This window comes from Dendrobates tinctorius, unplaced genomic scaffold (genome assembly GCF_039654945.1).
Source record: "Dendrobates tinctorius isolate UK_male_01 unplaced genomic scaffold, ASM3965494v1 ptg000223l, whole genome shotgun sequence".
Taxonomy (NCBI): domain Eukaryota; kingdom Metazoa; phylum Chordata; class Amphibia; order Anura; family Dendrobatidae; genus Dendrobates; species Dendrobates tinctorius.
Window position 1 is genome coordinate 15,826,370 of NW_027361890.1, and position 144,179 is coordinate 15,970,548.

Consider the following 144,179-nt stretch of genomic DNA (forward strand, 5'->3'; position numbering starts at 1 on the left):
AGGCATCTCCACAAAAAAACACAGCTTATTATTCCTTCTGAACTCCTGACGTTGCACCCTAGACAAAACTCTATCACATTGCATAGGTTCAGACATTTGTTCAACAGGTGGCAACATCTCTCGTGTAGCTTTGCTTTCACGTAAACGCCGATCCACCTGAATGGCTAATGACATAGAATCGTCAAGACCAGAGGGAACAGGAAATCCCACCATAGTATCTTTTACAGTTTCTGACAAACCCTTCCGAAAGAGGGCTGCCAAGGCACCATCATTCCAGGTAGTAAGGACCGCCCACTTTCGGAATTTTTGACAGTACAACTCTGCCGAATCCCGACCCTTGCTTAATGCCAACAGGGTCTTTTCAGCCTGATCAATAGCATTAGGTTCATTATACAACAACCCCAAGGCTTGAAAAAATGCGTTCACATTATTCAGAATAGGATCATCGGGTTTCAAAGAAAACGCCCAATCCTGGGGATCGCCGCGCAGCAAAGGGATGATAATTTTAACCTGCTGCGCGGAGTTCCCCGACGAGTTAGGCTTCAAGGCAAAAAATAATTTACAATTATTCTTGAAATTCAAGAATTTAGACAGATCCCCAAAAAACACATCAGGAGTAGGAATCTTTGGTTCAGCAGCATGTGAATGAGCAAGATAGGTGGAAATTCCCCGCACTTCAGCAGCGAGCTGCTCCACACGATCAGACAATTGCTTCATCTCCATTGAGAGAAAAATTCCCCCTACAGCCTCAGAGATATAGAGGAAAAAATATGCACACAAAAAAAAATAAAAAATTCTGACACTTTTTTTTTTTTTCCCTCTTTTTTTTACAATTCTCTCCTGCTATTGAGTACCCTAGGATCTGCGGTATGGCTGGTGATTCTGTTATGATGAGTCACCGAAGGAGGAAAAAACAAAATACCAGCTAAGTCCAGAAAAACCAGAGAGGTTGGGAGCTATCGGATTGCAGACCCCTGAACCTATCCACAACAACTAGCAGTAGCCGTGGGGGGTTCCTACGGTGCCCTAGACCCCTTGATCACAGCCGGAGAGCTACATAGCCTAAAGACAGAAAGGGGAAAAACTAAACTGCCCCAGAGCAGACCCCAAAGCAATAGGCAGCCCCCAACATATAATGACGGTGAAGCAAGATGAAAACACTAACACAGATAGAAAGATAGGTTGAGCAAATGATGGGGCCCAAGCTAACTACATAGGACAGGATAGGAAAGCTGCTGTCTGCCATCCGCAAAAACCCTATCAAAATGAGCCAACAGACTGATAGGAAAAACAGGCCCTGAAGTCGCTAGGCTACAAAAGACTATATCAGCACTCAGGTATATTCTGAAGACAGAGCAAAAGATCAACAGATCAGAGACAAAAATGGAATTCAGCTCACCCCCGGCCGGGGATGGCAGAACTCCCAAAAAACAAGGCAAAACAAAAACAAAACTGAAGAGTACAAAGCAGAGCAGAAAAACTTAGCTTTGAGACGCAGGAATCAAACTGGTCTCCAAGAATCCAGCAGGAAAATCACCAGCCAGGAAGAAGGGCGTCGGCAGCCTTATATCCAGTCCTCAATTCCAGCCACCCAGTTATCATCTAGCTGCCCAGGTGTTTGGTAATCAGTCTCACTACCTTCCTTCACTAGAGGAGGGAGTTCATCAGACCTCAATGGTGAAGGGAAAAATGAACTCACAACAATACCTGAGTGCTGATATAGTGATTTTGAAGTCTAGTGACTTCAGGGCCTTTTCTATCAGACGTGTTGGACATTATTTTTGGCAGGGTTTTTTGCGTGATTGCAGCCAGCATCTTTTCTGTCCTTTCCTATCTAGTTAGTTGGGCCCCATCATTTGCTCAGCCTGTCTTTCTGTCTGTGTTTGTGTTTTCATCTGTTTTTCACCGACAATACATGTTGGGGGCTGTCTATTGCTTTGGGGTCTGCTCTGGGGCAGTTTAGATTTCCCCTTTCTTTCTTTAGGCTTATTTAGCTCTCCGGCTGTGACGAGGGGTCTAGGGCACCGTAGGAACCCCCCACGGCTACTGTTAGTTGTGGAAAATAGGATCAGGGGTCTGCAATCTGCTAGCTACCAACCTCTCCGGTTTTCTGGACTTAGCTTGTGTTTTTGTTTTTTCCTCCTCCGGTGACTCATTCATAACAACTGTCCCACCACCGTTCTCCCCTGTGGACCCTGCATCCACCACATTAACCCAGTATGCAGTGATGGACACATAACGGCCCTGGCCATGCCTACTGGACCATGCATCAGTTGTGAGGTGCACCTTCACACTCATTGATTGCTTGAGTGCATGTACAATGCGGTCTTTCACATGAAGGTGGAGGACTGGGATGGCTTTGCGAGAAAAGAAGTGGCGAATGGGTAGGTCATAGCGTGGTACTGCGTAGGTCATGAGTTCGCGGAAAGCTGCGCTTTCAACCAAGCGATAGGGCATCATCTCTAACGAGATTAGTTTGGCAATGTGGGCGTTCAAACCCAGTGTATGCAGATGAGAGGATGAGTACTTTCTTGTCCTACTCATAGTCTCTGGTAGGGTGAGCTGGACTTGAGAGCTGCATATGGTCGAACTAGCGGTGGACATGGCGGACTGAGAGAGGGTTGATGATGGTGATGGAGTTGGTGTTCTTTCTGATGGCCTAGATTGAGTCTTTCATTGCAATAACAGTGTGATTCCCTGACTGATTTGCCCTTGCGACGACAACTCAACATTTGCTGCTGGTGGTGTGCTAACCGGTGGGCTTACAGTGGGGGAAACAATGTAGTGTTGCTGACTACCTTCTTTGGGAGCAGTTGCATATGTGGTACGTGAGTTTTGGTAGTCCGTCCACGCTTGCAAGTGCATGGTGGTTAAATGTCTTAGCATGCAACTGGTATTCAAATTTCTCAGATTTTTCCCTTGGCTAAAGGTCTTTGCGCACTTCTTACATATAACCTTTGCCTGATCATTAGGATTTTGTTCAAAAAAGTGCCACACTGCACTCTTCCTACTATGGAAGACATTTTAAGGCCTTGCACGCTGTGCTATTTTGACCGTCTGGCCAAGCTGTCCTGCAACTCTTTTGGTTTTTGGACTGCTCCGGGCCTGCCAGATAACAGCTGTTGTGATGTCGATGCCCGCTGCGGATGCTCCTCCTCTTCTGAGCTATTGGCAGCGGCACCCTCTTCCCCCAATAGATGCCAATCTGGGTCAACAACTGGGTCATCCATCACCTCCTCTTCAATGTCATGTGCACCTTCCTCTGTGTCACCGTGTATGGTGGTATAGTATGCGGGAAGGGGCACCTGAGTTTCATCAGGGTCAGATTCTGCCTCAGTACACTGCGAGGACAATGTAGTGCTCTGAGTGAATGTACCAGCAGAATCATCTATCAGTGGCTGTGCATCAGTGCACTCCATGTTAGATTCATCTTGGCCTGGGTAATTCACGATTTGACTTGATAACCCAGGCATGGTATGTGAAAACAGCTCCATGGAGTAATCTGTAGTGTGGCCTGCCGCATCCTTCAATTTTGGTTGGGGTGAAGGACACAAGGAAAGGTGTGGTTCATGACCATGAGCCTTCAATGACGACTCAGTGCTTTTATTTTTTAAAACTTCAGAAGAGGAGGCGATAGAGCTGGAGGCTGAGTCAGCAATGTAAGCCAAAACTTGTTCTTGAAGCTCCAGCTTTAAAAGCGGTTTACCTACTCCCAGAAAAGGGAGCCTTCGAGGCCTTGTGGAGCCAGATGATGACACAGGCTCAACACCTCCTGCATTAGGTGCTATTTTGCTTTTGCCACTACCAGCAGATCCACCACCAACACCATCATTACCAGCTGCCAACCCCCTCCCACTTCCACGGACTCTTCCACCACACTTCCTCATTTTTGGGGAAAATGTACCCAAAAAAACACCAACTATATGGTACTGTAAAACAAGGTACAGGGTGTATATAGGAGTGGGGAGAATTTGAATCTCTCTAGACTTCAGGACACAGTTGGATTCTGTCAGGCCCTGTTTATATTACACCGCAATGTGACAGGCAGATTCTGGATGTTGTATGAAAGGTGTATAGAGGACTTTGAAGAATTTGAATCTCTCGAGACTTCTGGACACAGTTAGATTCTGTCAGGCCCTGTTTATATTACACCACAATGTGACAGGCAGAAATTGCCTAGTGTATGACAAACTACAAGGTGTATATAGAATTGGGAAGGATTGGAATCTCCCTAGAGTGTAGGTCTGTAAGAACGAACAAACTCCTCGGCTTTTCCTTACAGAGTCACACACTTAGCTTCAATTTGGCCGTGATAACAGCCTTTACACTGTACTGAGAGAGGAGCGTGCACGTACACCGCTGTACGGTGTATGTAAAATTGTCAAGCTCTGTGTTTTTGTATACGAACTGACACACGCTGTCTCTCTCTAGCTCTGAATGTAATCAAACAGGAAATATACTAAACTGTTTGAAAAATGGACAAAACTATAAGGTGTAGGTCTGTAAGAACGGTCAAACTCCTCAACTTTTCCTTACAGAGTCACACACGTAGATAGCTTCAATTTGGCCGTGATAACAGCTGTTACACGGTACTGAGAGAGGAGCGTGCACGTACACCGCTGTACGGTGTATGTAAAATTGTCAAGCTCCGTTTTTGTATACGGACTGACACACGCTGTCTCTCTCTAGTTTTGAATGTAATCAAACAGCAAATATACTAAACTGTTTGAAAAACGGACAAAACTATAAGGTGTAGGTCTGTAAGAACGGACAAACTCCTCGACTTTTCCTTACAGAGTCACACACGTAAATAGCGTCAATTTGGCTATGATAACAGCCTTTACACGGTACTGAGAGGAGCGTGCACCTACACCGCTGTACGGTGTATGTAAAATTGTCAAGCTCCGTGTTTTTGTATACGGACTGACACATGCTGTCTCTCTCTAGTTTTGAATGTAATCAAACAGCAAATATACTAAACTGTTTGAAAAACGGACAAAACTATAAGGTGTAGGTCTGTGAGAACGGACAAACTCCTCGACTTTTCCTTACAGAGTCACACACATAGATAGCTTCAATTTGGCCGTAATAACAGCCGTTACACGGTACTGTGTGAGGAGCGTACACCGCTGTACAGTGTGTGAAAAAATGAATGCTCACTACCTCACCAGGACAAAACAATACAATTTGGATAGCTTTTAAAAAAGCAGTTTGAACACCAGAGTGCACACAGCAATGCAGCTAGCCTTAAAAGGCAGGCTAATCACCACCAGCGCTGCTGCACAAAAGCAAAAATCTTCACCTTTCACTGCACAGTAACTACAGTGAAAAGCGCTAGCAGCAGAAGCAGTTTTTTTTTTCTTTTTGCCTTCCTAACGCTCTCCCTACAGAATCAGCAGCTGCAGCAGCTCTCCCTATTCTGAGATCAGCATGAGTAACATGGCAGTCGACATCCCCGCCCTTTTATACCCCCTGTGACGCCACGCAAAGCAAGCCAATCACTTGCATGCCCTTCTCCAAGAAGGTGGTAACCGCTGCCTATGTCATCACGTTGCCCACAGTGTCTGTTCTTCCTGATTGGCTGAAAAAGGGCGCTAAAGCATCTTTTGAAACGCGACTTTGGCGCGATCGTCGCCGACCTCGTGGCCGACCTCACGCTAAGGTCGGGTTTCGTTTCATGAAACCAGACTTTGGCAAAAGTCGGCGTCTTTTGAATTTTTTCAACCCGTTTCGCTCAACTCTAGTGATAGCACCTGTGGCCACTGGGGGTAAAAACTCATATTAAGCTCCCAGGCCTGAAAGGAAAAGAAAGGTTTAAATGAGGGAATCCCGAATCTGACACAGATCCAAGAATTGGACTGTGACAGATGTCATCCAAGTAAACTACCACACAGGAGTACAAGAGGTCCCGGAAGATCTCGTTGACAAACTCTTGAAACACAGCAGGAGCATTGCAGAGACCAAAGAGCATGACCAGGTACTCGTAATGGCCATCTCGAGTGTTGAAAGCAGTCTTCCACTCGTCACCTGCGTGGATACAGATCAGACTATAGGCTCCTCTAAGGTCCAACTTGGAGAAGACGCGGGCCCCTCTGAGACGGTCAAACCACTCCGGAATTAGTGAAAGAGGATACCTGTTCTTGATGGTAATCTCATTCAAGCCCCTATAGTCAATGCACGGCCGTAGAGATCCGTCCTTCTTGACGTAGAAAAACCCGGCTCCTGCGGGCGAAGATGATTTCCTTATAAACCCTTTGGCGAGGGTCTCCCGGACGTATTCAGACATGGCTGAGGTCTCTGCAGTAGACTGTGGGTAGATTCTACCCCTTAGGGGAGTTGAACCGGGGAATAGTTCAGTTGGGCAGTCAAAAGGCCGGTGTGGGGGAAGAACCTCCGCCTCCCTCTTATCAAAGACGTCTGAGTAAGAACTAAAGGCTGAAGGAAGACCCGCAAGGTCAGGGGGTGGCCGGGGAGATGGACAGGAGTCAGGCAGTGATCCTGGCACGAGTGCCCCCAGCGGAGTACCTCCCCTGAAGACCTGTCAAGGACCGGCTGGTGTGTCCTTAACCAGGGGAGACCAAGTAGAATCGCATGGGACAGCTTTGGCAAAACGTAAAAGGCCATCTTCTCTCAATGTAAGGCTCTGACTTGCAACTCCACTTCCTCAGTGACCAAAGTGACGGTCTCCTGTAGCGATTTGCCATCCACTGCAGCAATCAGGCAAGGATTACATAGGGTAACCACGGGAATTTGGTACTTGTCCACCTCTTCACGCCGGATGAAGTTACCTGCCGATCCTGAATCCACGTAGGCCACCTCGGACCCACGTCTCTGCAATGAAACCACAAGACAGTCATAGTAAGAGGTTGAGAGGAATCATTAGCACCTAGGGAGGCCTCTCTTACCTGACCTAGGCGGAGGAGTTTCCCGGTCTCTCTGGGCAGGTGCGGACAAAATGCGAAGCACCTCCGCAATAGAGGCATAGGCCTTGCTCCCGTCTCTCCCTCTGACGTAACTCGGCCAACTTGAGATGATCCACCTACATGGGTTCGACAGAGGAGGAAGAGGAGGACCCAGCTGGACGAGGACTAGCGGACCAATTGGAAAGGAAGGCCAGTCTAGTGGGCCTCCTGTCTGTCACTGGCTTCCGGGCACGCTCCTGGAACCGCAGGTCGATGCGTGTGGCCAGGGAGATAAGGTCTTCCAGGGTGGTCGGAGTATCCTGACCCACGAGTTCATCCTTTATCCTGCTCGAGAGACCGCACCAGAATGCCCCTATTCCAACCAAGCTCCGAGGAGAGTGTACGAAAGCAGATAGCATACTGTCCGACCGTGAGGGAACCCTGATGAAGGTTGAAAAGAGACTCGGTAAGAGAGGCTAACTCACCCGGTTCATCAAAGACCCTATGAAAGGTATTCAAGAAGACCAGAAGGCTCGAGACAACGGGATCGTCCCGTTCCCAAAGAGGGTTCAGCCAGGACAGGGCCTCTCCCTCCAGATGACATAATGAAGGCTACTTTGGCCCGATCAGAGGGATATTGCTGAGGCAACCATTCAAAATGGAGGCTCCACTGGTTTAAGAACCCCCCACAGAGTTTGGGTTCACCACTAAACCGAGGCAGCTTGGCGAGGTGAAGCGATGGGTGAGTTGCAGTAACAGGAGGTGGAGTCTGGACGATGGCGGCAGACTGGAGGGCCACCAAACAGCTATCGACAGAGGCCATATAACTTAAAATATGGGCTTAAGTATCCCATTGCTGACCCAGCTCCTGTTGAAGACTGGCCAGCTGAGTCGCATTTCCAGGATTGGCCACCTGCAGGGCCGTCAAACGGGAGTCTATGGACTTCATGACAGACATTGTGCGTCCCTGGTTCTCCCGCAAAAAGAGCAACTCTTTTTGGGTGGCAGCAGGAGTACCGGCAGGATCCATGGCCTGATCTTACTGTTAGCGGGATGGTCAGGTTAGGAAAGTCTCCAGGAGTGGACCCTCTGGATCGTGGCACCGAGGTGCCCTGGGCGTGCCACCAGGTGGAGCCAACCCCAATACAGGGATCGTTAGGAGCAGGCCCAGGGATTTGGGTACCACGATAGCCGGTACCGAGACGGGCGGCTCAGAACGGACTGGAGTAAGACCACAGGACTACAGAAGACAGGACCGGGGTAGGACTGCAGGACTGGACCATGGACAGTAGGACGGAGCAGGGATACGGAGGACCGGACCGGAGTAGGACTGCGGGACTGGACTATGAACAGGAGGATGAAGCAGGGACACGGGAGAAAGGACCAGAGTAGGACTGCGGGACTGGACCATGAACAGCAGGACGAAGCAGGGAAACGGAAGAGGGGACTGGAGTATGACTGCGGGACTGGACCACGGACAGCAGGACGGCGCAGAGACACGGAAGACAGGACCGGAGTAGGACTGTGGGACTGGACCACGGACAGCAGGACGGAGCAGGGACACGGAAGACAGGACTGGAGTAGGACTGCGCGACTGGACCACGGACAGCAGGACCAAGCAGGAACACAAAAGACAGGACCAGAGTAGGACTGCGGGACTGGACCACGGACGGCAGGACGGAGCAGGGACACAGAAGACAGGACCGGAGTAGGACTGCAGGACTGGACCATCGACAACAGCACGGAGCAGGAACACGGAAGACAAGCTTGGAGTAGGACTGCGGGACTGGACCACGAACAGCAGGACGAAGCAGGGACACGGAAGACAGGACTGGAGTAGGACTGCGGGACTGGACCACGGACAGCAAGACAGAGCAGGAACATGGAAGACAGGACTGGAGTAGGACTGCGGGACTGGACCACGGACAGCAGGACAGAGCAGAAACACAGAAGACAGGACTGGAGTAGGACTGCGGGACTGGACCACGAACAGGACGAAGCAGGGACACGGAAGACAGGACTGAAGTAAGACTGCGGGACTGGACCACGAACAGGACGAAGCAGAGACACGGAAGACAGGACTGGAGTAGGACTGCGGGACAGGACCACGGACAGCAGGACGGAGCAGGGACACGGAAGACAGGTCTGGAGTAGGACTGTGGGACTGGACCACGGACAGCAGGACGGAGCAGGAACACGGAAGACAGGTCCGGAGAAGGACTGCGGGACTGGACCACGGACAGCAGGATAGAGCAGGAACACAGAAGACAGGCTTGGAGTAGGACTGCGGGAATGGACCACGGACAGCAGGACAGAACAGGGAAACGGAAAACAGGACCGGAGTAGGACTGCGGGAGACCAGTGTGGACAAGGTTAGAGGCAATGGTAGCAGAACGGGGGCCTAATGTGCAAAGTAACACGAAGATCAGGCACCTCCATTACAGGAGGGCGGCCTAATATGCCCGTGCCTGGTCTCCCATTGGTCCGGCGGTGCTTCTGGGTCAGAGCACCGCCAGAGCACAAGAGACAGGAGGGAGGCGTGGCCTCAGCCTACGGTGCAAGCGCATAGTATGCAGAGACGCAGTCGGCCGCGGACCTGCCAGAAGAGGCTGCCGGGCGGCGAGGGGCTGCGATGCGGGAGCGGAGGCAGGGTGAATATACAGTGGTGGTGTGACACACACATCTAGATACAATGCTTGAGGGGTCTCGTTTTCCAAAATATCATCAGTTGTGGAGGGTTTCCACTGTCTAGGCACATAAGAAGCTCTCCAAAATCAACATTGTTATGATTGAGTCACCGTAGGAGGCAAAAATAGAAATGCTAGCTAAGTCCAGAAAACCAGAGAAGTTGGCAGCTATCGGATTGCAGACCCCTGAACCTATCAACACAACTAGCAGTAGTCGTGGGGGGCTCCTACGATGCCCTAGGCCCCTCGATCACAGCCGGAGGACTACATAGCCTAAAGACAGAAAGGGAAATCTAAACTGCCCCAGAGCAGACCCCAAAGCAAAAGGCAGCCCCCCACATATAATGACGGTGAAGCAAGAAGAAAGAACAAAACACAGACAGAAAGATAGACTGAGCAAAGATGGGGCCCAAGCTAGCTTAGATAGGAAAGGACAGGAAGGCTGCTGTCTGCAATCCGTGAAAAACCCTATGAAAATAAGAGCCAACAAACTGACAGTAAAAAAGGCCCTGAAGACGCTAGGCTTCAAAAAAGCTATGTCAGTACTCAGGAATATTCTGAAGACAGAGCAACAGGCAAGAGGAGATTCAGCTCACCGCAGCAGGGAATGGCAGAATCCAGAAAAGCAAGGAAAACAAAACACTAATGCAAAAAGGCAAAGCAGAAATCTTAGCTTTAGATGAGCAGGAATCAGACTGGTTTCCTAGAAGTCCACAGAGAAATCACCCGCAGGCCAGAAGGGCGTCGGCAGCCTTATATCCAGTCATTAACTCCACTCAGCCAGTCATCATCATCAGCCCCAGGTGTTTGACAATCAGGCTCACTACCTTTCTTCACCAGAAGAGGGAGTTCCTCGGGCCTTAGTAGTGAAGGGGAAAATGAACTCACAACAGTACCTCCCCCTTGAGCAGGGGTCACCGAACCCTCAACCATGCCACCAGGGCGATCAGGGTGAGCCCGATGAAAGGCACGCACCAATCTTTTGGCATGAATATCAGAGGCAGAGACCCAGGAATTATCCTCTTGACCATAACCCTTCCACTTAACCAAATACTGGAGTCTCCGTCTAGCCAGACGGGAATCCAGTACTTTCTCTACCTCATATTCCATGTTACCTTCAACCAATACAGGGTCTGGAGGTGCAACTCCCGGAACAACAGGTTCAACAAACCTCTTCAACAAAGATTTATGGAACACATTATGGATTTTAAATGTGACAGGAAGAGCCAAACAAAAAGAGACCGGATTAATAATCTCCAAAATCTTGTAAGGTCCAATAAATCTAGGCTTAAACTTAGGAGAAGCCACCTTCATAGCAATATTTTTTGATGATAACCACACCATATCACCAACCTTAAATTGGGGACCAATGGTCCTATGTCGGTTGGAAAACCGCTGGGCCTTTTCCTGGGAGAGAGATAACTTATCCACCACTTGGTCCCAGATCTGGTGCATTCTCTCCACCACAGTGTCAACCCCTGGGCAGGCAGAGGGCTCCACCTGCCCTGAAGAAAATCGAGGATGAAACCCAAAGTTACAAAAAAAGGAGACATCAAAGTGGCAGAACTAGCTCTATTATTTAAAGCAAATTCGGCCAAGGGCAAAAATGAAACCCAATCATCCTGATCAGCAGAAATAAAACATCTCAAATATGACTCCAAGGTCTGGTTTGTTCTCTCTGTCTGCCCATTGGTCTGAGGGTGAAAAGCAGAGGAGAAGGACAACTGAATTCCCAGCTTGGAACAGAAAGTTCTCCAAAATCTAGACACAAACTGGACTCCTCTGTCAGATACAATGTTCTCAGGAATCCCGTGCAAGCGAACCACCTGTTGTAAAAACAGGGGCACCAATTCAGAGGAAGATGGCAACTTAGGGAGTGGTACAAGATGAACCATCTTAGAGAACCTATCACAAATCACCCAAATAACAGTCATCCTTTGAGAGACAGGCATATCAGAGATTAAATCCATTGAAATATGGGTCCATGGCCTCTTGGGGACAGGCAAAGGCATCAACAACCCACTAGAGCGAGAACACGATTTAGACCGGGAGCACGTCCCACAGGACTGCACAAAATTCCTGACATCACGAGACAAGGAGGGCCACCAAAAAGACCAACTCACCAGATTTCTAGTACCAAAAATACCTGGATGACCAGCCAAAGCAGAGCAATGCACTTCAGACATCACTCTCTTCTTCCACTGGTCAGGAACATACAACTTTCCACTGGGACAACGCTCAGGTTTGTCCTCCTGGAACTCTTCCAGAGCACGTCTCAAATCGGGCGAGATGGCAGAAAGAACTACCCCTTCGCCTAAGATGGTAGCAGGCTTGGTCACCACAGGAGAATCAGCAAAGAAGCTCCTAGAGAGGGCGTCAGCCTTGACATTCTTAGTTCCAGGAAGAAAAGAAACCACAAAATCAAAACATGTAAAAAACAAGGCCCACCTTGCCTGTCTAGGGTTCAAGCGCTTAGCCGACTCTAGGTAAATCAAATTCTTGTGGTCAGTAAGGACCACGACTTGATGCTTAGCTCCCTCCAACCAATGTCTCCACTCCTCAAATGCCCATTTCATGGCTAACAGTTCCCGATTCCCCACATCATAGTTACGTTCAGATGGAGAGAACTTTCGGGAAAAGAAAGCACAGGGATTCATTTTAGATGTTACAGGATCCTTTTGGGACAAAACAGCTCCTGCACCAATCTCAGAAGCATCCACCTCTACCTGGAACGGAAGTGAGACATCAGGTTGCCGCAAAACCGGAGCGGAGGTGAATCTTCGCTTCAGCTCCTGAAAGGAAGAAACAGCCTCCGGAGACCAATTTAACACATCAGCACCCTTCTTAGTCAAATCAGTCAATGGCTTGGCAATACTAGAAAATTTTGCTATAAATTTCCGATAAAAATTAGCAAAACCCAAAAACTTCTGGAGGGCCTTCAAAGAAGTGGGCTGAACCCAATCGTAAATGGCCTGTACCTTGGCCGGGTCCATTTCAATAGTTGACGGGGACAAAATAAATCCCAAAAAAGAAATCCTCTGTACTCCAAAAAGGCATTTAGATCCTTTGACATACAGGGAATTCTCCCTCAAGATCCGGAACACAGTCCGAATATGTTCCACATGAGAATCCCAATCTTTGGAGAAGATCAAAATATCATCCAGATAGATAATCAAAAATTTATCGACAAAATCTCGGAAAATGTCATTCATGAAGCACTGGAAGACAGAAGGGGCATTAGTGAGCCCAAAAGGCATCACCAGGTACTCAAAATGTCCCTCCGGAGTATTAAACGCCGTCTTCCATTCATCCCCATGCTTAATGCGAATAAGATTATACGCCCCATGAGGTCAAGCTTGGTAAACCAGCAAGCACCTTTAACTCTGGAGAATAGATCAGAAATCAGGGGTAACGGATACTGATATTTAACAGTAATTTTGTTGAGAGCACGATAATCAATACAAGGTCTTAATGATCCATCCTTTTTGGCTACAAAAAAAAACCCGGCACCTAAGGGTGACGAGGATGGTCTAATATGACCCTTCTCCAACGCCTCCTTAATATAGGATCGCATAGCCTCGTGCTCGGGTACAGATAAATTGAAGAGCCGACCCTTGGGAAATTTACACCCCGGGCTCAGTTCAATAGCACAGTCATAACTCCTATGAGGAGGCAGAGACGCAGACTCATTCTCACTAAATACATCATAAAAGTCCGCCAAATAATCAGGAACATCATGTGACTGAGGAGAGGTGCAAAACACCGGAGCCTCACTAAAGGCACACCGACAACCCCAACTCACCACAGACACAGATTTCCAATCCAAAACTGGATTATGAATTTGTAACCAGGGAAACCCCAGAACAATAGTATCATGCAGATTATGTAACACCAAAAACCTGCAATTTTCTTGATGGTCTGGGGCGACCCGCATTACCACCTGGGTCCAAAACTGAGGTTTATTTTTAGCCAAAGGAGTAGCATCAATCCCCCTCAAAGGGATAGGCGTCTGCAGAGGTGTCATCGGAAATCCACAACATTTGGCAAAATCCAAGTCCATTAGGTTTAGAGCTGCTCCCGAATCCACAAAAGCCTTGGCGGAAAATGTGGACAGGGAGCAGATCAGAGTAATAGCCAGAAGAAACTTAGGTTGAACACCACCAACAGAAAACGTGTGTGCAAAGCGTTTCTCGCGTTTAGGACAGACAGAAATAATATGCGAGGCATCTCCACAGAAAAAACACAACTTATTACGCCTTCTGAACTCCTGACGCTGCTCTCTGGAAAAAACTCTATCACATTGCATAGGTTCAGACATCTGTTCAACAGGTGGCAACACCTCTCGTGCAGCTCTGCGTTCGCGTAAACGCCGATCAACCTGAATGGCTAAAGACATAGAATCGTCAAGACCAGAGGGAACAGGAAATCCCACCATAGTATCTTTTATGGCTTCTGACAACCCCTTCCGAAAGAGAGCAGCCAAGGCATTATCATTCCAGGTAGTAAGTACTGCCCACTTTCGGAATTTTTGACAGTACAATTCTGCAGAATCACGACCCTGGTTCAAGGCCAGCAGGGTCTTTTCAGCCTGATCAATGGCATTAGGTTCGTCATACAACAACCCCAAGGCCTGAAAAAATGCGTTCACATTAGTCAGAATAGGATCATCTGGTTTCAAAGAAAACGCCCAATCCTGGGGATCGCCACGCAGCAAAGAGATGACAATTTTAACCTGTTGCGCGGAGCTCCCTGACGAGTTAGGCTTCAAGGCAAAAAATAATTTACAATTATTTTTGAAATTCAAAAATTTAGACCGATCCCCAAAAAACATATCAGGTGTAGGAATCTTTGGTTCAGCAGCATGTGAATGAGCAAGGTAGGCGGAAATTCCCCGCACTTCCGCAGCGAGCTGCTCCACACGATCAGACAATTGCTTTATCTCCATTGAGAGAAAAAAAAATTCCCCCTACGGCCTCAGAGATATAGAGGAAAAAATATACACACTTTTTTTTTTTTTTTTTATACAATTCTTTCCTGCTATTGAGTACCCTAGAATCTGCGGTATGGCGGGTGATTCTGTTATGATTGAGTCACCGTAGGAGGCAAAAATAGAAATGCTAGCTAAGTCCAGAAAACCAGAGAAGTTGGCAGCTATCGGATTGCAGACCCCTGAACCTATCAACACAACTAGCAGTAGCCGTGGGGGGCTCCTACGATGCCCTAGGCCCCTCTATCACAGCCGGAGGACTACATAGCCTAAAGACAGAAAGGGAAATCTAAACTGCCCCAGAGCAGACCCCAAAGCAAAAGGCAGCCCCCACATATAATGACGGTGAAGCAAGAAGAAAGAACAAAACACAGACAGAAAGATAGACTGAGCAAAGATGGGGCCCACGCTAGCTTAGATAGGAAAGGACAGGCAGGCTGCTGTCTGCAATCCGTGAAAAACCCTATGAAAATAAGAGCCAACAAACTGACAGTAAAAAAGGCCCTGAAGACTCTAGGCTTCAAAAAAGCTATGTCAGTACTCAGGAATATTCTGAAGACAGAGCAACAGGCAAAAGGAGATTCAACTCACCCCAGCAGGGAATGGCAGAATCCAGAAAAGCAAGGAAAACAAAACACTAATGCAAAAAGGCAAAGCAGAAATCTTAGCTTTAGATGAGCAGGAATCAGACTGGTTTCCTAGAAGTCCACAGAGAAATCACCCGCAGGCCAGAAGGGCGTCGGCAGCCTTATATCCAGTCATTAACTCCACTCAGCCAGTCATCATCATCAGCCCCAGGTGTTTGACAATCAGGCTCACTACCTTTCTTCACCAGAAGAGGGAGTTCCTCGGGCCTCAGTAGTGAAGGGGAAAATGAACTCACAACACAACATGGTGTTTGTTAATGATTCCAGACAATTTTAGGTTGAAAAAATCAAATGGCACTCTTTGTCTTCTGAGCCCTTGGACGCACATTCAATTGAAATGTATTGAGGCTCAGAGGAGCAGCCCATTTTTCTTCAAGTGCCTCCGTATTGTGCATCTTGAAACAGCCACACCGCTAGTTTTCAGAGAGACCAGTATTCTAGCTGATGTTATTTGTGGGTTTTTCTTTGCATGCCGAACAATTTTCCTGGCAGTTGTCACAGGTCACAGGTGAGGATGTTACCTTTAGTAGCCATTCAAACCCATTTGTGTCAACTTCTGTGCATTTTATCAGGTCAAAATCACCAGTGTATGAGAACTTTTGATCAGGGTCATTTGGATGTTTTGGGTTGTCATTATGATTTAAAAAGAGAAAACACAGTGGTTTGAGAATAAATGACTTCACCCTCCACTGATCATGAGTGGAGGAAAAGTTTTGGTGTTATCATTCATATTCTCTGAAAAAAGGCCAGGAAAGCAAAACTTCTGCTGGGGTATGTAAACTTTTGAGCACAACTGTATATAATATAATGATTGCAATATATTAAGAGGATAAAAACTTTTATGGGAGTGATTCTTTAAGTACAAATGCACACTTGCTCATATAAAGTGTGCGTATGTACAGGGGATTATAGGAATAGCTGTCAGCCAAATCAGCATTCATTTTAAAAGTTCACTATAACGACGGCTCCCAAATAGCACGTCATTTTACTGGACTAGAATCCTCATGAGGTATAAGACCCTTTGAAACTGAAGGTGTAACTGCGCTTCCCAGATACTATGAGCTATTTTTCATAGCCAAGGGATGCTTACTATTTATATTAGTTTCTGACAGAGGATGCATGGCAAGGACATAACTCTAGAAGCACAAAATACTCCGTCTGGTTCTGAGTACTAGCCCATAGTCTCTCATGCATATATGTGGTGAATGATTTATTCGAACCTTTTTTATTGCTGGTGCCTAAAAATGCATTTGTTTTTAAGGTCCTTTTAATTCTTGATTATATTCTATGAAAAAAAAATAGAAATCATGTATTTTTTTCCTCTCTATACAATGCCAATCATTTTAAACAAGTGTATTTATGTACCTGAAAGTCTAATGAAAAGGAACAAAACTTTCAAATCAAAAAGTCCTTTTCTTTTGGAAGTTAATATTTTCAGAGGAGACATCTCTCCAAAATGCCAGTCAGTTTGACAAGCAATTACCTGCTGATTTAATTGAAGGACCCTTTGAAGAGATGACAATAGAAGGAAATTGAAATATCCAGAGAAAGTCTTGTAGAATCTCTGCGTGCGAGACAAGATTCTAGAATCTCACTTAGCGGGTTCATATAGCAGATGTTGCCAATTTCATGGGACATTGTAATATACCGTTTCATATATACACACATGCCAATATATTGTATTCAAATGTGCATATATAACACACATATAGTTAGGTCCAGATACACACGTGGTCAAAATTGTTGTTACCCCTCGTTTAATGACAGAAAAACCCACAGTGGTCACAGAAATAACTTGAATCTGACAAAAGTAATAAATCAAAAATCTATAAAAAGTAACAAATGAAAGTCAGACATTGAAAAAAATAAAACTCATGAAATAGGCCTGGATAGAAACAGGTATCTTTATTAGTGATGAGCAAGTGTACTCGTTGCTCAGGTTTTCCTGAGCATGCTTGGGTGTCCTCCGAGTATTTTGGCGTGCTCGGAGATTTAGTTTTTGTTGAAGTAGCTGCAAGGCTTGCGGCTGCTGGACAGGCTGAATACATGTGAGGAATACCTGATTGTTAGGGAATTCCCACATGTATTCAGGCTGTCTACAGGTCGCAAATCATGCAGCTACTTCGACAAAAACGAAATCTCCGAGCACGCCAAAATACTCGGAGGACACCCGAGCATGCTTGGGAAAACCCGAGCAACGAGTATACTCGCTCATCAATAATCCTTAACTTAATATTTTGTTGCACGACCTTTCGAGGCAATCATTGCAATCAGACAAATCCTATAACTGTCAAATGAGACTTCTGCACCTCTCGACAGGTATTTTGGCCCACTCCTCAAGAGAAAACTGCTCCAGTTGTCTCTTGTGTGAAGGTTGTCTTTTCCAGACTGCATGTTTCAGCTCTTTCCAAAGATGCTCAATAGGATTTAGGTCAGGGCTCATAGAAAGCCTCTTCAGAATAGTCCAATGTTTTCCTCGTAGCCATTCTTGGGTGTTTTTACCTGTGTGTTTTGGGTCATTATATCCTGTTATAAGACCCATGACCTGTGACTGAGACCAAGCTTTCTGACACTGGGCAGCACATTTCTCTCTAGAATACCTTGACAGTCTTGAGATTTCATTGTACCCTGCACAGATTGTAGACCCCCTGTGCGAGATGCAGCAAAGCAGCCCCAGAACATAATAGAGCCTCCTACATGTTTCATAGTAGGGAGAGTGCTCTTTTTTCGATATGCTTCATTTTACCCTCTGTGAACATAGAGCTGATGTGCCTTGCCAAAAAATTCCATTTTTGTCTCAAGTATCCATAGGACATTCTCCCAGAAGCTTTGTGGCTTGTCAACATGTAGTTTGGCAAATTCCAGTCTGGCTTTTTTCTGATTTTTTTTTTCAGCAATGGTGTCCACCTTGGTCATCTACCATGAAGTCCACTTTGGCTCATACAACGACGGATGGTGCGATCTGACACTGATGTTCCATGAGCTTGAAGTTCATCTTTAATCTGTTTAGAAGTTTTTCTGGGCTCTTTTGTTACCATTGGTATTTTCTGTCTCTTTGATTTGTCATGAATTTTCCTTCTGCGGCCCCTTCCAGGGAAGTTGGCTACAGTCCCATGGAGCTTAAATTTCTGAATAATATCTGCAACTGTAGTCACAGGAACATCCAGCTGCTTGGAGATAGTCTTAGAACTTTTACCTTTAACATGTTTGTCTTTAATTTTCTTTCTAATCTCTTGAAACAACTCTTTCCTTTTCTTCCTCTGGTCCATATTGAGTGTGATACACACCATGTCACCAAAAAGCACAGTGAGCATCTATTGCCCTCTATACAGGGCCTCTCACGTATTCCAATATTGTAGACACCTGTGAGGCTAATTAGTGGACACACCTTCATTTAACAAGTCCCTTTTGTCACATTATTTTCAGGGGTACCATCATTTCTGTCCAGGACTATTTCATGAGTTTTATTTTTTTTTAAATTCTGTAGAAACATGATTGAAAAGCAATGTCTGACTTTCATTTGTTCATTTTCATAGATTTTTTATTTATCATTACTTTTGTCAGATTTAAGTTATGTCTGTCACCATTGTGGGTTTTTCCGTCATTAAACGAGGGGTACCAATAATTTTGACCATGTGTGTACATAAGTTTTGGCACTTTAGCTGTTCACCAAAACATAGTCAAGATACAGTTATTAGGAATGAGCGAACCAGAAAGATAAAATTTGTGATTCTTGTCGAACCCCTAGTGTTCAGTGCAGAGCCCCAAGCACAGATTTCTTCCAGAAGTCCATGTTACTGTTCGCATTTGCCAGCCAAGTAAGGCATGTTGAAAGTCTGCAGCGCAGGCAATAAACAAATTTTAAGGCTGTGGGTGCCTCTGGCCTCCTATTAGTGATGACAAGTATTGGTATGGTTATGATTGGCCGGCGCCACCCGTGACCCGGCCTGTCTAAACACTTGATCACAGGTGGCATGAGGGACAGTGAAAAATAATTTAAAGAAAGAAATTGTGGTGCCCCCTATATTTAATAATCAGCCAAGGGAAAGAAGACGGCTGTGAGCTAGTCTTATTATGTTGGGAAGGGGCCAATATCCTTGGATGTTCTTCCCAGCCTATTAATATTAGCTCCCAGCTTTTTGCTTTTTCTTAGCTGGTTATTAGAAATGGGACGACCCTATGAAAATCACATGGGGTCCCCCATAATTTTAATACCCTGATAAGGCAAAGAAGATAGCTTGTGGCTGATATTAGTAGCCTGGGAACCAAATCTGGTGATTAGCCTTGGCTCTTCCAGATTGCCCTGGTGCAGTGGCAATCATTGTAATGGGATTGTGGGATTGATGTCAGCTGTGTAATGTCTGCTTGACATCAAGTAATGTCTGCTTGATATCAGACACCCCCATTGCTCACCCAGTAAGTAATAAGTGAAAAAAACAAACAGAAATAAATAACTTGAAAAAACGCACAGAGAAAAAATCTTTATTTGATAAAAACCTCCCCAATCATTACTCTCTTTCACGCATTTAAAAAAGAAAACCACACCAATCCTCTGTAGTCTAAATGAAATACAAAAAATGGAGCTAAACAACCACCAAATAAATTATAAAATTATTTTTAATAGCAAAATAATTAAAAACCATATAGTAAGTCAAATATATCATAAAATTATCACAACAGAGAAACAAGACAATTGCAAAATCTAAAAGACACCTTTAACCGGAACATATAAAGTGACAGTGCAATAATTCGTAATAAGGGGTAACAAAATCCTTATTACTGCATAAATATCAGAATATCAAAATTTCCAAAGGTCAATGACCACTAAATCATAAATGCCGTAAGGGAATACTTCCATTATGGATTCTTACCCATGTTAGTGTCCATAGATGTAAACACGTGCGTGGGTAAGAATGGGGCTCTATACACTGGTAAATGGAGCCGTGGATCATCTTGGGACCTCCATGAGGACTACAGAATACCGGCGTGGCACCTCTATGTGGACTACAGTGGACGGGGTGTTTTGTTTTAATAAATGGATAAAAGAGGGAAATTGTTGTGGAATTTTTTTTAAACAAAGATTTTTCTCTGTGTGTTTTTATCTCTTTTTGCTTACTGGGTTAGTGAGAGGGGTGTCTGATAGACACCTCTCCATTACTAACCCAACTAACAAATGACATGAACCCCACATTGATGTATGATACAGGGTTCAGTCTGGGGTGGTGCAGCAGACAGGGTGGGGACCGGCCTGAATGCAGTAGGCTCAGAGAGCATCGGTTGACTTTGTCAAAAGGACTTGGGCCTAGCGGGAAGAACCAGAGACCCCCACTACGACCCGGAAGATGATTGTTATAGCAACAACCTTGCTACTGCGAACATTGTTCTCATTTGAAACTAGATATATATAATGCAGCGAAGTAGCCCTTCGAGAGTTACAGTGCGCTGATAACAACTTTGCTATCATTGTATATTGAATATTGTACTCCCCTTCCTGTATTCGCATCTGGAGAATAGCTAAGTTGGTTACTTCCACCTTGTCCTTGTCTGTGTGTTGCATCCAGTGGCCTGCTTACACCTCTGCCGTGTATGCTGTATTTTATCAAGGGAAGCACTTATCCTGGTTTGCTGCAGTATTCTTATTGATAAGCAAAGCTTTGATGATCCTCTTGTTGCCTTCACCTTTCTTGAGTAAAAAACCTTATTTTCTTTCTCAGGTCTTGTGATATTTCTCTCCCCTTTGATGCCATTGCTGACGGCATGAAATGGGAAGGGGTTTCCTTTGTTAAGTAACCCTCTTTACTGTCTGCTGGACAATTGTTTCATGATTTTTTTAGACTTACCTTTAGTTAAATTCTTGTGAATTAGAATTTTGTAGTCTAAACTTTAGGTTTGGTCCTAAGACTTTCATTGAGGTCTACTCATTTTGGCAACATGACCTTGAATGAATTTGTTAGAAAAATTGCCTTTTTTGGTATGCAAAATAACAAATATTGTTTGCAGACAATGGTCCACATGTCTAGCAGTATTTTGTAGTATGGTATCCTTTAGAAAATGTTAATTCTGAAAACTAAACGTTTTCTGACAAATCTGTTGGAGTGTACTCATTTTTGCTGAGCACTATATACTGTATATGGTAACTGCCAAAAGTTCATGTCCCCAACATATTTGCTGGAAGGCACTTAAGGTGCCCTCTATGATGGGAAAATATGGGACACCTTAATTCAAGACACTGATGGGCGTACATGAGGTACTTTGTGGGACATCTAGAAATTTGAGCCACTGATAGGGGTTTCTAGGTCACTCCGGGGCAACTGAAAAACTATGTGAACCAAGTAGAGCACAGAGAATGTATGTGGAGGTAATTATGAGGTTCCAGAGGATTAAGCTGAGGCATTGATAAAAAGATCTAAAACACTAGGCAATTGCCCATTAGTTGCCCAAGGCAATTAATAAGGGACACTATGGATATGGGTTATATGTTAACAAAAATGACAAATGAGCTATCAGTTAAACTCAGCTTAGATTTTGGTCCAGATGGATGGATTAGTTACAAAAAAAGTGAAATATCTCTTCCAAATTGTCTCGCTGAGCTAATAAATAAACTAACATGCTTATAGATGTGTCTCTGTCTTCTCTATGCATGAGTTCAATTTGGGGTAACTAGCCGTAGTTTGGACATCTTTCAGGTCTCCTTGAACTGTAATTTCTAGCAGCAAGATTCATAGACAACTCCAAACATTTATATGAAAATTTTCCATACATAAGTGGCCATCTATATTAGTATCCAGTGTCTAGAATAACATAACGTATAAATAATGTATCCTTAGCGCAGCTACAAGCAAAAAATACATAAATTATATTTAGGGAAAATCCAGTCTTCCAGCTGTTCTTGGATCCCGCACTATGCACCTATTTTGGAAAACCATTTGGCAAAGATCAAAAAATGTAAAGTTTTAAAAATGAGATAATTGAGCCCTCAGTGTTAGGAACACTTTACAAATTTGCCAAGTTTATGTCAACTCTTATCTTGACATCTCACGATAATCCTATAAGTGACATATCTTAAGCATAAAGCCTAGAACCAAAATCCCTTCAGGTTTGGGTTAAAAATAAATTGGAACAGGGTTCTGATGAGAAAACTTGAACTGTTCTGAAAAAATACATTAAGAAATGGGATTCTCTGTGTGGAATAATAAAGGCTTATGTTCAGACATTAGATCCTGGCTATGTTCTGCTCACTGTTCAGTAGGGAACAGACTTTCTTCAAAAATCCCCAACCCCCTCCTCTTATATGTTGGGTTAGTGTTGCATTCCAAAAATGTAAAAAAAAAAATTCAGAACAAAACTGATATGATAAAATAGATTTAAAATAATGTATAAATTTATATAGACATTTGATGGCTTTCGCAGAATGTGACTGTAAGATAGGCTAATTGGGTTGTCACAGGCCACGTTTAATTTTTTTTTTGTCGTGGACATAAAGTGGAGGTAAAGAGGTCTCCTATCCAGGGACAGCAGAAGGAATTCAGACATTCTCGAGGCAGCTTTACTGAAAAAGAGACAACAAACAAGTTTGGTAATTTCAGAATCCGGCAAGAGGCAAAATGATTGATGGATCGAATAATACTACAAGAGGCAATGATTTGGTTGAAACAGAGCTACACAATCGGTATTATTTACCACAAAGTTGAACTTACATATGCAACACTTTACACAACCTGCTGGCAACCTCATCAGCAGCACTTTCTTTACTATGGCAGTGAGCCTGTGTTACATTCATTAAGCACAGCACACAGTCGCACATTGCTTGTCACAACCCATCTCTTGGTATCCTCTTTTGTCAGCAATGCCCTGATGTGGATAGTCTGACACTTGCACATTATGGTAGCCAACTCTAAGAGTTACTTCATATCAGTCTCTCACTCTCAGGCACCTGTCTCTTTATGTTCACATTCTTCCTAACAATCAGGAATCAGCATACAGGCATCCTTTGGTCTGGCTCTCCTGGCCCTTTGCGGGAAGCTAAACTTCACCTTACTTGTGGATTTACTCAATGAAGAAGCATTAAAAAGTTATAGAGAAAAAAATAAAATGTGTAAAAAACAAATACATTTAGCAAAAGTGAAAACTGAGAGACTCATTGCTAAGGAAAGTAAAACAAACCCCAAACTATTCTTTAATTATATAAACAGTAAAGTGATTAAAATTGATGGTGTCGGCCCTTTAAAGAACAATGAGGGTGAAATCATAGAGAGCGATGTGGGAAAAGCAAATGTTTTAAATACTTTTTTCTCAACAGTGTTCACACAGGAAAAGGATATGCCAGGGGAAATGCAGAGTGATAATGTAAACTCTCCATTAAGTAGTACCTGCCTAACCCAGGAAGAAGTGCAGAACCGCCTTAGTAAGATTAAAATTGACAAATCACCAGGCCCTGATGGCATTCACCCTCGGGAGGGAGTTAAGTAATGTGATAGACAGGCCTCTATTCCTTATATTTATAGACTCTATAGAAGCAGGGTCTGTTCCTTTTAATTGGCGGCAAGCAAATGTGGTACCAATATTCAAAAAGGGGTGTAAAAGGGAACCTGGAAACTATAGGCCGGTAAGCTTAACATCTGTTGTGGGTAAAATTTTTGAAGGGTTTCTAAGGGATACCATTATGGAATATCTCAATGTTAATAAATGTTTAACACCATATCAACATGGATTTATGAAGGATCGCTCCTGTCAAACTAACCTGATCAGCTTCTATGAGGATGTAAGCTCTCAAATGGACCAAGGAGAATCATTGGATGTCATTTATCTCGACTTCTCTAAAGCATTTGACACTGTCCCACATAAAAGATTGGTAAGTAAGATGAGAAAGATTGGGCTAGGGGAAAATGTGGGTAGATGGGTAGGTAGCTGGCTTAGTGATAGAAAGCAAAGAGTGGTTATTAATGGTGCATACTCAGATTGGGCCAGGGTTACTAGTGGGGTACCACAGGGTTCTGTATTGGGCCCCCTACTATTTAATATATTTATTAATGATCTAGTGGATGGCTTACACAGTAAAATATCAGTATTTGCAGATGATACAAAACTATGTAAGGTAGTTAACACAAAGGAGGACAGTTTGCAACTACAGACAGACTTGAGTAAATTAGAGAATTGGGCTGAAAAATGGCAAATGAGGTTTAACACAGATAAGTGTAAGGTTATGCACATGGGAAGGAGAAACAGATGCTATAATTACTTACTAAATGGGAAACTGCTGGGGAAATCAGACATGGAAAAAGACCTAGGCATCATAGTCAATAAGAAGCTAAATTGGAGTGCACAGTGTCAGGCAGCTGCCACCAAAGCAAATAGGGTCATGGGATGCATTAGAAGAGGTCTGGGGACACGAGATGAAAACATAATTCTCCCTCTGTACAAATCACTCGTCAGACCACACTTTGATTATTGTGTGCAATTTTGGACGCCGGTGCTCAAGAAAGACATTACTGAACTTGAAAGAGTTCAAAGGCGGGCTACTAAAATGATCAATGGAGTTGGTTCACTACAATACCCAGAAAGGTTATCAAAATTAGGTCTATTTACTCTAGAAAAGAGAAGACTTAGGGGAGACTTAATATATATGTACAAGTATATCAGAGAGCAATACAGAGATCTCTCCAATGAACTGTTTGTACCAAGGACTGAGACAAAAACATGGGGGCATTCTCTTCGTTTGGAGGAAAGACAATTTCTGCACCAGCATAGAAGAGGGTTCTTCACGGTAAGAGCAGTAAGGCTCTGGAATTCTCTTCCTGAGGAAGTGGTGATGGCCAACTCACTGAATGAATTTAAGAAAGGAATGGATGCTTTTCTTGTGAGTAACAGTATAGAAGGTTACGAATAACAGAATATTATAGGTAGATGGTTGACCCAGCTTAAGGGAAGGAATTTTTTTCCCTATGGAGAAAATTGGCTTCTACTCTGTGGGTTTTTTGCCTTCCCCAGGATCAACAATGCAGAACAGCTGCACTAAAAATAGGCTGAACTAGATGGACATAAGATCTTCCTTCAGCCTTCAAAACTATGTTACTATGTTACTCTTAATCACAGGATCATGCCTCTGCTCCACTCTGTGGTGACAATCTCAATACTCGCCATCTCTCTAATGGTGGCTATCATGCAGGTCGTCTCCACCCGGGACAAACCGCAGTGCATGCTGGGACTTTTTGAATGTTCCTCTACAGCCCTATCTAAGTATAAGCAGGTTGCGGGATGCAGTGACGCAGGGGAGGCAGAGCAAGGGTTAATAATTTTTTTTTGTCCGGCAACCAGAAAGAATTTCGGGTTAAATGAGTGTCTGGAGGATCCGCCAGAGGAAAAAACGTTACAAGCTCCGTTTTGAAATCTTTGAGGATGGTGACGGACAGCAAGTTTTGGCGGATCCTCAAAAAAAACGGATGCAACGGACAGCAATCCGTCACAATCCGCCATTAATGCAAGTCAATGGGGAAAAAAAACGGATCCTCAAAAAAAAATTGAGGAGTCGTTTTTTTCAAAACCTGGCGGATTGTGACTGATTGTAAAAAACTGAAGTGTGAAAGAGGCCTATGTCTGATCTACAATGTTTGGAAAAAGTAGTCTTTTATACTCTCTTAAACATACAAAGAGGCATGTAAGTGTCTATGGCACTGACCCCCACACTACCTTCTGATCTAGCATGTCACAGTCATCCAAGTGCAATAACTCTTAGGCCACGTTCACACGTTCAGTACTTGGTCAGTATTTCACCTCAGTATTTGTAAGCCAAAACCAGGAGTGGGTGATAAATACAGAAGTGGTGACGTGTTTCTATTAGGCCAAGTGCACACTATCAGTATTTGGTCAGTATTTTACCTCAGTATCTGTAAGCCAAAACCAGGAGTGGGTGATAAATACAGAAGTGGTGACGTGTTTCTATTAGGCTACGTGCACACATTCAGTACTTGGGCAGTATTTTACCTTTTTATTTGAAAGTCAAAACCAGGAGTGGAACAATCATAGGAAAAGTATAATAGAAACACGTCACCACTTCTGGATTTATCACCAGCTCCTGGTTTTGGCTTACAGATACTGAGGTAAAATACTGACCAAATACTGAGCAGTGTGCACATGGCCTAATAGAAACACGTCACCACTTCTGTATTTATCACACACTCCTGGTTTTGGCTTACAGTTACTGAGGTAAAAAACATCACCAAATACTGAGCATGTGCACGTGGCCTAATAGAAACATGTCACCACTTCTGTATTTATCACCCACTCCTGGTTTTGGCTTACAGATACTGAGGTAAAAAAACCCTCACCAAATACTGAACGTGTGCACATGGCCTAATAGAAACACGTCACCACTTCTGGATTTATCACCCACTCCTGGTTTTGGCTTACAGATACTGAGGTAAAATACTGACCAAATACTGATAGTGTGCACTTGGCCTAATAGAAACACGTCACCACTTCTGGATTTATCACCCACTCCTGGTTTTGGCTTACAGATACTGAGGTAAAATACTGACCAAATACTGAACGTGTGCACATGGCCTAATAGAAACACGTCACCACTTCTGGATTTATCACCCACTCCTGGTTTTGGCTTACAGTTACTGAGGTAAAATACTGACCAAATACTGATAGTGTGCACTTGGCCTAATAGAAACACGTCACCACTTCTGGATTTATCACCAGCTCCTGGTTTTGGCTTACAGATACTGAGATAAAATACTGACCAAATACTGAGCAGTGCGCACATGGCCTAATAGAAACACGTCACCACTTCTGTATTTATCACCCACTCCTGGTTTTGACTTACAGTTACTGAGGTAAAATACTGACCAAATACTGATAGTGTGCACTTGGCCTAATAGAAACACGTCACCACTTCTGGATTTATCACCCACTCCTGGTTTTGGCTTACAGATACTGAGGTAAAATACTGACCAAATACTGAGCAGTGTGCACATGGCCTAATAGAAACACGTCACCACTTCTGGATTTATCACCCACTCCTGGTTTTGGCTTACAGATACTGAGGTAAAATACTGACCAAATACTGATAGTGTGCACGTGGCCTAATAGAAACATGTCACCACTTCTGTATTTATCACCCACTCCTGGTTTTGGCTTACAGTTACTGAGGTAAAATACTGACCAAATACTGAGCAGTGCGCACATGGCCTAATAGAAACACGTCACCACTTCTGTATTTATCACCCACTCCTGGTCTTGGCTTACAGATACTGAGGTAAAATACTGACCAAATACTGATAGTGTGCACTTGGCCTTATAGTACACTGCCCTTGCTTCTAGAAAGTAACGCCACAGGTCTCCCATTCCCCCATATAACTGTCAGCTCTGATGTAATTTCTCACTCACTTCACACAGGCAGTGTTTAACTGAATTTATCTCACATCTGTCGCACCTCCACTTATATAATTGGCAATAATAAACATTAGCATAGCACTACAGTATTTTACTGATCTCTAGGGGTCCCAGAGGCTGCCTGAATTGACTTAAACTTGATCACTCGCACCTCTGCTCCATTTATTACATATAGGACTGGCATTAATAGCTGAGTCGTGTATGAATTTAGTTCAGGTGCCCAATAGAAACCCATAGGTGAGCCCAGAAATCAGTAAGTTAGCCCCTATCCTATGAGTAAGGCCTCATTCACACATCAGTATTTTTGATCAGTATTTGGATGCCAAAACCAGGAGTGTCTCCAAAACACAGAACAGGTGTCAGTCTTTCAATTATAGTTTTTCTCTGTAAGGTCCACTCCTGGTTTTGGCATTCAAACACTGACGAAAAATACTGACCAAATACTGATGTATGAATGAGGCCTAAGGGATAGCTTTAAATCTTGGGAAAACAGTGTTAATTTCTCTGTCAGGTTGGTGGACACATTTTAAACCCTCTCATAAGACTGTTGCCTGATCTTTTTCGAGATCACGGCCTCCACAGTGACAAAACAATCAGAAATCAATTCTACTGGTGGAAGAAAGTATAGCGGAAGGACACTCTGAGAAACAATGAGGAACATTTCACCAGATTGCAGCGAGGGGTCCATAATGAAAGAGTAAATCAACAAAACTTAAGGGGAATTTGTCGTTAGAAAATTAATTATCCCTTATTTAAATAATTTAATGCATTTTTTTATGTTTAATTTTTTGGCATTTTTTTTCAGAAATCTTGCAATTTTCACATTGGCCACTGGAGCTCTTTTATATAACTTCCTGTTATTTCAGGAACTCTACATGGACATTTGGCACAATGAATGGACTCTTACCCTATCTTTTGAATTGAAGCGTCTAATGCGCGTGTACATAGGTCATTGTGAAGGGAGGAGAGCGGGGTCAGATGTCACATCACCTATTGCAATTTTTACAAAATGCAAGACTACTAATATTGTTTTCAATATAGATCATGATAAGACATAAAATAAAATTTTTTAAATATAAATGACGTAATAAATGACATAAATGACGTAAAAGTAACACCAAAACCTAATTTAAACAATCGGTCATTTTCTCACGAGACATTCCATTTAACCCATAATGGCAAGGCAAATTTTGTCTCACATGAGGCAGCGTATTTTTCTGCTATTGCCTTCCTTAATTTATAACTATTTTATTTTGTCACTGACATTGCTAGGTCTCGTTTTTTGGGGTTGATATATGTTTTTAATAACTAAAGATATTGTGGTTCAATTTATATTAGTTCAATATTTTCTTGTTTTTTGTGTTTTTTCTTACATCATTGTCTAATCACCCAATGTTACATCTAAGGCCGGAGTCGCACTAGCGATTAGATCGGACGAATGCAATGTGATAAAAAAATCGCATTGCAGTCGTCCCTATGTTATTCTATGGTGCTGCTCCCATCATCCATTTTTTTATCCTATCCGTTCCTCGGACCGAGACAGCATGCTGCGATTGTCACCGATTTTCGGATCGGATTCGACAATGCAAGTCTATGGATGCGATTAAAAATCGCATTGAAAACGCACCACACGAGTGACTTGCGATTAAATCGCAAGACTTCTCCTGGTCAACAGGAAATAGCAGGCGGAAGCTTGGGTATGCAAATTTCTCTTACAGCATGAAAAAACCCAGGAAGAACGCCTCCACGGAGTCCTCCATCATGTCCACGCCAGTCAATGTGGAAATGCTGATAGTTCTGGTCCAGGAGAGGCCAGAACTATGGGACCAGAGAGATCCCCACTATGCTGACCGCACACGCAGGGAGGCAACGTGGACAAGAATCTATGGCCAGATGTTCACTGATATGCGGCAAGACCTCGGGAGGAGCAGGAGCAAATTAGTAAGTGAAATAATGTGTACACATAATCTAATCCCCAAATCTAAGCTGCTCAATGTAACTCCCAATATGTGTCGTCATCGCTCACATATCTGTACAAAATTACTCCGCCATTTTTATTGTGTGCATATTTCCAACATCTAAATGACACCTCCCCGACTGGTGGCACCATGACGAATTTGGCTTACAAAAATGGAAATAGTTAGCTAATTGTTCTGCCACCAAATGCAGTGCTCTCTTTGTTTTTTTGCCCGTATCTTAGCCACTACAGTGGCGTATCTAGGGGGGGGCAGCCGGGGCAGTTGCCCCAGGTGCAGCCAGCAGGGGGGCGCAGTTGGGCCGCCTAATGCAGCGGTCCGCAGTGTCCTCCCTGGCGGCTGCGTTCTGCCGCCCCCCCGGCCTGAGTGTCGGCTGTTCTCTGTGACGGCTGTCAAGCTGACAGCCGGCGCAGAGATGGAGGCCGCGCCGGCTCCCAGGGATCAATTGTACTGGCGTCTATACAGACGCGTGTACAATTGAAGCTCTGACCGCCGGGCCAGAGCGACGTCAGCAGCGTGATCAGGTCATGTGATCACGCTGCTGACGTCACTCCCCGGCGCCCAAAGCAAACGCTGGTGGTAAGTGTGCTCCTCTGTGGAGCTGAAGAACCACCGAAGATGGGAGATGAGGGGGAGTTAATGAGTGGAGATGGGGGGGATTTGTAGAGGGGATGGCGGTTAATGTGTGGGGGTATTTAGAGTGGGGATGGGGGTTAATGTGTGTGGGGGTTAATGAGTGGGGATGCCAAGGGGTTAATGTGTGGGGGGATTTGGAGTGGAGATGGGGTTAATGTGTGTGGGGGTTAATGAGTGGGGATAGGGGTTAATGTGTGGGGGGATTTGGAGTGGAGATGGGGGTTATTTAATGTGATGGGGGTTAATGAGTGGGGGGGTTAATGAATGGGGATGGGGATTAATGTGTGGGGGCATCAATGAGTGAGGATGGGGGTTAATGTGTGTGGGGGTATTTGGAGTGCAGATGGTTATTTAATGTGTGGGGGGGATTTGGAGTGGTGATGGGGTTAATGAGTGGGGATTGGGTTAATGTGCGCGGGGGTTAATGAATGGGGATGGGGGTTACTGTATGGGGGCGTTAATGAGTGGGGTTGGGGTTAATGTGTGGGGGGTATTTGGAGTGGGGGTGGGGGGATTTGGAGTGCTGATGGGGGTTAATGAGTGGGGATTGGGTTAATGTGTGGGGGGATTTGGAGTGGGGATGGGGGGTTATTTAATGTGTGGAGGGGATTTGGAATGGGGACGGGGGTACTTAATGTGTGTGGGGGATTGGGGATGGGGGGATTTAATGTGTGGGGAGATTTGAGGACACAAAATAAAGAGTATGTATGAGGAAACAGTATGGGGGATTGGTGCAGACAGTATGGGGCGCGAATGGGTTAATGTATGTGGATGGACACAGTATGGGGAGTCAGGGGTATGTGTGAGCAGACAGTATAGAGAGTGAGGGGGTAAATATATGAGGAGACAGTATGGTGAACAGGTGGGATGCTAGAGAGGAATAGTGTGAGGAGACAGTATATTGCAGATATTTTTATTTAGGGGCATTATAATGACACTTCTATCTTTAAGGACGTCGTGTGGAGATTTTCTGCAGAAGACCGGAGAAGATGGACGTCTACAGAGACGAGATGTGGATGAGAAAACTCATGGGGTCTAGAAGAAAAGGTGACTGACTGCAGAGACGACGTCATCTATAAGGTACCTGGATGTAAATGTTATTTGTGATACTGACTTATTCTCATGTTTTTATTTGTTAGGAACATTAAAGGGGTTCTCCAGGTTTGTGCTGAGTCTGCAGTCATTCTATGTGACTGCAGACTTCTGAATTCTCACAGTGCTCACAGCACACTGTCAGGATTCTCTCGTGCTGGTAATTTACATACATGCGGTCACATGCTGACTAGACATGTGTGGCCTCACTCAATGAAAATGAACAGAGCGAGGCTGGGCACGTCTAGTCGGAATGTGGCCAGAAGTATATAAATCACATACTTGTGCTGACATGACGGTACATCAGCAAGGGAGAATCCTAAAAGTGTGCAGTGCATTCGTTGTGAGAATTCAGAAGCTGCAGTGTCAGGACTCAGCTCTGCAGGTTGCCGTAGTCATCACATGGACACTTCACTCATATGCGATTTTCATAGGTATGATCCTGTGACAATGAGCTTCTCTTCCTGCTTCTCTCAGTTTTTTACTGAACATTGAGAGCATTAGGAGGAGCAGCTCGTGGGTACATGGCTAAGTGTTCAAGTCGCATATATACTTGGGCGGGGGGGGGCGCCGAACCGAATTCTTGCCCCGGGTGCCAGAAAGCCTAGATACGCCTCTGAGCCACTATATAACTTTTGTTTTTTGACTCAAAACATCATAGATGTTCGCATTATTACCACAGGTTTTTCAACATTTTGTTAGCAATTCTGTTGGTTAGAAGGTCCTTTGTAGTAGGCCTCAACCTTTTCCCTTTTTTTGTAGTATTGGTGTGGAGCCATCAGGAATATAATTCATATCATTTGCGAAAATGTGTGCCTAAGCATATGTAAACCCTTGATACCATAGCCATATGTGTGGTGTAACAAAATCCTGTGTTTTTGTTCACATTGTAGTGACTGATGTGACAAGGCGTTGGCGCAGCTGCAGGGACACATATAGGAGGGAGAGACAGCTGAGGTCCCGTAGTGGAGCGGCCGGAACCACAAAGAGAAAATACCTCTACTTCGACCGCCTACATTTCCTTGCTCCTGTGATGGATCTGAGACCGTAAGTGCATGTTTTAATGTAGTACTTTGGATATTCTCTATGCAAAATGTAATTTATGTTATTTTTTCCATTGTAGCACTGAGTTAAACCTCACAGAGAGGGAGACGGGTTCCGACTCTGAGGTGGTGATTGATCCTGAGTCGGATGTTGCTGCAGGGTCCTGCCCATCTGCAGGACTTCCCAGAGCCACACCACCACCACCAAGATCACCACCACCAGAATCTGGTAGCCAGGCAGCACAGCATGATGACCAGGGCAACAGTTGCAGGGCTCCAATACATTGTGGAAACTGGCACGTGTCCTCAAATCCATGGGAGATACGCAACCAGTCTGCCATTTTGGGCTCCGGCATTACCACATGATGGAGTCTGGTCCAGATTTCGGAGCATGTAGACCGTACAATGCCAGAGATTGTGGATTTCCCAATTAAAAATTCTAAATGCAGACCAGCATATGAAAGGCCAGTTGAAGGGAAGCTAAAAAAAAAGAAAAAAAGAAAAAACATGAGTACACAGCCCAACAAACAACAGATAAAGCTTCAAACACATTTAAAGTCGAGGAATTCTAAAGTAGGCATGATCAACATTAAATTACATGCCATGGCTTGGTTCAGTAAGCCACAAGCATATAAATGTTTTGGGGAAATGTGGTAGAACAAATTTAATAAAAAAAGGGCAATAAGAAATATGTTTCAAGGACTGTTAATGAAATATGCTGCTTCACACATCATCAACATATTGGTTTGAGACATACCGTAAGGTGAGGAGTAGACGCTCCTCTGCAGAAATAGCTTTGCGCATCCTCGTGTCCTGAAACGTGATCCCAGGGCGCACAATCTCGAGCAAAAGATTAAATGTAGCAAGGCTCATCCGACAATATTGAAAGAACTTCTCCGGATGGCTACGCAGAGATGTATAGAGACGGTGGAAATGGCCTTTAGATATCCTTCGGAGCAAAAGTGGATGGACCCACATTCGTCTACACCTCCTCGGATCCACAATCACAGGGTATTGCTCCCCAAAACGTCGGGATATAGCCCAATAGAAAAGAACACGCTCAGTGGTGTTAAAAGTGAGCCTGTCTGTCATGTTTAGCACAAAGCAGAGCTAACCAAATCCAAGCACTGACTGTATGTCAAAGGTAGCAGGCTCACACCTGTTGGAGAACCCATAAATATAGGGCGGGATGATTTTTTAAATGAGTTTCAGGCATAAAAACCGTTTATTTGTCAATTTTGGAATAGTGAGAAAAAAAATCGCCAGACAGATGTCAAACGGATGCTTACATGCGATTAAAATCGGATCAATGAAGAAAAATCTCATCACAGACGGATCAGTGGTAAAGAAACCTTTGTGCGATTTCGGACTGTTAAAATCAGACCAATTTTTTAATGGTTGTGTGTGACTCCAGCCTAAGGCCTGTTTCACACATCAGTTTTTCCTGTCAGTCTAAATCCGCCAAATTAGCGGAAAACGGATCTGCAGGCGGACTGACAGAAACGGGGGTCAGCGGATCGGCGGATGTACTGATCCGCCGATGGTAAAAATTTAAAGGAACCGCGCCTGAAAAAGAAAAAAAAATCAAAAATTAATACCGGCGGATGTAGTGGTATCCGGAAGAGAAAGGGCATCTGCGGTGAGCGATCATCTCGCGGGATGCGGGTGAGTAGCGATCGCGCGATGCGATGAGGGAGGAGATCACGCAATGCGATGAGTGAGGAGATGGCGCGATGCTATGAGTGAGGAGATGGCGCGATGCTATGAGGGAGGAGATGGCACGATGCTATGAGGGAGGAGATGGCACGATGCCATGAGGGAGGAGATGGCACGATGCCATGAGGGAGGAGATCGCGCGATGCCATGAGGGAGGAGATCGCGCGATGCCATAAGGGAGGAGATCGCGCGATGCCATAAGGGAGGAGATCGCGCGATGCCATGAGGGAGGAGATTGCGCAATGCCATAAGGGAGGAGATTGCACGATGCCATGAGGGAGGAGATCGCGCGATGCCATGAGGGAGGAGATCGCGCGATGCCATGAGGGAGGAGATCGCGCGATGCCATGAGGGAGGAGATCGCGCGATGCCATGAGGGAGGAGATCGCGCGATGCGAGAAATGGGGAGATCAGGCAGAAATGGAGGAGGCAGGTAAAGAGAGAGAGAGATTTTCATCCAGCAGCGGCACTTGATTCAGGGTTAAAAGGGGAAAATGCGGATCCGGACAGCAAAAAAAGTTGCATGGTCCGTTCTGTGATCTCAGCGGACGCCACAATTTTGGCGGATCCGCACAAATACGGACGCAACGGACGATCATCAGTCAAAATCCGACGATAATGAAAGTCAATGGGGAAAAAACGGATCCGCAAATAAAAATGGCGGATCCTTTTTTTGGCAAATCGGCGGATCTTGACTGATTGTGAAAAACTGAAGTGTGAAACAGGCCTTAAATGTATTTTACCAGTCAAAGCTATTAATTAGGGATCTAATATAAATGTTTTATGACTTTTTTAATGAAAACAGTGTGATGATGTGCTCTAGTCAACCTTGCATTTAGATAGGTGCAATGTCACACTACATCCTGTCTAAAGGAGCGGAATGCGTCAGCTATGTCACACGTGTAATTATACAAGTTTCTATGGGATCTACATTCAACGGCAGGTCTTTGCTTTTTTACTTAAATGCATGTTTTTGGGCTAAAAATTATCTTCCTATTGACTTTCATAAAAAAAATTGCACTGTTTGCTTTCAGTAGCCTCTGGGCTGCACTGTACATTGCTGGCTGTAGAAAGAGCATCCATCAGTCATCTCGCTATGATGGCCTACCAGAGAGTTTGTAACTGGTTTATCTGCTTTTTTTCTGAGCTCCTCTTAGACAATTTAATACCGCAGTCTACATTAACGTTGTATGGAGAGGGAACCGAAAAGCCTGTGAAAAACAAATGTTGCAAAAATTTAAAAACATGTTAAAAATATTATTTTTGCCCCAAATGTACCTAAAGGTGGACAACCTCTTTAATAGAGATGTCATGGTGCAGGTTTAAGTATTTTTAATCTGCTTTTTATGCAAAGGAATCTCCTTTAATTGTAAAGAACATTCTTCAATGCAATTTCCAAGGAACAGAGAACCTACAAACTGAAAATAAAATAAGCTTAGTACAAGGGAAGGGTACGTCGGGCCTTTTCCTACATTGCATGATGGAGGACCCAGTTCATAAACCATTTCTAATGCTCTATGAATGCTTTATGATCAGCATTAATGACAATACAAAACAGTATATATTTTCAGCCTTTGAACATTCCTGTGCAGATGGAAAAAAGATGGTTATGTTCATTTTTCCTAAAATTACGATGAGTTCTCTACTTTCCCATCAATGTTTCATGAGTCAACCTAGTTAGAAGTTGCGGCCACAAGTGGAATTAGAAGGCGGTATTCTTGGACTAAAGGGGGTTTTACACTAAGCGATATCGCTAGCAATATCGCTAAAACGTCACTGGTTTTGTGATGTTATAGCGATATTGCTAGTGATATCGCTATGTGTGATACTTACCAGCGACCAGCTCCCCCGCTGTCCATCGCTGATCGCGCGAGAATGTCCGGCTCCATTTCTCGTCGGGCGCTTCCTGCTGTGACGTCCAGCGACGCGTGGAGGCGGGCGGGAGGACGTCTGGATCGCTGTGTGTGAATGGTAAGTATCGTGCGCTGCGTCGCTGCTGCATCGCTGTGAGGTCTTTCTGTGTGAAAGCTCACTAGCGATCATTTAGCGATGCACCAGCGATCCTGACCGGGTCGGATCGCTGGTCGGATCGCTGGTGCATCGCTAAATGTAAAAGGGCCTTTAACATGGTTGATGAGATTAGCATTTCATTAAACCCTCATGAAGTATAAGTCTATCCTGCTGTGATACAAAGTGGCTTTAATCTCTCCCTGACAGCCAATGATGGCAGTCTCCAAGAACGTTTATGAGGACAGTGATATTGGAAGCTACTGGACAAATCTTCAGACTCATAGTCAAAAGTCTTGGGCAGTCATGCACCCTATACTGTTACCTTATCAATACTGATAGGACAAAACCATCAAAGAAAGTGTTGATAGTGGACCAGAATGTTTGTGTCTGCAGTCTATAAGATGTGGTGTGTTTTGCTAATCTCTCTCTACTTGCTGGCTATCACATCTCAGTATTTCTTGCTTGTCTCCTAGTTTTTGAAAATCTTCTGAAGTTATCTACCAACAGCCGTTTCTACACCTTTCCACAGAGACTATTTCATCTCCTGCTACTGTTTGACCCAAGCCATGACCTCACCTCCCACATCATCATCTATCCTTCTACTCCCTCATTCCAAACTGTGTGGATAGACCCCAACACAGACTAAAGTTGCCTGAACTCGCCAATATTGGTGGGTTCAACCAACACTTTAATGTGTATGAGGGTCCAAGATAATTTATTGTTGGAGGAGTTCAGGATCCGACATGACCAATCTGTTCTCCCAGGGTCTGGTGGTCGGTTCTCTGTTCTGAGGGTTGCTGCCTCATAAAGAACACAGGACTCATTCAGCAAAATGCTCCTGTGTATGGGAGAGCTAGCCGACATGGAAACTGGTCAATCGGCCTAAATCGACACCTTATGTGTATGGCAGGCGAGAAAAATAAAATAGGACCTACTTGTTCAGACCAGACTCTTCGCCACTAGTTAGCCAGTGCCAATCCATTTATGATATCAGGGGTTCGCTTCATGCCTGCAGAACAGGTCTTTCAATAAAATACTTTACGTAGTATATGGCCTGGCAGCCCTATTGGATATTGATGGGACAATTCTTCAAAACTTTTACACCAGAAAAGTTATGTAAAATCTTTAAAAAGTCGCAAACTACAGGTTGAAAAAAAAATTTCACCCTACTTTCTCGCAGCTCCACCAAAATGGTCAGAGCTCGGGCGGGACAAGCTTTGGTGCTCCTAATGCCTGAAATTATACTCCAGAGACTGGAGCAAGATTAGCAGCAAGGTGCAGAGGCGCACGCCACTTGTCAGTCACTCCTGATTTATTGAGAGGATTCCGCCTCTTAATGGATAAGAAATGCTTGACTCCCACATAACCCTTCATCTAGACGGGCGATAAGATTGGTTTACACCACTACCAGCCAATTTTTTTTTTTAAAAATAAGGCAAAGGTCAGCTTATGGCCAAGTGCACCTAACAAATTCATCATAATTTACACTACAAAAGTAGCATAATTTATGATGGAAATGTATGCCAGTCCCTGATTGCAGTCTATCTCTTGCAGTGGCTGGGGCAGCTGAAATAAGCTCCAAAAAGGCACACACCTCTTAATGAATTTGGAGCATCATGGTAAGCATACAAAGTACCTGTCTTAAAGAATTGTGTCCATGGAATCTAAATCTGAGGAAGGAATAGACATAGACAATAGTAACATTGAAACTTCTTTTAAACTTCCAGGACCACTGTATAGCCCATGAAGTCTACTATGTCTACCGGCATACTCTGTTGCTCTTTCCTAAAGAACTCCAGGTCTCTGGCCGACCCATCTACCATCATTCTAGATTAAGTGTACCTTTACTAATCTGAAATAACCTCAATAATAATAATCATAGTAATAATACCTCCATAACATGACTATAGATTAATCGTAGATCAAAGCACAAAAGGATTCAGCGTTGACCCCATTGTTACAAATGTTCTCCACCTACTGTACCTTGGTTGAATGAATGTATTTGCAACGTGTGGGAAGTGTGCTGTTATTGGATAGAAATATCCTGGCATGCTCATCTGTACAGGATGAAATACATCGCTTTTTTCCCTCTGCCAAAAACAACTGTTTAAAACAAGAAACAAAACAGAAGTAATAAAGCATATTTATCACACTCCATTACCGAGCTAAAAAAGCCTAATGCCGGGATAGCATTACTGCAACAAATGCCATAATTAACTGACTGGCTTGCTCGCTGGCACAGAATGAGTAGATTTTTTTTGAAGTTATGTTCTATTTATTGCCGAGCTGTACAAATAGGCTCTGAGGAAGGGTGATACGGAGATTTATGAAAATGAGATTTACATTAATTTATTTAAAGTAATCGTATCACTTTGCTTTCACTTTCCAGAAAGATGAAATGTAAGATAAAAGAGCTGATAAAAATCACATTAAAGGAGAACTACACCCACAATAATACGCTAAGCCTAGGAATAATTATCACGAAATCAGGGTTGAGTTATCCACACTGTGGCTGTGCTCTGCTTTTCATCTTGAAAGGGGTCGCTCTGTTTAGGACAATTTCTTAGGCCTCTTTCACACATCAGGTTTTCGCCGTCAGGCGCGATCCGGCGCTTTTGACAGAAACCGGATCCGGCGAAATGCAATGCCGGATCCGGTTTCCCCCCCATTGACTTGCATTTGCGCCGGATCGCGCCGGATGGCCATGCGTTTCATCCGGTTTTTGCCGGATCCGGCAATGTGTCGCGATCCGGCGTCTGGAAAAAACGGCTACTGTAACGTTTTTTGTCTCCGGATCCGGCGCGTCCGGCTTTTTCACACAATGAAAGCCTATGAGCGCTGCAATGCGCCGGATCCGGTTTTTTGGTCTGAGCATGCTCAGTAGCTCTGCCCACAAGACATATATAAAAGCAAGACAGTGGGACCCACAGCCACACCCAACATGCCACCCAAGAAAGCAACCAAGCGAAGCAGGAGAAGGCAGGAGACCACTGCAGCACCATCAGCACCACCACCACCCCAAATGGAGCAGCAAATGGAACATGCTGAGGAGGGGAGGCCAGCAGCAGATGAGAGACAGTAATTATCAAATCCCCCATTCCTCCAAACTAGGGCTATTGAATATCAAGATATTCATTGGCCCTTTGTTTCTCTTTATTCAACAGCCGCCCAATAGATGCAGCAGCAGCAGCAGCAATGGGAGCAGCTGGAACACCACCCACAGGCATGGAGTGTGGCCACCAGGAAGACAGCACATCATCTTCTGGGAGCCCTCCCTCGCATCGTCAGCGTTTGACGGTAAGTTTTTATTTCCAAAATCCATCTTCTCTGTAATATATGTCTATTCATTGCCTTTTATTTCAAAACAGGATTCACAAGATGAAGAGGAGCTCCCAGAAGAAGAAGGAAGGGGTGGACAGACACCTGGAGTGGGCTCACAATTGGTAAGTTTTTTGCATCAAACGCAGAAACACAACATCACACTACACACAACACATAGAAAACAATGTTCTGCAGACCACACACAGCAAACAAATGCCTACATCCAAAGACATAACATTTTTTGTTTTCTTCTCTAGTCTTCCCAATCTGGTGCTCGGCCAAGAGGTCCTCGCAGTGCCTCCCAGGGTCGTCGGCGACAGCAACGCGGCGGTCACCAGCGTGTAAGTATAAATATTTTTGCTTTGTTTTTATTTCATTTCTTATGTGGAGGCTAATTATGTTATTTTTGTCTTTTTCTTTAACAGCCTTCACAGCGTGCTCCCGACTCTGACGGTGAGGATGGAGGACTCGATGTGGACCACCTCATCGATCTCGTCCGAGAAAGGGAGCCGCTCTGGAATATGGCTGACCGCCGCCATGCTGACCTTATCGTTACCCGACGACTCTGGGAGGAAATCTGTTCGCTCCTTGTGGGCCGCTGGGAGGACCTCGATGTTCGGGCCCAGATTACAGAGCGTAAGTATATACAGTACCGGTTGCTTGATGTAAACCAGTGTTTCCCGAACTCCAGTCCTCGTGGTCCCCACGGATCATGTGTTCAGGATTTCTATTTACTATGGAAAATATCAACCGCAATAAATTTGTATTCCGCGTCAGCGATGGCCATGAGGACAATTGAAAAATATTTCTTGTAATTGAAATATTCCGATCCCGATCCAACTGGCTTTACAATGCGGATATGTTTCCCGTCCGCAGCGCCCAAGCAGTTTGGAAACTGACATATCTGTTGAAACTTGTCAGCAATTTCAATCCACCTCTCTGTTGTGGGCTCTGGTAAAAACTCTTCAGCTAAGGAGTCCCACAGTGCACGGCATGTGTACTTCACAATTCCAGATATGGTGGAAATCCCGAGTCTGTACTGGAAATGCAGTGACGAAAGGGATTCTCCAGTTGCAAGAAATCTGTGGGGAATTAAAAAACAATAAATTAGTTTTAAATCACAGCATTACATACCAAAACTGACCTATAACACTTGGAGATGCAAACTACCACCAACAAGATTGCAGTGAAAGTGTGCTCTGATGCGAGCATATCCAATAAATGTGGCTTACCTTAAAGTCACCATCAGACGCTCTGCGGGTGAAACAGAGAAGCGGCAATAGGTGTCCGCTTTTCTTATGAGGTGTGCAATGCGCTCCACCAAGTAATCAAAATTCTCCATTTTCATCCTAACATATCCAAAAAATTTATCCGGGTTTCGTCGAAGGTCCATGCATAGTGTAGAATAGACCCCACGCGTCATTCTCTTGGCTGTGATGGGGTGGATCCACAAACGTCGTCTACGATGCCTGATGCGCTGCTGTCTCGCTCTCTCCTTCTCCAGAACAATCACCCTCAAACGATTCGCCTCCGCTGTAAAATCCGCCAAATTCTTCAAAATATTTCCAATGACAACATCCATCTTCGCCAGTAACTTGCTCTTCTCTCCAACCTGCACTTTCTCCTCTACAACCTGTCAAAGAAGGGCTGTAGGAACATGCTATATATAGTTTTCCAGTAGCCAATCCCGTTCGGAAGGCCGCAAGGGTCAATTTTAAAAACCGGATCCGGCGTAATCCGTCGAAAAACGGATAGAAAAACGGATGAACCGGATGAGACGGATCCGGTTTTGTCTGTCAAGAAAAAGACGGATCCGGCAGAAAACCGGATCCGTCACATCCGGTTTTACGAAACATTTGCCGGATCCGGCGTTCCGGCACGACGCCGGATCGCGCCTGACGCCGAAAACCTGATGTGTGAAAGTAGCCTTAGATGGCAGCATTTTAGGATCCATATTCCAGCCCTAAGGTCCGGCCCCGTGTGCTTCTACCAAACCCAACATCAAATTAGAAAACTCAGTCCGGTCCGACGTGAGGGTCCCGGTCTTACCATGCAGTCACTACAGTGCAGCCACATTAAGTTCTTCTTCTCCAATTTACCCCCCACACCCGAGACAAGGAACATTAATCCATGCTGGTTATGCCAGTTTTAGAGAAGCGGAATATGGGTGCATGATATACAGGTGCTTGTCACAAAATTAGAATATCACCAAAAAGTTAATTTATTTCAGTTCTTCAATACAAAAAGTGAAACTCATATATTATATAGAATCATTACAGAGTGACCTATTTCACGTGTTTATTTCTGTTAATGTTGATGATTATGGCTTACAGCCAATGAAAACCCAAAGTAATTATCTCAGTAAATTAGAATACTTTATAACACCAGCTTGAAAAATGATTTTAAAATCTGAAATGTTGGCCTACTGAAAATGCACTCAATACTTGGTCAGGACTCCTTTTGTATCAATTACTGCACCAATGCTGTGTGGCATGGAGGTGATCAGCCTGTGGCACTGCTGAGGTGTTATGGAAGCCCAGGTTGCTTTGATAGTGGCCTTCAGCTCCTCTGCATTGTTAGCACCTGAACATAGTCAGATAGCGCCTTATCAGAGCACATTCCCTCATCACTAAACATTAGATTTGCAGACAAAAAGATTTCTGGCTGTAAGGTTCAGTTCACACTATGTTTCTGCACACTGTCAGCTGCTTACTCTCAGGAAATATGCACCTGAAAGTAGCCACTGCCACGATGGATGGCGAGGCATCCATCCACCCTTGAAACCCATTATAAAGAAAAGCATATTGCATGGTATACGCAAGTTTCTTTTCAGTAACCCTTGTATTAGGCCTCAATCGCATGTTAGCGTTTAAACACATACGTGATAAAATGGTACCCATGTCATCAGTGTTTTACATAAATATGTCTGTTTTTGCCATCAGTGTGTCATCATTGTTTTTGACGGACAGATAAAGAAAGAAAAAGATTACAAAGCTTCTCTTATACTTGGCGATGTTAAACATGAACATAGAAACCATCCGTGTGCTGCACGTGTTTTTGACAGGCCCATAGACTTGTATTGGCCATTGCCATCTGTGCTGCCAGGAAAAAACAGACTGGTCTCTGTGTGTTCTGCATGGACACACGGACACACTTGCATGGACACACGGTCTGTGTAAAATCACGGACATGTGAATAGTACCATAGATTATAATGGGAACGTGCGGTATCCATGAAATAAATGGATACAACACATACTGGAAACATGGATGTGTGAATGAGGTCTAAGGGGATGCAGTCTGTTTTGTCAGCACAAGACTGCGCATACCTGTCGGATGGAGAGGGGAAGAACACAGTGTTGGCCTCCGACTGGTGAATGGCTGCTTATGGCAATGTTACATTATACAATGGAAAAAGATCCCGACATATACTGTAGGCTAAGTGAACAGATGCAGTGTGTATAACTTTTCAAGGCTACAAAGCTATACATATTTCAATGGGAATCTGTCATTAGGTTTTTGCTGCCGTCTTTGAGAGCAGCATGATGTGGGGGCATCTTGATTCCAGCTATCTATCACTTAATGAGTTTTGATAAAATCATTGTTTTATCATCTGTAGATCTAGCAGTTCTCTAATGCTGAGCTCTGTATAACTCCGTCCACACCACTGATTAGCAGCTTCCTGTGTGCAATGTGCATAGGCAGAAAGCTGTCAATCAGTGGAGGGGGCAGGGTTTTACAGAGCGCATGAATATCGAGGGGTATCTGACAGCAGATTTACCAGTCCTCTAGTGATAATCTCCTGTTGATAAAACAATGATTTCATCAAAACTACAGTAAGCAGCCCATTAAGTGACACATACGGTGAAGTGAGAGGTGCATTTCCAAACTACAACTTGTCCTGGAAAAAACAAGCCAATGAAAAGTAATGTTAACTGAAAAACAAAAAAGTTATGGCTCATGGAAGCACAAAGACAAAAATTAGTTGCTAATTGCTTTTTCTTATTGTCTGCCTGTGCTCATTATGGACAGAAATATACCCATGTAAAAAGACCATTACACTGGCCAATTACAGATCAGCTTTCATATATTTAACTGGTCTGAAACAATAAAAGCTTCACTGTGACTCGTTGCTTTTGGAAAGAAGGCCAATTCAAAGGTTTTTCTTTATAGGGGCAAATTTCTGCCTCATACAAGCACTGATCAACAGTGGTCAGACGAGCGTATAACGCAGACGAGTGCTATACAATGCTTTATCGGATAGCACTAGGACCAATGTTATACTATGGGGCAGTGGTGACCTGCAGGTGTTTCTGCAGACCAAATCAGTGGTCCACAATTCGGATTACACCACCCATTCTAGGAGTTTGAGCTGATTGTCATTAACATAAACAAGCTGATTCTCTCCCATGAGACAGCATATATTCGTCTGACTACAGCCTTAAAGGTGAACAGCTCTCATTTAAAGGGGTTGGTTAGGCTTATCACAAACGTCTGTAGTCACACTATGTGACTGGAAACTTGTGAATGCTCACATTACGCGCAGCACACACTGCGATTTTTCCAGTGTCGGGGCGAGACTGAGCTGTCATGTGACCACTTGCATGTGATATACACACTACCGGCCACATTCCGAATAGACGTGGGCGCCCTCGTTCAATACAAGTGAATTGTGCGAATGATGTGAGAATACACAAGCCTGCGGTAACATAGATTAACTGCAGACTTTAGTGATAAGCCTGAACTACACCTTTCTGTCACAGTGAATTTTCGTTTTTGTGCCTCCATTCCTTATAATGGCTGCTGGTGGAAGATGATGTGACCAGCAGTGATGGGCGAGCACTAAAATGATCGGGTACTCATTGCTCGAGTCAAGCAAATTGGAGTGCTCGATTCTCGGACCTGAGCAACGAGCCCAATGTAAGTCTGTGAGAAACTGGAGCATTTTTCCGGCGGCTTCCCCAGGGGGTCTTTAGAGGGTCTAGAAATTGCGGATATCGATGGGAACAGTGCTCAAAAGACATGGAAATATCATGGGGAAGACCCCTGGAAGCATTTCTGACTCCCAGGTCACTGCTGTGAACAATGATGTCAGTCTTATGCCACTTTTACAGGCGCACAATAAAACATACAAACTTGAAACAAAAATGGATTTTCCTGGGAAATATGTTAAGGTACATCCTTTCCAGGGTAAAGACTTGTATATAAGGCAAAATAAATAACCAAAAGCAAAAATGCTCCTTCACACCTTGGGCAATGTTCACACGTAGCATTTTTTATGTATTTTTGAACTTTAGCATTGCTTTCACCCAAGACAAATGCATTCACTGGAAAATGTCATTTTAACATTGTACAACCTTATCTGGCAATGTGGTGTGACACACATCATCAGACACATCCTGTTTCATTTATAAAGAAGGGACTCTGAAAGTCACAAAGCCTATTTTAATAGGGCCATCAGGTGGCCTTTAGTATTCTTAAAGGGCCAGCAGTCGGCCCTCACTATTCTTAGAGATCCGTCAGCCGGCTATGCTTTGTTGTTCCAATTATTAAACAGTGGGTCTCCTATACTGTTATTGCTTATGCAGTGAAGGGCTGCCCAAAATGTGGACGCACCCCAATACCCCTTTGAAGAGACTTACAGCGGAACCTCCTGAAAACAATGTTCCCATTATTAGGAAGTGGTTTTCACATACAGTTTTCTTATGCAGTGAATGCAAGAGCTGCCAAAAATTTAGACGCACTCCAATACCCCTTTGAAGAGATGTACAAGAAGGCCTCCTGAAAACAATGTTCCCATTATTAGGAAGTGGGTCTCCCATACTGTTTGCCTATGCAGTGAATGCAAGGCCTGGCAAAAATATAGACGCACCCCACTACCAATGAAGAGATGTACAAGAGGGCCTCCTGAAAACAATGTTCCCTTTATAAGGAAGTGGTTCTCCCATACTGTTTGCCTATACAGTGAATGCAAAGGCTGCAAAAAATTTGGAGGCACTCCAATGCTCCTTGGAAGAGATGTGGAGGAGAGCCTCATAAAAAGGTTCCCATTAGAAAGAAGTGGGTCTCCTATACTTGTAATGCCCATGCAGTAATTTGTATGGGCTGACAAACATTTACCCCTGGGGGTTATATATGAACGTACTGTGTCAAAAAATTTTTGGGTACGGGCATCATAAAAACCCTATGGTAGTGGAGGGTGAGGATGAGGAGAAGGAGGAGGACAACAGCAAATAGCCGAAATCAGGAAGCGTATACCCATGTGTGGGTGTGAAGAGGTGCATGGGAATAGACCTCCCAACAAAAAGACACTGGATTTGAGTTTATGCTCTGCTGCTATCATTCGGTGGTGTTGAAAAGTCTGGCCCTATTCAGACAGAGTCAGCATGTCAGCATTTTCAGGTGACAGGTGGATGCACTTATCAGTTATAATTCCACCAGCGGCACTAAAAACCTGCTCTGACAAAACGTTAGCGGCAGGGCAGGCCAGGACCTCCAAGGCGTAGAGAAACAGTTCATGCCACGTGTCCAGCTTGGATACCCAATAATTAAAAGGCACAGAGGAATCATGGAGGATGTTGGTATGGTCAGCAAGGTACTCCTCAGCATTTTTCCAAACTTTGTACTCCTTGTGAGAGTACACCGCGCCTCAGGGCCTGTGCGATGGGAGGGTGTGAGAAAACTCTCCCAGAACTTTGACAGTGTTCCCCTGCCTCTGCTGGATTGAAGTTGTGTCTCTCTCGCCTGTACTCCTTGGTTGTCCGACGAACTGTGACCTCTGCCACCATTGTTTTCAAATGGGAATTTTTTTTAATAATTCCACAAAAAGTCCCCTCTGGTACCGCCCCATTTTAGTAGACCTGTCCGCCTCGGGAATAAGAGATAGAAATTTCTCCTTGTAGCATGGGTCTAGAAGTTAATATAATACAAAAACACGGAGGGCATCATCAGAATAATGAGACTGAATACACCAGGGATCCAACCGCAGTATGTCCAGAAAATGCATCCAAATAGTGAGAAGAACAAAGTAGACATACATAAATGCAGGGATCACCTTTAAAAAATTACAATTTTTATTTCACATAGATATACAATAAGCACCTCAAACAATAAAATCACTTAAAAAGATACAGATGTTACCACATGCAACCTGTATGCATGGGAGCAGCAAACAGTCCCAGACAATACTTATATATCCAGTAATGCTAAATTGAAAGTCAGTATCTTGTACAGCATGTCTATAAGGTGAGTATAAAATATACAAATGTAACCAACCTTATAGTAGGATTTTCTGTGGTGAGTAAATTCCTCAATGTACCCAATAACTAGCTATACAAGGATGTGTACATGTAATCTTATAGCTAAAGAAAAAGGTAATGATAAATACCAAGCCGCCATTGAAGTCCCTTGCCACGCGCCTTGCCCATTTTAAATGGAGGACAATATTTTCCATGTTCACTACAAATGGCTGAAATTGGAGCGAACTTATATGTGATCTGTGTGACGGACGAACCCCAGTTTCAAATATCTGGCCTTTAGGTAACTATTTTTTTAAGCAAACTGGTATCAATAACTAGGCTAAGACACTGCAAAAAAATGTAAATGGAGGCCTGAAATGGCACAATTTTGAGCGCACTGATATGTGATCCGTGGGACGGACAAACCCCAATTTAAAATAGCTGGATTTTTTGCACTGCAATATGGAAAGGATCTGGCTGTATTCTGCAGTGCCAAGAAGCAAATCAAGCAGAAAAATAGTGTTCTCCTCTCCAACACTCCGCCAACATGTACCTTTCCTGAACGACTCATCTATTGCGCCTTTTAGTGTGAAGAGTTCCAGTACCGTGGTACTCTGAAGTTCCTCCTGTCAGATGTTCCTAACAACTCTACTTGTATGACAGACAGCTGTAGCCTCTCTCGGGGACTCCCTTCTCCGGAGTCCTGGCTCTCTATTCAGTTGCTGTTGTGCCCCAAGTCTTAGATGGGAGTAGTGCATTTACAGCCAACTACTCCACCGATGTCTGCTGCAGAACCATAAGTGCCCATACAACCTCGGGGACCGGGCCCCGGACTTGCGCTGAGAACCTATAGGCAGGGTTCCTCTTCCAACCCACAAATCCTCTCTGTTCTCCTACTCCTTCGTTCCGCGCTGTTCTTTCTCTCTCTTATGGAAGCTTAGGTTGCAGTTCTACATCTTTCTCCTTCTGTTCCTTTCCCGTGCCAGCTGGCTCAGATCACTGAGGCAGCTGCAGCACTCCTTCCTCTCACTCAGACGCGTCCTCAGATTCTCCTGACTGACTGACCTGACCTGTAAGGCTACTTTCACACATCCGGTGTGTGGGGTCCGGCGGCGTGCAGCGAAAATCCGGGCCGCCGGATCCAGCCTGCAGCCGTGACACCGGATGTGTATGCGGCGAGAGATACGGCTCGGACATTATTTAAAGGAGCCGCAGGACGAGGTGGACAGAGGCAGCCGAAGAGAGACAGCTGCTGAAAGGGAGGTGAGGAGAGGAGAGGAGAGGGGAGGAGAGGGGAGAGGGGGGTGGAGAGAGTGAGACATGGGGGGTTAACACTTAGTGTCCAGGCGAGAGAATCTCTCTCTCTTGCCGGGCACTTGTGGGGTTAACCCCACAGAGAGATCTCTCTCTCTCACCCAGACACTGTGAGTGTTAATCCCACAAGTGCCCGGTGAGAGAGATCGCTCACAAGTGTCCGGGTGACAGAGAGAGATCTCTCTCTCTCTCGCCGGGCACTTGTGGGGTTAACATTCACAGAGTCCGGGCATGCTGAAAAAGCCGGTCAGGCGCTGACAAAAAACGTTGCAGGGAACGTTTTTTGCAGATGACGGACGGCTAATTTATGCCGTGTCCGGCAACATCCGGACACGACGCATAACCATCCGGCACGATGCGGCGACCATGAAAGCTTATGGGACAAAACCGGATCCGGTGCTGGATCCGGTTATTAAAAATTTCGCCGCATCGTGCCGGATTACTAAAACCGGATGTGTGAAAGAGGCCTAATTCTGAACCTTCCCAACCTTTTATATGTCTCAACTCCACCCACCTCCCAGCACATCTCGTGTTACGAAGCAAGGAACCACGAAAGGTGCTCTGCTACCCTCTAAGCATGGAGCCGCAATGTGGTCAGTGCTGAACTATCCTGTGTGTGGGGTGCAGGTGTTGGAGCGTGGAAAGGAGTTCCCAACTTACCTAGTTGGTGGGGCACTACACTTTAGGAGAAGGTGCAGTACCTCTGTGGGACTGAGCCTCAGGAGCGCCACACCTGCCTAGCACTGATATCTATATAAACCTTTATTAGTCCTCAGAAAGACTGTTAGTTGAGATGGATATGTGTATTAGATATAGTATACCCACACTAAAGGTCTCGTTACATTTAGCGATGCACCAGTGATCCCGACAATGATACGACCTGGTCAGGATCGCTGGTGCATAGCTAAATGGTCACTAGTAAGCTGCCAAACAGGCAGATCTCACCAGCGACGCAGCAGCCCGTCGGCGGTCGTTACTTACCTGTCAGATGCAGTGATGATGACGTCTTCCACCTGCGTCCATGCGTTGCTCGTCGGCGCCAGCAGGATGCCAGCGGGACAACAGTGAGAAGAAAATGGGCCTGGATGTTCTCGCATGATCAGCGATATCCAGCAGTGTGCGGGTCGCAGGTACGTGTCACATGCAGCGAGATCGCTAGCAATATTGCTGTTGCATCACAAAATCGGTGACGCTTTAGCGATATCGCTAGCGATCTCGCTATGTGTGAAGAGGGCTTAAGTATGAAGCAAATAAATCTCTCCCTAGATCAGCAGCAACTCTCCCTACACTGACTGATTCCGGAGCAGACTGTGACGAGCATGGCGGTGCCAGGTTTGATATGGAGCTGATGATGCTGTGCGGCCAATCATTGCTAATCCACAACCAACATGGCTGCGGCATTACAGTGTGTGGCAGACAATCCCTGCGTGTTCGTTGGCTCTCTAAAGAGCACAAAACATGCAGGGTGGGGACCCTAGCTCCCACCAAGCAACCCCTGGAAAATACTCGGTGAGCTCTGAGCATTATCGAGCAGTGAGATGCTCGGGCGAGCACTGAGAAGTGACGAGCATGCTCGCTCATCACTAGTGACCAGACCTCTCTATCAATCTCTCGCCATTAGAGAAGCAGCTTTCCTCTGTGAGGTGTTTTACAATTCAAAGGGGCTGATGGACATGTCTGGTCATGTGCTTGATCATCAGCAGCCATTTATGGACAAAAGTGCATGTTTACAAGCTCCACCACCGACAGGCGAAAGTGGGCAATCATTTTAACTGACAGTGCTAGGGTTTGAATCTTTGTTTGGATTGAAGGACAGTCTAGCCACACACAATAACTCCCCTTGTTGCATCTAATCATTCATGAGATAATCAGGCCATACCATGCACATACACCTAAGATAGTGGTGATTGCTATCTTCTCAGCAGCCCTGGAGTTTGTTCAGTAAAGGGCCTGTCACACTAAGCGATATTGCTAGCAATATCGCTGTAACGTCACTGGTTTTTGTGACGTAGCAGCGATATTGCTAGCGATATCGCTAGGTCTGATACTTTCCTCCGACCGGCGGCTCACCCGCTGATTATCGCTGATCACGCGAGAACGTCCTGGACCGTTTCTCGTCGTCAGCTTCCTGCTGGGCTTCCTGTGGCACCGACGAGCGACGCGTGGATGCTGGCGGGAGGACGTCAGGATCGCCTCGTCTGACAGGTAAGTAGCGACCCCCTCCCCAGCGATGTCGCTGGTGAGATCTGCCTGTGTGGCAGCTCTCTAGCGACCACTTAGCAATGTACCAGCGATCCTGACCGCGTCATATCGCTGGTCGGGATCGCTGGTGCATCGCTAAGTGTGACAGTACCTTTAGGAGAATATAGAAAGCTGTAGCCAGATACTTTGGCTGAAGTTTATCTCACATGGGAAGATAAGGATCAGGGCTTATAATTCAACATTCGCACTTCTTCTGTCCCCAACATCCTCTGTTTTCCTTCCTTCACATGTCCTGGTGATTCCTGTACAGGAAAAAACAGTACTGGTGAGTCCGTGGTCCATGTCTGTGCGCCATACGAATGTATGGATGTGATATCCGTGTATCAGTGTGCCGTCCATTGGTCCATGTGTCACATCCGTGTGCTGTCCATGTGACACTTACCGGATACTGAGAAAAACAGTGCAGTTCGCACTGATCCCAGGCACCGGCTGCTGAAGGCAGCTCTCAACATAAGCTAAAATCCTTAACTTAAGATAAACAGTTGTCTATTTAGCCTTTGCTGGTTTGAATTTATGGGGAGAGCCTACATAATTTTTTTTCTTGGGTCCCTACGTAAAAATCACCAGTAAAGGCTAAGTAAGCAACTGTAAGCTGTTCTTAATAGCCTGGGAAAAAATGGGAATATTGTCCCTTTTCCCAGATTATTAACATCAGCCTTCAGCTGTGGGCTCTCCCTCTGCTGGTTAAGAAAATTATGAAAGAGCCCACGCCATTTTTTAAATTTAATTCTTAATTTTACACAGGAGGGATACAGCGGATACTGAATACAACTCCCATCATTGTCGCCTGGTCGTGCTGATCACAGGAAGACCAGGTGACAACACTGAGAGCTGCTTTCAGCAGTAGGCACCTTGAAATAGCACAAACTGTACCGCTTTTTCCCAGGCACCGGTACGTGTCATGCTGATGACACACGGATGTCATCTGTGTGTCATTAGTGTGAATGAGTGCAGGACACATTTTGTCCGTGCTGCTGATACAAAACTGACATGTCTGCATATTTTTCACAAGGACACAATCCATGTGAAAAACCTGACATATGCGCATCACAATTGAATACAATGAATGTGCATGTGTCTGTATTTGCAGTCTTTAAAAAATGGACCACGTAAGGTCACAAAAAACATGTGTGAAGGGGGCCCTCATAGGCCCTCACACTAAATGGTGGCGAATCCCACTAAACTTGGCTGTCTTTAATGTATACCAGAGCCTTGACTGCAGAATTATTGCTCAAAGATATTTTCATGATTTTTACAAAAGTGTCCATTCCAGGGAAGCACAGAGGTCTCACCACATCATGTAACATGATTTACTGCCTGCAAACGTACTGAACTGAAAACAGGTGATAGCATTGTGTGGCCCTAGGGTAAAGCTGGATACTGCATTAGGGCCTCCTAATCTATCATGTTATGCACTGCTGAGAGATAAATATGAGGTAGACTGGTTGGTACCGTAATCAATTTGTTTTGCACCACAAGTCCAACCTTCTCACCCTACAGCTTTTACCTGCACCAGACAGGTGTGGGTGACATAGTGAGACAGACAGTGAATCAGCAAGGTTCAGACAGGGCTTTCACATACAGCAATTAGCCAGCCTGAGAAATAAGTTACAATTAATAAGGCCCTGCCCAGCACGTCTCGTGCTCTGCACTTTATAGGATTTACCTTTCTAGAACTCAATTGTGCTTCACACCTCCTCCTCATATAAGTAGCTCAGTTTCTTCTGAGTGCAAAGGTAGTAGGATATGTGCCTTTACCATCTTTCTGTTACACTGCATAAAACTCTCAGAGATGTTCCACTGATCTAGCATTAATCTGAATATATTGTACTTGTTCATTCAAGCCTCATGTAAAATGGCATTGGCCCTTGCTGATGCTATGGGGCCCTCTAGAATGGAAATTTAGCTCAGAATAGATATATTTCCCTTTGCTATTGACCTGCGCATGTAGCTTTCCCTCTTAACAACTAGTAGCAAGTCAATCATATGAGTTTAATACCACCATTCTCTCCTAGAAGAACTGTAAATGGAGAGGGCAACAAGTTCTAGACTTCTCTGTGCTTGCATTGCGAAGTACCAGTAGTAAGGGTCATAATTTTCAGAGGCGTATAACTTGACATTTGTGGGCCCCAATGTACAATCTCCAGCAGGTTCCACCATTATCATAGGTCTGATCATATAGGACAAACGGAACTTTTTGGGGCCCCTAGGCTCCAAGGCCCAAGTGCGATTGCAACTCCTGCATTTACTATAGTTACAGCCCAATAATTTTTATGCTTAGCACCATCTGCTCTATGTATCCTCACAATGCATAGCTCCCTAAACCTAAGAAACAAATAATATAATGCTAAAATATATTTAAATAATATTAATAATATATAAATACTTAAAGTATAGAGAGATAGATTGAAATATGGTTTAAAAAAGTACAATTTGACAGTTGAGGGCTCAAGGACTTAATTTTTAAGTAAATTTGGGTCTATTTTGTTACTCTTTCTTTGTTGCAATCACATTTTTTCATCTTTCAAAAATGCACCGTTTTTGTTCCATGTGTCATCTCTTTTTCCTCAATTTTGAGTCCTTTTTTCATCTGTTTTTAAAGTTGAACATGGTAGGCCGTCTGAAGTTTTTTTCCATTTACATTAAGCAATGGATGAGTTCAAATCAGATGGAAAGACTCATGTCTGCGTGAGTTCTGCATGGGCACCCAGTTCGTGAAAAAAGACGGACAAATGAACAGAACCATAGACCTTAATAGGAGCACATTCCATGCATGAAAAAAAACGTATAAAACACGTATGTGCAACATGGACATCAGGATGAGGCCTAAGAGTGGATATTTTTAATCCATTTTAATGGATGTCCATAGACTTGAATGAACCGAGTCTGATCTGCAAAAACGTAGGCAAATAGGACTAGCAATGAGTTTATCATGAGAGACACACAATCCTTTAAAGTAATATACCTGTGTGAATGGACAAAGTAAGGAAGAGAAAAGCAGATGTGTGAATGCAGCCTTATGCACAGACATTATTTACCCAAACCAGTACCGAAAATGTTCAAACATTTTTTCAGTTTGGTGTTTTGGTAATTTCCAATCGTTAAGCTCAGCGCTGTTTCTGCAGAGCATTGCAGTAGATAAGGTAGCAGCGTTTGTCTCCAACAGTGAACTGGGTAGGTACGCGTCCTGCCTCTAAAGTACTTTGTGCCTTAGGCAAGCAAGGCTATGTCTGACAGGTTAGGGCCGATCACCATCTCATCACTCAGCACCTTGGTCTGGTTGCTGTCGTAGAACTTGTCAGACCGGCTTTCTGACGCTCTACCGCTGTAACCCTTGCGGTGCTGTAGGCATCAGATAGGCCGCTACGAGTACAATTCCTTTTTAGCTGAAGGAGGAGAGAAATAAAAGAAAGTATGCTTCAGGCTAGGTACAAGTTCAGGTCCTTTCCACATCACTGAACTTCTCTAACTAAATACACACCTGGGGGAAGTATCTGTCCTCTCTTACAGTAAGTGCTGTCAGAGTACATTATAGGATACAGCACCAACACACCACGCTGTGCCAAGGGAAGGAGGTAGCAAGAAAGCAGGAACATGTGCCCAAAATTCAATATTTCACATGGCCCAAGAGATTTACCTTTTATAAACCCACCAGAATATATCAGGGATTTCTTTAAAAGACAACAGAAGTCATTTGACAATACAGTATATCACAGTGAGTTTTCTAATCCGGTCATTGTCGTGACTCCGATGTAGGATTTGATAGTGTTTTCCTTGCCACTATTCTCCTAAATGATATAACACACATGGACCTCTTAAAATACTGACGTAAAAAGTTCCAATAAATTATATTATTAATAATATTTTAAAGATCGACAACACACAGGAGAAATACTCACATGTGAATAGACAGAAAAATGACGGCGCTCCCAAAAGAAAATAGATTCTCTTTATGCTGATTTTTATACTGCATAATCTAAACATGTCCTATACTGCTGCCACATACTATGCATATTATACTTCACACACACACATATATATATATACATATATATACAGTATAATGTATGGCACTATCCAGACCACGTGATTGTTGTCTTCAGGGGCAGGAACAGGGCAATACAGTCCACAACCTTACAGTTACATTCAGACTTACAATATGAAGATGACTAAAAGAGAAGAAATTCATTGTTGATTCACCCTACTTTGTTGATTCAACAGTTCCCCTACATTTCCTGTTTCTGAACCAAATGTCCACCATACAAGACACTGTGAAGTAAAATGAAGTGGCTTAGACCCTAGAAACACCACATGAGCCACTTGAGTTAAAAGGGTTGTCTTAAGTTCTTATGTAGGTAAAATTTCAAAGTGCTTGTAAAAAACAACTATTTTTTTAGTATACTGGTTGTCCAATGGCCGGTTACCTAGGTCTGCTAGCAGGCTCCATGGTTTTAGGCCTGCCCTCTTCTGCATTGATTGCTGGATCCAAGCGCCGAAGTGCCTGTCCTACCAGCCTGGGAATGGTTTCAGTTTGGACCAGAAGCTGTCAATTGATGCAAGCTGTCCATTGTCTGCAGACAACTGGCCCTCCCTACAAAGCAAGAAGCCTGAGGCCAGTAACGGTGCGCTCCTGAAGAAAAAAAGTTGAGACACCTAATTTAATGGAAGATAACCATTTGTAGAGAGCACATTCCTTGTAGTAAAGAAACGTATTATATGTCCCATAACATAGGGGAGCCAGCATGCACCTATTGCTGCCTAAATACGCTCATGAAGGAAGGCCACTTGTAGCTAAATCCAGTGTGCACTGAGATATACCGGTTACATAAAATGTAATCGTAAAGTGATGACTTGATCACCTTTCAGCATTTGCAGACTATTGGGCAAAAATGGAACATGAAGCTCCTAGGCCACAATGCAAAACTTGTAACTCGGCTCCTACCTACCATGTGTATTGATAATACTGTTTTTCTTTTTTTACTTTTCGATCCCCTCCTGCACCAGGGCACAAGCATAATTGTTACTTCATCACCCTTAATAGCTCTGCCTGATATTGGCTAACTATTCTACACAGTATACAATGTGAAGCAAAGACCTCATTATTATTGTATCATTTACCAAAGACTATGAATTTTTTATACAGTGCAAACTATGAAGAAGTCCGTAGCTCAGCATGTGTAGGGTGCACAGTCACTGAGGATATGCATTATATACTGAATTATCACAGTAGACAAAATAGCATACAATGCAGTGGCTGTAAAAAAAACAACACTAAGTTGACATGTATGAAGGAAAGGGTTAAACATTTTGAGAAGAGTTCACCTTTAAGCTGGATGTAAAAAAAAAAAAAAGCACTAGAACAAAAAAAAAAAAACCCAAGGGCATAATAACAATAATAATAATAAAAAAAATATTCTCCCATCAATTATCTGTGTCAGGATGCCTTTCAGCAGGGCTGGCCGCAACACCTGCGATTTACTGACAAGTCGGAGAAGTGACAGGGAGCCCCCTGCGGCACAAAGAGGAGGATCTGGCTTTTGGCTCCGTGCAAGTCTTTATTTCATGTTACAAAGAGTCAACAGGCTGAGATTGTTGTGGAGCATGCAGTGCAAGCGCTGTATATGTGGGACACAATGCACTCATTTACCAGGAATTACAACGTCTCTATAGACCATATTCCAAGTTTGGGAAGATGAAGGGGGATGGGAAGTAAACTTTTCACACGTGTATGAAGAGATAAGTAGCACTAGTGGAATGTACATAGACATTAGGCCTACGCCAGGAGCCGTGTACAGAAATCAGCGTTGTTATCTATTTATTATTCTTGGAACTTAACCCGAAATGATCAGATGATTTTGGAACAATTACAACAAAAACATTTTTACCAAAAGACACAAATATGATCAAGGATTATTACATCCGAGGTGAGATTGATAAATTTGTGGGTGCTGGACCCTCACCAATCCGATATTGATAGGCTATTGTGACAGAGTCACTGGTGAAGTGATGGAGGGGAGATAGGTGTCACTGCGCATGATGGCGTCAGTGATGTAAAACCAGAGTAGTCTCCTCCAGCACACTATGTGTTGAGAGGAATAAATGAGAGTTATGTTATGGGTGGGTTTTAGTGGACCTCCATAGAGCAGGTGGGAGGGGGTCCACTGTATCTCCACATGCAGAGTCCTGACAGGACCTGTGTAATGTCAGTATCATATGATCAGTCACAAGGGAGGAGTCACAAGGTCTGGGCTAAAATGCTGAAGGCCGGAGCTTTCAGCGTTCAGTGTGGGCCTGGAGAAGGAGCACTCCGGGAAAGTGTTGCTTGGACTGGTGAACCTGAACAGTGTGTGTTGTCCCAGCCATGAGCAGGAGGAACCCCACTCACAGAAGGACTGTGTTTGTTTGCCACCATTTTTTTCCCCTGTTTTGCCCAGAGGGCTGTATTTTCTTTACTACACCTTGGTTTATGCTGCCTTCAATAACCCAAAGGAAATTCTTAAAGGGAAGGTGCCGCAATTTGTCTTTTGAATTAAAAATGATTATTTATATAAATAATTTTAATACAAAATAAAATTTTTTAACTTTAATATTTTTTTTATTATTTATTATTTTTACAGCCACTGGGTGCTGCCATAAGAGACACTTACACTCTGCAAATATGGCTGCCCTGGGCATAGGAGACAGCAGTCGGCTGCCAACCCAAAAAGGCTAGTTTCACATTTGCGGATGGAGGGTTGCGGACTTCCTCTGTGAAGCCCCGCCCCCGCTGCGCCTCCTCCGGTTAGCTCCGCCTATTTCTGCATGCGGCTTCATGCGGCCTGCGTACCCTATCTTTAACATTGGGTACACAGGCCACATGAAGCTGCATGCAGAAATAGGCAGAGCTAACCAGAGGAGGTGCGGCAGGGGCGGTGCTTCACAGAGGAAGTCCGCAGCCCTTCATCCGCAAATGTGAAACTAGCCTAACTTGTATTGAGCTGCTCCCTGCTGTGATCTGGGCTGTCTACATCACAGCAGAGGGAGGAGATCAGCGCCATTTTACTGGAGCCCACAGTGTATACTGTGAGCTCCACTTTGTCCTTATAACTTCTGTGAGCCGCACTGTTATAGGAGACTGGAGAGACCAGGACTGGAGGTGGGGGGAGGGGAGCAGCGAGGCAGTCGTTGTGTTAGGCTAGTTTCACACTAGCGCTGGGAGGTGCAGCGCACGGTCGCCGTGCAGCTCCGCCCCCTGCCGTGCCCCCTCCGGTCAGCTCCTCCTATGGGCGTATGACGCTGCATGCGACCTGCGTACCCTATCGTCAGCATTGGGTACGCAGGCCGTGCGCTGGTATGATTTTGACGGAGCATGCGCCCTTTTGACGGTGCGCCGTCATGCGCCAAATGCACTGTGATCCATTTTTGTGCGCTCGGCGCACCGTCAAAAGGGCGTATGCGCCGTCAAAATCATACCAGCGCACGGCCTGCGTACCTAATGCTAATGATAGGGTACGCAGGTCGCATGCAGCGTCGTGCGCCCATAAGAGGAGCTGAACGGAGGGGTCGTGGCGGAGCTGCACAGTGGCCGTGCGCTGTGCCTCCTAATGCTAGTATGAAACTAGCCTAACAATGTATCAGCAGCTCTCTGCCCAGCAGGGGTCTCACATTACAGGTGGTGAGATCCTCTGCTCTCAGAGCTGCACAGACTGTCTGCTTAGCTGTGTATCTAATCCTGTCCTGTGTGATACTACTGAGCTGTGTAGCTAATCCCATCTGTGTGATACTGTCTGCTGAGCTGTGTATGTAATCCTCTCCTGTGTGATACTGTCTGCTGAGCTGAGTATCTAACGCTATCGTGTGTGTTAGTGTCTGCTGAACCGTGGATCTAATCCTCCCCTGTGTGCTGAGCCGTGTATCTTCTTAACCTCTCCTGTATAATACTGTGTGCTGAGCCGTGTATCTAATCCTCTTCTGTGTGATACTGTCTGCTGAGCCATGTATCTAATCCTATCCTGTGCGATACTGTCTGCTGAGCGATGTATCTAATCCTATCCTGTGATAATGTCTGCTGAGCTGTGTATCTAATCCTATCCTGTGATACTGTCTGCTGAGCTGTGTATCTAATGCTATCCTGTGTGTTACTGTCTGCTGAAACGTGTATTTAATCCTCTCCTGTGTGATACTGTGTGCTGAGCCATGTATCTAATCCTCTACTGTGTGATACTGTCTGCTGAGCCGTGTATCTAATCCTATCCTGTGTGATACTGTCTGCTGAGCTGTGTACCCAATCCTGTCCTGTGTGATAGTTTGCTGAGCCGTGTATCTAATCCTATCCTGTGTGATACTGTCTGCTGAGCCGTGTATCTAATCCTATCCTGTGTGATACTGTGTGCTGAGCTGTGTATCTAATACTCTCCTGTGTGATACTGTCTGCTGAGCCATGCACCTAATCCTATCCTGTGTGATACTGTTTGCTGAGCTGTGTATCTAATCCTATCCTGTGTGATACTGACTGCTGAGCTGTGTATCTAATGCTATCCTGTGTGATACTGTCTGCTGAGCCATGTATCTAATCCTCTCCTGTGTGATACTGGCTGCTGAGTCGTGCATCTAATCCTCTCCTGTGTGATACTTTCTGCTGAACCGTGTATCTAAATCTATCCTGTGTGATACTGTGCGCTGAGCTTTGTATCTAATGCTATCCTGTGTGATACTGACTGGTGAGCCATGTGCACATACCCTAATGGTGCTGATCGCCGAGAGCCCAGCAAGGAAAGGGGTGGATAGCAGAGTGTAATAACATAATATCTACTCCACAATTAGTAATGTCACTGCCATCCCCCTGTGCCTGGTCTCTCTCCCCATTTGTTTTCTCCACTCCCTGTGCCTGGTCTCTCTCCCCATGTGTGCTCTCTATCCCCCGTGTGCTCATCCGCCTGTGCCTTATCTGTCTCCCCATGTGTGCTCTCCATCCCCTTATGCCTGGTCTCTTTCCCCATGTATGACCTCCACCCCTGTGCCTGGTCTCTCTCCCCATGTGTGCTCTCAATCCCCCTGAGCCTGTTCTCTGTTCCCATGTGTGCTCTCTATCCCCGTGTATTCATCCCCCTGTGCCTGGTCTCTCTCCCCATGTGTGCTCTCTATCCCCCTGTGCTTGGTCTCTCTCCCCATGTATGTTCTCCATCCCCCTGTGCCTGGTCGCTCTCCCTATGTGTGCTCTCTATCCTTCATGTGGTCATCCCCCTGTGCTTGGTCTCTCTCCCCATATGTGCTCTCCATCCCCCTGTGCCTGGTCTCTCCCCCATGTGTGCTCTTCATCCCCCTGTGCCTGTTCTCTCTCCCCATGTGTGCTCTATATCCCCCATGTGCTCATCCCCTGTGCCTCGTCTCTCTCTCCATGTGTGCTCTCTGTTCCCCTGTGCATGATCTCTATCCCCTGTGTGCTCATTCCCCTGTGCATGGTCTCTCTTCCCATGTGTGCTCTCTATCCTGACTGTGCCTGGTCTCTCTCCCCATGTGTGCTCTCTATCCCCCTGTGCCTGTTCTCTATCCCATGTGTGCTCATCCCCCTGGGCCTGATCTCTCTTCCCATGTGTGCTCTCCATCCTGACTGTGCCTCGTCTCTCTCCCCATGTGTGCTCTTATTCCCCCTGTACCGGGTCTCTCTCCCCATGTGTGCTCTCCATCCCCCTGTGCCTGGTCTCTCTCCCCATGTGTGCCCTCCATCCCCCTGTGCCTAGTCTCTCTACCTCCTGTGCACTTATCTCCCCCCTGCATGTCTCTCTCCCCATGGGTCGCTCTCTCTCTTATGCACTCCTCCTTCCCCTGCATGTCTGTGTGATACAGCGAGCAGCACTAACAGAATCCTTGCTGCCTGCCATCCTCGGTGACTGTCTACTTGTCAGTAACTTTGCAGTCACCAACGAAATGGCTGCTCACTGTGTTCCTAGATGTCATCCTCTCTTATCCCTTAGCAAGCACCCAGGAGGGAAGTAGAGGAGTGACATTACACCCATTTCAGCAGACTCAGCCTATATTTACTGCAGTGCAGTAATGTGAGCTAGTTGTACACTTGATTTTTGTAAAATTTCAGTAGCTGCTCCACCTAGTGTTTAAAAGTGGAAATACCAAATCTTTTAAATTTATTTTTCAGATTTTACTAAATTATAAACAAAAGATAATATTTTTTAAGAAAATGTAAACATTAATTTTTTACATTTTTTCAATTGCCGCAGTGTACCCATGTCTACCTCCGTGTGCAGCCGAGTAAGCCGATCTACCCCACTATTCTATAGATAGTTCATCAATATAGTGTGACCAGACAATCCCTTTTAAGTTTTGGATGGAAATGGCCTTTCTGTGTATTTAGATTATGCACAAGCATAATTGACGCTCTTGAAGTCTCGTGTTAAAATTATGTTTCGACTCCACACCAAACAACAAAAAGTCCCACACAGTTATTAGTTTCATACTCCCTGAGGGGTAGTTGCAGAGGAAACAGTTGTCCCAGGGATTTATTGCCCAAGGAGTCAAATGGCTCATTTTGTCACATAAGAAGTGACCAGCAGTATTAATGGGGCTATCCATGTTTAAGATATTGATAACCTATTAAGATGTCACTCCCTAAAAGGTCTCTTTCATTATCAAGGAAAAAATAAGAAATATTTTAGACAAAATCAGAAATATTTTGAACCCTTAAAAAACTCCATTTAGGGATTGCAAAAGTAGGCAAAGTGGAGACACCTTTTTATTAATGTTGTCAACTGCTTGGTACAGACCTAATGCACATGGCAGAGGAGTTACATGAATATGGACTGTCCTTATTACTGACCCTTAAAAGCTCCAAATGGTGCCTTTGTATAGCTCCAGCAATGTTTCCAGGGAGAATGCCTACAAAATACATCATATGATGGCATGCTTCAATGTGAAAAAAAGATGCATTTGAAGGTACATTATTAACTATGGATTTCCATCGTTGCCACATTATTGATCTGTAAAAAAAACCTTGCATCTTTCCATAGAGCAGGGAAGGGTAATGCAAATGGCCCGCAATTACCTTTTCTTCAGCCACTGTGCAGATTCCCAGGGACCGCGGCGCTCAGGCCGGAGGCCACTTTTTGCTGCAAGTGTAGGGGAGGATTTTGTGGGAGAAGTTAGCGCTCAATGCTTCAGCCTCAACATCTCCTGTGATGTAAATGCTCCAGACCTAATGTCTCCTGTGATATGTATGCTCCATCCCCAGGGTCTCCTATGTGATGTGTATACTCCTGCCCCAGTGTCTCCTAGATGGTGCATGTACGCCAGCCCCAGTGTCTCCTAAATGATATCTATGCTGCAACCCCAGTGTCTCCTACGTGATGTACATGCTACAGCCCAAGTGTCTCCAATGTGATGTATATGCCCCAGCCCCAGTGTCTCCTATATGATGCTATACTCCAACCCCAGTGTCTCCAATGTGATGTATGTGCTGCAGCCACTGTTGCGCTAGTCTGCTATGTGAATTATATGCTTCAGCCCCAGTGTATTTTATGTAATGTATATGCTCCAGACCTAGTCTGTCCAATGTGATGTATATGCTAAGTGTATCCTATGATGTATTCTGTAGCCCTCCTACTGATTGACTTACAGTATATTAATGTAACTTGATCAGTGATGAATTTCCCACCTTGAGGAGACCTGTAGTGAAATATAGATCGGTGTTTGGAACAACTTACTGCTGCAACTGACTGACACAAACCTGGAAGACCAGTTATGAGCAGCAACATCATCCATACCACCTAATATCACAACAGCACTAAAGAGAAGCAGCTCCAACCATCACATTTGGGGTGTGTTAATTAATTGTTTTACCAAATATAGCAAGGTAATTTTCAAGTTGATAATTTTGTGTGGTCCCCAAATGATGGAATAAATATCCAAATGGCCCTTGGAAGCAAAAAAGTTCCCCATTCCTGCCCCTGCTGTAAAGTATGGTTTCCCAACTGGGGTACCACAGAACTTGGTCAGTGGTGACTGACTAATTTAATCCTGCTCGTTAATAACTGTCAAAATGGTCTACACATCTAAGCCCCAATATAGAGCTGAAAAAAATAGTGCTTTACTAGCTCCTACAGCTAGATTTTTTGAGGTAGGAATGTGAGTTTTGCAGAGAACAATTTTTCAAAGGTTCCCCTACAGTACTAAGGTTGGTAATCAGTGGCTTAGGACCCCGTCACACATAGCGACGCACCAGCGATCCCGACAATGATATTACCTTGTCAGGATCGCTGGTGTGTCGCTACATGATCGCTGGTGAGCTGCCAAACAGGCAGCTTCACCAGCGATCAGCACCCGCGACACGTGGGTAACAAGCGACGAACGTCGCTTAGTTACCCACAGTGTACCTTAGTTATCAGCACGCTGGTGCAGGGAGCTGGTAACCAAGGTACACATCGGGTTTCTAAGCAGCGTGCAGCACTTAGAAACCCGATGTGTACCTTGGTTACCAGCTCCCTGCACCAGCGCGATGGTAACTAAGGTACACATCGGGTTTCTTAGCGCTGCGCGCTGCTTAGAAACGCGATGTTTACCTTAGTTACCAGCGCGCTGATCGCTGGTCTCCCGCCTGTCACACCCAGCGATGCGTGCTGGCCAGCGGGAGATCAAAGATCAAAAAAATGTCCTGGCCATTCCAGGACGATCAGCGGTAACCGGCAGAGGGGCCGGTCGCTGGTCAGTGTCACACACAGCGATCTCGCTGGTGAGATCGCTATGTGTGAAGGGGGCTTTACAGAAACATACAGAAGGAAACTCAAGAATATATTATTTATACTTCTGGCAGTATCTCATACAAGCTTAATAATGTTGGTGCATCCACCAAAAATGTGTGGTCTACCAAGAATCCCTCCATTGCAAGGAACGGGTATGTTGGTTGGATATCAATATGACCACTTTTTTGTTCTATTGTTATATAATTGGCTTCATGTAATATACAAGTCCAAAAGAGTGATACCGCACTAAAGTAATCAGCTAAACCAGTGTGCACAGAGACCACTTGTAAGGCCGGGGTCACACTGGCGATGAATACGGCTGAGTGAGAGGCGCTAAAAGCACGCATTACACACGGACAAATGATTCTCTATGGGGTCCCTCGCACCAGCCGTATATTTCTCATCTGTATTCTACGGTCCGTGTCAATCGCAGCATGCTGCGATTGTCAGCGTACTACGGCCGTAGTACGCCAGTGCAAGTCTATGGGTGCGCAAAAAATACGGATTACACACGGACCACACGTGTGACCTGCGAGCAATACGCAGGTCTTTTGGCTGGTGACAGGAAATGGGCCAATCCATCATCAGGAAGCCTAGACATGCAAATGAGCTCAAAAAGCGCTGCAGACATTCAGGAAGTACGCCTCCAAGGAGTACAGCAGCATCATGGCGTCCACTTACATTAATGTGGAAATGTTAATAGTCCTGGTGCAGGAGCGTCCCGAACTCTGGGACCAACGTGATGCCCATTATTCCAACCGGGCAAGAAAGGAGGCGTCATGGAGGCGCATCTGTCGCCAGATGTACCATGACTTTGGTGATCGGCCACGTGAGGAGCAGCATAAAATTCGTAAGTACAAGCCAAAACATAAGTAACCTTAGCGCACAACAAAAAAGGAATATAGAATCATCACCCCCCCTTCCTGTGCTTGTACTTTTTTCCTCATGAGGCCGTTAGATTTGGATGTGACACGTGGATTCACACAGCCATAATTTGGGTTTAGGCCACAAGCTCCTCATCCTCCTAGACAAACCAATTATTAAGTGTAGCTATTTGATACATCAACTAAAGAGACCCTGTGTATCTGCCCAATTAGATATGCCACCGTGGGTAGAAAGCACACCCCAGAAGGCCCCATGCCTAGACTACTGGTAGCAAATGTGACCTCTCAAATATGTGATTTTGACAATATTTCCTGTCACATTGCAGTGGAAGATGTGATGAGACGCTGGCGAAGCATCCGGGACCAATACCGCCGGGAACGCCAGCAGCGGTCCAGGAGTGGGGATGCTGGCTACGTTAAAAGAAAATATATATATTACGACCGCCTCTCCTTCCTCGCCCCAATTCTGGATCTGAGACCGTAAGTAGATACTTCACACCACATTACACAGATACTTTACAGGGCCAAAAATAGGTATTTATTTTTGGCTCTGTTCTATTTCTTCACAGAACTCAGTCCAACCTTACGGACAGAGGCACTGGCTCGGATATAGAGCCCATCATTGATCCTGGGTCTGCAGGGGAAGAGGTGGCTGGCCCATCTTCTCCCCCTACTAGGAGCAGGGGTGAAGACTCGAGTCAGGATGTGCCATTACCTGTGCCCCAAAGCCCACCACCAGGACCATCTGGTGCTGCTGCTGCATCAGCACCAGCAGAGGATCAGGGCAATATCAGCAGCAGCCCAACTGGCCACATCCGGGGCTCCCCTCAGCCTGCTGCCACATCCCGGCGAGGAAGAAGCCAAAGACGGCAAATACCTGCCCCTGATACCCGCACTAATGTGGACACTGGGGTCCTGAATTATTTAGCCAGAGTTAACACTGATGATGGGGAGGAGGCATACTCTCGCTGCCTGGCCAATTATCTCCGTGCCCTTTCCCGTGAGGTCAGGCTCCGTATTAGAGGATGCTTTCAGATCCTGCTTGATGCCTGCACATACCCCAATACGCCCTACGAACTATTTGAATACATTGAGAGGTGGCAGCTTTAACCACGAAATCTCTTGCGCCTTAGGCACCCCCACAAATGCAAGCTCAAGCAGGATCTGAGGATCCTCAAATACGTGGGCCTACACCTCACCCCCTTCCTCCCACTACCCAACCTTCTATTCAGCAGCCCCAAGTGTCAGCCTCTAGCCAACACCACCAATATGGCCACTTGTACCCACCCAGTGTTGGAGGCTGATCCCAACCTGGTTGGGGACAATATGGCTATCTTGGTGGGTATGAGCCACGTGCCTACCACAGCCAACAAGATGCCCCTCCCCATCATTACTCTGGTCAGTACCCCCAACATTCACAGGAGGCAGGACACTTCCCACATCATGGGCAACAGTATGGCCCCACACAGGGCAATGTTGGCCACAGTGTCCAGCAGCACCCACAGGCTGCTCTTCCACGTTTCCCTTCCCCAACCTATGAGGATTTATAAGTCTGATGGCCGTAGATGTCCAGTGCGGTTTCACTGGTGCTACAAATACAAAGGAAAAAACAGGTGGTCTCCATCACCAAACTTTGTTTAAAAATTTAACATTCAAATTTTTTAACAATGTTTTCCAATCATTTTAAGAATCCATCATGACAGGCAAGGCTACCTCATGCCTTTCAGACAGATATTACATGTCTGTACAAAAGAGAATATTTAAACGCGCTATACTGTAAAGTCAAAGGATGAAAATACACTAGTCACTTGCTAATGCTTAGGAAAGGCGTGCTGGCCTTAGTGAAGTACTCACCTTTTTTGCTAGCAATCTATAGTAACAAATCAAGGCGACCAGCCTTCAGAATATCACGCTCTCTCTATGTCTTAACAAGTGAGTTTTGTTTTTTCATCCTTTCCAGTATAGCATGGTTAAATATTCTCTGTTCTACAGGCAGGTAATATCTGTCTGAAAGCCGTGAGGTAGCCTTGCCTGTCATGGTGGAATATTTCTATGATTGGAAAACATTCGGAAGAAATGTGAGTGTTATCTTTTAGCATTAATTTTGTTTATGGAGATCACCTATTTTTTTCCTTTGTATTTAAATATTCTCATGCAGCAATGTTGTTATTGCCTAATTTTTTTGGGGTTTTGTTATATAATATTACTTTTCAAAAAAGTTTAATAATGCAAAAAGGGCAATTTTGCCCATTGCCAAACTTTTCATATGGCAATATTATGTTTGCCTTTAAGATAAAAAAAGCAAAAAGGAAAAACTAAAAATTTGTCTATTACAGTTAACGTCTCTGTGTGATTTATCAAAAACCCTGTCAAAATACTAACATACACTAACCAATGCAATGAAACAGTCATCGAATCATAAGGGGTTGAGTAATATATATTTAGACACACTTAAAGAAACAAATTATAACATAGACACAGCATGCTCTTGCCAAGAAGTTGCCCCCTCAGGTGAGATAAAGTAATTAGTGAAAATATCACGCACTTTGAGGCCAGAGAGCGGTCTACGTTGAGGGTTCATAGGTGGTCTCACCCTGCGCACATTGTCTGGCCTACGCACAACACCAGCAGAGGAGGAACAATCATGTATCCTGGTGAAGTTATGAAGAGCCACACAGGCTTTCACAACTTCATTAACATTCTGTTCACTCAACTGAATGGCAGACTGGAGTACCCGCCATTTGACACAAAGAATGCCAAAGGAACACTCCACCAGTCGCCTAGCACATGATAGGCGCAAGTTAAAAATTCTGCGCCTGTGGTCAAGGTTGCGCCGGGGATATGGCCTCATGACATTGCGCGATAACTGAAACGCCTCATCTGCCACAAGGACATAAGGGACTGATTCTTCAGTGGAGCCTGGTAGCTGGCGTGGTGGTGGTAGATCCAACTGGTTGGTGCGTAGCCGCCGAGCCATTATGGAAATATTGAAGACTCTAGAGTCTCCCGTCCTTCCATAGGCCCCAATGTCAACAATTATAAACTTGTATTGAGGGTTTACCAGAGCCAACAATCCAACAGAAAAGTATTGTTTATAATTGAAGAATTGGGAGCCAGAGTTCGGCGGCTTACGCACCCGGATATGTTTGCCATCCAGGGCCCCAATACAATTAGGAAACTGGCAGTCCTCCTCAAAGTCCCTTGATATCCTCAACCAGTCTTCCATCCTGGGCTCGGGCATGACCACTTGATGGAGTCTTATCCAGATTTCTGAACATGTAGACCTCACTATGCCAGAAATGGTTGATCTTCCAATGAGAAACTCATGGTGGAGGGCGGCATAAGACAGGCCAGTGGACAGGAAGCTGTAGAACAACAGAAATTGATAATTTTAGAATGCAGAAAGTCAAAAAACATCAGTTACATGCCGACCAAACTTGGTAGGAATTGAGATAGAATAACACATACATATTTGGTTGCACAATGACTAAGTGATATGCACTACATATTAGAGCTAACATTCTGGTGTGTAAGTTGAACCATATTTTGAGTAAGATGAGGGCATTAAACTTAGTCCAAGAAGGCAAAAAAACATACTTTAGCCCACACATTATGAACATAGAGAATGTGGTTGTGTAGTACATACCGTATTGTGAGTATTGTGAGTAGAAGTCGCTTTGCGCATCCTTGTGTCCTGAAAGGTTATCCCAGGGCGCACTGTCTCCAAGAGTCGATCAAATGTGGAAATGCTCATACGACAGTATTGGTAAAATTTCAGTGGATGCTCCCGCAGAGAAGAATAGAGGCGGTGAAAATGACCTCTTGTGAGTCGTTGCCTCAAAAGTGGCTGTACCCACATGCGTCTCCTCCTCCGCGGATCCACTATCACTGGGTATGGTTGCCCAAAGTGCCGTGACAAAAGCCAGTTGAAGAGAACCTGCTCAGTTGTATTGAAACTCAGACCCTCTGCCATGTTGTACATACAATTATTAGCAGGCCTCAAAACCGTTAAATGTCCATTTTGCAAGGCTGCGAGAAAATCTCGCCATACGGATTGCATACGGATGCCATACGGATTACATACAGATGCTCACATGCGCAAAATACGCGACCGCACCTTGCTTACGGATGACCTACGGACCACTATTTAGAGGGCATTCATCCGTATTACGCCTGTAAACTACGGACCGTATTTTGTGCAGGTTAGTGTGACCCCGGCCTAACACTCCATATAGTTCGTAGGAGTATGGTTTTGCTCATGGGTCCAGGTCCTGGGCCCTTATAAGTGTTGGTGCAGTGCGAAACAGTCGTCATCCTCCAAGCTTCCTGCTTCCCCCCCGTTTACCACTTTATGTCCCATGATATGGAAAAAAGGACTATTTTATGGAATGGCTTTTTTATTGCTACATATAATATCTACAACTTCCTGTATTCATTTTCATACTTTCGCTCAGCTATCCAGATGAAAAGCATGGAGCTATAGAAAATGACTGTCCCTTTAAAACATGCACAGTTCAATGACTTTGTTGAGAACACAATCCAAAAAGGTCTTTAAACTTTCTTTAGATCTAGCAGTGACAGCTCTGGTCATGTCATCTGCATAATCCCACCATTATCCAAAGCAAAGAAAAACCAGCCAAACAGCTCTGGCAAACAGACAGTCACCAGGCTGCCCGCCCTTCTAGGAATCCACGGCTCGTCGCTCTAATATTTTGGAAGAGAAATGTAATGTCTTGCAACAGCTATAATTTCACGTTGCTGGAGCAGAAGATTTTGGTGTCTGTCATTAGAAGTATAAATGTGGACGATTAAAGTCTGGACAGCATTTTTTCCAGTACTAACCACAAACTGATGAGAAATAACTCAGCTATGCCGACAGAGGCTGCGTGAGATGCAGTGAGGAGGCTTCTATAACCATTCCTGTCCTCAGCTGATCTGAGGCTACTGCTACACTGTTATTACGGGTAAGGGAGGCAGGCTTCCTTACTTGTGGAGGCACACAAAAGCGTAGCCATCGAATGCCTCTTAGCATAGTATAAAATCAACATCAAGTCTTGAAGCTAGAAAATCTGTGGATAATGACCTTCTAGAAGGATTTGGACGTCATAAAACACCATCAAATCACATTTCAGATATAGTGAAAAACTTGTTCTGAGTTCTGACATCACCAATATAATGCTTTTACCAGTGTTTTATGGGGAACAACGGGATATCAAGTTGCAGAGCCAGTACATTTTAGGCTGTTATTATACATAGAAACAAGGCCCCATGTATGCTGTCAGACTTTTTTTCTTTGTATTTTTGCATTCTGTGCAAGCTGGGGTGTGGCCTCCCTTTCCTGAGCTGGAAATTGTTCTTAAAAGCTTCCCCTGACTGGTGTTCACTGGTTGGGACCCGGTCCTTTTGTCTGCCCTTATTCACACACTGATGTCAACTTTAACACATGATAAGGTTTTTAATATTAGATAGTGTAGGATCGCCGCTTCACAGAGTCACCTTGTCGATGGTGGGATGGCTTTTATGCTATATTTGATCAAATACAGTATTACTAAGAACTCTGAATTACTTAAATGCACGTTGGCTTTTTATTTATTTAATTACAGCAGGGTTTTTCTCATTTTGTCTTTTGTAGGTTTTGTATGCTTTATGGCCAATGTGAACTTGTGTTTATATGCTGCATGTATACCAACTCCAACTTTATATACTAGCTCTGGGCGTTTAGTCACTGCTGGTGAAAGATTCATCATAGATTAGGGTTTAAGAGTAGCAGAGTAAGGTTGGAGACCCGGGCCTCTATACCTTCAAGGGTACCTCCAGGGCAGGAATAGTTAGGGTCCCAGTTCCAGGGACAGTTTGAGGCCCCCTCTTCCTTACTGAAGACTGCCATGGTCTGGCGGGCGATCAGGCTGAACTGGAACCTAAGGTGGCCCTCCCGGAGAGGTTTTCTGTGTGACGGGATAAATTTGTTGTGTTCCTGCAAGACTTACTTAAGGCATCATCCTCGTTTATCTAGGAGTGATATTGTTATTTCTCTCCTTCAAGGAGATCCTCAATCCTGGGCCTTCTCACTTCCGTGACTGTCTGTTTGGTCAGTTAATAGTTTTTTTAAGGCTTTAGACCTTGTGTATGATGATCCACACCGTGTCTCTCTTGTTGACTCTAAGCTGCATAAACTTCAGCAGGGAGACCAGCAGGCAGAGGAACTCTGCTAAATGTTCTGTAGATGGGCTACTGAAACCTGGTTGAACGATCCTGCTTTTAGGAGTCAGTTTTGCCAGGGTCTGTCTGAAAGATTAAAAGATGTACTAGCTCTTTACGAAACTCCTGAGTCATTGGAGGCCACCATGGCTCTGACCATGCGCAAAGATAAACTTCTAAGGGAGAGAATGTTTGTGTCTTCGCCGCCGTGGTACTCCCTAAAACTGAAGTTCTCCCTGTGTGCTTTGAAAAACCGATGCAGTTAGGAGGGACATCCTCTCCATATGACTCTCTTGCTGTTCGTCGCAAAAAGAGGTTGTGTTTTTTCTGTGTTCAAAAGGGACACTTTATTGCAGCCTGTCCTTCTTTACCAAAGCACAAAAAGCCATTGGAGAACTTCTAACTCTAGATTGTGTTGGTACCTGATGTAACTTGAGATCATGTGAGTATATTAAAATATTGTCAAGATATCCCTGAAGTCCAACTTAGAGAACCATTTTGCACCAACAATCTGATTAAATAGGAATGAGTGGGAGAGGATACGGGTCTCAGATAGTAATCCTATTTAACTCCCGAAAATCTAAAAAGGAACATGAAGGCCCCCATCTTTCTTTATAGAAAGAAGAACCCCAATGCTCTGGGCAAAGAGGAGGGTCTAATATGTCCCTTAAAGGACTTTCAGAGATGTAATCTCAGGGCCAGACAGATTGTATAATCTGGTCTTGGGTAATTTTGCTCCAGGAAGAAATATTACGGGGCAATCATACACACGGTAGGGATACAGTTCCTGGCACCCTTTTTCTGAAAACACATCCACAAAATTAGACAGAAAAGAGGGTATGGTGTGTTAGAGGTTCTCTAAGTTGGACTTCAGGGATATCTTGACAATATTTTAATATACTCACTTGATCTCAAGTTACATCAGGTACACATCCGGCAAGTGCTACAGCTTCCGCAGAATAATAAACTGTAGGCCAAATTAGAAAAATTTGTATTCACTGTACAAGAGGTTCGGTTCCTGGGTTTCCTAGTATCTGCCTGATGAGGTCCTTGCAGTTCTATATTGGAATCTGCCAGAAAATCTGAAAGCGATGCAATGTTTTTTGGGGTTTGCTAACTACTATCGAATGTTTATCAAAAACATCTTGTGGATTGTCAAACACCTTACTGATTTAACAAAGAAAGATACGGACTTCTCGAGGTGGTCTGACTGTGCCGTCGGGCATTTTCTTACTTAAAGAAATGTTTTTCCACTGCTCATTCAACCCAATGTTTCTCAACCATTTATTGTTGAGATTGATCTATCTGAGGTGGGGGGGTCGGTGCTGTGTTGTCTCAAGGTTTGTCCCCTGATAAGTGGCATCCTTATGCCTTCTTCTCTAAAAAATAATTGTCGCCAAAAAGGAACTACGATGTAGGCAATAGAGAACTTTTGGTCTTCAAGTTGACTTTTGAGGAGTGGTGCCACTTTTTGGAGGGACAGTTCACCCTGTGACTGTCATTACTGATCATAAAAATCTGTTGTACCTCGAATCTGCTAAACGTCTTAATCTTAGACAAGCTAGATGGTCTTTGTTTTTTACCAGGTTCAATTTTATTGTCACTTACCATCCTGGGATTAACAGCATTCAAGGCTGATGCTTTGTCTCCAAGTTTTCCTGGGGGTGGTTGTTCGGATGATTCTGTTCTATTTTACAGGAAGGGGTGGTCATCTCTGCCGTGTTTTCTGTGCTGGAGGGATAGGTATTGGAGGCTCAGGGGGATGCCCCTGCTTGTCCTTCAGGGAAATTATTTGTATGTTTGCATCTGCATCTCAAAGTTTTAGGGGCACATCATAGCTCGGCTCTCATTGGTCATCCAGGTAGTAAAGTGACCTTGGACCTCCTTTTTCGTCGTTTTGGTAGCCAAGGTTGCATCGGGATGCAGTCGACTTTGTGACTTCCTGTAATGTCTGTGCGCATTTTAAGACTACACATATTCATCCATCTGGGGTTCTCCTACCATTAACTACACCTGACCAGCCATGGGCACATATATTTCATGGATTTTATAGATCTTCCTTCCTCCTCTGGTAAAATTTGTTATCTAACTTATGGTGGATAGGTTCATTATAATTGCACACTTCATTGCTTTTCCTGCTCTCCCTAATGCTAAGACCTTGTTGAGGTGTTTGTCACCGAGATCGTAAAGCTTAACGGGGTTCCTTCAGATGTGGTGTCAGATCGGGGGTCCCAGTTTGTATCTAATTTCTGGAGTGAATTTTATTCTCACCTGGGATTGCATCTATCCTTTTCTTTGGCATTTCAACCTCAAACTAATGGTCAAACTGAACATTTAAATCAAAATCTGAAGATATTCCTCAGGTGTTTTGTGTCAGATAACCAGGGGGATTTGTCATCTTTTCTACTATTAGATGAGTTTTCCTTAAACTATTGTCACAGTGAGTCCACTGATAAATTGCCATTTTTTGGTGCATATGGCTTCCATCCTCAGTTCTGTACCTTCAGTAAGGAAGGGTCTTCAGGGGTTCCTGGGGAGGAACGATTCTCTTCATCACTTTCATCTGTATGGCAATGGGTTCAGAGCAACTTAAAAATCATGGGGGACAGATACAAACGAAAGACTGATAAGAAACGGTTGTCAGGGTACTGGGTATGATTGATTTAGTATGGCTGTCTACCAGAAATACTGTATGAAACTGAAAATTCCTTCCTGAAAATTAGGTCCTAGGTTCATTGATCCTTACAAGGTGGTCACCGTAATTAACTCTGTAGCCTTTCACCTCGAGCCTCCTCTAAGGGTATGTGCACACGTTGCGGATTGGCCTGCGGAATTTTCTGCACAGAATCTGAATCTTTTGGCAGAAAACGCAGGCCAAAATGCTTGCGGATTTCATGCGGAGTTGATGCGAATTTCTTGAGGATTTATTGCAGATTGTCATGCGTTTTTTGTTGTGCGGTTTTGCCTTACTCAATGTATAGTCAATGGGTGCAGAAACGCTGCAGTTCCGCACAAAGAATTGACATGCTGCAGAAAATAAAATGCTGCGAATCTGCGCAGATTTTTCCACAGCATGTGCACACCAATTCTCAAATTCCATGCATCCAAAAACGCTGCGGAAACGCATCAAAATCCGCAACATGTGTACATAGCCTTACTCTAAAATCCACAAAGTTTTCCACAGGTCATTGTTTAAAAAATATGTAGTTCCTGTGGAGCTGTCACGCTTGTCACGATTATTGTTGATGGTAACAATTGTTGATGGTATTATGGTTCGCCGCTCTTTACAATACTTGGTGCACTGGAAGAGGTATAGTCCTGAGGAGAGGATGTGGGTACCGGCATCTGAAGTTAATGGCAATTAACTAATTTAGTCCTTCTATGCTGCCCATCTGGATAAACTTAGTCCCGAAGATCCACTTGTCCCTCGTAGAAGGGGGGGTACTATCACTAGGGTGTCATGTCTCCGTGGAATACCTGGACTTAGACAGTTTGATGGTCATGTTGGGTAATGAATCGCAGGTCTTCTGTAGAATTGGTGTGATTCATGTCCTATTTTAAATGGATTTCCTTTTCTTCAGTGCTGAGAGGGTTAAGGACTCTTTCCATGCTGGCTGAGACCATACCGCCTGGTTGTTCTCAGCTGCAACTGCTTATCATTTACTCCCTCTATATATACTGGCTCTGGGCAGTTAGCCCCTGCTGGTAAAAGATTTGTCTTTCTGTGCTGAATGCCAAAGCTAAGTAGTTGGAATGGAGTTGTTGTAGTAGTGATTTGTAGTATGCCATAACACGTGTGAGTTTATCTCCTGGTCCATATTCCCATTTAATTTATTCCTCCCTGTCCCTATCCTCCTCCCTCTTGTTGGTTAGTGCTTTTGTATGATAGAGGTTTTCTGTTATCCCTGTTTTGTCTTTACATCTTGTTTACCTTACATTTGTCCCATGCCTCATGGGGTGGGGAGAGGACAGATTAAGGTTTAACAGAAGCATAGTAAGGTCAGAGACCCGGGATTCTCTACTTTCAAGAGTACCCCTAGGACAAGGGTAGTTAGGAACACAATTCTATTGACTGATTGTGACCTCCTCTTCTTTACCAAAGACTATCACAGTGTGACACCAATATACCATGAATGAACCTCTCTGGACAATCCATATACAGTATATAGATATATAATTTCCATTTTCCTCCACCCCTTTGTGTATATGCTTTATTCAGCACTGGGCCACCCTGCCACATACTTGTGTGACAGGTAGTATTTCCTTATAAATGTACCAGTGCCCATCAGGTCTTAGCACCAAGATCACTGCCAACTAGATGTACAAAATAAAAGTACATTGGCCGATTCATCAAATAATTTTCACCAGAAAACTGAAGTAAAAGCTTTGAAAAGTTAATAAAAATGTTTATGCAATGCTGAGTTGCACTTAAAATGTAAGACTGTGGGCAAGCCCGGAAAGAAACTTAAAAATGCTGGTGTTTTGTACTCCAGAAATGCTATTTCAGTCTCTGACCAGAGTAGCATTTCTGGCAAGACACGCATTCTGCTCAGAAGATGAGCTAAATTAGTTAAGTTGCATCTTAATGAATTCAGGGCATGGTCCTCCAGGGAAGCCTTCATTAAGACAGGCAAGCATACGCAATACCAGTCTTAGTAGAGCCTAAAAGTGTTTTTTGTACAAATTGCGGCCTCTCAATGGTGCCATAGATTGCCCCCAGTTGCCTATGAAGTAAAAATGACACGGTAGAATTAGAGTGCTACTGAGCTTTCTTGGCTCCTAACGTCTTTTTTATATTAACCCCTTCCTTACCGATGATGGAATAGTAAATCATTGGTAAGGATCCCCTGCTTTGAGGTGGGCTCCGGCGGTGAGCCCACCTCAAAGCTGCGACATGTCAGCTGTTATGTACAGATGACATGTGTCCGAAATAGGCGCGAGCGGAATCGCCATCTGCCCGCAGCTATTAACTAGTTAAATCCCACTGTCAAACCTGACAGCGGGCATTTAACTAGCGCTTTCGTCCGCCGGGCCGGAAGTGAGCTCATCGCCAACCCGTCACATGATCGGGGGTCGACGACGTGTTGCCCTGACAACCAGAGGTCTCATAGAGACCCCTATGGTTGTTGCAGGCACATTGCTTTGATCGCCGCCCGGTGGCCGGAGCTCAAGGCAATGCCGTAAATCTGCTACATATGGGCGATCTGTTCATCGCCCATATGTAGCAGAGCCGATCGAGTTGAGCATGATTCTAGCCTCCTATGGAGGCTATTGAAGGATGCCAAAAGTAAAAAAAAATGTTTAAAAATAAAAAAATAAAAAAAATAAAAGTTCAAATCACCCCCCTTTCGCCCCAATCAAAATAAAACAATAAAAAAGTCACACATACACATATTAGGTATCGACATGTTCAGAATTGCCTGATCTATCAATAAAAAAAAGCACTAATCTGATCGCTAAACAGCGTAGTGAGAAAAAAATTAAAAACGCCAGAATTACGTTTTTTTGGTCGCCGCAACATTGCATTAAAATGCAATAACGGGCGATCAAAAGATCGTATCTGCACAAAAGTAGTATCATTAAAAACGTCAGCCTGGCGCACAAAAAATAAGCCCTCACCCAACCCCAGATCAAGAAAAATAGAGACGCTACGGGTCTCAGAATATTGCACAATTATTTTTTTTTTAGCAAACTTTGGAATTTTTTTCCACTACCTAGATAACAGAGAACCTAGACATGTTTGGTGTCTATGAACTTGTAATGACCTGGAGAATCATAATGGCTGGTCAGTTTTAGCATTTAGTGAACCTAGCAAAAAGCCAAGCAAAAAACAATTGTGGAATTGTCACTTTTTTTGCAATTTCACCAAACTTGGAATTTTTTTCCCGTTTTCGAGTACACGACATGGGTAAAACCAATGGTGTCTTTCCAAAGTACAACTCGTCCTGCAAAAACTAAGACTTCACATGGCCATATTGACGGAAAAATAAAAAAGTTATAGCTCTGGGAAAAAGGGGAACGGAAAAACGAAAAAAGCTCCGGGAGTTAAGGGGTTAAATAATTGCTTATAATGCAATTCCATAATATAACTATGTTTTCTAGAACTAAAAGGAGATAGAACTGACAGAATGAGTAAACAGGTTAAACTTTAATAGAAATAAGTGACTGATAAGATCATTACTATCTGATATCCATGTACATGTGCATCATTGCTCCTCGTCCCTTTCCAAGGAAGCACAGTATGTTCTCAACCTCATGTGGCAAGTTATTAATCTATGGACAGACCTGCATGGAAGACCGCTTAGTTTTGAATTAGTTGAGGAATTTATGCACATGTTTTCTACTATCTCTTCATTTAAAAAATGTCCATCACTGACTGAAAAGTTCACTCAATGCATGGACACCATGAATGAACAGCCAATAAGGGTGTACTTACATAAGCTGCAGGTTTCTTGTAGAAGTTTCTGTACTGGAGAGCATTAATATCTGGAAAATGGTGTCCCAGGGATCCACATCCCCCCTGGCACTTAAGAAACAACAGTATTACATAGATGCCAACATTTCTGAGGACATTTACTGTAAGTCCCATGCTGACTGACAGCTGCTGCTTATATTGAGGGGTAAGATATCTCAGTAGAAGCAAGGGGGAGGAACACTAAGAAGCTATCAAGCAGGCTAGATGTGCAGAGAAGAGTTTTAGCTTTTAAAAATCTTTACACAGTCATTCTGACATGGATTACCAAAGTAAGTGCACCAGCCCCATCAGGTCTATGAGATCTGTCTAATAGTGTATACAGTTTGTATTGTGAACTTTAAATTACAGATTATTACTGTGAGAATGGCGACAGGATAATACTTGTCCCTCAACTTTCCCAGACAAATGGAAGGTCATGAAATAGCTTGAACTACATAATATATCTTTGTCAAAGCAGTACGTCTGAATTGATGGCAGTAGAAAGTAAAAACAAAAGTTTAATTGATTCAGTGTGCTTTACTGGGAAATCCTGGAGATAGATATCTCATTTACAGGTGGTTTTGGCAGAGACACAAACAGCAATTCTTGTTACACATGTCTCAGAGGCAACAAAAGGATGATGGAATAGCAATTGTGCAATGTACATACCTGGAGATAAGGCGACTGAGTGTTCGTGTTATTAATTACAGGCTATGAGCAAAGTTATGATGTCAAGTTTACACATACTTTACATCATGTTTCACAAAGATTCCCATGAGCTTAATATGATAAATCAGAATCTTGGAGGAAGCCATGAAGTACCATGGAGGGCAAAGGACATACAGGTGATTCTCACAAAATTAGAATATAGATCAAAGAGTGATCTATTTCAAGTGTTCATTTCTATTAATGTTGATGATTATGGCTTACAGCCAATGAAAATCAAAAAGTCATTATCTCAGTAAATTAGAATTCTTTATAACACCAGCTTGAAAAATGATTTTAAAATCCGAAATGTTGGCCTACTGAAATGTATGTTCAGTAAATGCACTCAATACTTGGTTGGGGCTCCTTTTGCATCAATTACTGCATCAATGCAGCATGGCATGGAGGCGATCAGCCTGTGGCACTGCTGAGGTGTTATGGAAGCCCAGTTTGCTTTGATAGCAGCCTTCAGCTTGTCTGCATTGATGGATCTGGTGTCTCTCTTCTTCCTCTTGACAATACCCCATAGATTCTCTATGGGGTTAAGGTCAGGTGAGTTTGCTGGCCAATCAAGCACAGTGATACTGTTGTTTTTAAACCAGGTATTGGTACTTTTGGCAGTGTGGACAGGTGCTAAGTCCTGCTGGATAATTAAATTTCCATCTCCAAAAAGCTTGTCGGCAGAGGGAAGCATGAAGTGCTCTAAAATTTCCTGGTAGACGGCTGCGCTGACTTTGGTCTTGATAAAACACAGTGGACCTACACCAGCAGATGACATGGCTCCCCAAACCATCACTGATTGTGAAAACTTCACACTATACCTCAAGCAGCTTGGATTGTGTGTCTCTCCACTCTTTCTCCAGACTCTGGGACCTTGATTTCCAAATGAAATGCAAAATTTACTTTCATCTGAAAACAACACCTCGGAGCACTGAGCAACAGTCCAGTTCTTTTTCTCCGTGGCCCAGGTAAGATGCTTCTGGCGTTGTCTATTGGTCATGAGTGGCTTGGCACAAGGAAAGCAACATTTGTAACCCATGTCCTGGATAAGTCTGTGTGTGGTGGCTCTTGAAGCAATGACTCCAGCAGCAGTCCACTCCTTGTGAATCTCCCCCAAATTTTTTGAATGGCCTTTTCTTAACAATCCTGTTAAGGCTGCAATTATCCCGGTTGCTTGTGCACCTTTTCCTACCACACTTTTCCTTCCACTCAACTTTACATTTCACACCTCACCACTTGTGCCCTCGACCCACTCCCGTCTTACCTCATCCCTAATCTGGCCACAGTCTTCATCCCATCTCTAACACACCTCTTCAACCTTTCACTTACAAATGGTGTCTTTCCCTCATCCTTCAAACAGGCCTCAATCACACCCATTCTCAAAAGGCCCTCCCTTGATCCATCCTCTGTGTCTAACTATCGCCCAATATCTCTTATCCCTTACGCCTCAAAACTACTGGAACAACATGTTTATCTTGAACTGTCCTCCAACCTCTCCTCCTGTTCCTTCTTTGACCGGTTACAATCTGGCTTCCAACCGCATCACTCAACTGAAACTGCCCTATATAAAGTCACTAACGACTTACTAACCGCCAAGAGCAAGCGACAGTACTCTGTCCTCCTTCTCCTGGACCTGTCCTCTGCCTTAGACACCGTAGACCATTCCCTTCTGCTACAGACTCTCTTATCTCTTGGCATCACAGACTTGGCCCTATCCTGGATCTCGTCATACCTAACAGACCGAACATTTAGTGTCTCCCTCTCACCCACCACCTCCTCATCTTGCCCCTTGTCTGTTGGTGTTTCTCAAGGCTCTGTCCTAGGACCCCTACTATTCTCCATCTACACCTTTGGCTTGGGACAGCTCATAGAATCCTACGGTTTGCAGTATCGCCTCTATGCTGATGACACGCAGATCTATCTATCTGGACCCAACCTCGCCTCCTTACTGACTGAAATCCCACAATGTCTGTCTGCTATCTCAGCCTTCTTCTCTGCTCGCTTTCTCAAACTGAACATGGACAAACCAGAATTCATCATCTTTCCCCCATCTCACTTTACCCCTCCACCAGACCTATCCATCAATGTCAATGGCTGCTTTCTTCCCCAGTCCCGCACGCTTGGTGCCTTGGGGTGATCCTCGACTCTGCACTCTCTTTCAAACCACATATCCAAGCCCTCGCCTCCTCCTGCCACCTCAGACTCAAAAATATTTCCTGGATCCGCTCATTCCTCAACCACGAAACCACAAAAACACTAGTGCATGCTCTTATCATCTCCCGCCTCGATTATTGTGACCTCCTACTCTCTGGCCTCCCCTCTAGCACTCTGGCTCCGCTCCAGTCCATCCTACACTCTGCTGCCCAACTAATCCACCTGTCTCCTCGCTATTCCCCAGCCTCCCCCCTATGCCAGGCCCTTCACTGGCTTCCTATTGCCCAGAGGCTCCAAATCAAAACCCTAACCATGACATACAAAGCCATCCACAACCTGTCCCCTCCATACATCTGTGACATGGTCTCTAGGTACCTACCCGCACGCAACCTTCGATCATCTCAAGATCTCCTTCTCTACTCCCCCCTTATCTCTTCTTCCCACAACCGCATGCAAGACTTCTCCCGTGCTTCCCCCATACTCTGGAACTCTCTGCCGCAACACATCAGACTCTCACCATCAATGGAAACCTTCAAGAAGAACCTGAAGACCCACCTGTTCTGACAAACCTACAGCCTGCAATGATCCTCGGTCTACTGAACCACCGCACGACCTGCTCTACCCTCTCCTACTGTATCCTCACCCATCCCTGTAGACTGTGAGCCCTGGCGGGCAGGGTCCACCCTCCTTATGTACTTGTGTGTCCCTTGTCTTACACATGTTTATTATAATTGTCTATATTTCCCCTTTTCACTTGTAAAGCGCCATGGAATAAATGTCGCTATATAAATGCATAATAATAATAATAATAATTAATATGCTTGGATACAGCACTCTGTGAACAGCCAGCTTCTTTAGCAATGACCTTTTGTGGCTTCCCCTCCTTGTGGAGTGTGTCAATGACTGCTTTCTGGACATCTGTCAAGTCAACAGTCTTCCTCATGAATGTGGCGCCTACTGAAAAAGACTAAAGCCCCCGTTACACACTGCGATATCGCTAGCAATATCGCTGTAATGTCACCGATTTTGTGACGTTGCAGCGATATTGCTAGCGATATCGCTGCATGTGATACTTACCTCCGACCGGCTCCCCCGCTGGTTATCGCTGATCGCGCGAGAAGCTGCTGGACCATTTCTCGTCGGTCACTTCCTGCGGCGCTTCCTGCTGTGACGACGAGCGACACGTGGAGCCCGGCAGGAGGAAGCAGGATCGCCGTGTCTGACAGGTAAGTAGCGATCCCCGTCCCCTGCCATGTCGCTGGTGAGATCTGCCTGTGTGGCAGCTCACTAGCGACCACTTAGCGATGCACCAGCGATCCTGACCGCGTCATATCGCTGGTCGGGATCGCTGGTGAGTCGCTAGGTGTAACGGTACCCTAAGGGACCATTTTAAATGCTTAGGAAGCCTTTGCAAGTATTTTGGTAATTATTCTAATTTACTGAGACTTTACTAATGACTTTCGGATTTTATATGGCTGTAAACCATAATCATCAACATTAACAGAAATAAACACTTGAAATAGATCACTCTGTTTGTAATGACTCTATATAATATATGAGTTTCACTTTTTGTATTGAAGAACTGAAATAATTTTTTTTACGGTTTTATATTCTAATTTTGTGAGACGCATGTGAATAAAATATATCCGTAGTGCCTTTGTGTAGAAAATGGTGTGTATGCTTGCACTATATGGACATTTCATAATTGTTTTATGTTGCTCTGATGCTTCCAAAATATCTAGCAATTAAATGGAAATTTCAACTGTGTCTTAGAAGGTGTCTTCTGTCAGAAGTTTAAAGGAGTTGACCAGTTGAAATAAATGTATGTATAGTTGTGTTTCTGCTTAAAAAAATATAACTTGTTAATGTTCACCTATCAGCAGCGGCTCCACTTCTGGTCCTGTGACTCGCGGTAACTAGGGATAAGCGGAACTGTGGATGTTCGAGTTTGTCGGGTTCGGTCAAACTGTAATCTAAAGTTAGGTTCAAGCATCAGAACTTGACCTGAACTTGACACAGCCATCCAGTTCCTTTGCTTTGTCTTTCACCTAGTCCCCTGCTGAAAGCAGAGTTTGCAAAAGCGGCTCATGGGCATCTGTCTTCTACCTCACCCCCTTTCAAATCAGGCAAGCAGTCTGAGCCCCAAGTCATGCAGCTGTCACTTCTGCTTTTTGATGACTCTGCTGGCTGTGGTTCCGTGGGCCATCAACCTAGCCCACAGTTGGAAGAGACTGAGCAGCTCTGGTGTTTGTGAGGAGAAGCTCTGGTAGCTGGGTCATTGCATGCTGTAAGTGTGGTACTCGCAGGTGCGCAGGATGCAGTGACGAGTCGCGAGACAAGTAGGTGCTTTCTGTATTAATGTCTATAGGACCAGAGGGAACTCTCCTCAGTCCCGGCCTGATCACCAAAAACAGGGGTAACAAGGGTTGCCCTCGCAGGGGCTCTATACAGGCACACACAAAACGGTAGAATACGACTACTTCCGGCAAGAGCCGGTCACTATAGGGCCGCAGTATGGCCGACTATGGGTCCCTAATTATAAAGTCAACTTAGCCATCCAGATGTCCCTCGCCATTCGGGTTGGTGGTCTTTCAGCGTAGTAGTTGCTGGGCCTAGTTGCTGAGACGATGACAAAGTCTTCACGCACTCCGGCGCGCTGAGGACACTGGAGCCCCACAGGCTCCGGCGGGGTTCTTGGACGGTTGGGCCACAGCCCCTGGCCTGGGGCAAGCGCAGCGATGTGTGGTGGCGAGGGGCAGGCCACCTGCGCAGCTAACGGCTGCAACGGGTGGTCCGCGGTCAGCGGAGGCCCGGCCTCTGCTGCGGACCGGAGCGGGACAGTGATGGCCGCCGGCGGTGCTGTACTTGCCGCGGCCACTTGTGAGAACTGGGCGGCTGCTAGCGGCGGGGAACAGGCCGCAGCCGCGGGCTCGGGCGGGACAGCAGCGGCTGCGGGTGACCGCGAGCAGGCCACAGCCGCGGGCTGAGGGGAAGCGGCAGCGGCCGCGGGTTGAACTGGGGCCACAGTGGCCGCGGGCTGGAGTGGGGCAACAAGTCCCAGATAGTCGCCTCGGTACTGTCCTTCTGGAGTCCTCGGTGAGCGTCCTCCCTGGCACTGGTGAGTCGCTCTCCCTTGCAACCGCTCCCACAGTCTCCTGCTCTCTCTGTGTCGGTCTGCTGACTCATTGCCCCAGGAATTCCCCGCCTTCTTTATATTGGTCCCTCCCCCAACCCATCTGTCTGTCACAGTGGTCCGTCCCTGAATCCTGTCCCCCGGGGACAGTTTCCCCCGGAACCTAGATGACGGTTCCCATGGTTCCGGCCCAGGCACTCGACAGGGTCCGTTCCTCCCACATACTGTAAGTTGTTCTGAAGAGATGGGTTTTCAAGTGCCACTTGAATTTTTCGAATGCAGGGGATAATCAGATGTGTTTGGGCACAGAATTCCAGAGGGCGGGGGATACTTGGGAGAAGTCTTGCAGGCAATTGGATTAGGAACACACAACTGTGGTAGAGAGAAGGAGGTTTGGGAGGACCTGAGATTATATGGTGGGAGATATCAGGAGATTAGTTCAGCTATAGATGGTGGTGACAGATTATGGACGGCTCTGTAGATCAGTGTTAGTAGATTGAAGTGGAAATGCTCGGGAACTGGGAGACAGTGAGAGGATTTTCAGAGGGGAAAAGCGGAGGAATAGCGTGGAGAGATGTGGATTAGTTTGGCAAAATTTACGGACAGACTGGAAAGGTGCGATGATGCAATGGTGCGATGATGAGGTCTTAGACTCTATATAAAGTCAAGGCCATTCGGGCGATGTTGGCAGCTCAGAGGAAGAGATGGTGGTCACGCTGTCTCAGCTGCACAGCAAAAGAGGGAGCAGGGTGCAAATGTGCAGTGGCCGACCCCAAGCCGCTACGTCGGCTGCTACTTCCCACCACGCTGACAAACTTAGCACACCAAATCCAGCTCAAAGAGCACCCTGACAAGACACAGGTGGTTTGCACGCTGGGCTGTCAGAGACTGCAGTGAGGTATAAAAATTTCAACCTAAGCACCACCTGCATGACAAAACACAAGCTGCAGTGGAGTACACACCAGAAAAACCAGGTAAGATCTGAGCCTCCTCCTTTTCCTTCTTCTGCTGTGGTCTCAGCCTCACTTTCCTGCTCACAAGTGATTTTTAAAGGGGTAATAATACGTTTGAATCTTTGACACTACTTTTCCAGGTGGGCCGTCCCTGCCCTGCACAAACACGTTGCTGACAAAATCAGTGTCAAGGTCCACAAAACCACCTATACGTGCACCAGTAAGCATGGGCAGGGATGTTATATCTCCCTAACTGCTTACTGGGTAAATGTAGTGGCTGCTGGGCCTGTGGCAGAAAGAATTTTGGTGCATGTATTACCACTACTGAGCATTAATGGATATCTCTTTTATGTTTCTCTGTCCATGTTGCCTCCTTCTCCTACTCCGTTTCCTCCACTAACTCCTTATATGGTCAGCTTAACACCTGCACCATGAACTTCAGTGCAGCCAGGGGAAATTACAGCAGATTGTTCTGAAACTCAACTGTTTGATGGAAAAATCCCACACCACGCAGGAGCTGTGGATAGGGATCAAACAACACACTGATGAGTGGTTGGTGCCGCTGAACCTCAAATCCGGTCTGGTGGTGGCAGATATTTTTAAGCCTGCCAACACAAGGTAGCCTCTTTATGAAGGGCCCTACTCCACTCTAACGTTTTAAACATTTCTTAGAATATCCAATACTCTTTTTAGGTATATATATATATATTTTTTTAAAGGTATTGTGTCATACGTATTTTTTTAAAATGATCAATAATACCACATCCAAGGGACAAATACCATCACACCATGACCACCACATAGTGACCAAATAATACCACATTCAAGGAACAAAAACTGCCACACCATGACCAGACGACATATAACCACCACATAGTGACTGAATAATATCGCATACAAGGAACAAATACCATCACACCATGGCCCGACCACATATTACCATCACATAATAATAATAATCACAAAATAATACCACATACAGGGGAGAAATACCACCACACCGTGACCAGACCACATATTACCATCACATAGTGACTGAACAATACTACATACAAGGAGCAAATGCTGCCACACCATGCCCAGACCACATATTACCACCACATAGTTACCAAATAATACCACATATGAAGAATAAATAACACCACACCATGACTAGCTCACATATTACCAACACATAGTGACCAAACACTAAAATACTGCAAATTAATAAAATACCACAATACAAATATTACCATAAGTGACATTATACACAGGAGCTCTGTACATAGTGTAAAGTGTCAGTGTATAGGTAAAACAGTGACATTATTCAAATGAGCTTTGAATATAGTTATCTAGAGCACCGCTTTCAGAGAACATTCCTGACATTTTACCCAGCTTCTCCACTATGCCAGATGAAGAAAAATGCAGCATAGTGCTTCCCTGTACAGTAACAGGACCCTCCCTCTATTCACCACCTTCAACTCGTCATCATTTCCTAATTGTCCCCCATCCCCCACCCTCAATTCATCATAATTTGCCATCCCCACCCCTCACTCTCAATTGATCATTTATTGTGCCCAGTCCCCCACTCTCAATTCATCATTTGCACTTACCTCCCTCTCCCTCAATTAATCACTTGCTGACTCCCCCATCATCATCCTCAGTGCATCATCATTTGCTCCCCCTCATTTAATTCATTTTATTAAAAAATTACAAAAAAAAAGTTTTTCATACTTAACTCTCATACAATCCTCTGCAGCTTCACTTCTGGTAGTCAATCGTGTCATTTCGTTGGCGCTGTCACCAGCATGTCACAGAAGAGGCGGAGGGAGCTGCACTGCTTTTCTGGTTTGGCAGCCGTGGAGCTCCAGAAAAGTTCACTGTGCTGACCATATCTGTGCCGCAACCCACCCCTTCCCCTGGGGCCCGGTGTGCAAAAGCAAAAGTGGGGGGGCTGGACTGGGACTGGACTGAAAAGAGCTCCCTGGAGTAATCTGAAGTGTGTGCTGCTGCATCCTTCACTTTTGGTGTGGGTGAAGGACACAAGGAAAGGGGTTGCTCCTGACCAGAAGCCTTCACTGACCACTCAGTGCTTGCATTTTTTTAAACTTCAGAAGAGGAGGCAATAGAGCTGGAGGCAGTTTCAGCAATGTAAGCCAAAAACAGTTCCTGATGCTCCGGCTTTAAAAGCAATCTACCTACTCCCAGAAAAGGGAGCCTTACAGGCCTTCCAGAGCTACACCATGACGCAGGCTCAACACCTCCTGCCTTAGCTGCTATTGTGTTTTTGGCACTACCAGCAGATGCACCACCACCACCATCAATACCAGGTGGCCACCCACGTCCGCGTCCTCTTCCACCATACTTCCTCATGTTTTGGAAAATGGACCCAAAATACCAGGAGATATATGGTACTGTATCAGAAGCGTACAGCTCTATACAGTCTAGGGATAACAGTAAATCTCCGTATATATTTCATGAGTCATACACAGACGCTCACAGGCTCAGTATGGATTACCCTATAAAATAACAAGTTGAAAAAGGGTACAGTATCACCAGATACAAGGTATATATAGTATAGTGTAAACATTCTGAATCTCTGTATACATTTCAGGGGGCAGACACAAACGCTCTCAGGCCCAGTATGGATTACACAAGAATATGAAAAGCTGTAAATGGGTAATGTAACACAAGCGTACAGCTGTATACAGTTGGGGTAATCTTAAAGCTCCAAATATATTTCCGGAGAAACATACAGACGTTCACAGACTCATTATGGATTACACCAGAATCTAAATAGCAAAAAAGGTTACTGTATCAGAAGCGTACAGCTGTATACAGTGTTGGCCAAATTTGAAATCTCGGTATATATTCACCCTCAGACGCTCACTCAGTCTGTGTTTGACCATAATAAAAAATGTTGTTAAAAAGGTACTGGAAAACAAGATAGCAAGAATATATATTATAGGGTACAATTTAAATCTCCATATACATAGTCCCGTAGTCACTCTCAGACGCTTACTCAGTATGGATTTGACCGTAATACTAAATGTCGAACAAAGGTACTGTATAACAAGATACAAGCTGTATTGAGTATAGGGTATACTACAGAAGGCGTAAACCACACAAGCTCACTCACTATGGATGATACTGTAATAATTTTGAACAAAGGTACTGTATCAGCACATACCAGGTGTATTCAGTCTAGGGGTAATTGTAAATTTCCGTCTATATTTCCGGAGTCAGACACAGACACTCACAGGCTCACTATGTATTACACCAGAATTTAAAAAGTAGAAAAAGAGAAAGGTAGTCGAAGCGTACAACAGTATACAGTGTTGTGCTACTTTTAAATCTTCGTATATATTTCAATCTCAGTAAGCCAGTCCAGACTCTCCGCTACTGGAAACTACATGGATACAAGTACAGAAAGTCGAGTGTTACCAGAAATTTGGGAATTTCTCATTGCGGGAAAACCTCCCGGTAGATATTGCAGAGGCGATGCAGACCCTCAATTACTGTGTCTGTGGAGACAGCAAAAACGGTTCTTTGTGAAGAAAGGATTTTATCGCAGTAGCGTTGATCACATCACCGTTACTCATCTCCATCAAATTGTGATCACAGGGAGAGATGTAGACATGGTCCTCACTGCCTATCATGATGTTTCTGGTCATTTTGGAGTGCAAAAGACAGAAGCCACAGGCCGTAGGCGATTCTATTGGATTGGCATGAAAGGAGACAAATGAAAAATGGAGGCAGGAATGTCACACGTCTGTGACTATCACAACTGTGAAAGGTGATCATAAAGCATCACTGCATCCGCTTGTAAGTTGATGTCCATTAAAAATGGTAGCTATTGATCATCTGAAGGTAGAGGCCAGCAGGACAAGCCATAGCTAAGTCTTAACTATCATCGATCAATACACCAAATTTCTAGTGGCCGTCCCTGTGAAGGATTTAACTGCCCAGACTACACAGCGGTGGAGCAGGGAGAGGTAAGTATTGCAACTTGCAAGTGCTGTGGCCATGACCAACCAGGGGGGACACACTCGTGGGCGACGATACTGACACAGTGCCGCTCATAGTACGCTGGTATGTCTGATGGTGAGTGGGCCCCCCCACCATCATAGACACTGTTTTGTACTATGAGGGGCCCTGTGCCAGTGCTGTCGGCCATCAGTGGGCCCATCCACCTGTTCAGAGCAATGGCACTTGCCTGGGTGTGCCAGGTGTTGACCCCAGCCCTGGGGGGGTGGGCAGCCCAGTTAGGGAGGTTTAAAAAATGGCATATGTTGATGTGTAGGCTGGACATTCAGCTTCTGCAAATGGCGGAATTGGGCAAGCCTGAGGAAGAGGAGGACAAAAGCGAGGCAGTTTTCTGGCAACCTATGTGTCATCAGGGGAAGGTGGGACAAAATCCTTGGAAACCCATGCATGGTTCATTTTAATGAAGGTTAGATCATCAACATTTTGGGTCGCCAGACGGGTCCTTTGTTCTGTCAGGATTGATCCAGCAGCACTGAAGACTCTTTCAGATAACACACTAGCAGCAGGGCAAGGGAGCTCCTGTAAGGCATAGTGTGCCAATTCAGGCCAGGTGTCCAGTTTAGAGGCCCAATAGTCAAAGGGGAATGACCTGTGAGGGAGAACATCGATATGGGAGGAGAAGTAGTTTGTAATCATAGATGACAACTGCTGTCTCCTGTCACTTGTAATCGATGCAGTATTAGCAGTCGTGTGAGCGGTACTTGAGAAATCATTCCACAACATGGTCATTAAACCCCTTTCTCCAACGCCACTTCGGCTGTGTGCACCACGAACACCTCTAATCGCACATGTGGGCCAATGTTCCAGGTGTCAATAATGCCACTGCTGGGTGGAGGAGCACTTTCTGGCAAATACACATCCCTACAGTCACGCACAAACACTGTACCTGACCTTAGAACGCCAACATTTTCTCTTGCCCCTGAGAAGCATCCTCCTGCCCAAAATAATCATCCCCCTCATCCTCCTCTTCCTCCTCCACCTCGTCCAGGACAGTTCCCTGACCAGACAATGGCTGACTGTCAGCAAGGCTTCCCTCCTCCTCCTCCTGTTCCTCCTCCGCTGCAGACGCCAGATCCTTAATGTGCGTCAAACTTTGCATGAGCAGACGCATAAGTAGGATGCTCATGCTTATGATGGCGTCGTCTGCGCTTACCAGCCGTGTGCATTCCTCAAAACACTGAAGGACTTTACAGAGGTCTTTCAGCTTTGACCACTGCACACCCGACAATTCCATGTCTTCCCTCAAACTGCCTGCCCGTGTATCCTCCCACAAATGCATTACAGCCTGCCTCTGTTCGCACAGCCTCTCAACCATGTGCACCTTATGAAGCAGGGATGTTAACTCCGGATAATTGTTAAGGAAGCACTGCACCACCAGGTTCAAAGTGTGAGCCAGGCAAGATATGTGTGTGAGTTTTGCATGGGCTATGGCTGCCACAAAATTATCGCCGTTATCACTGACTACCTTGCCTGGCTCAAGATGTAGAGTGCCCAGCCATGACTCAGTTTGTTGCTGCAAGTAGTCGGCCAGTACCTCCACGGTGTGTCTGTTGTCGCCCAATGACATAATATTTAACACAGTCTACTAACGCTTACCACTAGCTGTATCCTCCCACAAATGCATTACGGCCTGCCTCTGTTCGCACAGCCGCTCAACCATGTGCAGGGTGGAGTTCCACCTTGTTGCAACGTCGATAATTAGGCAGTGCTTGGGAAGGTGGAGCAATCGCTGCAGCTTCTGCATACGACTGGAGTGTACCGGCGACCGGCGGATGTGCGAGCACAGTCTTCGAACCTTATGGAGCAGGCCTGTTAACTCCGGATAATTATTGAGGAAGCACTGCACCACCAGGTTCAAGGTGTGAGCCAAGCAAGGTATGTGTCTGAGTTTTGAAAGGGCTATGGCTGCCACAAAATTCCGGCCGTTATCACTAACTACCTTGCCTGCCTCAAGAAGTAGACTGCCCAGCCATGACTCAGTTTGTCGCTGAAAGTAGTCGGCCAGTACCTCCGCGGTGTGTCTGTCGCCCAAACACATCATCTGCAACACAGCCTGCTGACGCTTTCCATTAGCTGATCAATAGGGGGACACCTCGTGTGTAGAGTTGAGCGATACCGTCCGATACTTCAAAGTATCGTATCGGATGGTATCGGCCGATCTTTAAAAAAAGTATCGGTATCGCCGATTCCGATACCGGAAGTCCCATTCAAGTCTATGGGACTTCCGGTATCGGAATAAGAAAAACCCTTTCCTGCCCTTGTACAGCCTCTCTGGGGTCTGTACGGGCCTTTCGGGGGGCTGTGCCGGCCTGCCAGGGGGTCTGTGCAGGCTCCGGTGGTCTGTGCCGGCCTGCCGGGGGGCTGTGCCGGCCTGCCGGTGGTCTGTGCAGGCTCCGGTGGGCTGTGCCGGCCTGCCGGGGGGCTGTGCCGGCCTGCCGGGGGGCTGTGCAGGCTTCGGGGGGCTGTGCCGGCCTGCCGGTGGTCTGTGCCGGCCTGCCGGTGGTCTGTGCAGGCTCCGGGGGGCTGTGCCGGCCTGCCGGGGGGCTGTGCTGGCCTGCCGGTGGTCTGTGCAGGCTTCGGGGGTCTGTGCAGGCATCGTCCGATGGGACTACAAGTCCCATCGGGCGATGCCTGCTACCATGACAGTGATTGACACATTAGCCAATGATGGGACAGTAGTAGTCCCATCATCCGGCTAATGTGTTGAATGTAAAAAAAAAAATAAAAAAAAAATTACATGCTACATACATGCTACATTCATACAACATGCATACTACATACATGCTACATTCATACTACATACTACATACATGCTACATTCATACTACATAAATACTACATGCAACATACATACTACATATATACTACATACATACTACATACATGCTACATTCATACTACATAAATACTACATGCAACATACATACTACATATATACTACATACATACTACATATATACTACATGCATGCTACATACATACTGCATGCTACATACATACCACATACATACTACATACATACTACATACATACTACATGCATGCTACATGCATGCTACATGCTACATACATAACACATATATACTACATGCATGCTACATACATACTACATGCTACATACATACCACATACATACTACATGCATACTACATGCATGCTACATACATACTACATGCTACATACTACATATATACTACATGCATGCTACATACATACTACATGCTACATACATACTACATATATACTACATGCATGCTACATACATACTACATACATACTACATGCTACATACATACTACATATATACTACATGCATGCTACATACATACTACATGCTACATACATACTACATGCTACATACATACTACATATATACTACATGCATGCTACATACATACTGCATGCTACATACATACTACATGCTACATACATACTACATATATACTACATGCATGCTACATACATACTGCATGCTACATACATACTACATACATACTACATGCTACATACATACCACATATATACTACATACATACTACATACAATACATTCATACAATACATACATAGACATACAGTACATATAACATAGAGTAACATACTTACCAATACTTGTCACATTGTTCCCCGAAGCCATTGTCTTTTCCGGAATAAATATTAACATAACAAACCACAAAAATACTCACCCACGATCCGAAGCAGTCCACGAGTGTGTCCCACGACGATCTTGGGTAGAGAACTGCAGCATCAGCTGATGCTGCCGTTCTCTACGGGCTGCAGGAATCCAATGACGGAAGGTAGGTATCCTTCCGCACTGTATTCCTCCGCCACTTAAAAAAAAAAAAAAGTCCCTAGTCTCACTTTATGCCATTGCTGTGTGGGAATTTCCCACGCAGCAATGGCATAAAGTGAGACTAGGGACTTTTTTTTTTTTAAGTGGCGGAGGAATACAGTGCGGAAGGATACCTACCTTCCGTCATTGGATTCCTGCAGCCCGTAGAGAACGGCAGCATCATCTGATGCTGCAGTTCTCTACCCAAGATCGTCGTGGGACACACTCGTGGACTGCTTCGGATCGTGGGTGAGTATTTTTGTGGTTTGTTATGTTAATATTTATTCCGGAAAAGACAATGGCTTCGGGGAACAATGTGACAAGTATTGGTAAGTATGTTACTCTATGTTATATGTACTGTATGTCTATGTATGTATTGTATGAATGTATTGTATGTATGTAGTATATATGTGGTATGTATGTAGCATGTAGTATGTATGTAGTATGTATGTAGTATGTATGTAGCATGTATGTAGTATATATGTAGTATGTATGTAGCATGCATGTAGTATATATGTAGTATGTATGTAGCATGTATGTAGTATGTATGTGGTATGTATGTAGCATGTAGTATGTATGTAGCATGCATGTAGTATATATGTAGTATGTATGTAGCATGTAGTATGTATGTAGTATGTATGTGGTATGTATGTGGCATGTAGTATGTATGTAGCATGCATGTAGTATGTATGTAGCATGCATGTAGTATGTATGTAGTATGTATGTAGTATGTAGCATGTATGTAGCATGTATGTGGTATGTATGTGGTATGTATGTAGTATGCATGTAGTATATATGTAGTATGTAGCATGCATGTAGCATGCATGTAGTATGTATGTAGCATGCATGTAGTATGTATGTAGCATGCATGTAGTATGTATGTAGTATGTATGTAGTATGTATGTAGCATGCAGTATGTATGTAGCATGTATGTAGTATGTATGTAGTATATATGTAGTATGTATGTAGCATGTAGTATGTATGTAGCATGCATGTAGTATGTATGTAGCATGTATGTAGTATATATGTAGTATGTATGTAGCATGTAGTATGTATGTAGCATGCATGTAGTATGTATGTAGTATTTTTTTTTTTTTTTTAACATTTAACACATTAGCCGGATGATGGGACTACTACTGTCCCATCATTGGCTAATGTGTCAATCACTGTCATGGTAGCAGGCATCGCCCGATGGGACTTGTAGTCCCATCGGACGATGCTTGCACAGACCCCCGGACATCAGCACAGCCCCCCGGCAGGCCGGCACAGCCCCCCGGCAGGCCGGTACAGACCCCCACAGGGTGCACAGACCACCGGCAGGCCGGCACAGCCCCCCGGCAGGCCGGTACAGACCCCCACAGGGTGCACAGACCACCGGCAGGCCGGCACAGCCCCCCGGCAGGCCGGTACAGACCCCGGGCAGTCCACACAGCCCCCCGGCAGGCCGGCACAGCCCCCCGGCAGGCCGGTAGAGACCCCCGGAAGGCCCGAAATGACGGCGCATCATGATGCGCACACACCGCGCATCATGATGACGTCAGTCTGTCAATCAACTTGGAACTTCCGATTCCGATGCCGAATTCCGATATTGAAAAAATATCGGAAGTCGGTATCGGAATTCCGATACAGCAAGTATCGGCCGATACCCGATACTTGCGGTATCGGAATGCTCAACACTACTCGTGTGCAAGACTGCCAGCTGCAGATAGAGTGCTCGTGCAACTGCGCTCTGTGGACGAGCTTTCGCTTATGGAGGAGGAGGAGGGTCGAAAGCCTACAACCAACTGTTTCCTATACAGTGGGCTAGGCAGCATTGTTCCACCGCCGCTGTCCCCCGTGGAACTTGCATCCACCACATTAACCCAGTGCGCAGTGATGGACACATAACGGCCCTGGCCATGCCTACTGGACCATGCATCTGTTGTGAGGTGCGCCTTTCCACTCACTGATTGCTTGAGTGCATGGACAAGCGGACTTTCACATGCAGGTGGAGGGCTGTGATAGCTTTTTGAGAAAAGAAGTGCCAACTGGGTAGGTCATAGCGTGGGACTGCGTAGGCCATGAGCTCACGGAAAGCTTCGCTTTCAACCAAAAGGTAGGGCATCATCTCTAATGAGACACTCTGATTAGTTTGGCAATGTAGGCATTCAAACACAGTGCACGCGGATGAGAGGATGACTACTTTCTTGTCCTACTCAGAGTGTCTGGTAGGGTGAACTGGACTGGAGAGCTGCATATGGGGGAAGAAGCGGTGGACCAGATGGAGTGAGAGGGGGTTGGTGATGGTATTGGTGGTGATGGCCTAGATTCAGTGTTGTGTTGCGAAACCATTGTGATTCCCTGAGTGCTTTTGCCTTGCGACGACACCTCAACATTTAGTGCTGGTGGTGTGCTTAACGGTGGCGGTGGTCTTACAGTGGGGGAAGCAATGGAGTGTTGCTGGCTACCTTCAGTCGGAGCAGGTGCTCATGTGCTACCTGAGGTTTTGTAGTCCGTCCATGCTTGCAAGTGCATGTTGATTAAATGTCTAAGCATGCAACTGGTATTCAGATTTCTGAGTTGTTTACCTCGGCTAAAGGTCCTTCTGCACTTCTTACAGGTAACCTTTGCCTCATTAGTAGGATTTTGGACAACGAAGTGTCACGCCGCACTCTTCCTATTATGGTATACATTTTCTGGCCTTGCACGCTGTGCTAAGTTGACCGTCTGGCCAAGCTGTCCTGCAACTCTTTTAGTTTTTGGTCCACGTTTTTGGACAGCTACGGGCCTGCCAGATAACCGCTGCTGCGATGCCAATGCCTTCTCCTTATCTGAACTATTGCCAGCGCCACCCTCCTCCCCCAATGGATGCCAATCCGGGTAAAGAACTGGGTCATCCATCACCTTCTCTTCAAAGACATCTGCACCTTCCTCTTTACCTTCCTCTATGTCGCCGTGTAAGGTGGTGTAGTATGCGGGAAGGGGCACCTGAGTTTCATCAGGGTCAGATTCTGGCTCAGTAGACTGCGAGGTCAATGTACCAGCAGAATCATCTAGCAGTGGCTGTGCATCAGTGCACTCCATGTCAGATTCATCTTGGACTGGATAGCCCAGGCATGGTATGTGAAAAGAGTTCCATAGAGTAATCTGAAGTGTGGGCTGCCTCATCCTTAACTTTTGGTGGGGGTGAAGGACACAAGGAAAGGTGTTTTTCCTGACCAGAACCCTGCACTGATGACTCCGTGCTTGCAGGTTTCGAACGTTCAGAAAAGAAGGCAATAGAGCTGGTGGCTGTTTCGGCAATGTACGCCAAAACCTGTTACTGATGCTCCGGCTTTAAAAGCGGTTTTCCTACTCCAAGAAAAGGGAACCTTTCAGGCCTTCTAGGGCCAGATGATGATGCAGGCTCAACACCTCCTGCCTTAGCTGCTATGGTGCTTTTGCCAGAACCAGCCGATGCACCACCACCATAATTACCAACTGTGCCCCCCTGCCCACGTCCGCGGCCTCATCCACTATACTTCCTCATGTTTGGGAAAATGTACCAAAAATACCAGCAGAGAGATGGTACTGTATGAGGAGCGTCCAGCTGTGTAAGGTGTATTTAAAAATTAAATCTATCTATATATACTTATATATTTTGTTAGTCAATGACGCTCTCCCAGTATGTATTTGACCGTAATCCAACAAGCAGATATACGGAACTGTATCAGAAGTGTACAGCTGTATACGTTTTTGTGTAACTAACAATCTCCGTATATGTATTTACAGAGTGTCACACACACACGCTGACTCTGTATAGATGTGACTGTAATGAGAACGGCAGATATACAATACTGTTTGAGAATCGGACAGCTCTATACGGTGTTTGTATGGAAAATTGTCAATCTCAGTCTATTATACAGAGTGACACACGCTGTCTCTGTATAGTTTTGACAATCATCAAACAGCAGATATACTAAACTGTTTGAAAAGTGGACAGCTCTATAAGGTGTAGGTCTGGAAAAATGGAAAATCTCCTCAGCTTGTTTTTCCAGAGTCACACACAGATAGCTTGTATTTGTCCGTGATACCAGTCGGCACACGGTAGTGTGTGAGGAGCGTACACCGCTATACGGTGTCTGTATGGAAAATTGTCAATCTCTGTCTATTTTATACGGAGTGACACACGCTGTCTCTGTATAGTTTTGACCGTGATCAAACAGCAGATATACGAAACTGTTTGAAAAGTGGACAGCTCTATAAGGTGAAAAGCGAACAGCTGTATAAGGTGTAGGTCTGGAAAAATGGAAAATCTCCTCGGCTTGTTTTTCCAGAGTCACACACAGATAGCTTGTATTTGTCTTTGATACCAGCCAGTACATGGTAGTGTGTGAGGAGAGTACACCACTATACAGTGTGTGAAAAAATGAACGCTCGGTAACTCACCAGAACAAAATAATAAAAGCTGGAGTGCTTTGAAAAAAGCAGTTTGAACAGCAGTGTGCACACAGCAATGCAGCTATCAGGTAGCCTTAACAGGCAGCCTAATCACCACCAACGCTGCTGCACTCACCAAAAATCCTCCCCTTTCAATGTACACTAACTGTACAGTGAAAAGCGCTATTAGCAGAAGCAATTTTTTTGTTCTTTTTCCCTGCCTAACGCTCTCCCTTATTCAGAATCAGCAGCAGCACCTCTCCCTATTCTAAGATCGGCAGAAGTAAGATGGCGGTCGGCGGTCACAGCCTTTTATAGCCACTGCGATGCCACTCAAAGCCAGCCAATCACTTCAATGCCCTTCTCTAAGATGGTGGTGGCCGCTGCCCATGTCATTGCGTTACCCACAGTGTGCATCCTACATCATTGGCTGAGAAAAGTGCTGGAAGCATTATTTGAAACGCGACTTTGGTGCTCGGCTCGGCGACCTCATGGCCAACCTCACGCTATGGTCGGGTTTTCGATCGGCGAAACCCGACTTTAGCTAAAGTCGGCGATTTTTTAATTTGACCGACCCGTTTCACTCAACTCTACAGATGACCATAAAAAGCCTGAATATTTCAATGAATGCATGGAAGGAAGATATCATGTTGTGGACTATGGAAGAGATGTATGTGAGCAGGAGGAACACTCATTTCCATCAGATGATAGTCATATGAGATGAGATACAGAACAAGACCGCAAAAAGCAAGAACTTGACTTGAATGAAACTACATCAAGCTGTATTAGATCATTGCGCACCAGGCTGTGTTACCAGTACTCTGCACCAGGCTGTTAAGGCACTCTGCACCAGGATGTTATGGCACTGTATGCCAGGCTATTAGGGCACACTGCACTAGGCTGTTATGTCACTCTGCACCAGGCTGGTGTAGTGACCGGAGGTCCAAATAAGATCCAGTGGGTTACAAACCGAGACTGAGGCAGAAATCCCAAAAGAGTCTTCTTTACTCAAACGGCAGATAAAGTAGAACTTAGTATATGGAAGAAACAGATTGAAATACCCTTATACATAACACTCACTCAGCTGGAGCTGAAATCACTATGCCAGTCCAAGGTTCCCTGAAGAGTGTATTGCACAGGAATGTGAAATAAATTTACCTATCAGAAAGGACAATTCAGGTACTCAGAGAACAGGTGTAAATCGAATGTAGTGATATCAAGGGACCCCCCCTGGAATGGCACACTGAGTATAACCTACACAAATCTACAATAACAATACATATAAATATAATACAAAGGTGCTTCATTGCTTCAACTAGGGATACCCGGGTATCTATGACTATTGTACGTTTAACCTGAGGTGAGTCTCCTCTCAGGCATATAGATTGCATAAGCTGCAGCCAGTCCCAAATCTTTGGCGCCAATCAGTTGCAGCAACACAAGATTCCTCGTTTTGTCGGCCAGTGCTGAGCCCAAACGCTGGGGACTTATAGTTCTGTAGCCTTATGACAAATGGGTATTCGTGATTCATGTGAGCTTCCGTACCTAGTTATTTAAAACTCTTATTGGGCACCCAACCCCATCAATTCATACACCAACAAAATAAACACTCCAGAGGTATTTGGATAAATTGGCCACAGCAGCCTTTTATTAAACATATAACATAACATTGTAAACACAACATCCCAGAAGGGGTGGTCCTCGAAGCCCCAAACCATAAAACTCAGATTTGTTATTCCCAACCTGGTCCCCAGGTCGAGTCTTGCCTCTAGCCGCTGAGCACCAGCTCAGAGACACATATCAACCCACCTGGCCAGTTTCCATTACCATTAAGCACGGGTCCACTTTAATCCCTTCCACGGGATAATTCAATTACCCGTCCACTTGAATCCACCCAGGGGGAGTCCAGGACCTCTTGAGATCCCCCCCGAACCGCTATTTACCAGCACCACCAACTTCGAGGACCTCCCCCCACGCCACCAACATACAGTAAATGTTTTGATCCCTCAAACATTTATCTCCCTCCACACTTCCGAGCCTCTTTTTAATGTCCTCTGGTTTCACCAAATGCCACGTATCCAAACCGACCCTGTTTAGGCAGATCTTGTTCCTCTTCCAAAATTACCCGTTTACCAAATTCCAAATCTGTGTGGCGCACCACAACCTCCCCATTCCTTGCCATGAAAGACAGGACACTGCTTTATTCACCTTGATCCCAGATTTGTTCACTCACTGAACAGACCTTGTTCCATGCCACACCTTTCCGAAAGCGATATCATACCCTACCACCAACACCTAGGAGACATAGCCATAGCTGCAACATATCAAACTTCATATCCTTAATCACATCCCTGTAGGGCTTTTTCCAAAAACCAATCTTTCCCAGATGTATTGCCAGTACATCTGAAGCTTGGGCCCAAGCAAACAAATCTTTGAAATTCGGAGCGTAACTGTTTCTAAACCATCCCCCCGCCTTTTGATCCACCATGAGACCGCTAGATTTCTTGGCACCTAAGCTGCCATTTATCTAGGCAGACCGCTGCCCTTAATGCTGCCCAGAAGACAAATGAACGATCCATAATCCACCAACACAGTTTTCCATACTTAAACAAAATCAACGCTGGACCAACGTACTATTAGAACCTCACAGTCTCCCAACGACCAATGCTCTTCGTCACTTTCTAGCTTAAGCCTCTCCTGACTGTCTCTATGGCAGCTCCCATCAGAAGTTAATGCCCATTGTATTCCTCAGAAAGGATAACTTCCTAGTCCAAACACCTCTTTTTATTGCCTCAAATTGAAAATGTGACAGAAAATAACTGTCCTTATGTATCAATAACAGGGCACCCAACACGCCCATTATCCACAGAAAGAACTCTTCATATAAATCCACTTAACATATAAGGAGAACTAACCACATCAAATAACCTTACCTTGCAACCTTTGTCTACGACATTGGTTTTTTGAAAATGTGACAGAAATGAACAGTTTTTTATGTACCAATAACAGGGCACCCAACGTGCCAATTATACACAGAAAGAACTCTTCCTATAAATCCACTGGACATATAAGGAGAACCAACCACTTTAAACAACATTACTTTGCAACCTTTGCCTTCGACATCCGTTTTGGAGGTACGGATAAATGTCGTCCCCCTGTTCTCAAACCCATTCGCATCCCATTTCCGCAGCACTCCCTCCCGAAATCTAGAAGGTCTGACTAACTCCCTCAATTCAAAAGAAAAAAAACAAAATAAGGTTGCTGGGAAAGCGCCCTGAAAAGGAGGTAACTCCCGTGAAGAGGAACAGACATCAACTAGCTGTTCTCCTCCTCCAGCCCTTTGCCCAATGCCGACCTCCAATCCTCCCAATTACCACATGCCTAAACATATTATGTCCACATACATTAAAGACCTAGACAATAAATCCCTTACTGCCATTACTACCTGATGGAAAGTTCCAGAACTCCACCGGACACATCCACCTTGTTAAACTCGCTCCTACTGTGGACCAGAAAAAGCTTCATGAATAGATGAGAGTAACTCACGCCACGCCCATCCTCAGCTGATAACCACAAGTCAAATTAGGCCCAACCAAACCAAATGCTGTAACACCCTGTCCAACGGCCGCTCGGGAGGAGGTAAGGAATTTTAGGGGCCTATCCTCCCAAACCTTTGAAATCAAAACCAAACCAAATCTTCCACCCAGAAAAGAACTCCATTAACCTACAATGATAGTTACACATGATTGGGAATACCTGACACCAAACTCGATTATACGCCAGACCATTACTACTCTCAACATTTGGCCCTGACTCTACCAACCACCCAAACTGAAATGTACAAACCGAAACCATGCTGACCCGTCAAGCCAACAAAAGGACCTAAATCCACCAGTGCAATCCAGATGGACCTGCCATTATACAACTCTCTTTTGAGGCAAACAAATGCGTAGACACTGTTGCCATAGATAGCAGACGGCAGAACGCTTTGCCCAACGGCATAATTTTACAGGCAAAAAATTAGCTTGTCCAGTAGAGATTGAGCCTTACGCAACGTCACCATCTACAAATCATTAACCTCACTCGCTTCTGACTTCATGTCAACCATCATTTTAACCAGCGACCTGCTGTCCAACGCAAATTGTATCAATTTGAAACCCAAGAAAAACTTAATACTGTCACAGGGCCCACCGTATTTTGGGCCACTTAAGGGGCCGAAACTTCCTGGCCATGCTCTCCATTGTCCATAATAGAATGAACAATCAGGATCCTGCAACAAACCAGAGACCAAAAATTCATCCAATTAATGAATAGAGGAATTGAAAACAAACATCTCTGTAAGCGACCATTCCAAAAAACAAACCAAGCGTCACAAGAATATGAACATGAAAGGGGACACCCCATAAGTAGACAATGATCAACAAAGAGACCCAATCCCCAAAAACAACCCAACCAATGCATTCTATCCATTTTGGCCTAGTTCCCTTTCAACACAACCGTACCCAATCCATAGCAGCAACAAAAGAAGTGTACAATACCAAACCCAACTGAGGGTCGATACCCTCAGTTACCGATGACCTTTACGTAAAAGAATTGTGATGAATTTCTTTAAATGTATTAGGCCCCTCCATTTACCACCACACAAGTCGTTGAAACCCTCAAATTATTGAAGGAGAGCCTATTTAAACAGTCCAGCCCTTTTACCCAAAGCCACATCTTTATATAATTGTTTAGAAAGCAAAGCCCACTTCAAGTTTTGGTAGACAACCAAATTTTAACATCCACAAGAGGAATCCTGAAAACCGTCCCTAAAACCCTCTCTTACCCGTGGGCTGCCATTTTATTTAGACACCTATTTAGGAAGCCTCTCTTCCTGACACAATGACCTCGACCCTTTTTTCAATTCCATCATTATCCCCTTTCTTCCTATGAAACACCTTACCACCCCATGACCTACTTAAATAATAAACACGACCCTTTCTCCATTGCCACCGAGTCTCCTGACTGCTACAAAGTCCCGGTACATACAGGAAACGATTGTTTCCTATGCCCCAGCCTACCCGGGGCCCTTATCCTGCTTTTCACTGTCGAAACTGCTCAACATATTTAGCCTAAAAAACCTCACCAATCACATTCATGTAACCACAAATCCCAAGCAGTTCTCTGGGGACCATTCGTAAATAACGATAGCTAGTATAGCGGATAACTGTACCCATTAGAGAAGATTCTCCAAATTAAATGAACCCTCTTTTTATCCTCACCTCACCTTGTCTAAATTAAAACGTTCCACTTGAAGCAATGAAGATATCTCAACATAATGTCCTTTCCAAATCGTGTCCCCTACCCCATGTTTCAAATGCACCCCCAAAGTCCCCTCAAACACAAACTTCACCCTTAGCATAGTCATCTAATAGCAATGAATCCACTCTTTCCTCCTCGCCTCCTGCCTTCACTAATGGGCTGCACTTCATGCTGAACTGGAAGAATTATCTCATCCACTCATATCACCTTAAAAAACACCTATCCTTAGCACTATCCAGCCTTGCTGCGGAAGGTGCTACCCTGCCTTGAGGAGTCCCGGACCCCCATAACCCGTAGTGATCCCAGATCCCCATAACCTGACTAAATACCGTATGGATCCCAGATCCCTATAACTGGACAAACTTCCGTAGCCCATGCAAAATAAACATTATGCCTCTGCTAGCCCCCCTTAATAAAACAAAATTTCTAACACATACACTCATAAAAGGCTAGCAAAGGGTTAAGAGTAAGGAAAAAATGATCAGTCTCACCTGGCTGCCTGGGTGCTGTGATCCCAGCAGCCGCAGATCCTGAATCCGATTGAATCGATTCGTGCTGGTCCCCGAAATGTTGCGGTGTCCTAATGCTTCACGCCATCCTGGTGATCGATCTGCTCCCTGCATGTTCCATCAGGCTCCCCCTTGCTCTTTGCCCCCAGGCCAGCCTGACACTGCCCGCCATCTTGTTGAAGTGCCGCTTCTGCTGCTGAATGGGTGGTGCCGGCTGGCTGCCGCACGCAATGGTATGCTCGCTGAGGGGCCTGCGTACCAGGCCCCCGTCCCTCTCACCGTATCCTCTTGACCACGCCGAACGGATCTGCCACCCGACAGGGCGTCCGCCGCACCTGGACCGTAAGCCTTCTGTGACGATGTAGAGAGGGGGCCAGACTCATCCTCCGTTGCAGGCCCCACCGCCTAATCGGATTCCTCCGGGTCCTCGTAACGTGAGCTGCCGGCTTACAGCTCACACCCCGAGCCGGAGGGTCACAGTAGGGGCTCCTGATGCGGTGCCAAACCAGAAGGGGACCTGCAGACTAAGGTATGCTGGAGAACTAGCTCTCTGCGGCCGACATCCATCCTGCAGTGCCTGAGGTGACCCGGTCACAGCTCCCTGTAGCAAGCCTTGGAAGACAGCTTGCATCCAGCTAGCACCCAGCGACTCCTCAGCATACCTCAGTTGTTGGAGCATTGTTTCCACCTCCATAATTAAGGTTCTACAGAAGAGACCCCACAGCTTCTTGTCACTATGTGGGGGAACCTAAAATGGTTGCCACACTAAGATGGTCACTGTCTTTATAATGATAACTGGTACTCCAGGTCTGACCCCGCCTCTCCCTCATCCCAGCACTAGCCCCCACCTTATCCAAATACATTATCTCCGTAGAACCATCCTAATCCCTAACTCCAGCTCACTATATTCCCACTCAACCCTGTCATGTCGGCCTCCCTTTTAAGGCCTGCGGCCCAATATGGCCTCTCTGGATGCTTTCTCTCCTCCTGTAGTCCTCACGAATTCTCCTAGAAGCAATACGCCTGTTTCTGTATAAATGTCTGTCCAATATTGCTTCTCAGCTCATCACAATAGGGACTCCACAGAGCTCCACAGTCACACAGCTGTCAGGAACACTCATTCTTTGTTCCACATCAAGGCCTCAGGCTCCCAAGATGAAGGGTTGCAGTACACAGTCTCTTACAGCGTTCAATCTCTTTGATTCTCACAAGCTGCTCCACTCTCACAGTGTCTCTCAGGGAAGTTTCCCTTAATGCTCTAGACCAGTGGTCCCCAACCTTTTTTGCACCAGGGACCGGTTTCAAGCAAGACCATTCTTCCATGGCCCGGCAGGGCGGGGATGGAGGTGTGGCAGGGGCGGGGCTTTGGTCATAAGGGGGCAGGGCTATGGACACGGTTGTAGTGTAGCAGTGCATACTTATAATTAAATAACATTTATAATGTGACTCAACTCACCATAGGTTTTGAGTGAATGCTCCATCACCCCCTTCTCCCCATCATTGCCTTACCCCATCACTCCCCTCTCCCCATCATTGCCTTCACCCCATCACTCCCTTCTCCCCATCATTGCCTTCAGCCCATCACTCCCTTCTCCCCATCATTGCCTTCACCCCATCACTGCTGTCTCTCCATCACTTCCCTCATGGCCTTCTCCTCATGTCCCCATCTCCTCCAGGGCCAGGCTACACAAACACAGACCAACACACATACACACACACACACACACACACATTATATATACACACACATTATATATACACACACACACACAGACACCACCTCTCTCCTCTCACCTGCCCGCCGCCCGCGCTTCCTCGCTCTGACACAGCAGCGGCCGCGCTCTCCTCTCTGTGTCAGAGACAGGAAGCGCGGGTGGCGGGCAGGAAGCTGGACGGGTCCTTGCAGCTCCGCTCCTGCTATTCCCTCTTGCAGGCAGCGGAGCTGCTTGGATCGCTCCCTGCCGCCGCTACACACGCCGCCCCAGCCCCCGCTACGCCACTGACCGCCCCTGGCTCCCCTTGTGTCCGCGGACCGGCAAGGGCACTGCAGCGGCCCGGTGCTGGGCCGCGGACCGGCGGTTGGGGACCCCTGCTCTAGACAGCCGTCACTGGTCCCCACCCCCCAGCACACACAGACTCTCAGGCACTCACAGCACCTGCTCTTAGCTGCAGCAAGCAAACACCACAAGGCCCTAGTGCTCGCCTGGTGTAATCACAGTTCACCCTCTTACACTACTATGGCACTGTGTACCAGGCTGTTATGCCACTGTGCACGAGGCTGTTGGGACCAGCTGCACCAGGCTGTTATGGCACTGTGCACCAGGCATTTAGGGCACTCTGCACCAGGTGGCTATGTCACTCTCCACCAGGCTGTTATGACACTCTGCACCAGGCTATTGGGAAACACTGCACCAGGCTGTTATGGCATTCTGCACCAGGCTGTTATTGCACTCTGCACCAGGTTGTTAGGGCACTCTGCACCAGGCTGTTATGGCATGCTGCACCAGGCTGTTAATGCATGCTGCACCAAGCTGTTATGGCACTCTGAACCAGGCTGTTATGGCACTCTGCAATAGTCTGCTATGGCACTCTGCACCAGGTTGTTATGGCACTGTACAACTGGATTTTAAGGCAGTCTGTATCAAGCTGTTAGCGCACGTTGCATTAGACGCTACACCAGGCTGTTATGGCACTATGCACCAGGCTGTTAGGGCACTCTACACTAGGCTGTTATGGCACTCTGTACCAAGCTGTTAGGGCACACTGCACCAGAATGTAATGGCACTCTACACCATGCTGTTATGGTACTTTACAGCAGGCTGTTAAAGCACTTTACACAAGGCTTTTATGGCACTATGCACCAGGATGTTAAGGCACGCTGCACTAGGATGTTATGGCTCTGTGCACCAGGTTGTTAGGGCACATTGCTTCAGGCTGTTAGAGCACTCCACACCAGGCTGTTAGGGCACTCTGTATCAGGCTGTTATGGCACTCTACACCAGGCTGTTATGGCAATTTGCACCTGGATGTTAAGGCACACTTCACCAGGCTGTTATGGCACTCTGCACCAAGGTGTTATGGCATTCTACAGCAGCCTGTTATGGCACTTTGCGCCAGGCTGTTATGGCATGTTGCACCAGGCTGTTAGGGCACACTTCACCAGGCTGTTAAAACACACTACACTAAGCTGTTATGGCACTGTGCACCAGGCTATTAGGTTTTAGAGCACTCTACACTAGGCTGTTATTGCACTCTACACCAGGCTGTTATGGCACTCTACACCAGGCTGTTATGGCACTTTACACCAGGCTTTTATGGCACCATGCACCAGGCTGTTATTGCACTCTGCACCAGGTTGTTAGGGCACTCTGCACCAGGCTGTTATGGCATGCTGCACCAAGCTGTTAATGCATGCTGCACCAAGCTGTTATGGCACTCTGAACCAGGCTGTTATGGCACTCTGCAATAGTCTGCTATGGCACTCTGCACCAGGTTGTTATGGCACTGTACAACTGGATTTTAAGGCAGTCTGTATCAAGCTGTTAGGGCACGTTGCATTAGACGCTACACCAGGCTGTTATGGCACTATGCACCAGGCTGTTAGGGCACTCTACACTAGGCTGTTATGGCACTCTGTACCAAGCTGTTAGGGCACACTGCACCAGAATGTAATGGCACTCTACACCATGCTGTTATGGTACTTTACAGCAGGCTGTTAAAGCACTTTACACAAGGCTTTTATGGCACTATGCACCAGGATGTTAAGGCACGCTGCACTAGGATGTTATGGCTCTGTGCACCAGGTTGTTAGGGCACATTGCTTCAGGCTGTTAGAGCACTCCACACCAGGCTGTTAGGGCACTCTGTATCAGGCTGTTATGGCACTCTACACCAGGCTGTTATGGCAATTTGCACCTGGATGTTAAGGCACACTTCACCAGGCTGTTATGGCACTCTGCACCAAGGTGTTATGGCATTCTACAGCAGCCTGTTATGGCACTTTGCGCCAGGCTGTTATGGCATGTTGCACCAGGCTGTTAGGGCACACTTCACCAGGCTGTTAAAACACACTACACTAAGCTGTTATGGCACTGTGCACCAGGCTATTAGGTTTTAGAGCACTCTACACTAGGCTGTTATTGCACTCTACACCAGGCTGTTATGGCACTCTACACCAGGCTGTTATGGCACTTTACACCAGGCTTTTATGGCACCATGCACCAGGATGTTAAGGCACGCTGCACTAGGATGTTATGGCTCTGTGCACCAGGTTGTTAGGGCACATTACTCCAGGCTGTTAGAGCACTCCACACCAGGCTGTTAGGGCACTCTGCATCAGGCTGTTATGGCACTCTACACCAGGCTGTTATGGCAATTTGCACCAGGATGTAATGGCACACTTCAGCAGGCTGTTATGGCACTCTGCACCAAGGTGTTATGGCATTCTTCAGCAGCCTGTTATGGCACTTTGCACCAGGCTGTTATGGCACGTTGCACTAGGCTGTTAGGGCACACTGCACCAGGCTGTTAAAACACACTGCACTAAGCTGTTATGGCACTGTGCACCAGGCTATTAGGCCATTCTACACCAGGTTGTTATGGCACTTTACACCAGGCTGTTATGGCACTCTGCACCAGGCTGTTAGGGAATGCTGCACCAGGCTTTTGTGGACTGTGCACTAAACTGTTATGACACTCTCCACCAGGCTGTTATGGCACTCTACCCCAGCTATTATGGCACTCTGCACCAGGCTGTTATAGCATTCTGTATCAGGCTGTTGTGGCACTCTGCACCAGGATGTTATGACACTTTGCACCAGGCTATTATGGTACTCTGCACCAGGCTGTTAGGGCACACTACACCAGGTTGTTAGGGCACTCTGCACCAGACTGTTATGGCACTCTGCACCAGGCTGTAATGGCACTCTGCACCAGGCTATTATGGCACTCTACACTGCTGTTAGGGTACTCTGCATCAGGCTGTTATGACACTCTACACCAGGCTCTTATGGCATTCCAGGCTGTTATGGCACTCAACACCAGGCTGCTATGGCACTCTACACCATGCTGTTAGAGCACTCTACACCAGGCTGTTATGGCACTCTACACCGGGCTGTTATGGCACTCTACACCAGGTTGTTAGAGCACTCTGCACTAGGCTGTTATTGCACTCTACGCCAGGCTGTTATGGCACTCTACACCAGACTGTTAGAGCACTCTACACTAGGCTGTTATAGCACTCTACACCAGGCTGTTATGGCACTCTACACCGGGGTGTTAGAGCACTCTACACTAGGCTGTTATGGCACTCTACACCAGGCTGTTATGGTACTCTACACCAGGCTGTTAGGGCACACTACCAGGCTGTTATTAGGCTATGCAAAGCTGTGATGGCTCCGGAAGTGCCTACAACCAACAAAACTTGTTGATCGTCTGCGCTTTAGTCTTTGACCAAACTGTTTTTGGCACACTAACCGAAAAGTAAAATGGACTTCCAGAAAAACGTCCATGCTAGGAGTTCGCCACCAAACATGGTATGAGCTCTGAAATTTACAGTTTGGGTTTGCTCATTCTTAAGCGGGAGTCACACATAGCAATCTCACTAGCGAGATCGCTGCTGAGTCACAACTTTTGTGACACCAGCGAGATCGTTGTGTGTGACAGAGATCAGCGACCGGCCCCCCTGCCGGTATCGCTGATCGCTGCAAGAAACCTCTGGACATATTTTTGGTCGCTGGTCTCCCGCTGGCTAGCACGCATCGCTGCGTGTGACAGGCGGGAGACCAGCGATCAGCTGTAAAAAATAAAAAAAATAAAAAATATTGTTATTCTCACCTTCCGACGTCCCGCGCAGCATTCCCACCTCTCTCCACGCTCCCGGTCCCAGTGATCCTTTGCACGAATGACCACGAGACGTCGCGTTGCCGCGAGACCGTGTCATTCTCGCGGTCATTCTCGCAAAGGATTACTGGGACCGGAGCGTGGAGAGAGGCGGGAATGCTGCGGGGGACGTCGGAAGGTGAGAATAACAATATTTTTTATTTTAATTCTATTTTTTTACAGGGATATGGCATCACCGCTATCGAACACAGCGATGCCGCGCGCTCGGCATCGCTGTGCTGATCTCCAGCTTAAGTAGAAACACAAGAAAGATGATCATTGTTGGTGTGTAAAAGGGGCTGACTGATTTTAAAACTAGCCATGCCAGCCTCCTTCACTGTAATGACCAGAAAATAGAGAGGCAAAAGTTAACTCCTTAACGATCTATAATGTACATTTTTGTCATAAGTCGAAACCAAAATTATTGCTTTTTGGTCACTGCAGTTTCCTCAAAAAATACAAAAAAAAGTGATCAAAACTTTATATATACCCAGAATTGTATCAATATAAATGTTAGCTCAGTGCACAAAAGACAAGCCCTCACTCACTCAGCTCCATGGAGTGAAAAAGAGAAAAAATGATGGGTCTCAAAAAACGATGATAGACTATTTATTTTTTACAAATTAAAAAAAATCACCACTAAAATAACAAAGAAACTGGACAGGTTTGGTTTTGCCGTAATCATACTGATAAGGACAAATTGCCTACTCAATGTAGAAAATCAGCATAATCTTTCTGTGTCCCTGCATGTTTCATCTCTTTGCCCCTCATGCTTTTTACCTCCGTCCCGCTATATAATGTATAATGGGCTGTGTCATATGACAAGACAGTGAGCCTGCAGTCCATCTTGTCTGAGCAACACAGGGTTCAGCTGTTTTTTTTTTCAGAGTGAATGCCAAGTTCACAAGGAACAGTGAAGATTAAGAAGTGTCTGATAAGTAGGAAAGGTAGCTGATTTCTCTGATAAGAAATGTTACAAAGTTTAATTTATTCACCTGTGCTATTGATTTGTGCAAAGTCCATTGAAAGTACATTTTCTTTTGAACTACTGAAAAAAAGCCAGTCAATCAGCCCCCTCTACACACATGCTATAGGACCTGCCAAAATGGTAAACTCTCTGCTGGGTTGAGCACAATGCCAGAAGTGGAGGTGCTAGGACTCCGTATTGATATGTAAGACCAGGGCGCCTCAGATAATTTGAAGTACTTTGCTAAGTTCTATAATTTTCTTTATTATGAACACACAAAATGTGAAGGCTGCAGCCTGACAAGGAGATCAGAGGAGTGTGGAAGTGTGTTGCTGGTGTAGGTACTAGCAGGTTCTCAGGATGCAGTGACGAGACACGAGACTGAGCTTGGTTTTGGAAAGTAACGTTTATGATCTGAAGCTGCTAGGGCTATGCTGAGCAACCAAAAAGGGATAACAACAATTGTCCACGCAGGGACTCAACAACAATAACAATACTTTTCCTATCAAGAATGCGACTAACCCGGCAAAGCCGGCTATTATGGGCCTTGCGATGGCTGACTATGGGTCCTTATATCCTAAAGTCAACTTATCCTTCCAGATGACCTTCAGTGTCACTGGTACATGTGCTGCCGCTAAGTTCAGCTGCTGAAGAACGGCCGTGACCCCTGGGAGTCTCAGCACCCAGGAGGAGTTGGGGCACAACAGGCCCTAAAGGATTTTTGCTGTTGGGGCGCAACAGGCCCTGAAGATTGTGCAGCTGGGGGCAGAACAGGCCCTGTAGGATCTGTGGCGTTGGGGCGCAACAGGCCCTGGAGTATTCCTGAAGCTGGGGGCACACTAGGCCCTAAAGGTTCTTTGCCGTTGGGGTGCAACAGGCCCTGGGGTAATCCTGAAGGTGGGGGCACAACGGGCCCTGGAGTAATCCTGCAGCTGGGGGCACAACTGGACCTGAAGTTGTCCTTTGTAAACACAGCGGGGTAGGACTTGCAGAACGTCTTATCAGGCTCCCGTGCCAAAGAGAGGTTGTGTCGCAGTTTCCAGAAGTCACCGTTGGCAGGCCTACGCTAAGGGTTCCTCTGTAGACAGGGAGTAGTCCTCAACTGCCGACTGTAATGAGATTGTGTCCACTGCCATCGGTGATGAAGAGGCAGCAGCCACGGGCTGAGGCAGGGAGGCAGTGGGAAAGCTGCCTCAGCGGGAAGATGTGAAGTCTCAGCAGTGGCTCTGGGTCACGGACCTGCCACACCAGAGCGAGGAACAGCGGTAACGGCTGTGGATGACCGTGGGTCGGGGGCGGGCCCGGATTCGAGTAAAGCACAAGTCTCTTGTCATTGAGTTCGTCGCTTACCCTCCACAGACCCCCAACAGTCTCCCCGTGGAACAACGTCATTTAAGCCGGATCTCTCTTTCCTCCACGGCTTCCTGTCTCCTGTCAGCCTCTCTGCCAACTGAACTTTCAGCGTGCTCCCTGCTCCTTTTATCCTCGCCCCACCCCCTGTTGCCCTGTCACCTTCAGTCGTGCCCTCTCCTTCATTGCCCCCCGGTACCGTTCCTTCAGGAACCCAGATGGCGGCCCCCCTGGTTCCGGCACAGACACTCTACGGGAGTCCTCCTCCCCACACTGGTCAAGAGGTGTATAAAGGTTTCCGGTTTTTATGACCTATCCTGACAATAGCTTTTAATGCAGGAGAAATCCAATGTAAAAGGTATATCCAGGATTTTGTAAAACAAAAAAGCACTTACAGGCAGGTAGTTGCCACCTACCTGCCTGTTGTGTCAGGCTCCGTTCTTTGCCGGCACAGAGCTGTCATAGACCACTTCTGTCAGTTATTTAGCTGCCTCTGCTGACATCAGCAAAGGCAGCTGAATCGCTGGCAGGAGTGGTTTCTAGGTAGCAACTACCTATCTGTAGGCTGCTTTTACATTTACCGTGTTTTTGCAGGCCGATTTTGATTTCTATAGGGTCGCAAGTCGGCCGACAAAAATTCCACGGTGTGCTGTGTGCCATACCGCCATGGGGGCCGTATTTGCGGCCGTGATAATACATCAAACTTGCTCAATCTTTTATACCGTGTACGGACATGGCCCCCATAGTAAATTAATGGGGCCGCAAAAACAAATGGAAGTTTATTTTTGCGGCGCACCGTGACTACCGATTTTGCAGAACGGCGATCCTCAAGCTTTAAGCTTTAAACAGCGGTAAGTGTAAAAGAAGCCTTAGTGCTTAGACACTTTTTTTTACAAAATCTCTGATGTCCCCATTAAAATCTACCATGTCAATAAAATATGTCAAAAAATAATGTTGTCCTATGAGCCAAGACCCTTTAAATGAATAGAACAAAGGGACTAAGAATCTTTAGTAAAAGTTATCTCCTCCAGCTGCCTTTGGCTTTATTTGTCCTTCACCTTGTTTTGAGTATTCTTTAAATGGGGTAAGGTCAAGATTTTAAAGGAGTAAGATGTCGTATATATATTATAAAGTTGTAATTTGGCTGCAAAAAACAAGCTGAATTGTCAAAAACATGTGGCTTACATTAAAGACAATGGGGCAGAATAACCTGGAACCAGTGACCAAATGATTCCAGTGTCACTTCACAGTAGGTCACAGGTTGTAACACGACCCCAATCATCAGCAACACTGCAGTTTTTAAGTTGTACAGCACATTTCATTTAGCCCTAGCCTAACGGCAAGAAAATGAAATCACAGAGGGAACGAACAGTAGCTGAAGACAAAAGGACAGAGCACTAAACATTTAGTGGTGTTGAGCCAAATTCTTGATTAGCGCAATGTCTTCATGACTGGCAAATTACTGTTTAGTTTGACTTCATGAGTTAGTTCAGTAGACATGTCTACATCAAACACACAGGAGCTCATTAACCTACCAGTATGTTTTTGTACTGTAGGTAAAAATAGAGAAAAAAGATGGGAGGAAAAGCTATTATTACTAATAGTGCAGAACATATTTTTACTCTGCATTGAGAGAGCTGCACGTGGTGGCCAAAGATGAACAGATCATTCACACATCTAACACCAAACCCTTCTGCTCAGGCTACTGTTTTGTTCTATAGTTTTAGCATAGTTTTTATAATGTATTTAGACACACCAAGAAGTGCTGTAAAAGACTTTCATGTCTTAGGTGACAGCATCCTGGGCATATATTGTTATCTAACATGCATCATACTTTATAGCCATATTAAATAGTAGTGCAACATCACATGATATTACATCTAATAAAAAAGTAGCATGTGTATGTAAGGCGGTCAGGGTGGTAGTCGTGGCAACGAGCTGTAGTGTTCCCACACCCTGGCGCCCCACAGATGAAACATAATGTCCCTTCCACTGTATGTACTGCGTGCGCAATAGTACACTCACATTTACTGTCAGAGTCCCCTCTTCAGCTCTATGGACCTCACAAACATCTCCGGAGACAGTGTCCATTCTTAAAAAGCTAACTTTACTTAACAGTAGGGTTTTCAGCACAAATGCGGTACAGTGCATACAGAGTGACATTTCTTCAGCTTTCCCTGCCTTCCTGGCAACCTCTGTTCCTTCTGGCAATCCCAGCCTCGCTTCTGGCAATCCCTGCCTCGCTTCTCAGAATCCCTGCCTCATTGGACAATCTCTGTCCTATCTCAGCATTTTCTGCTCTTCCCGGACAATCCCTGACCCATCTCAGCAATCTCTGCTCTTCCCGGACAATCTCTGTCCCGTCTGTGCTTTTAGGCCCACCAACTTCCTACCATTAACCTCGTCCGGCATCAAATTAAAGGCTAACAGGCTCGCCGTTTCATCTTCACCTAGTCGCTGCTATAAGATTTGAATCCTCCTCAAAATGGTCCTGTTTATGCTGATGACTGCCTGCACAACACTTAGCCTGGGGCCCCTTCTTGCCGAAGCAACCTTATCCCCACGGCTGTCAGACTGTCTCCACTCACTACTGCATCTGCTCTGCACTGCTCACTAGCTTGTAAGTTTTGTTCTCAAGGAAAACACTGGAGCTGTGTTACAGCATAGGGTCATTACTGGGTTACTCTAAACTTCACGGGGTGCTGCTCTTTTAACTTCAGTAGGAAATTGAATTACCATAATTTAGATTATAATTTAATAGCTACAATCATACAACTTTTACAGTAGTGTAACTAAAAGCAGAGGACTCAGTCAATATAGAAATAACCACAAGAACAACCTGTAGACTTCATGCTAAGTATACCCATGCTGATGCTTAGGTCCCATTGAAGGTGTAAAGGAAGAAACCATTTTTTTACCGAAGGGTTTATCTTGAATCTGTGTTTCTTGCCAAGCTGGACCCAAACACGTGCGTCAATGAGATATAGCTTAGCCTCAGTGATTTATGGAAAAGCAGGAACTGTTCACTGGAGAGGTTGACTGCTAAGTGTGTGGAGAGCAGGCCAGCACGGTTTGCAAGTTCAGAGCTTAATTCATGATCAAAGCCAAGGCTGTTGTCCCACAGCTAGTCATTCTGGTTTCTTGACTGACTGCTAACCCCTCCCGCAGCCAAGGTGTTAACTTTGAATCTCTGCTCCAGGCACTGAGCGAGTCTCAGGTGATTGCGAGCTTCTGAAGCACTTATTACATCAGAAGGCTTCACTTTTTTTCTAAGTCCTGCCTAATTAATGAGAGGCCTATCAATATTCATGTGCATAGACGTTTAGAGCCTACAAGGTATGTCAATATATCCATTTTCTTGTTGGAACTAATTGCCCGTGGCTATATCAAAAGATAAATCTATTAATTAAAGTGTACTTTGAAAAGATTTGAGTGCTCGGAATTGGGCCTTTTGGGAAAATTCTTCATGAAAACACATACCCAATATCACTAAAAAAAAAAAATGCAGACAACTTGCAAAACTTGATAAGTGAGAATCAAAGGGAGACCGAAAAAAGTGCTCAGCAGCAAACAAGGCGTTTGGAGCGCAGAGAGAAGAACCACATTCTGAGCTTTTGATAGTCAGTTGGAGTTTAAAGAAATTTAGTACTTTTGGGCTTCTTTAGAAAAAGTTTAATCTGCAAATAGGTGGGATGTTACACAAATTGGAAACTTAAGTGTCAGAACAAGTGAATTTCTACTTTTCACAATGAAGAATAATTTGCGTATGGACTAACCTCCTAGTATGATTATTAAAGGAGTTTCTGACTTTCAAAAATATGACTTACAGGTCCAAAATGTGTGTCAAAAAATGTAATCTATACTTGTGCTTTCAAGTTCTAAAGCAAAGTGTCAGGAGTGGACATCTGTCCATGAGCTGATTCTCAAGAACGTGAGGGTCACGCATCAAGACAATGACCCTAAACACCCAAGTCGTTCTACAAAAGAATGGTTACAGAAGAATAATGTTAACGTTTTGGAATGGCCAAGTCATAGCCCTGACCTTGACCTCAACGGAGCAATTCATGGGAGAAAACCCCCTACATGAAAAGTTAAAGCTGTTTTGTATCATGCAATAGGTTAAAATTCCACCAAGACGATGTGCAGGACTAATCAATAATTACTGGAAATGTTCGGATGTAGTTACAGGAGCACAAAGATGTCACACCAGATACTGAAAGCAACAGTTCACATACTTTTGCCACTCATGGGCATGTGGTATTGGATCACTTTCCTCATTTAAAAAAATGTCTTCAAAGTTGAATATTTTTGATTTGTCTGACTTGGGTCTCTTTATGTATTTTAAGGACTTGTATGAAAATCTGATGTCGTTTTAGGAAAAAAAATAAATGCGGAAATATGGAAAAATCATGGAAAATATGGAAAATTCTGAATTATTCAGAAACTTTCAAGCACCACTGTAGTTACGTGTCTTATTTTATTTGGTGCCATTTCCACTAACACATGGGCCTACCATCCATCTTGTTATGGTTATAAAACAATGACATATGATCCATGACTGCAGCAGTGGCTAGGTGGAGTCATTATAGATGACATTTAGGTTTTCGCTTTTTGTCGTGGGCAAAGATTGGCTGTCAAAATTAAGAAGTCCAAAGCCTTCATTGTGAAATTGCAGTCCATAGTGTGTGGATCCAATATTGCCTAATATTCCATGTTCTGCTGTGGGCCCATGCTGCTCTTCTGTACCGCCTGTTTTATACAGAGATGGGCAGTTGTCTTTACATGGAAGCCCTTTAAATCTGGAAAAGATGGAGAAATAAAGATAGAAGGCTACAACAAAAGAAGCTGTGCCATATGTTGGCGCCGTACCTTGGCACATGGAGTGCCCACCCTTTAACATTCAGATCTATAGTGTGCCAGCCTATAAGACCCATACACTCCATTTTTCCTTAAAGTGTTTGATTTCATCAGAGGTACAGCCTAAATCTCGTTGATTCCTGTGGAAGCTTTGCCTTGGCCAACGTCCTAACCACAAATAACATCATGCTCCTTTGTATATGATGATGTCATATAAAGCCATTATTTATTTGTGTAGTGAGCGCTGTCTACTGCCGGTACGACATTGTCTAATTGATATGGTATGTCATTAATTCTGCCTAGGAGCCTGACTGCAGTTGCTACCTTTTCCCCTCCAATGACCATCCTCCATTACATATAGACAAAAGCTGTACTTTGTTAACTCTATAGCTTTACATTGTAAATGACTATTGTACTGTGAACATGGTGAATTCTTAAGAGACCAGTATGAATTTCCCCTCTCATTAATGCTGTGACAGGTTTCATATCCACTTCTTCTACCATCATGAGCAGTTCTTGCCTATGCTACACACTGATACTAGAATTTTATACTGCCAGGATGCAGAATGAGATAACTGAGAATCTGTCAGTAAGCTTATTCCGTCAGGAGAGATTATAACTCTTATCTTTGTAACTATGAACACCTATCAGTAGAAAAGAGCTTAGAAAAATAAATATAATCATTAGAAGAGCTCAATGATAGATTTTCGGTTAACTTTCCAAGCAAACAAGGCAACACAGAAAAATCTAATAGCAAAAATTATTTTGAGCTACAAATGCATGAATCTAATGAATCTACTCAAACAATTACTCCTGAGGATGTCCATATCTTTGAAGTTATAAATTTAAGGTAAAAGTTTATTTCGATATTACATTATTTCTTTTGATGCAGAAACATAAATACAGTGATTAGAAAATGTCTGCACACCCCTGTTTGTTTCAGAACTTTTTCCACCATTATAATCTGTACAAATCCATTAAAATTAAATGGAAATCTTTTCAGGAGCAAAAAGAAAAATAAAGAATTAAAAGTATGTGGCTGCATAAATATTCACACCGTAAGGCCACAATGAAGTTTTGGTGAATTTTTGATGTTGCAGATTTTCTGCACCATTTCTTCATCATGACCTTCACAACCTATGACGATTGATAATTTGGCGAGTCAAAAACTGGGTCCATCGGCACCCTGTCGTATCATCGCGCGGTGCCAAAGGGTTTGCATGATAAGCGGGGGACTGCAGAAGACTCCCGTACTTGTCGTTGCTGACCTGCTATGAACGCCGGCTCATAGCAGATTATAATTTTTGCTACACATAGCAGGGCTGAAGCCTTATTATGTGTAGCACAAGCGATCAGAAGATCGCAGCTTCAAGTCTCCTAAGAAGACTAATGAAGCAAGGAGAAAGTGTAAAAACAAGTTTTAAAAAATTTTAAAAAAATATAAAAGTTCATATCACCCCCTTTGCCCCATTCAAAATTTAACAATAAAAAATACACATATTTGGTATCACTGAGTTCAGAAACTCCTGATATGCACTCAAAAATATATAAAAATAATTATTCTCTTTGGTAAAAGTAAAGAACGCCGGAATTACGTTTTTTTGGTTGCCGCAGCATTGCAATAAAATGCAATAACAGGCGATCAAAACATTGTATCTACACCAAAATGCTATCATTAAAAATGTCAGCTTGGTGCACAAAAAAAAGTCCTCATCCAGCCCCAGATCCCGAAAACTGGAGACGCTGCGGGTCTTGGAAAATGCACCATTTTTTTTTACACATTTTTTTCACCACTTAAATGAAAAAGAATCTATACATGTTTGGTATCCACAAACTCATAATGACCTGGAGAATCAAAATGGCAAGTCAGTTTAGCATTTAGTGAATATGGTTAAAAAAAAAAAAAATCGTTTAATTGCACTTTTTTTGCAATTTCATCGCATTTGGAATTTTTTTCACGCTTTCCAGTACACTATATGGTAAAAACTATAGTGTCCCTCAAAAGTACAACTCAGCCTGCAAAAAACAAGCCCTCACAAGACCATATTGATAAAAAAAATAATAAGACTTATGGCTCTGGGGAGAAGAGGAGCAAAAAAAGAAAATGCAAAAAAATGGAAAATTCCAAGGTTGTGATGGGGTTTAGTAAATCAGGTTACTTGGATCTGTTTGAAAATGCACAGTCTAAAAAACCCACTAAACGTTCATTGTGGGAACATAGACTTAAACTAATACGTTTCTGAAGTACTCTTTGAATATATGAAAGCATGTAGTCGTTTTGGATAATAGTCTTTCAGCACGGCATATCTAGAATTGTCAATTTGTGTCACACTCTCCCTTGCAGTAGCACTCCAAATCTGTCAGATTGTGAGGTCATCTCCTATGTACAGTGAACTCTTCAGGTCAACACACAGATTTTCAATTGGATTCAGGTCTGGGTTCTGGCTAGGAAATTCCCATATTTTGTTCTTCTTCTGACAAAGTAATTATTTTGTTGATTCGAAGGTAAGCTTAAGGTCATTGATGTGTTGAAAGGGGAAATCCCTTTTCATCTTCACCTGTTTAACAGAGGCCTGAAAGTTTTGTTACAAGATTGACTGGTATTTGGAACTGTTCATAATTCCATCCATTTTAAATAAAGCCTTAGTTCCAGTTGGCCAAAAACAGGCTCAAAGCACAATGCTGCCTCCACCATGATTCACTATAGGTATGGTGTTCTTTTGGAGATGCACAGTCTTGGCTTTGTGCCAAACATACCTTTTGGAATTATTTCCAAAAAAGTTCAACCTTGGCCTCATCACACAATAACACATTTTCCTACTTAATGTAGGTTTTGGCAAAACATAGCCAGGCTTGGATGTTTTTTTGTAAGAAAAGACTTTCACTTTGTTGTCACATGCAGTACGAAACCAGTACTTGCCAGAAATTCCTACAACCCCTTTAGAGATTCTGTGGACCTCTTGGCAGCCTCACAGATGCATTTTTCTTTTGTATTTTCAGCTATTTATGAGGGTAATATCACTGTTATGCAAAATGTAAGCCTTTTCTTGATGACCATCTTCACAGTGTTCCATGGTGTATCTAATGCTTGGAAATTTTTTTGTGACTTTCACCTCAATTATAACTTTAAACAGTTAGATCCCTATGCTGTGTTTTAAACTGTGTATAGATCATGGCTTTTGCTGGAAAATGCAACTAAAAATAACAAGAAAATATCACTAGAAAAATTAAACTGTTACACCCGGTCCCCGTCCTGGCGCTGCGCCCAGGTCTGCTGCTGTTACACCTGGCCCTCGTCCTGGCGCTGCGTCCAGGCCTGCTGCTGCTCTCCGTTCTGGGCACTCACCTCGAGCCTCTCATGCTGCTGCTCAGCATTCTGTCCTCCCTCCTGCCTCCTCCTCCTGGCGTCCTGTGAGGAGATCTGTAACTAAGGCTATTAGGGCACGCCCGCCCGCTCTCTTGCCTTCTTAAAGGGGCGGCGTGCATTATTCAAAAAATGCAATCAACCAATGGCAGCGCACTGGCTGCTATTTCTGGTCTCTCCTCCATAGGGAGAGCGCCGGAGCAACGAGTATCTATCATTGCTACATCCAGCTCTCATGCTAACCTGTCTGCACTGCATCTGCAGTCTCTGTGCATTGTCTAATCCTCTCTGTTTCCACAGCATATCAGTATCCTGTGTTACCTGGTTATATCAGCAACCATCTGGGCCTAAGCCATCCCGTTCCTCCTGCAGCCATCCGAGTCCAAGGACTGTGTGAAGGTCACTGGAACCGACTCCTTATCAACTAACCGGATCCAGGACCCAGCGCATTACGGACTCTGCTGTAACTTTTGTTATCCCTTTTGGTCCCGCTGGGACAGCTGCCACGTGTTTGGGGTCTAACTGGAGGTAGCACCTGTGTCCTCCTGGTATTTCATTCTGGCCTTGCCTGAGGGGCTTTACTACGGGTGCCCAGGGCTCACCAGTCACGCCCCCTTCGGAGCCTCCCAGACCGTGGTCCCGAGGTTCCACTTAAAAAATAAAAACGAATGTGAACTTCACCATCTCTGCCTCCGTTTCCATTCGTTACATAAACTTTATATGCAGTTAATCATAATCACTGTAAATGATGGCAGCTGTGTACTGACTACTGTACTATGTAACATGAGTTTAAATGTGATTGGCTAATTCTGAACACTCATCACATCCCCAATAATAATGGGTGCTCACACTTATGTAACCACATTAGTTTAGTCTTGGTGTTTCTATTTCCCCTTCAAAATAATTTTAATCTTTTTATCAATTGACTTGTACAGATTATGAGTGAAATTAAAGTTGAAAACAGTTTTGATTTTTTTTTTTAACAAAAACCTGGCATTTTAACAGGGGTGAGTAGACTGTTCATATTCTTAGCCCAGGTGTAACAGTGAGCCTTTCTGCCACTCAAGAAGACACTTTCTGACACTCATTGGGGTGGGTGGGGGGTGTTGCAGATTTTACATTCTTTTTTTATATGAGTTGTGAAATCTTAAATATTCAGAAGGTGACATTATATGATATTATTAAAGCTGGCACTGAACATCTTGCACATGCGAAGCTGATATCAGCCACTTTTCAGTCCATCACAATATCTCATGCTCCATAGGTTGACTAGGGGCATCTTGCAGCTAACGTGCTAGCTCTGCAGAACATGGTGTTATCTTGGAAAGAGAGTTCCGCAAGTGTGTGACTGTCACTAGAAGATTGTGACCCAATTTATGTTTAAGGCAGGGAAAAGAAATTTCTGCAGCTTAAAACACACCCCACTGTGAACTGCATGGTGAGATAAAATGAAAGAACATATATTAAAGCCTTAAGCCATGTGTTAACCCACTAAGTGTAATTGACGTTTGCACTGCTTTGTTCTCTCCAACATTTCATGAGAGGGTTACAAGCAATGAAAGAGCCCTACCATTGTCTTCTCACACCCTGCACCTATTCTTCATATCTTCCATACTCTGCTTGCTGGCAAGTACTCTGCTGATAGCACTGCCTCTGCCAGCAAACCCACCAGGGACTCTGCCACCGTTGTCAGGCGATGGATGCTAACATCTGCTGAGTCTATTCCTTGGATCCAGCTGTGCGCTTTTCCTCAACAAGAGTGACAATGCTTCTCCTTGTGGTTTTTTTGTACAGTTTTTGGAGCTGATCAACCAATCAATCAAAGAAGTAAACACTTGCTTTTAAAAATGAAGGTCCATTATTGGACTTTTTTGATAAATATATTGATAGACTTATATGAGGATACAGATAGATTTATACTTAAAATGCTGAACAGCTGTATAAAGATATGCAAAATTCAAATATACTTTGAGGTTTGATTCATTAGGATTATCATTATGCACACCTATCTTAATGAAGGTGCATGGCAGAGATGCCTGATTCATTATATTAACCTGCAGACATGGGGCTAATCTGTAAGTTAATAGCGTTCTAAAGTCGTTTGACCACTTCACTGATAGCATGGCTACTGGCAGAAAATCAACTTTATTTCTCCCAGCAGCCTCTGGATTTCACTCATGGAGTCATGGCCAGGACATCATCAGTCATCACTCAGAAGATAGTAAGAGTCAGCAGTAACCACACCCTGCCACTGACTGATATCCACCTCTTTACTGATGCACTGCTGAGCTGGCTGTCAGTCAGTGCCAGATCATGGTTATAGCCATCACTCACTATATACTGATTGGTGACCAGCCACACCTCCATGAGAGAAAGCCAGAAGTTGCCAGGATGAATAAAGGTAATTTCCTCCCGGCAGCCAAGCTTTCATGTAGGCAGCCAGGCAGCTTTAGAACACTATTAACCTGCATGTTAATCCCATATCTGCAGGTTAATAGCGTTTTGGGATATGACAGGTTATCTTTAAGAGTTGCATGCCACTTAATTAATCAGGCACATCTTGCAATTGGAGAGTTCCTCTGTGTTCTTTAGCAGAAATATTACTCCAGTCAGGGAATCTGATCATTAATTAGAATGGTGGACATTGCCACTCACCCTTTCAGCCCCAACTCTGCCCATTTTGGCTATACTGGCCAGGACTTGTGTTATGCAAAAATTTTGGGACTTTTCCAAATGTTCTCTACTTTAAACTGGCATAAACACTTTAATGTATCAGCCCCACAGATCAAAATCAGCCATAAAAGTCTATGGGTTCATGAAAATCATGAACAGCACAAGGTTGTCATCAGTGCACAATCTGTGTGCTGTCCATGTCAGCGGCCATTACACAGCTGACATCAACCACACATTCCCATTACCCCTTTTGGCATTGCACCAGGGCAATTGGGAAGAGAGCCTAGGCTAAGTGCCAGAATTGATGGATGCGCTGTTTCTGGAGTAACTGAGAGCTGGGAAAGGGGCAATATCCATGGACCTTCCAAGTCTATTAATATCAGCTCCCAGCTATCTGCTTTGACTTAGCTGGTAAGAAAAATAAGGGGGACCCCATGTCATTTTTTTTAAGGCACTGGGGAACTGTTTCTCAGACTAGTCATCCAATATACATGGTTCCCGCGCCGGCTTTTCAAAGTATATGTTCTATGAAATGCTGAAGAAATTAAGACTAAAATATACATGGCTGAAATAACGCAGCCAGTGTCTGGTTAATGCTACCTGTGGTTCGGGCAACATGAACCAGCTAAAAGGATCCCTTTAAGGAGTTGTCCTCTCCTGAGAAGGTGTTGGGAAACCTCTTTCCGATTCCAGCGGTTGTCACATGACCGTAAGTGTGCGATTTGCATAGTTGTAGTCACATGCCGCCTAGACTCTCATACAATAGATCCTAGTGAGAAGTGTCTGAGATGCTCATCGCCATAGGAACAGAACTATGCAAATCACATACTTGCGGTCTACTGTCAACCACATCCGTACACTACACACTGTTAGCATTCAGCAAGCTGCAGGCTCAAAATGTCCTCAGGGGTGTGCAACTCCTTTAAAGAGAACCTTTCAGCTGATCCATGCTATCTGAACCACGGGCAGCATGAATCAAATACTGGACTACCACTTCAAGGAAAAGTTCTCTCAATAAGGTAAATAGGGATCTGCTGATAACCTTTTAGATGGTTCAATCAGTAACAAATTTTCCATAAAAGGATGGGTTAATACAGTCAGTGGAATATACATCAGGTATTACTGAGCGGCTTCTTTCCAGAGCCCCTTTGCTAAGTAGCAAGATTCAGGCAGATCAGATAACCTCACAGGCCATAAACAGTCTCTGAGTCAGTAACACAATACACAGCTGCCAGGCTTCTGGAGTACATTAGGGTTTGGCTGCTGGAAGAAGTGAGGACTTTCTTACTTAGCTGTTGAATATAACAAGTGGAGGAGAAGTGGGCAGGTGAGGACATTAGTGCATTATCTTCAGCTTCCTAGGTAATATTGAAGGAGGAGGGAGCAATAGATAGGTCAGAGATGTTAACCCTGATGCTGAAAGAAATGATGCCTAGTTAAAAAAGAGGTAGAAAATAATGGTACAACTTTAAAAAGAAATTAGGATGAGATTTTGATCCACAAACAGATGTAGTTGTATCTCGGCACAGATAGAAAAGGGCCCTTGTGCAAGTCCAGTATATGGGCCCTATGTAGTATAATAGTCCTGTCTATGAGAGAAGCTCCTTACTGATTTGGAGGTGGCACTGGGGCCCCTTACTTCTTGGGCTCCTTGCCAGCTGTACAGGCTGCATCAATGACATGTCCACCCTAGATCTAAGCCCTGGTACATGAGCAAGATTGCCAACCATCCAGAAACTCTTGGCACTTTTCTGACCTGTCCGTAAAAAAAAATTTGAGATGTCCGTGATTTTTTTTGAGGCTGGAGAAACTGATGCAGATCATTTGAACTGCAATTATCATTTTACACTTTACAATGAATGCACCTGATGTCTTCATATCAGAACTGTGGACCATAAATATGTATCACTGATAATAATCATGACTTATTATGATTTTACAATGTGTCTGTAAAAAATATTGTCTGTCTGTGATTTTTTGATAAGCTGTTCAGAAAAAATAAAAACCCAAGTTGGCAACTCTGTGCGTAAGGGGAATCAAAGCTTCCTCTGCAACATAAAAAGCTACAACGTGTCTCTTGTACCCATAACTTCACCATCCACTCTAGATCTGTGGTGGTTAACCTGCCATATTATGGAATTTGGACTTGATTGAACTTAAAGGTAGTTTACTTATGGTTGAGACACCATAAGTCATCAGAGGATTTCCCTTTTCTTTACCTTGAACCTTGTGCTCTATATTAAGTTTTTAAGAACACCAATCCTGAAAAGTTCAATCCTCTATCTGAACAGTCCAAAGCCATAGTATTTATTACACCAACCCTGAACCAAACAGATTTGTAGTAAAACACTAAGAGGAAGCTATATTTTAGCTATAGACTTACAAAATGAGTATAATTTGATAAAGTAATATCTTTAATTATGACCAAAAATAAAGATAAAAGAGTCTGTTTTAAATATAACAAAAGGGTTAACTATGGGGAGGAAGAATATATAGTTCGTGCAAACCACAATTCTTCTTTCAAGAATTGGGGCGTCAGCCATAACTTGAAGATGTAGGTACCAGGCAGTTGTGCCAATGAAGCTGAGTAATCGTTTTTATTGTAAGTTGGGAGGATGTTAATTATTCTCAGATATTCCATTATTAGTACAGTAAATCTTGCTGTGTCAATTACTAAATAAAGTAAAAAGTCTTAAAAGAACATGGTCTTGTCAGGACATGAATGGTGTGGACAGGTCAGGATTGGTTCACGTGTGGGAACTAGGTGGCTGGAAGATTTGGGGATATCCCCACCTAAGCCACATTCACTCGTTCAGTATTTGGTCAGTATTTTATATCAGTATTTCTAAGCCAAAACCAAGAGTGGAACAATCAGAAGAAAAGAAACAAGTCACCACTTCCGTATTTTTCACTCACTCCTGGTCGAATACAGCGGAGAAAAAATATGCAGATCTGCACTACTAATATTGGTCCGAGTGCAATTCCTTTTTTCTCATATTGCATTTGTCCGAGTTAAACCCCTAAGGGTTCGCTCACATGAGCGTGTAAATCAGATGAGTGCACTAATATAAAAATCGGATTGTTATTCAATGACGCTGTATTCGGCATGAGAAACAAATCACAGCATATTGCGATTTCACTCCGAAATCTGATAGGTGTGATTTGATGAGCATCTGATGGACATCTGATTTTTACTGATACATTACAATTTTGTAACATAGGAAACTGTAAATGGTCCTGTAAAAGATTAATAGATGCTGAGTAAAAATACAGATTGCATATGGACAGCACACGAATGACAAATAAGAAAAAATCATCAGTAGAATTGAAGGACAACACCCAAACTGTTAAGGGCCTGTCACACTAAGAGATATCGCTAGCAATATCGCTATAACTTGTGACGTTATAGCGATATTGCTAGCGATATCGCTGTGTCTGATACTTACCTCCGACCGGCTCCCCCGCTGGTTATCGCTGATCACGCGAGAACGTCCTGGACTGTTTCTCTTCGTCAGCTTCCTGCGGCGCTTCCTGCTGTGACGACGAGCGACGCGTGGAGCCGGGCGGGAGGACGCAGGATCGCCTAGTGTGACAGGTAAGTAGCGACCCCCGTCCCCAGCGATGTCACTGGTGAGATCTGCCTGTGTGGCAGCTCACTAGCGACCACTTAGCGATGTACCAGCGATCCTGACCGCGTCATATCGCTGGTCGGGATCGCTGGTACATCGCTAAGTGTGACAGTACCCTTAGGCGTCGGATTTCTGCGTTTACTCCGCAGGGATCCAGACCCTCACATTCTGCAGTCTCCTGCTTTATCTATTGCAGAGGAGATTGCAGAGGAGATTGCCTTGCAGCAAATCTCTCCTGAGGCCAAGTCCTTCTGTCCTCCTACTTAAGCCCCCGTTACACACTGCGATATCGCTAGCAATATCACTGTAAAGTCACCGATTTTGTGAGGTAGCAGCGATATTGCTAGCGATATCGCTGCATGTGATACTTACCTCCGACTGGTTCCCCCACTGGTTATCGCTGATCGTGCGAGAAGCTCCTGGACGAGCGACGCGTGGAGCCGGGCGGGAGGACGCAGGATCACCGCGTCTGACAGGTAAGTAGCGATCCCCGACCCCTGCGATGTCGCTGGTGAGATCTGCCTGTGTGGCAGCTCACTAGCGACCACCTAGCGATGCACCAGCGATCCTGACCGCGTCATATCGCTGGTCGGGATCGCTGGTGCATCGCTAGGTGTAACGGTACCCTTAGCATGCTCATGGGACGATCTCCCATTGGAGATCGGAAGTCATGTGCTCAGGCTCCGCTCCAGATCTCATTGGTCCATCTCAGAGATCTGGAAGCTTGCGGAAGGTTCCGGCTGCTATAAAAGGCGCGCATGGCTGTTCCGCCATGCACTAGTATAGACTTGCTTGCTGCTGTGTGTATGAGGACGGATGTATGATTCTGGTGAATGACTCATTATAAAACCCCTTCCCTCTGATATTACGCATGTGGTTAGGGACTGAGTTAGAATCAGCGCCAACGCTCCTCTGCTGCAACATCCACAGCTGCTAGCGTCCGACATTGCGCTTGCACCTTAGCCTTGTCGTTTAGTGGCAGTGTCCACGCCGTGCTGCAGTAGCAGCCCCTTTGCATCCGCAGTTGCGACGCTCCGCACACGGTAGGTCTAGATGGATGTAGTGCCGCCAACTTGGGCTACTCCTGTTACCTGATACCGTGTGTGCGTTTTTACTGAGTACTGTGACCTCAACAGGCTCAGACTTTTGTGTTTGTACTTATTTGGCATCTCTGTGAATTAACTGAGATTGCTCTGCGCACCTGGGTGAAGTTTAACCCTGTGTGCAATTCCGCCATATTGCTCCTGCCACCACTTAGCAGCGGTTATATCACCTACTGCACGGTGGACCCCGAGCGGCGAATGCACTTTATTATTATTTTTATTTAGTGCGTTCCGCCGTTCCTAACATTATACTAGCGCCAGGGTCTGGCTAGTGATGGCAGAACAGCAGCAACTGTTACAGTGTATTCGGCAGCTTGAGGGCCGGTTGGCCACTATTGAGAGGGCTCTCTCAGCTGCACAATCCACCGAAGCTGCTGTAAAGGCAATCACAGACGCGGTTTCCAGTATGTCCACGTCCTCCCTCGCGCCGACAGATACCTGCCTCCCGTTGCCCGATAAATTTTTGGGCAATGGCGCCTCCTGTAGGGGTTTCATCAGCCAGTGCTCTATTCAGCTGGAGCTACTGGCTGTGCGATTCCCTACGGAGTGGGCCAAGGTGGGGTTTATTGTTTCCCTTCTGTCGGGCAAGGCGTTGGAGTGGGCTACGCCATTATGGGAGCGTGGTGACCCAGAGGTTCGGACTGCTGCTCAGTTTCTAACAGCTATTAAGCAGGTCTTCCTCGGTCCACGGGTCACACACAACACCTCTCTTCAGCTTCTTGCTTTGACTCAGGGTTCTCTCTCGGTTAGTCAGTATGCCGTCCGTTTTCGGACACTGGCTTCCGAGCTGGACTTGTCCGATAAAGCCCTCATCCCTGTGTTTTGGAGAGGTTTGGCGGAGCATGTTAAAGATGCTCTCTTCTACCAGAGAGGTTCCTGCAAGTTTGGAAGAGCTGATTGCCATTTCCACCCTCATTGACTTCTGTTTTTCGGAGCGCGGTATGAAGCGTGCTCAATCCAAACGGAAGGTTACCTCGGCTCCCAATTTTTTTGAGCTTCTGAAACTACCCGAGCCAGAGGTTCCACCCCCAGACCCCATGGAGGTGTCTCGCGCCGTTCTCCACGCGCGTCCGGCACAAGACTCCAGTTGCGGTTATATTTGTCAACACGCTGTTTCTCAGAACAACAGTGCCCCGCAACGGCCAAATCCTGTGCCGCCGGGCAAGACCCTTGTTCCTCCCCGCCTTCAGCCGAAGGTTCTCGCGTGGGCACACGCGTCCAGGAGGGGTGGTCACTGTGGCTGTATGCAGACCACAAAACTCCTGGCAGGGTCTTACTGGTGGCTGCACAGGGCTCGGGATGTTAAAAAATATATTAGGGCCTGCGCCTTTTGTGCTCGGAATAGCCTCCTTAAACGAAGGGTGGAGACGCCTGCCGACATACGGTGGCGTTCCACTTTAACTTCCATTTCCCACGGGTCCCTTCTCAAACCTGCCGATCTTGCCTCCCCTGATGCCTTCCATTTGTCCCGGGTCTCCCTGTCACCTACCGGGACATCAGACTTGCCTTCGGACGAGTCTGAGGCCTATATCTCTGATGGGCACAAGTTGGTAGATCAGAAGGCTCAGGGAGGAGGGGGCCCTAGGAGGGGGGGTAATGTTAGGCGTCGGATTTCTGCGTTTACTCCGCAGGGATCCAGACCCTCACATTCTGCAGTCTCCTGCTGTTTATCTAATGTACTGCAGAGGAGATTGCAGAGGAGATTGCCTTGCAGCAAATCTCTCCTGAGGCTAAAAGCCCCTTTACATTTAGCGATGCACCAGCGATCCCGACAATGATAAGACCCGGTCAGGATCGCTGGTGCATCGCTAAATGGTCGCTAGTGAGCTGCCAAACAGGCAGATCTCACAGCGATGTAGCAGCGATACAGCGATCGTTACTTACCTTTCAGACGTGGCGATCCTGACGACCTCCCGTCCGCATCCACGCGTCGCTCGTCGGCGCCAGCAGGAAGCCCAGCAGGAAGCGCCCGACGAGAAATGGAGCTGTGCGATCTCGCGCGGTCAGCAACAGACAGCGAGGGAGCCGCTTTTGTGTTTATACTTATTTGGCATCTCTGTGAATTAACTGAGATTGCTCTGCGAACCTGGGTGAAGTTTAACCCTGTGCGCATTTCCGCCACATTGCTCCTGCCACCACTTAGCAGCGGTTATATCACCTACTGCACGGTGGACCCCAAGCGGCGAACGCACTTTATTATTATTTTTATTTAGTGCGTTCCGCCATTCCTAACACAGACTTGAGTCAAGTAAAAAATGTTCTTTTTATTCTGCCAAATTACTGTGCAACATTTCAACAATACCAGTCTTTATAAAGTTTGGATGCTGTCCTTCTATTCTACTGATGTTTAATTTATCCGCGAGTGCCTTGTCGATTGGTCCTGCATCTGTGTGGGTATGATGACTTGGTTCCTGGAAGTCCTATTAGAGTGCTGTGGTTAACTTTCTACTATCAAGTGAGAAAAAAATCGTCCCACTCTCCTGGATGAGAACAGAACCGATTTTTATACACTAGTGTGAGCGAATCATACTAGTCTATCCCAATGGTTCCCAAACTCCAGTCCTCGCGGACCCCAACAGGTCATGTTTTCCGGATTTCCATAGTGTTACATATGTGAGAGAATTCCTGATGCCTTGATGATACTTCCATCACCTGTGAAATACTAAGGAAATCCTGAAAACATGACCTGTTGGGGGCTGTGAGGACTGGAGTTTGGGAAACGCTGGCATCCAGATGACTGCTGTGATCATCGACAATTGTTCATGTGAGCATGGTTGGCCATAAATGAAAGGCCTAACTTATTGATAGTATAAAAGTGAGATTTGTAGAGTAATACAATGCATTCAAATTTTTCTAACCATGTGTTTAATCTCATGGAAAAATCACATCACTATTTAACATCTTTCTTTCAAGGTGGCACCTCTGATACCACCACTTATCCCAAAAAAAGGGTCCTGTTGTCCAATTTTGGCTTCAAAGGAGTCCCCAAAATGGGCTGCCTAAGTATTTATATAGAGGACTTAGCTGCCTCTCCTGTCTGAGTCTGCACACTGACACTGATTGATCATGAAAGTGAGCTCAAAGTGTCAGTGCAAGCAGTGTCGGACTGGAGCACCTTGGGCCCACCAGAGAAAATCATTCTTGGGCCCACTATGTAGCTACATAGAAATAAATACAAGACCACCAACTGTGCGGTAAAATGCACTAATATCAGGGTATAATGTAAAGTAGTACACGTCTTAATTATGTAGCAGGGGTTGGGGTAACCCCCCTTATAGGATATAAAGTAACCCACTCATAGAATATAAAATAGCCAACTCATAGAATATAAAGTAGCCCCCTCATAGGGTACAATGCAGCCCCCTCATAGTATATAAAATAGCCCCCATATAGTATAATGTAGCCCCCTCATAGAATATAATGCAGCCCGCCATAGAATATAATGCAGTCCCCCTTAGAATATAATGCAACCAGCCTCATAGAGTATAGAGTAGCCCCCTCATATGATATAATGCAGCCCCCTTCACATAGTATAATACAGCCCCCCCACAGAATATAATGCAGTCCCCTCAGAGTATAATGCAGCCCCCTCATAAGGTATAATGCAGCCCCTCCATAGAATATAATGCAGCCCCCTCAAATAGTATAGTGCAGCTCCCCACAGAATATAATGTAGCCCCCTCAGAGTATAATGCAGCCCCCTCATAGGGTATCATGCTGCCCCCATCATAGGGTGTAATGCAGCCCCCCATATAGGGTATCATGCTGTCCCCCTCATAGGGTATAATGCTGCCCCCATAGGGTATCATGCTGCCCCACCACATAGGGTTTAATGGTGTTCCACTCCATGGGGGATAATGCAGCTCCCCTTATAGGGTATAATGCAGCTCCCTTATAGGGAATAATGCAGCTCCCCCATAGGGTATAATGCAGCTCCCCCATAGGGAATAATGCTGCCCCCATAGGGTGTAATATAGCTCGCCCCATAGGGTATAATGCAGCTACCCCCAAATGGAAAAATGATGTCCCCCTCATAGGGTATGATACAACTCCCCCATAGGGAATAATGCTGCCCCCCCTTATAGGACATAATGCAGCTCCCCATAGGGTATAATGCAGCTCCTCCATAGGGTATAATGCTGCCCCCCATAGGGAATAATGCTGCCCCCCTTATAGGGTATAATGCAGCTCCCCATAGGGTATAATGCTGCCCCCCATAGGGCATAATGCAGCTACCCCCATAAAGAATAATGCTGCCCCCCATAGGGTATAATGCAGCTCCCCATAAGGAATAATGCTGCCCCACATAGGGTATAAAGTATCCCCCCATAGGGAATAATGCTGCCCCCCTTATAGGGTATAATGCAGCTCCCTCATAGGGTATAATGCAGCTCCTCCATAGGGTATAATGCTGCCCCCCCCATAGGGCATAATGCAGCTACCCCCATAAAGAATAATGCTGCCCCCCATAGGGTATAATGCAGCTCCCCCATAAGGAATAATGCTGCCCCACATAGGGTATAAAGTATCCCCCCATAGGGAATAATGCTGCCCCCCTTATAGGGTATAATGCAGCTCCCCCTTAGGGTATAATGCAGCTCCCCCACTGGGTATAATGCTGCCTTCCATAGGGTATAATGTAGCTCCCCCATAGGGAATAATGCTGCCCCCCTCATAGGGAATTGCAGCTATTAGCGACATGCCACTGGCAGGGGGCCCGTGGAGCAGCGGGGGCCCTAGGCAGCTGCTGGCTCTGTATGCCAGCAGATGTCAATGCCTGGGCCCACTAGAGAATCCTTCGGTTCTCCAGTGGCCCAGTCCGACCCTGAGTGCAAGTGTAAGCAGGTGACCAGATGCAGCGCATAGATGAGCACAAGGCAAGGACAGACAACAAAATTATTTATTGCTTCCATAATGGCAGGAATTTGTGAAACAATAGCAGTTTAGCAATAGAAAATAGCTCAAACACAAATGGGTTATACAATGTAAAGCATACAATAAGTCTTAAGTTCATTCAGAATAATCAGCAAAGTCTCTTAAAGGATTAAACTGGTGTCTCGTCGACAGGGGTGGTACAATCATTTCTGGGAGTGCTGCTATGCTAGCTTCTCTTGACACAATGGCCCTGGGGGGTTCACCGGGTATTCCCGCTAAGTCGCAAGTCCTCCTAACTAAGTTTATCAAGGAATGCTGAGCCTCTTTTGCCCCAGCCAACCCCCACCTGATGTCCTTGTCCAGGCAGACCCCTGTACACTTTGTTAGTGACAGAAGTAATGGCCCGTCTCACTCATGTCTCCCTCCTATCACAGCAGGCATCCTCCCCTGGTCAAAGTCTCCTCTTGGATCTTCGGTGCTTGACCGACAGCAGGTGTCTCCTGGGCCTAGAGAAATAGAGCTAGGCTCCCGCTCCTTGCTGGAGTCGTCTGGCCTCTGGACTTTGACAGATGCAGATTGGGGATTCGGACCTGGACCAGTGTAGATCTGGTTCTCGGGTGTTAACCAGCATTGTCAGGTCTTCGTATCTCACTGGGCATGGTCCAGACTCTTACAGCGGGAAGCACCCTGCTGGTGCGCGCTTTCGGCTGAGGTCTGCCACTCTGTCTTCATCATCATTCCTGGCCCACATCCATGCCTCTCCTTTCCTTAGCACCAAATCACCCCACAGTTTGGCGCCCAGTACTTTTCAATCTGGGAACTTCCTCATCAAAGGCACCTGACCGGGTGCCACACTTGACCTTGTTTCCCCTGTAACTCTTCCAGTGCCTGTTGGTTCTACATGGCACCATCTAGCTAGGTGGCAGTCTTCACCCACAAATGACACATCACGCAGGGGCTCTTCAGGGGTACCATCGCCTCCTCTTACATTACCACAAAGGGCTGTGGGTGTACTACTTTCTGAATGCAGTTAGAAGAGGCAACACCCAAGCAGGAGACAGATGTCCTTGTTCACCTGTAGCTGTTGTACACATGCTTACACAGACACTATGAGCACACCACCATGATCATCTAGTGTAAGTGAGCAGTCACAAATAGGAAAAGGTAGCATTCACTCTGAGCCTTAGGGTACCGTCACACTTGGCGACGCACCAGCAATCCCGACAATGATGTGACCTGTAGGGATCGCTGGTGCGTCACTATGAGGTTGCTAGTGAGATGTCAAACAGTCAGATCTCAACAGCGATGCAGCAACGATACGGAACGATACGACGGTCATTGGGACCCTGTCTCTCTGACCTGTAGTATTGAGGTCGTTCGTCGTTGTCCCTGTCAAACACAGCGAAGCATGTTGGCCAGCGGGACCCCAGCGATCAAAAAATGGCCCAGGACATTCGAGCACAATCAGCAACATCGCAGCAGGGGCCTGATCGCCGCTATGTCACACGTAGAGAGATCGCAGGCGAGATCGCTGTTGCGTCACAAAAATCGGTGACGCAACAGCGATCTCGCTATGTGAGACGGGGGCTTTAGAGAAAAGTCATTCAATGTGAGGTGCTGTCTTTATCATGTAAATAGGAGTTTGTGAGGGTGCACCAAGGCATAAGCCACCGCAAGGGTGAACCAATGCACTCACATTTTCATATCAAATAAAAGCTGATTTTTAATTTACTAAAGTTAAGGTACACTTGTCTAATATGATTCACATAGGGACTAGGTTCCCTGTATAAGCGTTTAGGCAGTTTAAATGCCATTTTGGGGGTGACAAACAACCTTTAAACTGGCATAATGATTTCCATTTTTCCATGAAGCAAAAGATCAATTTACGGTAAGTCGATAGGTTCAATCAAGTGCAATAGATTACCTTACTCTATTGATCAAGAGGTAACAAAAAAGCAAAAAGCAAAGAACCTAATGCAGGTGAGTCACAACTATAGGAGATGACTTTGGATATTTACAGCAGACATGACTCCATCCAAGGTCATATGAGTTCCAGTGTCATACCATTTAATTACTGTTAATTAGTTATGTGTGAATCATCATTGCTCCCATCCTGGGAGCTTTCTTGCTGTTTGCATTCTTCAACCAATAATTCAATAACTCTGATAGTCCAGCACAGAATTGGAAGACAGTTTGGATTGTCAGACAATGTTAAATATTCTGCTGAAAGAAAATATTGTTTGTTACAATTAAATTGGTACAGATTAAATGGGTTTGAGAAGTCATGGGGATTCACCCTTATTTTAGAAGAAATCTAGATTCTTCTCCAGGGTTTAACCAGCTCACTGTCCTCAAGGTCTCTGCGAATAGTCCTTCTGAATACTTTCCATCACTGATCAAAAACTAGAACTAGGGCAAAATAAAAGTAGATGGTAGAACCATATGCAACAACTGAAGAGGCAAAGAAGAAACTAGATATTAACATAAATTGGAATTGGTACAAAATCACAATGTAAATAACTGGTTTAAGATTGACTGATGCGATAAGGCCACACTGGTTGCTATTTGCTAACCAATGAAAAGAACATTGCCAACCAATGAGTAGAACAGGAATGTGATAAGGCTACACCGGTGGCTATTTGCCAACCAATGAGAAGAACAGGAGGAGGTGATGTGTCATAGACATATTTTGTACAAATTGTCAGTAGACATGAAACCACTCTTGCCATGTCCACAGTTGTTGGAAACAAGAGAAATGAGTATCACGAGTGCACAGCATCCATTACTTTAAGTCTTGAAGGCAGTAGTTTTCAAAGTGTGGATCGCCAGCTGTTGCAAAACTACAACTTCCTCATAGACACCTTTTGCACAAATTGTCAGCAGAGATGAACCACACTTGCCATGGCCTCAATTGTTGGAAACTAGAGAAAAGAGTCTCATCAGTACATAGTATCTATTACTCTTTAAGGCAGTAGTCTTCAAACTCTGGATCTCCAGCTGTTGCAAGACTACAACATCCATCATGTTATGATAGTCTATGGAAAGAAAACCTGGTCACCATGAAACAAAACATGCATATATTTAGTTCTCCCTTATATGCGCATAGGACTTAAAGTTCAGACACGTAGGCAGTGAACCCATAAGCACCTTAGTTGGCTCATGCAAGTCCATCCAGACCTTCAGAACCCCATCCTTCAGAAGAGGCAAATCTAGGTTTTCCTGCACCAAGGGCAAAAATTCAATTTGTCCCCCCACCTATACACAGCTTAAGCAGTTAATCTTCATACTCACAGTAACGTTCTATCTGCTCATCATAATTCTCTCAATGTTTCTTGATAAACTATAGTCGCTGCTTCACTGAGAGAAACAGGAAAAAAGCTCCTCAGCATGTGACTATAAGGCCAAGTGCACACATTGAGAATTTGGTGAGTTTTTCACCTCAGTATTTGTAAGCCAAGGAGCTGGAAGGGTCAGAGGAAAAGTATAACAGAAACACGTCACCACTTCTGTATTTATCACCTGCTCCTGGTTTTGTCTTACAAATACTGGGGTAAAAAGCTCACCAAATACTGAACAGTGTGCACATGGCCTCAGTATGAAAATCACATATGAGTGGTCGTGCGATGACAGCTGAAGCCAGCAAGCAAAGCTGAATGCTAACAGTGAGTATATTAGTGGAATGCTACAGTGGTGCATTTTATTATTAATGCTCTTAAAATAAATACAGATGTACAGTGTCATGTAAAAGTTTGGGCACCCCTAATCAAAATTACTGCTATCGTGAACATTTATGCAAGTTTAAAATGAAATGATCTCTAAAAGTTCTAAGCTTAAATATGGCAAGTTTCTTTGGTATTTTAGGTAATATATATACTGTATATATAGATATGTAGCGTATATACTCGAGTATAAGCCGACCCGAGTTTAAGCCGACCCCCCTAATTTTGCCACAAAAAACTGGGAAAACTTATTGACTCGAGTATAAGCCTAGGGTGGAAATTGCAGCAGCTACTGGTAAATTTAAAAAATAAAAATAGATACCAATAAAAGTAAAATTAATTGAGACATCAGTAGATTAAATGTTTTTGAATATTCATATTGAATCAGGAGCTCCATATAATGCTCCATACAGTTCATGATGGCCCCATAAGATGCCCCATACAAAATACACCCCATATAATGCTGCACAAAGGTTAATAATGGCCCCATAAAATGCTCCCTAGAATAATATGCCCCATATGCTGATCCATAAAAGTTATGGCCCCATGAGATGCTCCATAGAATAAGCCCCATATGCTGCTCCCATAAGATGCTCCATAGATTATTCCCCCATATTCTGCCCCTATAAGATGCTCCATAGATTATACCCCTATATGCTGCCCCCATAAAATGCTCCATAGATTATGCCCCAATATGCTACCACTATAAGATGCTCCATAGATTATGCCCCTATATGCTGCCCCCATAAGATGCTCCATAGATTATACCCTTATATGCTGCCCCCATAAGATGCTCCTTATATTTTGCCCCATATGCTGCCCCTATAAGATGCTCCATAGATTATTCCCCCATATGCTGCCCCTATAAGATGCTCCATAGATTATACCCATATATGCTTCCCCTATAAGATACTCCATACATTATGCCCCCATATGCTGCCCCCATAAGATAATCCATAGATTATTCCCCATGTGCTGCCCCCATAAGATGCTCCATAGATTATGCCCCCATGTGCTGCTGCTGCATTTAAAAATAAAAAAATGACATACTCACCTCTCCGTCACTGGGGCCAGGTGCCGCTGCTTGCTGCTGTCTGGCACGTCATCTGTCAGTGATGTTCAGACTTCAGGGGGCGTGGTGTGCACTAGCCACATCACCACACCCTCTGCTGTCTGAACGTCACTAACAGATGACGTGCCAGACAGTAGCAAGCAGCGATGGACCTGGACAGGTGAGTATCGCTATGCTTACCGGTCCTGGCATGGTCTCTGCAGCCCCCAGCTTCTCCGTGATCTCCCTTCCTGCCTTCAGCGGTCACGTGGTACCGCTCATTACACCTCATGAATATGCGCATATTCATGAGTGTAATGAGCGGTACCATGTGACCACTAAAGGAAGGAAGGGAGATCGTGGAGAAGCTGAGGGCTGCAGAGACCGTGCCAGGACTGGTAAGTATGACCTGCACACCCCCGCCCCCCTCCAACCCCCTGGTGTATATTACTCGAATATAAGCTGAGAGGGGGACTTTCAGCCCCAAAAAATGGGCTGAAAATCTCAGCTTATATTCGAGTATATACGGTATGTAATTTTTTACGTTACAAAAATTACAAAAAGGAAAATGGGCTGATACAAAAGTTTGGGCACACTTGGAGATTTGTGTGCTCGGGTGACTTTGGGAGGCATCTTGTATATAAAGAACCTTTGTGCCCCCTGAAGGTGTGGCAGTTTGCTGAGGCCATGAATTCCGCTGAACCCAAGATTCCCCAGGCCTCGGACCTGTACCCAGAACTTTCCTGTCAGCGTTATTAGCAAGAAAAAAATGTCATATTTGAGGACTGTAAATACCAGGTTGGATTCTCTAACCATAGCCGCTTCTTCCGCTCCATCTCAAGGTGCCACAGCTTTTGTTGAGTCTACTCTGCCTGTCACCTATACCCCAGGAGCTAATCTCTGTTTATCAGCTCCTCAACGATTCAGCGGAGACCCTAAGCAGTGCCGTGGATTCTTGAACCAGTGCACACTACACTATGAACTTTTGGCCCATTAGCTCCCAACTGATTGGAATAAAGTGGGATTCCTGATTTCTGACCTTGCAGGAGAAGCCCTAGCTTGGATTAACCTCTTGTGGGATTCTGTGACCATGAACCTACAGGCCTTCCTGGTGGCCTTTCGTAAGGTCTTTGATGAACCTAGTCGTGCTTCATCCATTGTATCTTCCCTTCTTAGACTGTGTCAGGGAGAATTGTCTGTCAGCCAGTATGCTGTCCAGTACTGCACCTTGTCATCCAAACTTGGATGGAAAAACAAAGCTTTGGTAGCCGCCTCCTAGGAAGGATCAAGGATGAATTGGCTGGACATCACATCCTGGACTCTTTAGATGAATTAATCTCCCTGGCGATCCGAATTGACCTCAGGTTTCAAGAACGGACCAAAGAGGTGACACGTTGGCTCAGTCTTACAAAGCTGTCCTCACTGATTCCATGCAGGTCAATTGTGTTTGGATGGCAGAGAGGCAGCAAGAAAGTGGTCATGCTATAGGAGTGTGCTAGTAGCGGGTAGGATTTTATACGTGACTGTCCAAAGAGGTCTAAACTCCTAAACCTTGGGCCTCTGGGTAAAGCTTCACTACATGAGAAAGGAGACACCTGATCAATGACTTTGAGCATTTCTGTATCCTGTGGAGGAATCCAGTTCAACAAAACAGTCGCTCTTGACTTTCGGAGGGAAGTGTCGCACAACAGGCCCTGGTGGATCGATATTAAATTCCCATTCAGTGTCTTCAGAATCAGCTGAGAGTGTCATCTGTTAAAGAGAAGGACCTACTTGAAGTCATTCAAGTCGTCACTGAACTTCTTGTCTTCCAGATAGGAGCACTATATTTAGAGAAAATTGCTTTCTATGTGTTGGATGACATTTTCACCCTCTTTTCTTAGGCTTTCCATGGCTGAGAACTCATGAACCTGTCTTAGGGCCCCGTCACACATAGCGACTCACCAGCGATCCCGACAACAATGTGAACTTGTCAGGATCGTTAGTGTGTCGCAGCATGATCGCTGTTGAGCTGCCAAACAGGCAGCTTCACCAGCGATCAAGACAGCGACACACAGGTAACAAGCGACGCATGTCGCTTAGTTACCCACTGTGTACCTTAGTTACCAGCACGCTGGTGCAGGGAGCTGGTAACCAAGGTACACATCGGGTTTATAAGCGCCGCCCGGCGCCTAGAAACCCTATGTTTACCTTGGTTACCAGCTCCAGCTCGCTGATCGCTGGTCTCCCCCCTGTCACACGCAGCAATGCATGCTGGCCAGCGGGAGACCAGCGATCAAAAAATGTCCTGGCCATTCCAGGACGATCAGCGATACCCGGCAGGGGGGCCGGTCGCTGATAAGTGTCACACACAGCGATCTCGCTGTGTGTGATGGGGGCTTTAGATTAGAAGTATGCAAATTGCATATGTGCTTGGGAGGGCACCAAAGTCAATGCTTCCCCCAGGTGCCAGAAAACATATTCACCTCCGTGTTCAGCTGACCGGATCATGTTGTTGACGTGGACCTGACCCAGAAGTGGCAGTGGTCAGGGCTTTAATTGTACTTGTGGCCAAAAGATGCAAGTACAAATGAATGATGGTAGTTGGCCTTTTACACCTTATTTGGACTGGCTGTCAGCTTGAATGCAAAATGCAGCTCCTGGGAAAACCCTCTGACAGTGGCATCAGGTGACCCCACGGCGCCCTCAGGCTTGATGCACCCAAGACAAATGCCCTACCCCCCACTCTTACCCTAGATACACGCCTACCATGTGATCTGTGGAGATCCCATAGGTGAGACTACATGTAATGATCAAGTATTCACCTTTCTTTTAGTATCATCCCAGAATGAACATTTGGTGAGTTATTGATGTTGCAGATTGTCTGCATCATTTCTGCTCCGATTAGATTACTTGCATTTTTTTATTGTTTTTGAGTGCAGTTTTTGCATGTGTTCTTATTGCATTTTTGACTTTGTGATTTTTGTCTATTTTGGAATATCATGTTTTAAATAAAGCTGCTCTGTTTCTGATACTTCCTGCATTTGGCTTAAGAAAAAATGTTATTGATAGAATCATGGTGGTTTAGATGTACTTAGTGTTTGTCTGCAGCAAAAACACACTAAAAGTGTACACACATTTTTTACTTGTGGATTTTCCGCATCTAATGCAATTTTATAGGAAATTTGACACATAAAACTCAGCGTACTTACAAGAGAAATTGTCATGTTACTGATTGCAAACACACATCATAGGAAAGTTTATGCAGTGTAAAATAAAAGCACAGTGGGCATGAGATTTCTATCCAATCCACTTTGCTGGAAATGTAAGATGCTGCATTTTTATGCAACGAAAATATGCAGCGTCAAAAACGCATCAAAAACTCAACTTAACCTTAAAAGAAATGTGTTATCAGAAAATAACCTATTTAAAGCTGTTTCTTTTTTCTGTTAAATATACTGTATTGTTTGTCTTTGAAATTATATCGCAATCTTTAATAAAAATGGAAATCTATCAATTTTTTCACTGTCTACTGGAGCATTTTTTGCCCACAATGTACAGATTTCAACCATATCTTCTGTATTGAAGCGTCTAATGAGCGGAAGCAAAGGTAATTGTGAAGGGAGCAGGGTCAGCTGTGAATGGTGAATACTGTGTTATGAGCTGTGTATAGAGATGTAATTGCAATCCTGCCTCTGATGATAAGGAAACTGATGAAAACTCTTCCTGAAGAACAAGTTTTGTTTTTTTAATAAGGATCATAATATGAAACAAAAATGTTTACCAACATTTTTTAATACCTGTGATACAAAAATAGGTCTTTTTCTCACGACACATTCCCTTAAAGTCAGAATATAGTACAGCATAAAAGTTGCTTGGGGGCTTCGATGCCAAGTAGAAAATTTACAAGAAAAGTGTGTATTAACACTATGGACAAAGTGACTAAGACTAAAACTGACAACCATTTCTCCCTAATTCGTCCTCCAACGGGTTAAGAAAAACTGTGAAATTAGTCACTCTGAATTAAAGGAGAAGTAGGCCTGGAAGGAACCAGTCTTTCAGCCTTTGCAGCTGGAAATCCTGTCTCCCCCAGCGCTACAACCCAATAATCTCAGTTTATTACAAGATTATTGCAAGTGTTTCCTATGTTGAATGTGGACAGGCAGATAAAGAGTGAATCGGGGTGGGAGGCCAACATGCTCAGGCTGGAGGGTGGGTCTGCAGCAAAGGAGGAAATAACTGCTGACCGGCTGATTTTGTGGTGGACACGGCTCGCAGCGTGACCGCGTGACGTCCTTATTACAAAACATCTGGATTCCTCTGTGTCGGTGTCTCAAACCAGAAAAAGCCAGAATAAAGGGACAGTGCGATGTGTGTCAGACAGTATTGGCCTACACACGTTACTGGCAATGGGTATATTTAGAAACATGCTGTTAATGACTAGTATTTTATTTCTTTTGAACAGGCAAATTTGACCTCAAGACTCCAGATTAATCTGGAAAGAGTCACATAAGTGTCAGTATTAGTGAAACCAATGTCATCTCCAAGATCTTGACCTACAACCTGATCAAATTCTCCATTATTTGTCTCAAGTGTAAAATGAGCAGGAGAAATCTGTGATGCTAGGCTCAAAATGTTTTAAAATGGAAGTTGCCTTTCTAGTTGCAAGCACTTATGTGTTACACCTAGTAAAGTGATGTGGGCCTGCCCTATGACCTGTGCAGAGGTGGAGGGGGTGTGCTGTGTCCCTCACCATTATTGATTTCCATCAATGTTAATGGTCTATCCTCTACTATCTACTATATAGAAGTTTTGTCTTGCATTGTAATCCTGCTTGTGATAGTAAGATGACTACTGAGAAGTGATGTATATAGACCAGCATCAGTCTGTTGTTAGGCTCAATGGCCAAAGTGAAAACTGCAAGGTTTTAACATTTAAAAACAAAAAAGATAGTGACAAAGTTAAAATAAAAAAGCCCCCAAATTTCCTAACATTGTTTAAAGGGAACTAAAAGAGCCACCTTCAGCAGCACTAAGGCTGTATTCTGTGAAGGTGGCTCTTTGTTTCTGACCCCCATTAATGCCAAAATATAGACTTTTATAAATAGGTCCTCATACCTGCATTCCAACACAGAGGTATGGTGTGTCCCTCTGTTTAAGCCGCCTCCCAGCTGTCCATCAACCCCCTGTTGCGTCCCTGCGCCGCCTATCTCCTGTGCTGCTGTTCGCGTTAGATGCTGCCGTGTGCCTGCGCTGTGCCAACAGCTCTCGAGCATGCGCACTGCGCGCTGCCCGGGAACTGACATCAGGCTATCGCGCCTATGTGTTGCGGAGGTCCCAGCCCCACAGTGTGAATACTTCATAACACACTGTGGGGCAGGATCTGAGGACTCAGAAACACTCAGGTGCGCACTGCGCATGCCTGAGAACTGTTGTCACAGCGCAGGCACCCGACAACATGTAACAGCAACAACACAGGAGGAGGCGGTGCAGGGACGCTATAGAGGGGGGTTGATGGACAGCTGGGGGCGGCTTAAACAGAGGGACACTCTGACGGAATGCAGGTATGAGGACCTATTTATAAAAGTCTATATTTTGGCGTTAATGGGGGTCAGAAACAGAAGAGCCACCTTCACAGAGTGCAGCCGTAGTGTTGCTGAAGGTGGCTCTTTTAGTTAAAAATGCCCTGGGGGGGTGACAGGTTCCCTTTAACAGAAAGACTTAATTTCAACAGTAGTAATGTATGACACATTTGCTCTAAGGCTACGTTCCCACAAGAGCTTTGAGTTCTTGATGTTGCAGATTTTCTGCACTATTTCAGCACCTGTGATTTAAATTAGGTTAATTGCATTTTTTATTGCGTTTCTATGTGCTTTTTTTAGTATGTGTTTTTAATGCATTTTTAACACTTTGGTTTTTGCATGAATCTGCACTTGAGTGACCAAAAGAAACCCTGATTAAATAATAAGATCCCCAGGAACTTAGTTTTCTAGATACCTTCTGGTTCCCTAAGGATTCTTTTTACTTACCTGTAGGGGGACCATATATATATCTATTATTTCTAACAAGTGTGTATTCAGATCTTCCACTGACTGAACATTGGATCTAACCACAATTTTTGGTTTAATTATAATAATGCAGTATAGCTACTCACACAGTCATAGATAGTCACAAAGTACGTGCAGATCTCTGAGCATTATCCACGCTATCTCACAACAGTTCCAGACTTGCCTATACAGGTCCTGTGGTCGCTTGCCGAGATCTGTGCGCGTCAAACTCTACACCTGTGCCTTATTATTTTCTTCAGGAGCAGATTTATTGGAAACCACCGCACCATTCTCAACAGGTATGACTCAGGATGGGAAAGATTCTCCTGTACTTAGAAGTCAGATGTTTTTGGCTGAAGAACAAATGGTCCATTGATGCAACTGTAACGTTCATAGACCAGGATGTGGTCCATCACCTTTGCCTGTAATAATGCTACTGTGCGTGCATAAGACTGATTTTCTTGACCTTCTCTATTTTCCTGACCAATTTTATTCCCTTATATTATATTACAAAGGTTGTCTTTTACACTCAACTCCTTTAAAAATAAGGATGAACTGCAGTAGAGACAATGCTACATCACATAGTCCTTTATAAAGAGCAATGAACAGTCACGATTAGAGCAAGCAAGCGCTTGAAGTTGTTGCAGACTCTTTGTAGTTTAGTGGACCTTTTCACCTTTTGTTACAACACACAGTGAGTACAAAGTTCACTATTTTCTTGGATAAAATCCCAACTTTAAATAAATTATTAAAGAAATTGATTAATTAAAATGGTTAAATATTTATTTATATTATACTACTGTTATGTAAGGGTTTTTTTCGGCAGTTTACTGTTGGTAACTAGTGATGAGCGAGTATGCTCATTACTTGAGTTTTTCGAGTGTTTTGGGCGTGCTCGGAGATTTAGTTTGTGTCGCCGCAGCTGCATGATTTGCGGCTGCTAGACAGCATGAATACATGTGGGGATTCCCTAACAAACAGACATTCCCCACATGTATTCAGGCTATCTAGGAGTCGCAAATCATGCAGCTGCGGCGACACAAACTAAATCTCCGAGCACGCCAAATACTCAGCGAACACCTGAATATGCTCGGAAAACTCGAGTAACGAGCACACCCGCTCATCACTACTGGTAACGCATTCAACATTGTAGTGCATGATTACAGTAAGCAGACCTAATAAACTGGAAATGCAATGCTCTTGTGGGAGAAATGGTCCCAGCAAAGTTGATGTGCAAGGCCGGATTAGAGGTATTGTGATGAATGAGCTCGGAGAATCAATACAGTACACACAAAAACGTAGTGTCCAGCATAAAATTCCACTTTAATTAAGTGCGGGTGAGGTTTATATACACCCTTATAACAAAATCAGGCCAAGAAAGAAATTCAGTGCTTTCTTAAAGGCCCCCAAAAAGCATTATTTTTGACTATCAGCTACAAAACACCCATATAGTAAGACCAGGACTGTGACCCAAAGTGTCTAGAAAGGTATGGAGCCCATGACTGGGCTGTATGCCAGAGCCCTAAGATAGTAATTATATCATTTGTGGTATGGGGTTTCAGGGATCCCATGATGACGTTTTGCCAGTAGTTTTGGAGCAGCGTCACTTTCAAAGTGAGGGGAGGGGTCACACATTAAGAGAGTACTTTGGTAACCTTGGCAATACCTGAATGGTTACAATGTCTTCGGTATACAGAGCTCTCTGGGTTGTCCTAGGCCAGTCTGTTGGCAGATCACCATCCTACCCTCGCTCCCTCCACATTTATCAGATTGTATAAGTATTCCGTTTTAAGGCATAGAATTAGGAACGATGTAATTGCTAGGGGTTAGGCGCCATATTATGGAAGCTTGTGGGATCGTGCCTTTGGAAAGCTAAGAGGTTGCATGGCAAAAGGAAGGGAGGCCCTGTTTTACGAAGGGCGCCACCCTTCTTTGGCAGATGATAAGGAATACACAGGATCCCTACTGGGCTAAGCTCTCAGAGGGAAAATGTATGGGATACCATTCAGCACGAGAGTCCCCAAATCGGCATGTTGCGGTTGGGGGCAAAAGAGGAGCAGCTGATGGTGCCAGATTTTTATGTGGTAGCTTCCATAGACTCTTTCCCCATATTCAGGTCAATTAATATGTTAATGAATAAATGTTAATATTATTTAACAAAGGCTGCTATGGTCATTTCATCTAAGTCACAGTGTCTGTCATCATTGAGTGGGTGTAGTTTGGCGTTAAGGGAATTGTATTGGGAGGGGGAGGTTATTTTGGTGGTTCAGAGGGCAGGAGTCAGCCCTCAGTCAAGTATTAGCAACAGAGCCCTCAAAAAAATCAGTCACAGTACTCAAGGTGACAGCCATAAAGATGCTTTACCAGCCACTTACCTGTCCATACTCTGAACGTTGCCCCCTTCTCTACTTGGCCATCATGTTGGTGGAGTATTTGAATGGGTCAATTTACACATATTGTTGAACTTTTTACTATAGTTCTACAATCCATTTCATATTGCCTATTAACCATCTTTCTTTTGACCTCTTCCTATTTTTTGAACCTGGAACTGGCTGCTTCATATCCCTGAAATGGTTATTTCTAGAGTTGAGCGAAACGGGTCGAAAAAATTCAAAAGTCGTCGACTTTTGGCAAAGTCGGGTTTCATGAAACGAAACCCGACCCTAGGATGAGGTCGGCCACGAGGTCGGCGACTTACGCGCCAAAGTCGCGTTTCAAAAGTTTGTTTTGCGCTCTTTTTCAGCCAATCAGGATCCACGGACACTGTGGGCAACGTGATGACATAGGCACGGGTCACCACCATCTTTCAGAAGGGCATGCAAGTGATTGGCTTGCTTTGGTGGTCGTCACAGGGGGTATAAAAGGGCGTGCACGCCGACCGCCATCTTACTTCTGCCGATCTTAGTATAGGGAGAGGTTGCTGCTGATTCTGTAGGGAGAGCGTTAGGCAGGGAAGAAGACAAAAAAACTGCTTCTGCTGCTAGCGATTTGGCCTGCACAACACACAAGTCACTGTGTGTGCAGTGCAAGGGGAGGCTATATTGTGGTGTATCAGTGGTGTTGGTTGTTGGGCTGCCTTCTAAGGTTTCCTGACACGCTGGCATTGCTGTTTACCCACTGCTCCGCAAACTGCTTTTTTAAAAGCAATCCAATCTCCCTTGTCCTCTCGTCACTTTGGTCACAGGCA